Below are 144,179 nucleotides of genomic sequence, written 5' to 3' on the forward strand. Positions count from 1 at the left end.
GTTGCACTCTTGCCCATTTACTTTCCCTGCGCTCCACGTTGCTGTCTCTCTCTGTTAGTTTGCTTCCCTCCCTGACCCCTCCATGTTACTTCCCCCTTCCATGCCACGAGTTTCTCCTGCCCTCTGTGTTGCTTCACTCACTCTGTTGTTATTTCACCAAACCACTGTATTGCTCTCACCTTTGTGATCCATTTTGCTGTCTCTTGCTTGTGTTTCTACCTTTGCCCACTGCTCTTTCACTCATGTTTATTCTCTCCCCACCCACCATCTTGTTTCATCCCCTCGACCGAGAGTAAGCAATTCCTAGCCCAGCTGCTGCACACACATATAAACTTTCTAAAACAGATTATGTTCCTTTCACACTCTAAGGATATCATTTGAGAGAGGAAACTTAGCACGAAGTAAGTAGCGTGGTGGCGGAGTGTGGACTTAGATTTGCGAAGACCCTGAGTTCATTCCCAAGTTTAGTAATCATTTTCTCTGCCATTCCAGCTACTTGGCTCCCAGAATGGCTTCCCAGAGAAGCTGAGGACATTTGAATCTGCTTCACAACTTTTGAATTTACTTTGCCGGAAACATATACTACAGTTACACTTCCTAAAGGTACAGTGGCATGAAGGACCCTGGCACCTAGAAGCATGGCCTGGAGGAGGCCAGGCCCTCCGATTTCTTTCACTGAAGTGTACAGTTCCTCCCTCTCGGGTGTAACATTAGCTGTGCTCCTGTCCTCCCGAAGTCACTGCAGGGTCAGTGCCACAGAGGAGCAAAGAGGTTGCTCCTTCTTGCGGCTCTACACGTTTCAGATTTAACTCCAAATGCTAAACAGTTTTACAACATCAAAAAGTCTCGCTTATGATGCAGCTTTTATCAATCTGTAGGCAAGGCCTGCTTTAAATAGTGCTTTACCTACAATGAAAATGTAGGGGGGTTCTCTAAAAGGAGCAAGGGCCAGGTCAGTGCTTCACCAAACCTTTTAGAACCGCAACCCACATTTTAGTAAGACAGACTTTCGTGACCCACCTAGTTTCAATGGAGGAGGCAGGCAATTTTTTCATGTAAATAAAACATTAAATGGCAGCGCATTGTTATTTACAGAGAGCACTTTTTCCATTGAAATTGCCACTAACTTTGCAAAGACATACAGTTTTACTGGTAAAATTATAATGCACACAATTAATAATGTATGGAAATCGGGTTTCAGAGAAAATATATTGTTTTTTTACATCACCAAGTAAAGTGTCTTGATTTGATCTGCTTTTAAAAAAATCTTTGTTTCCATCACACTAAAGAATTACAAAATTACAAAAAAGTTCTTCAACTTTGCTTTTCTAACTTCAGAATGTATACATTGTATTTACAGGTATTTAAATGTTTTGTGTCACCAAAAATGACCCCCTACAGCCTCTCTTTTAACACTTCATGTATTCCAGCATGATTGTCACATGATTCACTTTTCCTTTATTTCTGTAACTGAAAAGTGGAAAGAGATTCTAAACATCAGTGCCCATAAAAAAAAATAAGCAGCAGAAAATATAGCTTTATTTATTGCTTGGTCTTTGGCAGCCCACCAAAAAGCGGCCAAACACTACCCTAGGTAATTAAAGGCATGACTTAAAACATGTGAACTACAATCCTGTGCTTTTGTGCTTTAAACAACAAGCTGTCTGACAAGTATTTAGGTGCCTCATTGTGAGCTTTCTCCTATTGCATCCAGAGATGTTTCAAAAGACAGTGGTCCCAAACATTAACAAAAAATATAACAGTCGAAATAAATATAGACCAAAATTGAAATCTATATTTTTACTGTCCAGCCGGACAGGATTTAATAGTATAAATATGTTTATATAGGTGACAGAAGAAATGGAAAACAATTGCCAAGCGGGACACAGCCTGTGTCCTACTATCACATATGACATACATATAAGGCAAACAAAAGAAGAACAGGGCAGTCTGTAAATGCTTAAATCTTTGACAGACGATGGTAAAAATACACTTTGCGTGATCTTTTCAATACAGTGTAAGAAATCATCAAGTGTAAAATGTCGACGACGTTTCGATCCCTGATAGTTTGGGATCATCATCAGGACTTGTAATTATATGCCTTAAATAAATATTAATTGCCCAACAATTAAACCAAACATACAAATACATACGCATCATATTCACAATTGAAATAAACAACAATGGGGTAGAAAAAACAGGGTTGGAAAAAAGAGGCAAATTGACATATATAAGACACAATAATAATTATATCTTAGAAGATGTCTGAATTAACTCCAAAACAAGATTAGAGCATGTTCGAACAACCCAAGTAATTCAGAGGGATATTCACATCAAAATTGCTAGGAAAATTATTCAGCGTGATTAAAAAAGAAGAGAAGAAACTATCACCGTATACCCAATAGTTATGAGAAACGAAGCACCTGTGAAGGAGATTAAGCTATGCTGGCCGTCATTGTGCAGTATGATTAAAACAAAGTGCAAGGGACATACCTTAGTGTCAAGAAAATTGACAAGGTCGTCAATTTAATAAAATCAACTTTATGTGGACCTATTGTGGGAAAGAAATAAAATCAATTCCCTGTCTGGGTATATCTAGCGCTTGATTCTGTTGCACAAAAAGCAGTGGTTTCAAAACACATATTTTATGGGGGACAATACTCAGTACATATTTCTTACACGTTTTAAAATATGACTATAAACAACATGAATTCAGGGAATGAGAAAAACAGTCTGTGTGATTTTCTTCCCTCAAAGTAATTAATTTGTAATCATAACGGTGGAATTAGATAATGATAACCCCCAAAGAAATCTACTTGAAAGATAAATGCAGTCAGAGTTCATGGTTGTATGTAAATTGCCGAAAATAGCTTGAAAAGCCTCTCACTTCTACAAAAAGAGGGTTGTTCATAGCACAGTACACTAAAGCTTATTGTCCCACCAGGCTCACCATTGGAACAACATAACTAAACATATTATTTTCTTTTTCCTACACACAAGCAAACAGGAAACTCATTACTTAACAAATTGTACTCAACATTTTTCTATTTGATAAAAAGATTAATTTCCACACAAACTTCATCAAAATAAACAAGATACTAAAAAAATGCATAATGGCTAACATGACTACCTGACAACACTTATATTGGGCACATTCCTTAAATCTTTCCCTTAGCGCTGATCTTATTGACGGTTGTATCCAGTGGCCACAATATTTGTTCTTTAATTAAGCAATCTTTGTGAGAAAAAAGGAAAAGACATGGTACATTGCTTTGACAAATAGGTAGTTGGGTCCACTGTGAAAACATGGCAAACACAACTTATATAGTGTGAATTGAGTACGATCCACCACCCCACCACCCCATACAAATATAAATAACATAACCGTTAGGCAGTAATCCGCACGCTGGCTCACAATCATTCGCAATAGGAGTCCCCTCCCTTTTGTTAACATACTATGGAGCAAGCATGATGCTCTCATCAGGGCGGGAGTGTGTCGCCAAATCCTGAGACCTCCAGGATAAGGCATCGATCTCGCTGTAGCTCAATGGTAGGGGATACACACAGGTCACCTCTGTATTTGTTCCACCTCCCCCACTTGTGGTCCCATTTTTGGGGGCACCCTCTGTGTTTGAAAACATCTTTTTCGGCAATCATTGCCCTGTCCATGTCTATCGCCCAGTCCCTCCAGCCTGGGACCTTTTCTACTCCCCATTTCTGCGCAATATTGCATTTCACGAGTGACCACCCGGTTGAAGCCCATGCCTGTTCTGCCTGCGTAAGATCTGTGGTGTCCCACACGTTAAGTAGACAGAGTTGGCGGGTAGCATCCAGAGATTTACCACACGCCCTCTCCAACTGCTTCGTAATGTTCCCCCAGTATGTTTGGAATTTGGGGCATTCCCACAATAGGTGGAAGAAGGTGCCTGACAAATTACAACACCAGAGGCACAGAGGGTCGGGTCGTCTTCCCATTTTAAACAGTGTGCAAGCGTCAAAATGAGTGACCACAATATTGTGACCAAAATATCTAAACCCAAAATATGAAAGTGGTAAGTGCGTATAGGTAAGTACAGATTTACTATTCTATAGCCTGGTCATGATATTGTGGCTAGAGGTGCACCAAATTTTGGTTAATTACTTGTAGCATAGTTATGCAAATTAAAATAAATGCAAAATTATGTGTATATATGCTAAATACGTCTCCCTGTTTTTTTTAGCAAAACATGAAACAAAGATGCATTTTGTATAAAAAAGTGCAAAAAAGCATTACGCGTGAAACATGCTCATGGCCATTTTGTTTAGGAAGTAGCTTCCGCCCCTCCCCCCTTGAATATGTGGCAGGCAAGTGCCCTCAAGAAGCTGCCACCTTCTCAGGAGGAAAAAGCAGAAGGTATAAAAATACCCCTTGCTGGATGAAGACTTCAAAGGACTCACAATAAAGAGGAATCAGGAACCAAACAGTGGTATTGGTGCAAAGAGTCAGGATCAGCAGGAGGAGGGAATGAGGAAACAACCAAAGGAACACAGCCTTGTTATGCCACACCTTTCCACCAGACTGAAGCCTTTCTGTAGAAAGAGAACAAGAAAAGGAAATTACACCAAACATCACATTACAGTAACCATTCTGGATTGGGAACATCAAGAAGAAGTAAAGGGAGAGATAGCTGCAAACTCTCAGCAGGTAAATGCAAAGTGAATGTGAAGGGTAGAAGAACAGCAATAAGGAGCCCAGAACCACAAGCGATGGTAGCCCCAGGTGAGTAAGTTTCACAGCTTACAGCTATGGGCCTCTTGTGGCGTTTAATGACAACTGGCTATCACAGAACCACACAATGTATAGTGGGCCTCAGATAACTAGAAGACTGGGATGATATCATCACAACAGTAGATCTCTCCTTCCATAAGCCCCAGGCTTGTCAGAAAAGACAGAACTAATTATGTGGAATTGATTGAAAAGACAGGAGGCCAATAATGTTACTAGCAGTACAGCCTTTACAGTGAGCAAAGAACTGTAAGTGACCTCTGAAAAGCAAGGACTTACAGATCTGACTAATTTCATATTCTGATTCCCTATCCACCCAAAAAAAGGAGAAGCAGAACAACAATGAAAAGGATCAGGCACATAAGGCTATAGCTGGGAGACATGAAAAGAGGGATGAATGTTCCAAAAAGTGGGAAGACGAAGCCTAAAGACAACAGGATTGATCTGTTGATTATCGCATGACTGGTAACTTCTGAGTGGGTCAGAATCTTGAAGACAGTCAAAAGTTATCTCCCACCTTAACGTTTGAGATAGTTCTTATTTTTTTTGTTTTATAACTCTTTTTATTGAAATAAACACATCAGCAAGAAATACAACATAGAGGATCGAACAAGGTGTACACCACAGCACAGATGGGTAGCAGGATTTTCACATAGTACCGAAGAGAGGAACACTACGGGGAGGAGGAGTCATCATGAACAATATTTTGAGGTGGTACGCATATCTCTCCTCTGTAGTTATTCCACAGGCCCCAGATATGTGACCACTTCCTAGGACATTCCCTTGCAAGATACACCATTTTTTCCCTAAACATGCACCGATCTAGGTTTTTTTTCCCATGCCGCTAAGGTAGGTGGTTGCACAGACCCCCATAATTGAGCAATGTTCCTTTTGGCCAGCATAAACCCCAGATATCCCACTGTGTCTGTGCGGTGTTAAAGTCTGTGGGCTCCCATATATTTAGGAGGTACCTCCTTGCCTCCGGACGGAGGGGGATACGTAGTACTTTGCTGATTATGTCATGTACTTGAAGCCAGTATATATTAACAAGGACACACTCCCAGATGATGTGCATGAATGTGCCAGTGAGACCACATTGTCTTTTGCATTCTCCTGTGTCAGCCCATCCCATGCTCACCAGTTGGGGCCCTGTTACATAAATTATGTGCAGGATTTTAAGCTGAACTAGTCTCAAGCTTGCTGGAATTGCTACTACTCTGGGGGAAGACACTGCCGTCTGCCAGTCTTCGTCATCTAGCTCTATCCCGTCTTGCACCCATCAATCCCACAATGCCATGAGAGGGTCTGCCATGTGGTTAATTCATTTTTTGTATATTAGCAAAATTGTTTTTTCGGGGTGGTGGCCATCTGAAACTCTGTCCTCCAGCGGCGAAGCCTCCAGTGGCGAAGCCTCCGGGGGATCAGACCCTCCAGGTAGGGAGGATTGGAGTGAGTGCCGAACCTGCAAATAGCGAAAATATTCGGTGCCTGCCAGATTATACTCTCTCTGAAGTTCCTTAAAGGTCTCAATCCCCTCTTTCCCCCACACATCCCTGATGGTGGAAATTCCAATAATATCCCACCTGTCGAATCCCTTCATTTTCCAGAGGTTGCCTAGTCTCTCTGAGTCCCAGAGAGGAGTGGCTAATGTTAGCTTCTGTCTCCATCCCAAAGAGCCAGTGGCGTCATACCAAATTTGAACAGAATGCTTCATGGGGCCTGTTAATGCAACACCAATACTAAACTTTAAAGAGGATCACAGGGAATATATTTACCGACCTGACATCTCACTTCCCTTCTATTGCCATATCAAAATATAAAACAGAGATGCCGCGGTCCACTGTGTGTGTGCTTCTGTACTAGTATGTAAGAACCAACAGGGATTATACAAAAGAACAATGAGTTACATCTGGCTGAGAAATTCCCATCAGCCCACCCTTCTGGCGGAATCTCATCATGTGGGAGTTGGTAAACAATCCAAATACCGCCCAAACCATCAAGTGACGGTGCGGATGCTGATGTCAGAAGTAACTCTAGTCAGAATGTTGCTAAAAAAAATGATAGTAATGGGGTGCAGTGCTCTAGTGAAGGTGATGTATAAAATTAACTACTTAGACAAAAAATATGTTTAATGAGGATTGTCCAAGTGTCAAAATTAAAACCACGCCTGGTAGTCTCAATCTATAACTACACCATGGCGCTGTGCAGGACGATCAACATGTTTCAGCCTAGAAGGAAACTCTCTCCGGCTTTCTTCAGGACCCTAATGATGGTAAGCTACTGCAAAAAGAGATGTGGTGATGATGTGTGAGAAATAATATTAAATAAATAATATACTTTACAATATTAGTTTCGACCAGGAACTTGGAGCCCCAATGTATACTGGAAGAAGTAAATGAACTTTCCCCTGTTGGAAAAAATACAAAGAAAACACACATATTTACATGTATATATCCACATAGTTACAAAGAAACTGTACAGTCAGCACCACTGCCTGAGTATTATATACTCCGCTTAGTCGTGAGCATAGTAGCCCTATTACAGAGAGGAAGTACCTCTCAGTATTACTCACCCAGCTTTTTGTGGGAGACAGCCTCACCTCACCCGGCAACAGCTCGGGAATATGAGGCCCGCTCTAGTTTATAAGAAAAATGAGGGACATACTTAGCAGATTGTCTCATATGCCCAAACAAATTCCTATACTTCTAAACCCTAACAATTTGTAATTAGACGCTATCCTGTCATCCCATGGCCTAACCTGGTCATGTACCAGACAAAAGAAACGAAGAACTCAAAAACTATTAAGCATGCCAGGGTAATTTGTGGCATTATTCTTAAAATAAACAAAATACTCTGCTATGCTTCCCATATCCAATCTTATTGAAAAGTACATGGGGCTAAGAAATTCCAGAAGTATCTGGAACAAAACAAAACATCTACAGGTAAGGAACAGATTATTCAAAAGCCTGCCTTTCTTAAGCCAAATGTCCATAGCTCTGGGATGGCCTTACCTGTCCGTCGGTACCCCTCTCAAAAGGCTATGATATTCTGTTAGCTGAAAAAGATTGGCCCCCAGAGTTTGTCAGGGAGTGCCCTCGTGGCGAAGAAATGATTATGCCTGCCTTCTCGAATCACATTCCGATTCACAAAAAATATACTTATGCAAGGAAATGGGCAGTAGCCCAGGCACCGGCATTATATAAAAATCATGTAGGATGGGATGAGGACTCACCTCCTCACAAAATCCAGTTAAAAAGTGGACCAACTGCCCAACGGCAGAATCCCATTAAGCAAGAAGCTAAAAAACAAAGTCAGGGAGATCTTAGATCAACTTGAATACCAGGGGGTGATTGAAACATGCACCACTCAAATGAACAATCCTTTGTTTCCTGTCTCCAAGCCAGACAATTCATATCGTCTAGTTTTGGATTACAGACATCTTAATGCATGCTGTAAAACATTTGCAGTACAAAACTTGCCTAGTGCAGCCCTAATGAATAACATAGTTAGGAAAAAATATAAAACGACATTAGACATATCCAATGGTTTCTTTTGTCAAAACATTGCACCAGAAAGCAGATACTTGACCGCTTTCTCAGCATTTGGGTCACAGAAAAAATTATGTCGACTCCCACAGGGGTTCAAGAACAGCCCAGGACTATTCTCAGCTAGGGTAACAGAGTTACTACAAATATATGATGATGAGGCATTATCTTATGTAGATGATATTTATCTCACAGACGACGACTTGGATACTCACTTGAAAAGAGTGAACACCATTATACTTGGGTTCGCAGCAGAGGGTTACAAATTCAACTTTAAAAAGTCTCGAATTGCCCATCTGACAGTATTATTCTTAGGGTACGAATTATCAAGTGAAGGAAAAAGCCTAGCGGACAACTTCTTAGAGAAGTCCGCTGTACTCCAAGCTCCAAAAACGCTGAAGAATTTACAATCTATTCTAGGTTTTCTGAATTTCGGAAGAACTTACATTCTAAATTACGCAGAGAGGGTTAAACCTCTCTACGAACTAATTAAACCTGATTTTAAACGAATCAATTGGACTCAAAAACACACATAAATTTTGAGATCACTGCAAACAGACATGTTAGCTAAAACAAAATTAGATACACGTGACAACACACGCGATCTTGTAATCCGAGTCATCCCAGGAAGAAGCGGATTCACGTACCTGACCTCTAATGAGGGAGAAAAGGTACCAATAGCATACAAATCACATTTGTACACAAAGGCTGAAATAAAATTCAGTTCAACTGAGAAAATTCTAACTGCGGTTCAGACTGCTGTAGCATAAGAAAGGCCCCTAGCACAAGGTAAACGAATAGTAATCGTAACACCTATACCGGCTTTAGAAGCGGTAACTAAAGCAAGCATTCCTAATGCTAAAGCTTTGCATCCGAGATGGATTCAGTGGGTTAATTCTCTTGCTGCAACAGACGTAGTTTACGAATTTGATCCTAATTTAAAGACACAAGAATTTTTACAATATGAATATGAATGTCCTCTGCCAATTGAAATCCTGCCTCTCGAAGAATACGGAAGTATTATATATACTGACGGATCAGCACAACCCGCAGTTGGGGGTAAGCAAGCTTATAGTGCTGCGTGCGCGATTGCCAAAGGTCGTTGGCACAAAGGAAAATTTAGACCTATGGTCACTAAAACACAATCTCTAGGAGATTGCTCAGCTCAACGAGCTGAATTAATTGCATTTAAGATGGCGCTAGAAAATACCGATCGCGAATTCCCCACACTAATAGTGTGCGATTCTTATTATTGCGTACAATCTTATAATGAATACTTGCAGAATTGGGTGGAAAATGGTTTCAAAGATGCAAAAGGTGGCACAATAAAGCATAAAATGCTTTGGGAACAGGAAGTTCTTTTACAGAAAGAACTACAAAAGACTCACGTGATACACACTCTGAGTCATCAACGTGATGGCGTTCACGTTGCAGGGAATTCATTGGCTGATGAACCCGCGAAGGCAGCTGTGCAAACGGCTTCCGTAGCTGCGATAACTCGGTCACAAACAAAAATAGACAGCGATATTCTACAAGCTGTCAGTGCGTCAGTAAAGAATGATAAGAAAACACTCCCAAAAGGCTTTCCAGAAAAGTACTTATACTCAACAGATACGAATAATGTTCCTTTTGCTCGAATCCCTGGAGTGGGGGATAGGGTAATTCCAAACATGGAACACAGGTTAGGACTAATCAAAGCGGCACACGAAGGGCTTGCTTCTGCACACGCTGGCGTTTCCGCAACAATATCACTATTAAAACAGAGATATTGGTGGCCTCGCTTGAGAATACAAACTAAAAAGTATGTATTAGAATGCGATATATGCCAAAGGATAAAAGTATCAACAGTAAAACGACCAGCGCAGATACCCCTTCTCATCTCGGATAAACCATTTGCATGTGTTTACCTGGACCACTGTGGTCCCCTACAAAGGGACGGCAACTATAGATATATCATGGTAGCAGTGGATTCCTGTACGAGGTTCATATGGATGTGGCCCCAGCGCTCGGCTGACGCTAGAACGGTTATAAAAGATCTGCGAATCTTTATCGGCACATACGCAATTACCACGTTCCATTCTGACCAGGGTCCTGCTTTCAGCTCTCGAGCTTATAAGGAGGCCATGGCCAGCATGGGAATTGGGTTGCGGTATTCTTGTCCGTCGCACCCCGAAGGGAATAGTGTGGTAGAAAGAAAAAACCGGGAAATAAAGCGATCTATAACAGCGAAGGTATTAGGTTCAGGCGCTGGGTGGGTCAAACATTTAATAAGTGTCCAGACCAGTCTTAACAATTTGCCGAGAAAATCTCTAAAAGGTTTCAGCCCATACGAACTATTGTTCGGAATTAGAATGACAATTCAGGACTTAGATAGTCAGGTATCAGTGGTACAAGAAAAGAAAACAGACTTTGGCATCAAAGATCGTTTGGCTGTTTTACAGGAACTGAATGAAACAAGAAAATCCTTAAGCAACATAAAGTTAAAGCAACAGCCAGATACCACTGACGAGGCAGCACAAGCAACAGCCCCAGCAAGGCCTGTCTGGATTCCAAAGATTGGGGATCTAGTCAGAGAAAAAATCGCGGTGAAGAAGGAATTTGGGCCTTCTTACAGAAAAGCAGTACCTGTCTTGGCAGTCACCGGAACAAGATCAGTAGTACTACCGCCCCTTGCTGGTTAAAAGGAGAACAGAGTTGTGTCTATCGACCTGTTAAGACCACAACCATGTGGCCTATAATCAACAGTAGGCCCAGTGGACTCCCAAGAAACAACAGAATACCCAAACTTGCAACAATCCAAGAGGTTCAAACTGAAAGACTAATCACATTCGATCAGCCTGCAGTGCACAGAGAAGGACTATGCAATAATGCCACGGAACTCGTGCCTCTTGAGACACAGATTGAAACAGTTAGTCAAGAAACACCAGTCTACAATAATGTGGCATCAGAAAGTGCTACCGAAAGACAGATTGAAAGAACAATCCCATCAATTGACAGAACTGCCTCTGGTTATTTCATCAACTTCGACAACTTCTCTGAAGATCAAAACGACCCAGAAGTGATGCCAGAAATAAAAAAGTCTTTTAAAGAAAAAGCAACGGAACTCTTTCATCAACTGAAGGAAATCTACCTTATTTCCCCTTGGTTAGAGTTCTGGTTCGGTCTAGGTGTATTTTTCCTCCTGCTTTGGCTCATCATGGTACTTTGTTTGGGAAAATTCATTGAGGGAAAATATAGTACAATGGACACAGCAAGTCAGAACATCAACCTAGTCCTCAAACCACACAGATCATCCCACGTGAAGAAAAGAGAACTGTCAACAGTAAATGTCACAGCAATTCCAATACCTGGTGGGGTAGTATGGGAGAAAACTGGCTATGAGATCTATGGTCCGGTCGAGATCCTGAAGTATCCTCATCAACTGAAGGTTTCCTTAAGTGACTTTGTAAAACCTAGTACATTCTCTGATGATTGGGACTTTAACAGTATTAATGACATGATGTCTGATTTAGTAATGTCAGCTAGATTCACAGAACATGATTATTTACAAGGTTCATCTAGTTATGAGCAGTTATTCTGCTACACACATTATGGCGATCATTATTTGCATAAATCTGCACAGCCTAGAAATGTCTTTAAGTATAATCAATGGGAACATTGTGCTACACCACCTAAAAGCAGTTCTAAAGCATTCTTTGAGAAATTCAAGTACTTCTCAGGGTTTAACACCAGTGATGCAGAAACGTTTTATTACAAATTGTTAGATAAAACAGGAATGAAAACAATGCTGACAAATTCTAAATTTATATATTCAGAAGCATTTTATGACAAAATGATGACATTTGGTTTTGATTATTGGAAAAATAACATTGAAACAAAAAGCATTTGGGGTACAAAAGATTGGCAGGTACAAGGCCTTGAAGCACTATTCAGAACCTGCATGATACCAGAACAAATGATGTTTTTAAATGACACAATTCACCAAACATCCTGTCTTGGCCTAGCTAAGATCAAAGATCTTAACACACCGTCTATTCCGAAGCCAATACCTGATAATGCAACAACAGATATTGAAATAGACATGTCACAAATTTTACATTTTAACAGAACACATCCTGATTGGAAAAAGTGGTTAATCTGGCCTACAGACACAAACAACTGTCAAGATAGATTCCTGAACAAAACACAGGGGTTAAAAATGACCAGACAAGACCCTAGATACTCCCAGAGACAACATCCAGGGATAGTAACACCATACAGTGTAGGGAAACTCTGCCTCGAATGGCTAGGAACATCCACACTGGCTGAAATTAAGCAACACTTGTCTTTACTAAAAGATGGTGCTGATTTGCGCGATTTCATTCTTGGACCACGCAAACAGCGTCAAAAACGTTTCATAGTGGCCAGCATCTATGCTGCGTACAACGAGGCTTGGAAAGTCACACAAATTGAAACAGCTGAAAAAATACCAGAAATTGATAGTATTAATTTGGAAAAATCACTTTCTGTAGTGGACAATGGGTTAATGACTCTGTCCTCCAGGATATATTCGTTGGACAATATTGTATCTTCTGCCTTTGACATAATAGACAGAGACTTGCTAATGTTACAGCATGGCCAATCTCAGTTACGTTCTATTGTACAATTAGGCTGGACGCTGCAAAATCTTCGTTCAGGCCATGTGCCTTGGCGTTTAATCAACACAACGTCATTATTTTCCATTTTTAACCTTACTGATAAACAAATCAGCTTGGCACAAAAAGGAGCAGACTATACAATCCTGAGCATCGAAAAACTTGAGAGATTACCATTGACAATGTCAGAGAGTCCTGTCATTGAATGGATAATACACGGAATTATCACTATTCCGATAACAACTTTCCGATTTAAAAAGTGCCTTGAATACATACCTACTGGCCAGTATGAACGATTGGGTAAAGGTTATGTAAAATCAGAATGGAAATTACCATACACACATTCATGCTATAGTGACAGCGACAAAAATGTATTTCTTAGTGGTGAAAATTGTAAACATTCACTAAGCGGTATACTTTTGTGTCAGGGTATTAATTTACACGGAGCTTGTGATGGAAATTCTAACAACCTTCCATGCCACCAGCTTGTCACACCTGAAACTCAGATAGAGCCCTTCTTTATGCAACTCGCGAATGGGAGTTACATTCTTAGAACGGATCACAGATGTTGTGGCCTTGTTCCAGGGAAAAGTTATCTAGTAAGCGTAACATCCATGGTCAAATGCTGAATGCAGGCATTGTTCCCTAGCGGGCCTGTAGACACAGAGACTCCCATCTGGCCTCGTCTGAATCTCTATTCTATACGAATTGATACTTTAAGCAAAATGAAGTCTGTGCTTTTGCAGACAACAGTGCCCATAACGTCATCAAAAGAGACGTATGATCTTCTAGTTGCAAGGACAGGTACGGAGGTTCATGACCTTTTATCAACAAATTGCCCCGTGCATTTCGTAGAAATGTTGAGCCAACTCCTTAACATGTCTAGTGCCACAGGCATCCCAGGCATATTTAAGATGATTTTTACGGGACTGCTAACACCGTTTCAAGCAATTCTGGGAATCGTTCCAAATTTTGTCCACTCTGTTTTTGGCGGCATACCCTTATTTTTGGGACTTGTAGCAGGGATTTTATTTTTGACCCTCCTGCTTCGTTATGGCAAGCCAAAGCTCAGACATAGCTCCTATGGGAATGGAAGAGACAATCCTAGCAATCCGCTACCGTGACAGAATAACTAGAGTCCTTGGATTGGCCAGGCTGAGAGATCTAAACATGACCTGGTTCCTTTCATTCAGACCTATATGGCAGAACTGTATCTTACCGGTACTTCGATGTATGCTATGCGGAGATGAGTGCGTGTTGGACATCTGTCTTTCACTTCCATCAGCAGTACAAATGGACGTCGATACTTTGCTCAGTCCAATAACGGCTCACGCATTGTGTTGTCCCCAGCGGCTACCAATCCTGATGACGGCATTCGTTGAGACTCCTGTGCTACGACTAGGTGGTAACAGTGGAGCGAGTGACAAAAGCAACATCACCCAGGTACGACCATATGTGAGCATTGCTGATCCCGACTATGATGACAGCAATCATTCTCACACTTGCCAAGTTACAGCACTATCGAATTTGGTCGAACTGTCACCTGATTTTGTAGACCAATTCTTTGAGAGCCTGTCTGATATGATGTTCTCACCCGAACAGAAAGAATAACTTTGGAGAAGCTTTCCGACACACAGCGTTCCCATGAACTCTGAATTCGGCCTTCAGTTTTGAACAACAAAAACTGCTAAAAGCGTTGGAACTCTAATTTCCCCGTTCAAGCAATAATTCTTTTGAATTGAACACTTTTTAATATTCACCCTTTTTTGGCACGAAAAATTCTTTGCTTAAGGTAAAAACTATTCATAGAGAACAGAAGCTTCAAACTTCTATTTCTACATACATCTAGAGACATAATAACTTTACACCAGCCTCTAGCACATTTATTGCAATGCATTTATATGTGATGATTTATCTCGCCCTTCTTCTGTTTCAGAGATATTTCATGTGTAATTCTTTTTGCATAATCGTTCATTGATTTCATATGCTCTAATTTTTGAATGATTTCTATGCTTCAAAAACGTACAGTACCTAAATTTTCACGTATTACAATATACGCCTATTTCAAATGCATATATGTATTTTGGGGTGGGCAATGTTACACATGCATCTTATTGCTCTAGTTTTAGTAATTTGATGGACATGAATTCGTGGAGTGGGTGTGGCGTTCTAATCTAGGATCCTGATCGATACTGTGACCTTATGCCCCTATTCGGCTATAAATCCATTTATTCCCTATATTGGCATAACCGTTCAAGTGCAATATTCAGAAACTCATCTCTGGCTTCACACGAACAGAGCCACATTCCAGAATAGCTTTCTCTGCCACTTCCTTTGCAACCAATTAGTGCAATGACAGAGCAGAAGTCACTATCTGAGATTCCTAGATTAACACTCTGAGTTCTTCAACAAGATAAAAACTAAGCAAACCTGGAAATCCCCGCTTGCTGTGTTTTGATTAGTAATAGAACTCTAATGAGCACTGATAGACGATGACTTCCTAGTGACATCTATATTGACGTCTTATGTCCAAAAACTTACGTCAAACAAGGCACCTTTCGGGTATAAATATTACCAACGTTGCCTTAAGCAAACGCTGCTGTTTACGCTGATGCCATCACTGATGCTAGCTGCCTCAATGCCATCGCTGCTATCTTCGCTGAAGCTGAAGAAGCTGTCATGCTGACGATACCATAGCTGCTATCGCTACTGCTATCGCTGCTAACTAGCGAACGATGGTGTGGTGAACTTAGGAGCTGAACAGCCGTCCCCTGCAAGTGCCCAGCAGATGCAAGCTGCCCGCGGACGCTGTCCCCCCTCCTCCTCCTCCTCGACGCGCTGAGAAGAGGCGCTGTCTTTCTCCTGCCGAGAAATCCAGCTCCAGCGTTTCTGGTCTACCCTTGCGGGTGACGGATATCGAGCCCTGAGGGAGATACCAGACCTCCATCATTCTATTCCAGAGGTATGGTGTTGACTAAACCCTTGAGAGAGAATTCTTGAAGCAAACCTTGGCAAAACCAACTTAACCTAAAGCTACTTACTTACTCCCCTCCCAAGTATTAGGCTTAGGCCAGGTACACTGGGGTAGGCGTAGTAAGAAGCACCAGTTGAGTATTTTAGCCTAATGTATATATGAATGTATATATGTTTTATTCCTTTTAAACCATTGTATGGCTAAGAAACCATATCAATGCTTTTACAGTATTATTTCGCAAAGAGGGCGGCTCTACCCAGAAGCGAGTTGGGGAGCTTCTTCCAGTTGGCAATATCACTCTTGAGATTCTGATGAGGGGAGAGAAGATTCTGAGTATATCTGACCGAGAGGTCGAGTGAAATAAAAATTCCCAAATATTTAAATCCATCAGTGTTAGTTTGTATTTGACAATTCCGGGGAGGCAAAGGGGGTCTCCCCTCAGGACAAACAGTAAGGATTTCCCCCAAATAATAGAGAGTCCCAAAAATTTCCCAAAGGCCATTATTATATCTAGTACCACTACAAGGGATTTATGAGGGGAAGCGATACAGAGCAATATATCGTCTGCGTATAAAGATATGCGGTCCTCCCATCCAGGGGACCACCGCAGCCCTCTTATCATTGGATCCCATCTTATCCATGCAGCAAGAGGTTCCAATGCCAGGGAAAAAAGAAGGGGATATAGCGGACAACCCTGACGAGTCCCCCGACTGAGCAAAAATGTGGCAGACACCCTATTGTTTACAACCACTTGCGCAAGCGGCACAGAATACAAAAGGCGCACCCACTGGATACATTTAGTGCCAAATCCAAACTTCGCAAGAACCGCCCATAAATAAGTCCATTCGATGGTATCAATGGCCATATTCGCGTCTAATAACACAATTACGGCTGGCTCCCGAAGGGTATGAACTCGATCTATCCACCCATGTACTTTATGTAAGTTTAAGGCTGTGTTTCTATGTGGCATAAAGCCGGATTGATCGGGATGAACTAGGTCGCTGATCACTTTCACCAAACGATTTGCCAAGAGATTAGCTAAGATCTTGGGCTCAGCGTTTAGAAGAGAGATGCGCCTGTATGAGGCGCAATCCATTATAGTCTTTCCCTCTTTGTGGATAGTGACAATAGTAGCTATCCTTTGCTCCAAAGGCAGCATTCCAACTTCTCTAGATTCTTCAAATATTGCTTTTAAGTAGGGCGCGAGTTTGTCTGGCCTGAGTTTATAGAGTTCGATGGGAAGCCTGTTTGGGCATAGTGCCTTCCCCGAGTTTATCGAACGGATTGCTTGGGCAATCTCTTCCGTTGCAAGGGGGCTATCCATATAGTCACAGTTCTCAGGGGAGAGACATGGGAGCTTGATGTCATGGAGTAGTTCATGGGAGTCAGCCTCCAGATGAGAGAGACCGACGTATAGACTGCCTGAAAGTGATCAGCGAATCTGTTCACTATCTCCTGCAGTTCTGTGAATGAAGCTCCCCCCTCTATTCTGAGCTCCGGCACAAGGCGGCTCGCCCAGTCCCTCCTACCCAGTCAAGCAATAAGTTTCCCGGCCTTATCTCCCAGGTCATAAAGCCTGCCCTGTTTTTCCCTACTAAGGGCTTTGGCCCTGTCTGACACCAGAGCCTTATATTCGTGTTGCTTTAGGCTTAACAAATTAAGTTTATCCAGTGTTACTCCCAATTCCAAATCACCTTCCACCCTGTAAATTTCAGCCCCGAGCTCAACGACTTCCTTCTGCTTATCTTCCTTGGAGCAAGTTATCAACGATATGGCCTGACACCTAATCACCGTCTTAAACGCCTCCCATAAGGACCAAGAGGAGGACACAGACCCCACATTGTTGGAAAAATATTCATCCAGGGTCTTAATCAAATCCTTGCGGATCTTAGGATTAGGGAGATACCAAGGATTGATTGGGGCAAACCTCCCCAGAGTGCCCCGGCCCACTAGCAGGTTAATCCACAGTGGCAAGTGATCTGAAATTCCTCTAGCTAAGTGTCTAATGTGTAATATGTAGGTGGCTTGTGCTGCTGGAACGAGGCAATAGTCTAATCAGGAGAGACTGTGGTGAGCCCCAGAGTAAAATGTGTGTTGAATTTGATCTGGATGGTAGAGCCTCCAGCTGTCAACCAGCCCCATTGCTTCTAAGAAATCAGGTAACCAACGGGTCGCCCGTCCCATCTCCCAGGGCGGGTGTCTGTCCAATGTGCCGGAGACGACTGCGTTAAAGTCGCCTCCCAGAATCAGAAGCGCCTCTGGAATGGTAAGCAGGACCGCACCTAAGTCAGCAAATATTGTACCCGGTAGGCCTGGGGGAACACAGATATACATAAATGTTATGTGATGACCCTCCCACATAGCAGTGACGCCAGTATATCTGCCTCGATCATCCACCCAAGTGGAATTCACTGCAAGTGGGAACGTGTTTCGGGTCAGAATACATACCCCTCTAGTGCCCGATGTAAAGCCAGAATGTGCAATCATCTTGTATCCCCCTCTGTGCATTGCTTTGCATAGGCTCTGGACCATAAGTGTCTCCTGAAGCAAGACCACATCCGGGGCCTGTCTCTTGATATACTGGAGAACCACATTCAATTTGATTTTATCCCCTAACCCGTTAACATTCCAACTCAAACCCTTCACATTTTTACCCCCATCATCCTTGGTATGCGTATGGTAATGTTGACAATCCTCCGCATTTACTCTTACAGACTCAATTATTGCGCCAATGTGACTAACAAACCACCAAACAAACAAACATAGTACTGCAACCAGACAACCCCCCACCCTACTGCCTTGCCCTCTGGGCTCAAAACTGCCCATCAAAAAACTTGCAGCGTGCCTGTTGACCTAGAAAATTCAAAGGAAGAAAAAACAGGGGGGAGAAAGCAGTAGGCTCTGCGTCCTTGCCCTAATCAGTATCATTATCCCATCCTTCTAGCACTAATAATGTATTGTCATAGATAAACTAACAGTCCCCTTAGAACTGGCGCAGACATCTCCCCTCCCCTGCCCACCCCGCACCAATGCTCCCTTTACTATCAAAAAGGCTGCCATCGTCCAGGGCTCCACTCCAGGATGGCTGACTGTTCGCACTTTCCCCAGTTCCACGATTTGCCTAGCTTTGAGTCCCTTGATATTCAATCCAGTCCACAACTGCTTCTGGACGGTCAAAAAACCATGCTCTCCCCTCTGCTTCAACACGGAGGCGTGCCGGGAACAACATTGAGTATTTCAAACCCCTCTCTCTCAGGCCTCGTTTAACTTCTGCACCCTTTGTGTGAAGTCAGGGAAAAAGGAAATGTCTGCATTTTCATATCGAAGAGGGGCATTGGCTCTGGAGTTTTGAAGGATCACATCTCTGTCTCGGTAATTGAGGACCCGAGCCAACATGGGCCGCGGGGAGCGCCCGGCTTGGGTCATCCGCCCGGGTCCCTGTGAGCTCTCTTTATCACAAAAAAATTACTAAGGCCCTTGGGTTGCAGGTGTTTAAGAACCAGGTCCTCAACAAAGAGGTCTGGAGTTTGCCCCTCCGATCTCTCCAGAACTCCTAGGATGCCGAGATTGTTGCAACGGAGTTGGCCATCATAATCGTCCGGCTTGAGGTCTGTGAAGGTACGGGAGTCCTGTAGTTCTCAGACCTCCCTTTGCAGCTGCGTGACGTCCCCCACAAGGCTAGAGGCCGTAATTTATACTTGCTTGACCTTTTCATTAAGCTTTCCCAAGTCGGCCCTGATGCGATTATTATCAATGGCCATGGAATCCATTTTATGTTCCAGGGAGGTTTTGAAGCCTGTGATAGCCTCCATGACTTCCCTAAGGGAAAGCTCCTGCTCCTCCTCCCCAGGGCTCCCTCGCGCAGTTTCCTCAGACAAACGGCCCGCTGCATATCTTTGGTAACCGTGTAGCGGTCTAATTTGTTATTTTGGACTGACTTCGGTACCCTGGTCCCGGACCCCTTGACGCTCTCCATTGTAGCAGTCGGGGTGAGGTGTAGGCGGGATTAGGGTACTAGGGGTGGTCTGATAAAGTACTGTTCGCAGCTTCAACTTGAGTCTAGGATGTGTGCCACAGAGGGTCTTGCACTCTTTCCCTATCACTACAGGGCAAGAGGTCCCTTGAAAGCGGGCCGCGGCGGTGCTACCACTTCAGGGCAGCTGCGGCTAGTGAGTACGGAGGATCTCAAACCAAGATGAGTCGACCAGTTACGCCGGGCCGAGTCGACCAGTTACGCCGGACACTGGAAGCTCTGACTGCAGATCAAGCAGTGTCCGATCCCACTAGACAGTGGACCGAGCACAGGGAGGCAACTAGACGTTAAGGGGTGGAGGGGGCTCAGGGCAGTCAACAACAAGGCAGTCAAAAAAGGGAGTATTCTCACCTGTGGAGGTGCACCGATACTATAAACAATCCAATTGCCAGCGTGCCACGCCTTTTGTCAAGTTAAAGCACCTTCTGACCTCGTCAACACTCCTTGGCGAATTTGCAGTTTCCGCTACCAACGTCGGTCCTGACGACCCCCCCTGCAACTCCGGTTGTGTTCGGATCACCAACTCTTAGAGAGCCACTGCTGTGAATTTGCAGGGTGTGCGAAGATGCCATCCGGGGAGTCGTTACTGTTATGAGTCCCAGCCGCAGGCTCAATTGTAGGCCTCAGCTCCCAAAGGGCTATTGTTGTTTACAGAGTTGAGGTAGGCAGAGGGAGGTTATTTGCCATCAATGATGCGCCTCCGCCCTTGACTTCCTTACGGCAGGCTCGCCCAGCTTTCCAGCCGCTGTGTTCCCCACGTCCTCACCAATTCCACTGTACGGGATCTCAGCTGCCCCTGCTACATGGGGTTTATTGTCCTTCACAAAGCACTCCAGCTGATCAGAGTATTGCGGTTCAAATCTGTTACCCCACCACAAGGTAACGGTGGGCTAAGCTACTGCAGGCACTGGCTTCAGGCGTCGCCACCGGTCCCAGTCCCGGAGTGTGCGGAGGGAGAGTCTCTGCCATCAGGGACGCGCTGGCGCCATTTTCCGTCTCGCAGCCAGCACGCCCTGACTCTCTGCAGCGATTTTGCCACTCACCCTCACCGGTTCACTATGCTGCGCACACGGTCCGCTCCGCCTCTGCAGGTCTTCAAGGCACCCCCTAGACACCCAAGTTAACTGGCAATCCCAGTGGAGACAGAAACTGCGGCGCCAACGCTGGGCGATGTTGGGCTTGCTGGAGCTATTTCTCAGGGGGTTTGGCTACTGTGGGTCCCGGCTTTGGGATTAATTGCAGGCCTCAACTTTACGACGGTGAAGTCTCCTCAGTTCTACACGATCTGTGCAGTCGACGGTATGTCAGATTATTGTTCAGGATAGACGAGGGCTGAGTTGGATTGTAGAGCTCACATGCTACACGGCCATCTTCAGTCCGTGCTTGGCCACGCCCCGAGATAGGTCTTCTTAATTTATTGTTTCTAGCCTTCATAGCAGTTTTAGAATCATGTTAAATCTGGGTAGTCACTTGTCTCTTAGAATCAAGCTTTCCTACAAGGTCAGTAGCAGCAGGCACAAGAGGAGTTGACAGAAAGGAAGCAGGAAAGGAACGAGGAAACCTTAGATACAGTAATGAAATCTTGGCAGCAGAGTGAATTGTATTATATAAGGGAATTCTGCCCAAGATAAAAAAATCCATATGGTTATTTTGATTGACATTACAAAAATACCTCAGATACTGTCCAAGACACAGGTTCACCCTCTCAGTCTCATGAAGGTGGAATATATCATCCAGACATCTCAGTTCCATCATGCCAACAGATGGAAGTTTCCAAAACAAATCAGCTTTCTTAGACAAGAGGTCTACAGTAAACATGATCACTTGATTTTATCCAGAAGAGAGTAAAACCACAACAAATCCAGTGGAAATAGTTTGGAATGGATGAGGAGGAACATGCAAAGGCTAGAGAAGCCCAAAAGGCTTATCGTGGACTACCTTAGATTGTGTAAAGATAGGACTTGATTTTTTACATAACTCAACATCCTGGCAAAGTATAGACCACCAATAGGACCACGAGAATAACTCTAAAATAGATTTTACTCCATTATGACCTGCTAGTGCAGTTTCATGATACATTCCCGGAATCACGGATTGAAGGTCTTTAGTAGGGATCAACAGGGCCTGTTAAAAAACAACAGGCTCTGGCAGTAGGCCAAGGGTACTTGGAGACTGCAGGGTATCAAGGGCTACTGGAGTGATTTCAGCAGGAACATCCTTCACACACTGCAATAAATATCATCCCCAACCACAAGGTCTCATCTAGACAAATGATCACCAAGAATGTTCTTTTTTTCCAGGGATATGAGTGATATAAAAATCATACTGTGAAAATAAAAAGGCCTAGTGAGTTTGTCTGCTGATTCTACATTGCATGCTTTGCAGGAATTGGAAATTTCAATGATTTTTCCAGACGTTAAAAGGCTCGGCTGCTTCCCTAACCATGCCACAGCATCCTGTAGGCATGTTTGAGGGCCAAGAGCTCAAATTCAAGAAATTGGTTGGGAACCCTATGATAAAGCATGCAAACAACTGGGTTGGTGGGTGAGGGTTCTTTTTGAAAAAACAAAAGGTTTTTTGTAAGGGAAATTCCTTGGATACATTTAATTACCAGTTTATTCAAGAAAATACCTCTAGCTTGTTCTCATTGGTTGATACTTGGATTCGGGGAGACAAACGAGCCATCAGACTCTCTCCCCCTCTCTCTTTTGTTGGACATCAAGTGCAGAAATTTCTTTTTAAACACAGATGTAAAAGTCAGGCCACAGGAGTAGGAGAAGTACCACAACTCAACCTGAACCCTGAGAAAAGCAAATCAGAAGCATTATCAACATCACCAGAACAGTGAAATTGAAGATTGAGCAGAAGCAGGTGGTGATGGGAAACCAGGTAAGTGCCTCACATACACCTGTTTGTTCATTATACACACTGCAGTCCAACATGTCCATAACATAAAGAAGAAATAAAGTGAAACATATTCACTTATCAGAAATAAGCGTCATAACAGTGTATCTTTTCTCCCATACAATTGTAGGAATATTGACTATCAATCAATCAATCAAATTTAGCTTTATTCGAGGTAAAAAACTCATAAAAGCATAAATACAGACATGACATTGTTACTGCTCCATAGTTACAGTAACCGCTTGACAGTTCTATTAAAAGCAGGGTTTATCATTAATATAAAAAAGCATTTTGGTCAATTAAATTTAAAATACACATAAAACACTGGTATGTTAAAAACATTGTTATACAAATTAAAAATTCAGACATCACCCAGGACAAAATATCATTCAGTGGAAAGAAAGTCATTTCTGATGGACCACATCCAGCCCAAGAACTTTGCAACAGCGAATGTGATGACTGGTAGGCTGCTGGTGGAAATTAATCTTAATGCCACCCTACAGTCCCTAGTGTCTAATAACTTGCACATTGCTTTAAGCCAAACTCGTCTTGGATTAGCGTAGGCCCTGCATACAAAAAGAATATGTGCAATAGTCTCTTTTTCGTTGTTGCAGGCCGGGCACATAATAGAATTGCCAGCCGCCAATCTCCCAGTTAGTGCTCTTATTGGGCGAGACCCCACTCTGAACTGGAAATAAAGCTTCCTGTCCCTAGGTTTTGTAATACAGTCCCAAAATGGCTCAAAACTAGGTGAAGCCTTAATTTCCAGAAAACGGCCCTCCATAGTAGAAGGGTCAGTGGCATTCCAATTTCGATGAGCGACCATTTCCCAGTATTTTTCCTTTAAGTTGTTTTTCGATGGAAGTGTGCTAGCTCTGGGTTTTCCCACAGCCCCTTCAACCCCATTTCCCCCAGAGCTTTACTCAACTCCTTCAACCACACTATCTTGTGAAATTTGTCCATTTTGATTACCTCCAAAAAACACTTGGCGTATTGAGCGAGTTCCGGGGTGACCCAGATTCACCACCAATATAAAAGAGGTTGTAATCTGACCACATCGGCTAATGCTTTTCTCCCCAAGTCATACCACAATGGTTTCATCGGAGTGCTTTTGGGGAGACCCACAAGGTTTCAAAAAAACTTGTTTTCAACGAGTGTTAGTGGTGTTGAATTATCGTAGCACCAAATCTCTGCACCGTACAGTGCCGAGCCTAGGGCTTTTGCCTCATACAGACGAAGAGCTGGCTGGATGGGTTTGGTGAGGGATTTTCTGTGCTCTACAGATATTACTCCCGCATTTTGGCAGAGTTTTAATGCTGCCAATTCAATATGTTTGCCCCATTAGATCCCCTTGTCCAGATGGATGCATCAATATTTCTTGTCAATAATTTAAATATGTAAAAACCTGCACTATTAATTTTAAGTTTGCTAGTCAACATAAGGTATTTTTCACAATAGGGAAATTGATATTTAGCAAGCAGGTGCATTAGAATAAGAATCTTAAGATAATGCCATCTTAAACTTTTTTCCATGAAAGTCCAACAAATATGAGATATTATTTGGATGTACCACCTTCATCAAAAATCACTCTTTTGGATAACTTGTAAAACCAAGCATGGACATAAATTGAATTTAAAATCATATTAAATAATATACAACTCCTGTACCTGTAGTTGACACAGCACAAGAGGGAATGGAAGAACCCTCCTCAAGCTGTGCACAACCACCTGTGAGAAGAGGAAAGTGCACAGCATGTGTACAAACTACTGCTACATGTTGCCAAACAGATACCACAATGACAGCCACCCCACCAACTGGAAGCAGTTTAACCTGCAGTGTTGCTGATGATGGAAAGAGGGATTATGTAGGTGTTGAATAGCGTGGAGCTGAGCAATAATCCTTGTAGAATTCAGTAGATGAGGTTGAAGAGGTTTGAATAGAAAGGGGACAGGTGGACACCTCAGGAAGGAGCATATCGAGTGAAGTGCGGATCCTTGGATGCTAGCTTTGTGTAGTTGTTGGATGACGATGGGATGGGAAATGGCGCTGAAAGCTACAGAGTGGTCCAGAAGGATGCCTACTCACCATAACTTCCCTCTTCTTCTTAATACAAATTTTGATTCAGTCCATGTGTAAATGAGGATGTGTTTTACTTGTCTCTGGACTTCACAATGTCTATTCAACGAAAACTTCACAGATTTTTGTTGGTGTCACCCTCTGTTTACACCACCTATTTCTTTCCCATTTGGTTCTAACCTTTTTTCCAAAATGATATTCAATTATTACTAAATACTAATCAATCATTAGCATTAAGCGTTGTCGAAAAAATATTTACTGAAATGGTCTTTCTTGAATTAAATTTAAATCATTTGTTATTAATCATATCCTCTTAGTTTGGACACATTTTGGGAATAGGATTTTCTCCTATACCTCATGATATTTCAGGCAACTGCTACCCTTCATCATGGGGACAGGCATAGAATAATTTATTGCAGGTATCTATAAACTTAATTTAGCATTATACACCCCAAAAAAATTGTTTCTCAGAAGGCCAGATGGCGTCGGTGTGAGCAGTCGCTGACAGTGCGCTCCGCTAAACCCTGACCCTGTGTGATGAGATCCAGGTCTTACTAGCCTAGTCCTGCCCAGCGTGGCCGGCCCGGCGTGTAAAAGAAAGCCCAAAGAAATGCTGTGGTGAAGCGAACATACCGACGACTACAATTAAGACTTTTACCTCAAGGACCTAAGGGCCACTTCTCCGAGTCTGATGTAAGAAGGGGGTCTCGAAGGGAGTCTCGCTGAATTCCATCTATCCTACCTGGATGTGACAGGCCGCCTCTATACTATCCACTACTGGTGCCGCTGCCGCTGCCAGCAATCTACAATACTCTACAATCTACCGACCTGCCATAAATCTGGATACGGCGATCGATTTGGAGAAAGCAGAAAGGAGAGGTGAGGTGCAGGGGGGCACGGGGAGCATTGAAAGGCGTTTATTTCCTCACGTTTGACACTACCTCCCGCAATTCTCATCTGCCCTCTACCCTCTCCTTACATCTTCCCTGAATCCTCCATGATTATTACACAATCATCGTAGCAATGTCAGCTCATCATGTCTCTGTGTCTCTGTGTCTCTGATGCTTCATCGCTTCATCGCAGCTCACGGGGAGAAGTAGTGGAACAGCGGTGCAGAGGCGCATCGGTACTCAGGACTTTAATGGTGAGCCTTAGGAAGCTTCAAGAGCCTCAAGGTACGCGCGAAAAGGTAAATTAGAGACTGGAAGCTACTGTATCTGGCGCGGTGTCTGTGGGCTACGCGCCATACGCTGCTTGAGTAAGTTGAGTGATATATTACTTACAAGGCAGTGTTCTGTCTGGCATAAAATTTCACGGCTGTTTGCTCCCTCACTGCTCCTCTTCTGCCGCTGGGTCTGCTAGAAAGCCTCGACCCTCGTCATCACACCGTCATCAATCACTTGCACATGAAATCTCGACGGATCTTTAAAAACTCCCCCTACCACTTCGTCTGCTCGGTAGCTCGGCTGGGCTCGGCTGGGCTCGGCTGGGCTCTACTAGCAATTCTAGCAATACTCAATCCGGGAATCCATTGGCTGGAAAAATACTGAGGGGGTTCTGGAAGACTGGCATACTCCATGGCATACTCCTAAAAAAAAAATAAAGGAGGGAAAAGTAAAAAGAAAAAAAACAGAATGGCCCAAAACTACCCTTTATGCGGAGTAGTCTGCAATGAGAACAGGGCCTTTGTGGAAAATAAGAGAGAGTCATATGCGGAACCTAAGTATTTTTACAAGAAGGCTGCTGGTGGGGGCCACAATTGAAATATAACTCTCATGCACTACGTGTACTACATGTACTAGAAACATACCGAACGCATCATCCGACCTCTCTGATACACGGCAGGAATTGGGGGTGACTAGAAGAGCTACCAAAAGCGGTACCCTCGGACCAAACCCACCTACTCCAAATACATATGTACAAGCGGACGAGCAGCATACTGCGCTGAACATAATAAAAGTGGCCTATCCAGGAAAGATAGCAGTAGCAACACCACTAACCCAGACAACTCCAACCGGACAGAACGAAAAGCGAGAGCAAGACCAGGAAATGGATGACATGGGAACAAGAGGAGAGGGACTGAGTGGCTTGAAGGAGTTAAATTAGCAATGCTTGGCCCAGTCCCTACCCTTATTCCGCCCAGACCCCCTAGACGCCCAACACATCCAAGAACCTGAACGTAATGAAAATGCACAAGACACACAAGAAATGCACAGTGCATAGAGAGTAAAGCCAACACAGCGACGACCAGAGACCATGGGAGCTAAAGCTAAGGAAGTAAAAGACAAAGCTCAAGAGCAAGACAGAGAAAAAGAGAAAGAGAAAGAGCAAGACAAGGAGAAGGAGAAGGAGAAGGAGAAGGAGAAGGAGAAGGAGAAGGAGAAAGGGAAAAAGGGTTCAGAAAAAGAGTAATTTAAAGATAAAGATAAAAACAAAGATAAAGATAAAAGCATGAGTAACTGTGAGAAAAAGGAAGACAATGAAACATCCAAGAAAGATAAGAACAAAGATAAAGATAAAGGTATGGAACAGGAGAAAAGGAAAGAAAAGGGCAAGGAGAAGGAGAAGGACTTGGAAGACACCGAAGAGATGGAACTAATGGTAAAAAAAGCAAAGCGATTACAAACCATTAAAAATCTGAAAGCAAATGCTAAATCCACGGGTCAGATAACAACATCCCAGCCTAGTATTTTCAATATCTTTAACCCAGTACCCAAAGAGGGGGTGAATAAAGGTATAAACCGTCAGGAAGTGGTGCAGGAAATGGCACAGGACCCAATGACACAGGGTGGGGCAGACTGTGGAATAAGTGGAACTTGACACGATGAACCAGGTGTTGAAATAGAGGCTGAGCCAGTAATGGGGGAAATGACTGCTCGAACCCCTGACCTCGGAACAAACCCCGGAAACGTCAAGCTGGGGAAATTCATGGCTAGCATAGCCAAAACCACAACGGAAATCAGCGACTACCCAATTGCTTCAGGTCAAAAACATGGTCCTGAAATTAGCGCTCCTTCAACCCAAAATTCCTCCCTTGAAAAAATTTTACAGTCAGAAACTGAAGCACACTCAGATGAATCTGATGCAGATATATACAAAACTGGCATGTCGACTTCCAGTGAGGCAAGCTACGCCAGCAAAATTCCAAACCAAGTTGTTTCAACCCCGGAAATATCAGACTCCTCGGATGTAAGGAAACTGAGCAATCCTGGACAAGGGATCACCCCAAGGAAAAAACTTGAGAAAAGAAGGATAAGGAATAAAAGACTAAACAAATCAACATATGAAGAAACCACTGATCAAGGAAGTAACTCAGAACAAATCAATACACAAAAAAACTCAACGCCAAAAAGATTTAACGAAACAGAACCTGATCAGGATAGTGGGGAGGAATCAAATGGGAGCGGCTTTCACCAAGATGGAACAGGAAATGCGGCAGAGCCATCTTTGAAAGATATACTAAGCTCCATAAGAAAATTCCACAAAGATGTTAAAAGGGACAGCCAAAAGAACCATACCACCATCCAAAAGTTACAAGGAGCTATTAATAAAGTGGGCAGCACCTGTCTAGAGTTATTAGAAAGGATGGTGTCAGTAGAAACACGCACTGACCATCTAGAGAAGGATGTCGCTTGTCTTCAAAGTCAGGAAAAAGCACAAGAAGGAATTATAAAAGACTTATTGATTAAGGTTGAGAATCAAGAGAACAGAGCAAGGAGAAATAACCTGCGTGTCCTGGGGATCCCAGAAGGCGCAGAGGGGAACGATCCAAGTGGTTATGTGACTAAACTCCTTAATTCAACCCTCCCTGAACTGCAATCCTGGGAAATAGATAAAGAAATCCAACGTGCCCACCGCTTTCCTCTAACCCAGCCCAAACGAACACAGAATCCACCTAAATATCCTAGGGCAATGCTGGTTCATTTTGGGAATTTTCTACTGCGGGAAACCTTCTATGACCTTGCCTGGCCTACAAGCAAGAGGGAATATATTTACTCCATATTCTTCGTTAGACCAGACTTTGCCCATGCTACCGTAGAAAGAAGGTGGAGAATGCAGCAGCTATTTACTCCATTCGAACAAATCGGTGCAAAAGTTTTTTTACAAAACCCTGCTCGATTGAAAATAGTTTTTAGGGGAACAACCCGCAGCTTTACAAGTGAAATTCAAGCAGAAAATTATTTGAAAGAAAACACAGAGACTGCAAAAAGAAATAACCGACAATTATCAAGAACAGATAAAACTATCATCATGATGGGACCATAAGTGTCATAACAAAGAACATTATGGGACTATAGGCTAAAAAATGGGAAAGGGGGAGAACACTACCGGTTATATATCAAATATGATGTAATATATGATTATGTTTATAACTATAGAAAAACACTTGTTCACATAGAAGATTCTCTCCTTATCCTACTCTTATACCCATGCAGGGCCAGGGAGGGGGAGTGTACTGAGGTGCACTAATCACACGGACGCCCACACCTGGATCTCACTGGACCTATGACGCCTCAATGGGTGGTAAGGGGGGAAGGGAGGGCAGGAGGGAGGGCTGTAGGGGAGAGAACAGGGCTCAGGAATTTTACAAGGGACACATGAAATACACAGAAAGTAGCAAGAAGGAAAGACTTAGAATAGTATGTTGTCTTGTGAGATTGTATATAACTCAGCAAGAGGATATTAGAGATCTGGATGGCTAAGATCAGCATACTTTCAATGAATGTCTGCGGCCTTAACGAATTAAAGAAAAGACAGAAAGTTGCGGAGGGACTTAAGGTATCTGGAGCAAACATCGTTTGTCTTCAGGAGACACATATCGAGGGGTCACAGCAATATCTACTTAAAACACTAGGATACTGACTCATATCCGCTACAACGCAAGGGACACGCACTAGGGGGGTGGCTATTCTAGCAAAAGGTGGGGAGTTGCAATTTCCACGGGCTATAGTGGATACATTAGGACGGTTTGCAATAGCAGAGTGTTGTTATAACAATGGAAAAAGCAAGTTAACAATATGTACTATATATGGTAATATCAGTGAGGACCCGGATATGTTGAATAATGTCTCTAATGAATTAGTACACTGGCCTCTTCCATTGATTTTATGCGGAGACTTAAATATTCATCTGCCTAGTGAATGGTCTATAGATCCAGGATTTAAATTTCAGGGAAGGAAGCGAAAAGTTTTCCAAGCCTTAAAAGACATGTGTATGCTACATGGTTTAATAGACGGTTGGTCAATGAAACACCCAGGGGACCCCGGTTATACCTATTATTCACACCAACATTCAAAGCATGTAAGATTAGATTATATGCTTATGTCCAACTCCTTGAGAACAGCATGCCAAATCGACAGACTACCCAGAATTCTCTCAGACCATAACCCGCTTGAGCTTAGCCTCACGGGTGTCCCTGAGAGATCCAATACAAACACATGGACATTTGAAAGGGCCTTATTAAACAATGATGCATATTGCCAACAAATGAGAACCTGGATTTCGGCTTTTTTAAAGGACAAAATGGGATCTACCTCAATTGACATGGTGTGGGATGCCATGAAGGCCTATGTCAGGGGCGAAACTATGAAATTTTCCTTTAAAAATAACAAAATAGAAAAACAAAAAATGGCTCTACTAGAACAAGACCTGCGAAGAGAAGAGGAGGAACTGATTAAAGCTGTATAGGAAGGAAGGCCAACAGATAGCGAAGTACGCAGGGTGGCAATCGCTAAAAACTACATTTCAGAAATATTGGTCGGAAGAGCAGTTGCTAGAGCCAGTATCCATAGGGAAAAAACATATGAGTTAAGCGAATAAGTGGGACACCAACTAGTGGTTATAACTCGAGAGGAAATTTCATTTGCATCAATAAAAGAAATCAGGGACCCAGAACTGTGCTTAAGATCCGAACCCGCGGAAATAAGAACAGCCTTCCAGGGGTTCTATTGGAAACTATACCACAAAGAAGATAATGGATGTGGTGACCCCAAAATATATCTTGATCCGTTCACTACCGATCACCTGGGAACAGAAGATCAAGAACTATTAGATGGTCCACTCTCCTGGGAGGAAATATTATTAGCTATGAAATCCCTAGCCAACGAGAAAGCAGCTGGTATGGATGGGATTTCCACCGAATTTTACACTAAATTTGCACCACAACTTAGGACCATCATGACAGCACTTTTTCAATATATTTTTCAGGGAGGGAACCCACCAAGGCCTTGGCCGCTGGCTAAAATAATTGTTTTTCCCAAAAAGAACAAGGATGTCCAGGAAATGGGCTCCTATCGTCCCATTACCTTGATTAATGGGGACTCGAAAATGTATTCCAAACTACTGGCAGCACGGCTGGCCCCCTTTATTCATAAGATAGTTTTGGAACGACAACACGGGTTCATTCCTGGACGATCTACAATCGATCATATATGAAGAGTCATTTCTCTTTTTGATTACACGGGAGTGACAGGAGACCCTAATGCGCTTATACTGCTGGATGCGGAGAAAGCGTTTGATAGGGTCTCCTGGAAATTCCTGTGGGAGGCCATGTTAAACTGTGGGATCGAAGAGAAATATATAACCGCAATCCAGCGGCTTTATGTAAACCCTAGCGCCTGTGTTTTGATTAATGGGGTTCTCTCTGAAAGTTTTGCCATCTCTAGGGGTACAAGACAGGGGTGCCCCTGCTCGCCCCTCCTGTTCACAATTTATATTGATGCATTTATACATAGACTTGAAAATAATGCTTTAATCTTACCAATCCAAGTACGTCTTGGTCTCAGGATATAAACTGAATTCCAATAAGACTCAGATTGTGCTTAACAATAAAATCCCAATGAGAGACCCTAGGATAATGGATAAGGTGACGTATTTGGGGGTTAGTATTAGCGCTAACACTGAAAATATTGTTGATGACAATATTGAGCCCCTGATACACCATACTAAGAAAGAACTACTTTGGCTAAATAACTTACATCTGACTATCGGGGGTAGAACCAATGTTGTAAAGATGTTATTTTTTCCTATTTTTTATATTTTTTCCGTGCTATATGTTTAGAATTTTCCCCATTAGTTTAAAAAAATATAATCACTATGTTTTCACGGTTTTTGTGGGGATATAATAGGCCACGTAGGGCATTCAGGTGGATTACTCTACCTAGAGAGCGTGGAGGGTGGTCCCTGCCCAATTTTAACCTGTACTATTGGGCTACAGTTTTGAAATACAACGTAAGACTACTAATCGATAACCCGGATAGCTGCAACATACCCACCCCACAAGAACTGATCCTGCGTGAAGGGAGCACTGGATGTCTGTGGCGGCATGCAAACGATGGCTATTTTAAAAAAGTTAAATTTAAGACCATTTCTAGTGTTGTCTAAGTATGGGGAAATGTTAAAAAACTGGTAGGTTTAGGTTGATACTCTTTCTACACCCCGTGTCACAAAATGCAGATCTTCCAGAGATATTTCAGGATGTATGTATGCAGAGATGGATTGAATCAGGGGTTAGACAGCTCGGGTGCTTCTTTTCAGTAAACGGAATTAAATCATTTGATGAATTGAAATCAGATTTTAATATGACTAATAGGGATTTTTTTAAATATCTCCAGGATAGAGACTTTCTATTAAAGAAAGTGGGTGCTCGTATCAAATTTCAAACTTGCAAAATTATAGATAAGCTGAGACTAGTAAAAACTCCAAGAATCGGCGAGATATATGCAGGGCTGAATCTATTATTACCAGATGATATGGGCAAACATGGGGCGGCATGGCAAACTAGGCTCGATGTCTCTCCTCGAACATCTCTCTATGCCTACGAACTGTCACTCACCTGTTTAATGTCTATGAAACTCCAGGCACAATTCTATAAGACGTTCTTCTCACTTTACTACACTCCTTACAAAATAGCAAAATGGGGAACGGGGAAAGGTTCAACCTGTCCACGATGCGCACTCCGCGCGGCGGACATAGTCCAAATGTTCGCCTCATGGAACATACTAACAAAAGTACTAAATTAAATCTCCGATTTCCTCTCGGACATCGCACATTGTAGGGTTAACATCACAACTGAAGAAGTCATGATGGGCACATCCAGTATTGCTCGACCGAAACAAATACAAGGGCTGATCTTTGTAGCTATGGCCGTCTTCAGGTTGTGCGTTTCATCAGCATGGATAGATCCGTAACCACCATCGTTTCTGCAATGGAGAGCTAGGCTGCTTGCGACCTGCAACCTGGAGGTTGCCATATATAGAAAAAAAAGGGAGGGGTACGCGAATCAGGGGTATGAAGATTTGGGCACAGCTGCTAGCTTGGATTGAGGAACAATGATTGGAGTAGGGGGAATAATGGACGCCAGCCATCCTTCAAATATGGTATTCTTCTTTCTGTATATCTTCTCTTTCTTAAAAATTGACTGTGTTCATCAACGCATTTGTGTAATAAAAAATGTTGGGTACCTGTTATCCTGGGGAAGGGGGGGAGGGGTTTTGGTATGTAATAAATTTGAAACTGAATAAAAACTGTTTAAAAAAAATACACCAAAAAATAGCTTCCAGTGTTGGTGCACAAGATGCATCACTACAGCTTCCACATGCAGCATATCCACAGTCTACACTGATGCCAAAGCCACTGCCACAACTACTGCCTCTTCGTCCCAACATGGCCACCCTAAAAGTGTAACACCTACCATTGTCACTATTTGCAATACATTGGCGATTGTTTGAGCTACACTTCCACAAGCAACTACACACATACCCCTGTAAGTAGGCGATGATGAGGAAGAAAAGACTTCACAGTAGCTTGACATATGAGTTGATGTTTCTTCCAAGGATTCTCTTGCAGAAAAGAATACTTGACCACCAACCAGAGTACCAAGTTCAAAAGACGGTAGCAATAGCAACACTTTCACACAAACTTGAGACTCCTGCCCTGCAGAATCTCTGGAATGAAGGCTGGTATTGTGCAGTTGCTGAAGAACTCCATGGAGTCTACAGAGGTATTTGTGGATGTTGGCACTCATCCACAAATTCTTCTATCAGCCAGAAAAAGTCAATATAAATCTGTGTCATTTCATCCAGATGTGCTGTATTATGCATTATGCACAAAGGCAGCATATGGTGCACTTGGCAGAATGGAGAGACAATGTTCAATATATTGCCTGACCCATGCTGTAAGACAAATTACTAGAGTGGTACTGGACGGTCACATGCCAACATTAGGTGCACTGGAATCTCATATCTGTGCCCTTCAACAAACATAATTTCATCAATATCCCAGCACTGAGATGAGGCCAAATGTAACCTCTTCCACCAATTCACCATCTCACTTTTCCAAACCAGTATCCCCAATTAGGCTTTGAAAGAGGCTAGTGCGTACAACTTGCATCTGTGACCTGGCATGTACCCCAGCAAAAAGTGCGGTAGCTCAGTCTGACTGGTAATCTTTGATGAATATTCAAGTGTTTAGGTGAGGACCTTTACTTTCTTATAGGTTTTACTTTTTTTAACTTGTTTTGTGAGATTGTGTGTGAAGATGCAACATTGATGCAGTGATGGAGTAGATTAAGGTTCTGATTTAGATATTGGCAGGCAAGTTACTTCGTCGCAACTGTACTGGATATCCCGGCCGTCTAAATATAAATCTCATAGGATATTATGGGATTTATATGTCGTTGGATGGGATATCCGTCACCGTTGTGATTCAGTGACCCATCCGCCAAAATCTAAATCAGACCCTTTGTCAGAGATTGTATGTGAAGTGGGCATTGTAGTAGTAAAGGGGTTAGGATTCATAGATGTATGGAAAGTGCATGGGGTAAGTTTGTTGGTGGTTTGAAGGTGGTGTAGGCACTGAGAGTCATTTCTGTGTATTACTCTTTGTTGCACTGTACTGATATTTCAAATGTGGATTAATTTGTGTTTTGTTTGTTACCATTTGTGGATAATAGAAATTTGCAGACATTAATACTACTTTATATGACCTTTGAATTGTTACCTGCTGCGCTTGTTTTGAAAAGAGCTTTTATTCTGATGGACGTTGATTATTTTATTTTTTTATGCACACTGATTTTTTACTCACTTTTATTGAGCTGTGGTAATTTATATTGTAAAATAATAGATTTTTGAGTTTTTGACACAAATGTCACCAGCTCTTGCCAGGAGAAGATGTTTACATGTAGTATTAGTTACCAAGCAAAACATAAGTGCAGTTTCTGCAACATGTAAAATTACCACATGATAATTTCGCCCGGTTTTCAGCATGCCAATTTTCAGCATGTTAAGTAACTGCATGATAACTCCACATGTGGAAAAATTGCATGCAGAAAATATGTAATCACAAAGTGCAAAATTGGTACATGAAACCATGAGAAAATGTCTCCCCGCAGATCTCATAATAAGGCCCAAAACGGAAGTAACTGGAAGTGAACAATGTAATGAGACACCAGAAAATATTTGAAAGTGCAAGAGCCGGCTGTCTGAATTACCCGAAGCTTACAGCAGGATCTCTTTGTGCACTGTCTCTCACTTTCGAAACAATGGCAATCATCTGTTTGCTTCTCGGCAGGATTTTGAGAAGAAAAGAGGGGTTTTATCTTGTCATGTCTGTACACAGGGAGAAACTCGTGAGACTAACACCTCCAGGCAATTCAAACTGAACTAAATCCAATGAAGGCAATATCAATGACAGAATTAGAAGAAAACCCAGAGAGAATATCAATAACAACATTAAAACAGCGGGTTTCAACTCGAATCAATAGGCAGTATAAACAGAAAAAATTAAGTCACAAAGTGATAGTAGATAAAAGCTCCGCACTCATTAAAATTCTGTTTGACTAGGAATCTTTTTCTTTATCAATGTACCTATATATCTCAGCAACCGTATCAAAGTTGAGAATTTAAAAGAATGATGAAATAATCTAATTAATTTCCGGTGTCATTTCACATATTTCTTTCAAGTTAAAGCTGCAATATTAATAAAGCTTTGCAGTTTAATAAAATATCGCCGTGTCCTATTAACTTATCTATCTGCTTGTTAGAAAGCATTTTTTTCAAATCAAATAGCTTCACTTCAAAAGATTTCCACTTTGATCTGGAATGGGAAAAAACTTGGATTGCTCCATTTGTTCTGAATAACCTGACCGAATTTTACAGAGACAGTTGTCTGTTATTGGTTTCCTGTCAAAAAAATACATGCTGTTAGTTGCCGGCAGGACAGCAAGGCGGAGGGAACCAAGTGTCAGCAGGAATAATTATCAGACTTTTTGTCCTAATTGGGAGAGTTATTTACTTTTTAAAGTGATTTGTTACAAAGACTGTCTTGTTCACTAGCTTAGGTACAATGCAGGCTGCTGGACATTCAAGGCGTTTATAAGGGAACTAATACTTCGAATGGTGTACACGAATGACAATGACACTTATGCGAGTAATAAAAATGCCCCCAACCCTTTTAAGCTTAAAAAAACACACAGCTGGGGTGCAATGGGCCTCTTTTAACCTGGGCCGCGGTGCCACTGCTGCACTGTTGATAGCCCTGTCCCTGATTACTTCCTGATTACTTCCACCGACCTTTTTGGACAGCTTTATTCCTGCGAGCCATGTACTGTACAGCTATGTTTTCAAATCTGAAAAACAATGATATATTAAGAGGGATGTGTGAACTGTGGGAAGAAAGCAGTTCAGGTCAGCCTTCTGAGCTCACTATCTTGACATCAGGTTCACTATCTTGACATTTCATCTGGCATTGCATTTGATTCCAGATATTTCACGTAGTGCTTGAGACCTCATTATAGTAGAGATCAGTGTTTCTTAAACTTTTGACTTCTCTGGACCCCCACTTAATCACTAATGGAAACCATGCCCCCCCCACCTAAGCAACTGCGAGATTTCAACCCCAAAAAATTACCAAAATACGTAAACAATTATGCAGCAAACACATACACAAATTATGAAGTCTTTTATCTAATTGGCAAACAAAAATATACAAAATTCAAATTCTATTTGAAGGATTGGAGCATTTCAAAATTTAGTTTTTATTTTTACAAGCCCCGGCAATATGCTAAACTGTAGAATATCAGTCTTTTTTGCCCCTAACATGTATCTAATTCAATTGAGACTACTAATCATCCATACTACATGTTGTTTGCTGTACGTGGTTTACTCCCACAAATTAAGCTAAAGATGCCAACTTTATTTTAAGCCTCAAATTTCAAATTCTTTCACATTTACAGTACATTTAAAACAATGATATAGTACTTTTCGATTTTGTATGTATGTACTTTATGAATCTGCTAATATTTCATGTTCTTATTAGCTGCGGGCTGCCTAAATGTGCGTTGTGGACAATGAGGAATCCGGTGACCCCCAGGATAAGCACTACTGCCATAGATCTTACTTCCATGGTGATGTTGCTTGTCGGATGTCAGAAGTTGACAGAGATTTTTCTTCAAGTTTTCAGTCCTACCTTGTGAAGCATGAAAATTGATTACTAAAATGCGAATCCGAAATTGATAGCACTATAGGCTGCCCAAGCATCTAATGCCAATTCATCAATGTGAAAATAACTCAACTTTACTTTATGTATAAGATTTATCATTAACCTAACAGCACAGCAATATGCAATGCTTTAAAATAGGTTTCTTCATAATTTTTTAATTTATATTTCTTATCTGTTTGCAGTGTTTTAGTGTAGAAAGATTAGCGAGTCTCCCAAGTTGTCCAATTATTTGTTTCTTTTGCACTCTAAGTACATCTACTAAAAATATATTGTAAAACGTTAAGCCAAAAGCAGCTACAGTTAGGAATTGTCAGTTGGGCCAGGCAAAAATGAGCAAATCTTCTTTACATCACGGATGACATCAGAACTGCTAGATCTTCCCAATGCAGGTTTTGCCTCTATACTGTCACTAATTTAAATAATGTAGTACTTAATACATTTCAATGGGTTGAAACTCAATATTCCCTGGACAGAAAATATTATCAGTTCATGCTTCTGGCCCCTTGTTCTGTGCCTTTCCAGCCTTAGTACAATTCTAAAGTGAATATGGTCCACCCCATTTGCTGACTAAACTAATGGGGGTTATCTTTGATAAAAATTAATGTAGGACCCTGGTTATGATTCCTTAGGAATCTGAGACAGAGACTATGCTTAATATGCTATCTTTGCGCTAATTTTTTTTAACCAATTCTGATCCTATTTTCAATTCCAAATTCTATTGGGAAATAGAGAAAAACACGCTTTATAACATCACTGAAACAAAGAAAGAACAAATAGCTATGTGGCTAGCCATTCAGAACTTAAACATTCTTATTTCCATCCAAAATGGAACACAATTATAATTCTGACACAATGTATTCGGTAAAATAATTCTCAGTTTATAGAACACAAAAAATGATTTGCATATTTCAGAAGTATTTTATACACACATTTCAGAGTAAATCTTCAATAATTTCATGCTTTCTTGTAATGTCTTTTTTATTTTATGCAAGAACTTTATATGTATTTGCATCATTCAGAAATCTGTTGGTACACATGTTTCGCTTTCGTTCATAGTAGGCTTATATCTTGTCTGTGACGTTTATCAAGATTTTAAGTTATGTGTCTAGCACATTGTAAGTGTAGGAATAACAACCTGTCTCTTCACTTTGTCATGGAGGAGTCTCTTTAGAAAATTAGCTGTGGTTCGTTCTTTCTTCTTAAGGACTGACAATGTTGTTAAGATTTACATTACGAGTGTGTAATTTGATTCAAAGCACAAAAATAGATTCATTCCAACTATTGAATAACAAAAGCATCAATGTAACTAAATGGTAGTATTATATTAACGTTTTCACTTCATTTCTATTTCTCTCTGACAAATGCAACATTCTGGGGCTGATTCCGATCTCGGTCGGTCAGCCCTCCGAGACGTGTCAGTAGCCCTTACCTTACGGCCGAACCGTACCAGGAACGAGACTGTCCGGGCGAGGAAGTACGATGCGGAAAAAGTGCCAAAATACAGACCGATCCGCACGATCCAGCTCCATCATCAATCTCTGACCGAGCCTGACCCGGAAACACTCGATTTGCGCCGCACCGCAACATAAACACAGCTGCTTCAGGCTGGTCAAGTACGATGCACAGTTCCTACGTTCCGGAGGGGTCGCTACGTACGGCACGTCACAGCACCTGGAAGAGCTGCATATCAACTCCGATTTGCGCCATTAACCCATTCCACGGATTCGAACCGGAGCACGTTGGAAGTGATCGAACGGAGCATGAACCCAATAGCGCAGGTCATACCAGTCCTGTACATCTATGACCAGATCAGGAACAGACGTGGATGTCGCAGACGGTAAATCCAACATTCACCCCACAAACAAATCCAGGGGGTCCCGACCCTGCCCACCATTACCACGCCTCCTTAGGGAATCCATGGCCACCCCCACTGCCACCCCACCCATAGGGGCATGTTACCTATCACTGATGCCACCCCACCCATATGTCTCATGTGCTCTATCACTGATGCCACCCCACCCATATGTGTTATGTGCTCTATCACTGATGCCACCCCACCCATATGTGTAATGTTACCTATCCCTAATGCCACTCCACCCATATGTGTTATGTTACCTATCACTGAAGCTGCCCCACCCATATGTGTTATGTTGCCTATCCCTGATGCCCCCCACCCATATGTCTTATGTTACCTGTCACTGGTACCACCCCACCCATATGTGTTATGTTACCTATCACTGATGCCACCCCACCCACATGTGTCATGTTGCCTATCCCTGATGCCACCCCACCTACAATTATCATGTTGCCTATCACTGATGCCACCCCTCCTATATGTGTCATGTTACCTATCACTGATGCCACCCCACCCATATGTGTTATGTGCTCCATCATGGATGCCACCCCACCCATATGTCTCATGTGCTCTATCACTGATGCCACCCCACCCATATGTGTCATGTGCTCTATCACTGATGCCACCCACCCAAATGTGTAATGTTACCTATCCCTGATGCCACCCCACCCATATCTGTTATGTTACCTATCACTGATGCCACCCCACCCATATGTGTTATGTGCTCCATCATGGATGCCACCCCACCCATATGTCTCATGTGCTCTATCACTGATGCCACCCCACCCATATGTGTCATGTGCTCTATCACTGATGCCACCCACCCAAATGTGTAATGTTACCTATCCCTGATGCCACCCCACCCATATGTGTTATGTTACCTATCACTGATGCCACCCCACCCATATGTGTTATGGTGCCTATCCCTGATGCCACCCCACCTTAATTATCATGTTGCGTCCGGGTGTGAGGGGCAATCTTCTCTGTGTGTGGGGACTTCCCCTTCCCCCTGTAGTCTGGATCTGCTGGATCTGAGGGATAGAGGCCTAGGTCACACAGGAAGAGCTTCTTAGGAGATGGGGTTGCACGTGAGGCAAGGGAAGGGCTCTTGGAGGGAGAGGGATCGGAGGACTGCAGAGTGCTTGTGGATGCCTGTGTGTGTGTCTGAGCCACATCCCCTGTGTGTGCAGTATCAGTTCCCTGACTTTGCTTTCGTGCACGTTTAGACTTATGTGTGGGCGATTGTGTGCTGTCTGTGTCTGTCTGTTTGGGTGACCGTGCAGTTGTGCCTGTGCTGGGGACAGATAGGGTGCTAGGAGGAGTTGTTTGGGCTGAGACTGAAGGGGTCAGGGACTGCTGTAGGAGGAATACTGCTGCAGTCAATGAGGAGGCCATGGACTGATTGGTCCTCTGTAGGGCAGACATGCCAGATGAGATGCCCTCCATGAACGACACCAGTTGTGTCAACAGACCGGTGTGTGCATGGAGGACACTCAGCATTGATGTCTGCCCTACATGGATCTGTTTAAGTAGGTCCACAGACTCCACACTCAGGGCAGCAGGGGACACAGAGGCAGGGGGTTCGGTGCCTGGCAGGTTGGAGACATGCTCCCGAACACAGGAGCTGCCACGGACCTCTGGGATGGGAGTCGAGGGGAGGGTGGTGGTGGTGGTGGTGGTGGTGATGGTGGTGGCGGCGACAGCCTCACCCTCTGTTGTTTCCTGGCTGGTGACACCCGCCCCCACAAGGGAGTCATCCTCCAAGCTGCTATGGTCCTCAGCTGAGGTGGATGGTGCTGAGGACTCCTCGGTATGGCTCCCCTCACCCTCCATGCCACTGGGTCCCTCCGACTCCTCAGTTGCTGGTCCAGGCTGGCTCTGTGGCTACTCCTGGTCTGCGGCGCTGTCTCCTTTGCCCATGGATGTATCTGCATATAAGTAGGAAAAGAAGGACTACGTTAGTTGCCTGCACTTACATGCACCCAACACTGTCAATACACAACATTACCGGTCATGCACTGGCATCCTTAGCTGATATTTACTTAAAAATTCACACACAGGGGTACATAGGTCAATACCCAGTCTGAACATCAACCATGGCACCCATATCCCTCCGGGACAGGTACCCATATGTCTGTTGAAAGCTGGCTGTCAATACCCCAAAGTGCACACATGCACCACATACACAGTTGTTGTACATGCAAATGACCATGTAGAAGTACATCACCAGTAACATACATCACATCCAAAGCCAATCACTCAGTACAGGTGTCTGGATGAATGTATGCCCACACTCACATTTCACAATCTTGTGATGCCTAGCAACACAACACACAATGATATCCTAGCATCATGATACTAAATGACACAATGGGGTGCATGGAGCACCTCAGACTCCAATGTAGGATCCCTCCTAACAAGTCAATGCCCTGGCACACACATGGATGGTAAGTAAGTCTTCACTGTCACATGTGATGGGGTATTGCATCACAAAAACAACAGTCTTCACTGCGTCATATTCATAGGTCATGACCATACCAAACTCTGCAGCAGACAAGTGCACCAGTCTGTCCCCTGCCACAGACTGTCCTAGGACTATGATGATCCTACCTCACTAAAATCTCACATATGAGTGAGTGCAAACAAAACTACCTGAATATGAGCACCGCACAGTCTACTGAGAATTACACACAGCTGTGTGAAAGTCACTCTTGCATACAGCATTGTGCTCATTCAACTCACCACTCTCCTATATGTTGCACAGGTATCATCCCCATTGTCGCAACTCAGAGGTCCTGCTCACACTAAAATCCTCAACACACCAGTTGCCACAAAATAGTAAGCCAAACTACAATGACATTGTTTCAGACTCCTGATGGCACATTTCAGGAAGCACAACCAGTGGGTCCATACACGTGAGTGTGAGTACAGAGACTCACTATGCCTTGGAGTGGGCATGACAGAGCAGGTACACCAAATACAGTGTGCAGGTGTCTTGGCCAGTGTGACATACTTCCTCTACATAGCCCTGAGGACACTACATGGACTCACTTGCTGCATGGGTATGTTTCAACTACCCCAAACACATGTTGTGACCCAGACCTGCAATTTGAACTCATATGAAAGGCACACATAGAACACATTTCAGAGACCATGCATAGTGCAAAGAAGAGACACACCCACGATGCACACATCAGAGTCACATGAACATATGCTGTGCAGGACCATCAGCATAGCTCATTTAAGGGACACAGAGCCCAAGTTGATAATAGTAACAGACTGTAGGGGCCACAATTGTGGATCAGGGAAGGAGTGTGACTTACACAATAGAGAGACACGAGTCCTGGACTCCAAGACTAGGATTCGTAATGTGGGAGTATGACCAGGCCACAACACTGCACATAGCATGTCAGATATGTTCACAGATCAGGCATGGACTTACCCCCTCCTTGCTGCTGTCTGGCCTTCAGTTGCCCATCCAGGTCCGGGAAGACCACAGGCAGGATCCGCAGCATGTGGGTGGTCAGGGTCCGGGGTCCGCCCCTACGGCGAGGAGGTGACAGCTTCAGCTGGACCCTCAGAATCCTCCGGGTCCAGCCACGTAGGCCCTGCCACCTCTTCGGGCAGTTGCGGATCCGGCGGTTGTAGACCCCCACTGATCTGACTGCCCTGGCGATGGTCAGCCAGATTTCCTGCTTCTGGTGGGCATCAACCTGTGAGGATGACAAAGTGAAGATGACATTATCACACATGCCACATAATTGTGCTGCATACAGTAGAACATACATGTAGTCATCACAAAGGCAAAAGAGGTACACAGGTAGTGCACCCATAGACATGTGCATTTTTGCTGCAGGTATGACATGGAAACATAGGCTAGAACTGTAAGGCCAGCACTACTGCACTATTGCAGCAGGGCACCTGTCCAACACAAGTACCCACATGACTAGGTAGTGAAAGTACTCAGTGCATACGCCTCATACTGCTGTGCACACTTCCATTACTTTTAGTCAGATACCTTGCATGAAATCATAAAGAGTGGGCTGCACACTTACCTGCTCCCCTGGTGCCCCATCCAGCAGGGCTGGTTCTCCTCCTCAGTGAATGCTGGGGCCCTCTCCAAAGTACGTGCCATTGTAGGATCCAGAGGAAGCACAGACAGCAGCAGCAGTGGATAGTGAAAGTGGTCCTCTAGCATGTAGTGCAGGCAAGCGAGGTCCCTGGGTGCCTGCCAGCCTTAAATCAGTGCTGCAGAGGCATATTCTGTGACATTGCCCCTCACTGATAGGCCAGAGATGGTTGCATTCTGTGAATCTGTCCAATCCATGGAAATGAAAGACTCCTACACGTCTTCAGCATCGTTCAAAACACTCACCTCCAGGACCCTAGGATTGCAACATTGTTGTATGTATCCAACTGTATTCCTAGCGCGCGTGTTGAGCGTTTTTAAAATTTGCGTTTGTCTCCATGACAGCCCATTGACAATGAGTGCGCGCGGCTCGGAAAACTGACTATCCGGAGTGTTTATTTTTAAAAATAGGCATCCGGCTGGATACGAATCGATGAGCTATGCATGCGCACAGCTCGGTCCATGACTGTACAACGCGTCTGCTTATGATTCACCTGCGTCGGGTAAGATTGCATACGCGTCCAACATGCATGAACCGAGCCATGCTCACGCATTGGCAATTGGCATCAATGTATTCCAATACAGGTGACTGCAATGCATACGCATCATACAGTCAATGGGCAAGGTGTGTGCACAACTCGGTCCATGCATGTACCGCGCGTCTGCATACATGTCAGCCGCATTGGATCACATTGGTGTGACTTGCAGATGGTTTTGACACTGATTTAAGTGCCATGGCCACCCCTTCAACACCACAGCATGTCCCACACCTCATTCCATGGCATGTAAGGCTGTATCACCTGTGTGTGTATGGGGTGGGGAAATATTACTATCCTTTATTGGCACTTAGGTCAAGCCACTCCCAGGCTGGGCATGAGTTCATGGGGACAGATTACTTTTGGTGTGCTGCACCTCACTAATGTGATGTAAAAGTTGTGGCTTATGGGCATGAGTCATGGACACAGTACCAGTTTACAGATGTGTATGGCCTGTCACATACAACATGAGTAGAGGGTTGCATGTCATGTATGTTACAAACAGAACCATGGCTACATTCATGATCTATCCACAAAGTCCATGTGCATGTTGTGTCTCTGATGTTTGTGTTTATATGGCCACAATGTGAGACAGGGTCCACCATGCGCCTTGTGCATGCTATTTCATGCTGTGTGTGTAAGGGGCATCCATATATGGCCTTCATGGACAACAGGGCCCACTAACTGGGGAAGTCATTATTGTTTGTTGGATTTCCATGATACAACATGGCATTCCAGTGCACATGTGGCAATACAGGGACCATGGCTTTTTGCCTGACATGGAGTTGTGAGGCCTGTGAAACATCTGTCATCACTTGTCACTGTGTTGTGTGTTTGTAATGTGACAGCAGTCCATGGGTACTGTGCCACAGCCCAATGATTAGCCATAGCACCACAGGGAAGTCATGCACACATGTATCAATGATATGTGAGATGAAGGGCATGAAGGTGAAATATGTGTCCATAACAAGAAAGCACACACCTTAGTTAATAGTGAATTGCTATGATGTATATTGTGAATTTTAGCAAGATGAGTGCTACATTTGTAGCTGAATGTATAATGTAACTTTACCCATCTCTGTACTGCAGTGCGCCAGCAGTCCATAGACCGTTCCCAGACCTTGAGACCATGATGGAAGGCTACAGCATCCGTCTGTAACGCTTCACCAGGAGCCTCATTGATGAGTTGGCAGAGCAGTTGGCACTGCATCTGCAATCTGGCCGCACATACCCAGCAGCACTGACGCAAAAGGTGAAGGTGATGTCAGCCCTGCACTTCTTTGCCATCGGTACCTTCCAACACACTGTGCTAGTGTTGTGGGTATGTCACAGACAATGTTCAGTCATGTGCTGCGGGATCTGTTGGAGGGAATGTTGCACCACCTTGACTCATACATCAGGTTTCCAACACCAGGTGAACTCGCAGGGAACAAGGATGCTTTCTATGGACTGGGGAGGATGCCTAATGCGATTGGCTCTATTGATGGCACACATGTGGCCCTGATACCACCACGGGCATATGAACAGACCTACCGCAACCGCAAACATTACCACTCAATGAATGCTCTGGTGGTATGTCTGGCGGACATGGTTATTTCACATGTGAGTGTACGGTTTCCTGGTTCGGCCCATAATGCTTACATCTTGAGGAGGAGTCGCATCCCGGTGATGATGTCACAGATGCCAAACCAGTGTGCCTGGCTTGTTGGTGAGTACTGTTTACCATTGTATGTGTTTTGCTATGTTGCCTCCAACCCCCTTACAAAACTCAACTAATGTGTGATTCTTTGTATGTAGGTGACTCTGGATACCCCAACAAGCCTTGGTTGCTGACACCCCTGAGGAACCCTGTGACACCATCCAAGATGCATTACAATCGGGCACATGGCCGAACCAGGCGAGTCATCGAGCATGCCTTTGGACTCTTGAAGAGCCCCTTCCGCTGCCTCGATAAGACCGGAGGGGTCCTCCCATATGAGCCTGCAAAGGTGTGTAAGTAATCATCATCTGCTGCATGCTCCACAACAAGGCAGTACGGAAGGAGATGCCTCTCATCCTGGACGATGACGACCAACAACCACCACCTGTGGAGGATCCTGGCCTGGGCCATGAGGCCAGTGATGATGAAGAGGCTGACGTCCGCACTTAGCTCATCAACGACTACTTCAGCTGAAGGTGAGTTGACAGTGTTGTCATGTCAATGTCCTGAGTGAGCCTGTGATGTGTTACTGCAGCTCAGTTGCTGTTTGTGTTTGTCCGTGTGGTACTTGACTGGATGTGTGCCGTGATGTGTCTGGTCCGATATTCTGTAGTCCACAATTGTGTGGAAATGCTAAGATGTTACTGTGTAGGTTTCTTGTGACATGTTTATTGCATTTCCTACCTGTTCCGGTGTGCTTCTGACTGTGTCTCATTTCTGTCCTTACCAGGGTTCTTTGCTAGTTGCTTGGGCAAGTCTGACACCAACAACCAGAATTCAACCTTACAGCGCCATTTGACAACAGTTGTTGACCATATGCCCACTGTCATGTGGATTCACCATGAAACTGTTATGTATTAAACTTGTTTCTGATTTGCAATGTACCTGTGCTTCACTTAGTAATGTGTGTTGTCTATCTTCACACATCGACTGACATTTGGTAACCTCACCTGGGGGCTTGTTGGCAGTGACTGTGTAAAGGTGTGGTGTCTGTGCATTCCACCGTATATCTGGGAACCATCTTTGTAGGCAATGTGTCACATGTCCATGATAAGTATGTGTTGTGGAGCCCTATTGGTGTGTCTCATCCTCAACCAGAGTCTGAGCCAGGGACTCATCTTTACTTGGTGCTGAATCCCCAGTGGCACCTGTGTTTGGAAGAGACAGACATTGTAAGTTATGTTACTACAGACATCAATGGTTGACCAATGTATATTGCAACAGGGAGGGGGGAAGAGGTACTGAAATATTAATCTTGCAATGGGTAGTACTAACAATGAAGGAGGGGATCACCTTTACTGCAAATCTGATGTGCCTCCACCTGGAGGTAGACTGGCTGCTTTCCCAAGAGTGTCCAGAGGAGATATTAGGTCTAGGATCACATGGGGCTGCAACATGTTGACCAACAGTGGCCAACCCTGGTGTGGTGTATGAGTAGCTGGATCCACACACAACACCTTTGTTTGTAACTTCATACATCACAATGTTCAACATTTTTCCTTTGCCTTTGGGTGTTGTATGTATTTATGACTCACAGCACTTGAGCACAAACACACACTCTCCGTTTTCTCCTCTGGGTACTAGTGGGGAACCTGCCAAGTTAACTCCAGCTGGAGGCACAGCATGTTTGCAACAAGGGGGAGCCAATTATGCTACTGCTACAGTACACTGATGCAGAAAAACATGATGTCACGCACTACGCATGTGTACATATGCGTGACTTTCAATGGAGGCAACACAATGTGTTATGAACCAGGTTGCACAGGAGGAGTAGACCATTCACCCCTCCATGAGCTTTGTAACAATGTTTTATATGACATCAGGATGCATGACTGAAAACTGCATTGTCTTCAGTTGTCACAGAGTTAGATGTTGTGGTAACACATGGTCCTGCCAACATGGAGCGGTTCAATGTGCATGTTGAGGTGTGCACATACCCAGCTCATGTATGGATTTCCATGTACATGGAATTTGTTACTCAAGGGCCATCAGATGGCTGACATGGGAGTGTGATCCCTGTTCACATTTGACTCTGCTTCCCTGTGAGGGGGTGTGCCTGTTCTGACAAGATGGCTGACAGTGCAGTCCTGGTGTTTGTTGGCGCACAGTTCCCAACAGGGCCTTGTACTCCCCACAACAGGACCCAGTGTCAGACATCTTGTCAGTCCATTTCCACTCTCTGTGAGGTGAGCATGGTACAGTGTGTTCTTGCTGGGCCATTTGGGTGGGTGGGTATTGTGAGTGCCTACAAGTCCCAGCATGCTCTGGGCTACACCCCCCTTCCCAGCATGCCCTCACTTCCCTCCTTCTGACTCTGCTTCCCTGTGAGGGGGTGTGCCTGTGCTGACAAGATGGCTGACAGTGGAGTTAAGTTTTTTGTTGGTAGCCAATTCCCAGCAGGGCCTTGTGCTCCCCACAATAGAGCCCAGTCCCAGAGTACTTGCCAGCCCATTTCCATGCCCCTGTGAGGTGAGCATTGTTCAAAGAGGCATTGATGGTGCAATTGTGAGGGGATGCATTATCTGTGACAACACCATCATCATGCTTTGGCATGCACTCACTTCAGCAGCACACCCACTTTTCCTTCCGGTCAGTCAGCTTCACTGTGAGATAGTGGTAGTGGTGGCAGGGATGTCTGACAGTGTTAACTCAGATTAGTTCCACTGCCTTGCTTTATTTGGTGGTAGGTTTGTACATGTCATGACACAGTACAATTCACTATGATGTGATCATTGTTGTGTTTGTCTGACTGACATGGACTTCTTGTGCTGATTGACTTTTGATTCCTATGCCTTAGCTCTCAGTGCATGGTTTCACAGTCCCCTTAACAGTGGTGTGTGTGTATTGCGACACAATATTGGGCATATTGGTTGTGTACTCACCAGGCTCTGGTATGTCAGGTAGGCCATGGACGCCCTCTGGTGGTAGGATGTCCTGCACCTTCTCCTCCCAGGACCTGAAGTCGACTGGTTTGGCAGGAGGTCACTGCCGGTGAGCTGGCTCAAGGCGTTTTCCTTCTGGAGGAGCTTCTTGACCCTCTTGCACACATCATACCACCTGTTCGGGATGTCGGTCTTTGTGTGATACACTGGTGCTTGTGCGTTCACCTTGTCCACGATTCTGTCCCACATCTTGGTTTTCCGTGACATGAGGGTCCTTTGTGCCAATGCGCCAAACAAATGTGGCTCCACTCTGAGGATCTCATCTACCAATATTTCTAGCTCAGTGTCTGTGAACTGTGGATTCTTCTTAGGGGGCATGGTGATGGGTGGTGGTGAGGAGTGATGTGGGTGTGTGGGTGCAAGTGAGGGTGGGTGGGTGGATGTCTGTTTTGTTAGGTGTATGTGTGAGAGCTTTTGGAGTAGTGCTGATGGTGTATGGTTTGAGTGATGGGTGCGTTGTGTGTGTGTCTGTGGTTGGTTTCTCAAGGTGTTCTGTGCTGGCTGCTCGGTTGTATTTGCAAAGGATCATGGTAGTGTACTTTTGCCTTTTCATGGGTGAAGTAGGAGGTGTTTTTTTTGGTGTATTTATTGACTTTTTCATGGCTTGACTGGTCCTTTTTAGTGTTTTTGGCATTGTTTTTGGTGGGCATGTAGGAGACGTTCTTCTGACCAAGTCGGACTCTCATGCTGGCTTGTGCGGGCTGCTCCTTGAATTTTAAGCTGATTGTGTTCTGTGTTGCATGCAAGTCTATAGCCGTGGTCTCTCGCTTCGGGTATATTTTCGATCCGGGTCGGTCGTGATGTTTGGGCTCCGTGCGATTTGGTCTGACTTTATGCCTTTGCCATAGTACTGTGTGGCTCGGACATCACGGGTACGTATCGGTCGGGTTTGTTGCGGGTTCGATTCGGTCTGTGCGGCTCGTGTCCATTTTCCGGCCGGATGTCTGAATTTTGTACGGCTCGGTCGGACGGCTTGGTTTCCGTACGGCTCGGTTGTAAATCACAGGCTTTGCATCATACTGCACAGGTCGTAGGGTGCCGGTCGTTGTCGGTTGGACTCCGTTCCGGGTACAAGTCGGTCGGATCGATTTCCGACCCGAATCGGAATTGGCCCCTCTGTGTTTAAAAGCCATCCTCACGGAAGTACTACAAAACACTTAATTTAGAAATACCTTTTTAATAGAAGCTTCGTACAAGAGGTAATCCACAATAAAAGCACCCTTCCAAAAGGCTTTTCTCAATATGCACTTGCACATTCTCAATTTACCATGCTCAGAATCAATCATGAAACAAAAAACAGACCACAGGGATTGTGGAAAATGGCTAAATATTTTGACATGCATGTCATTGAGTTGGCAAGACTGTGGACAAAGGTAACATGTCTAGGGAAATTATCCGATTGCTCTCCTCACATGGAGCATTCAGACAGAATATCGAGTTGGAAATGTCCACTTACACACATATTGAGTTGTAAATATCGTGACACAGAAATATCGACAGCAAGAATATCATGGTCAAGAATATAAAATTTAAGGTAAGAAATATCGTTTTCAAAAATATAGAAGTAATTAATAGCATATGCAAATATACAGTTGTTTAAAATATTGATTTTTTAATTAGTGTTATGTATTTTAGTTTATATTTTAAATGTATGATGTTAATGTTTTTTAATATAGGTGTTACATTTTTAGTACTTTAATTTTATTTTAATTAAATTTTGCATTTTTTAGTTCCGTAGCAGGTTGTGGGTTTATAGGGGAATAGGGTGGGAAGCAATTTATTTATAATAAATTATTGAATATTTTTTCTTTATTCAGATTTGTTTGATTGAGATGTTATAGTGTTAATTGTGGAATATATTATTTGTAATTAATTACTAATTGGTTGTTAATTAATATTAATTAATTAATTGGTTATTAATTATGGTAATTGTTAAAAAAATAGATGCAGGTTTTGGGGTTTATGGGGTAAACGGTGGGAAGCACTTTATTTTTAATTGATTAACAATATGTTTGTTAATTAATATTAATTACTTAATTGAATGTTAAATATGGAAATTGTGCAATTAGTTTTAGGTGTGGGTTGTGGGGTTTATAGGGGTAAGGGGTGGGAAGTAATTCATTTTCGATTAATTATTAATTTGTTGTTAATTCATATTAATTAATTGAAAATTAAATATGGAAATTGTGTAATTAAATTTAGGTGTGGGTTGTGGGGTTTATAGGGGAAAAGGGTGGGAAGTAATTCACGTCTAATTACTTAAGAATTATTTGATCATAAATATTAATTAATTAATTGATATTTAATTAGGGTAATTGTTTATGTTTGTGTGAGTGTGTTTTACTTTTATAGGGGGAAAGGGTGGGGATCAAATTAATTTTACTTACTTTATAAATAGTTGCTAAATCCTTTTAGTTTTTTAATTGAAAATAAATTTCATTTGTGTAATTACTTTTTTTACAGTTTAATTTTAGCTGTATAGGAGTAAAGGGTGGAGAATGAATTCATTTTTATGAGTTTTAATTTGATTTTGTATTAATAATAGTTCTTTAATTGGTAATTAATTATATTAATTATGGAAGTAATTTTTCTCTTTAGTTTAGATGTGGGTTGTGAATTGTGTGGTGTTAAAGGGTAGTAAATAAAAAAACGAAATTGATTAATAATTAATGTTTTTCTTTCTAAATAATAATTTCTAATAAATAATATGTATTTGTTTGAAAATTATTTTTTATTTTATATAATATATTATTTGTATGTCATATGTATTCACCATCATAATGTGTTTTTAAATATTGTATTATTAAATATATTTGTATTAGAATTTTTAACATATTTATATATTTTTTTATTTCTTTTGTTTTTTAATTTTTTTTGTTAATATTTTGTCTGTTTTTAATTTGGAACTGACTGGAGTGAGAATATTAATTGTTACCCCTCCGCAATCCAACACTTTCCCTACTGTTGCACTGATTGGAGTGGGAATAGTGCATTTTATCCCGCCACTATTTAACACTTTCCCTACTGTTGCACTCACTGGAATGGAAATAGTAATTTTTACCCCTCCGCTATCCAACACTTTCCCTACTGTTGCTTTCATTGGAGTGGGAATAGTAACTTTTACCCCTCCGCAATACAACACTTTCTCTACTGTTACACCTACTGGATTGGGAATAGTAATTTTTACCCTTCCACAATCCAACAATTTCCTAATTGTTGCACTAATTGGAGTGGGAGTGGTACATTTTATCCCACCACTATTCAACACTTTCCCTACTGCTGCACTCACTGGAGTGGGAATAGTTAATTCTCCCTACAGCCATATCAGTGATATCAGCCACTTGAGAAGCCAATAGAAGTGCAAACCAGGCTTGACAAGAACCATTATGAGAAAAGGGAAGAGGAATGAAGGGTGTTCCTCCCTTTTTCTGATGAGCTGGCATCATTCTACCTACCCAACAATTAGTAATGTTCTTAACATTGTGCGTGTGGTGCAACATCTGGATGAACGTGTTGTTCAGATAAGAATGGCTATCCTTCTGCTCATGATAAGGGAGCGTAAAATAGTGGTGTTCAATGTGTGCTGGAGTAGTGGCAGTCAGTATTTGTGGAGCAGGAGCCACTTCCTCTACAACCCAAGTTATCACTGCCATAGTGACCACAGTGACAATAAATCCAACAATACACATTATCTTCTTATCACAGATCCTCGCAGCAGTTGATGTTTTCTCCACTGACATATTCATCTCGTTGTTAAAGTAACAAAACCGTTTGGAGATCTAAAGTCCTGGGCAGCCGTTGGTTTCTTCACTGAGGGTTAAGATGGGTGTCACTACACAGAAGACCCCCCTCCCCCTCTTCAGCTCAGTTTCTTACAAACCCAGGACGGTTGCTCAACCAGTCTTTTTCAACAATGAAAGTTCTTTACGGGGCTGCAGTTGATATCGGGATACACCAGGAATTGTATGGTCCGGGAAGACTTCCTCAGGTTGTTCAGGTGATATGGCTTGGCCTTTCTCCATGTCGAGGATGTCTCGATGGTTGATCAGGGCATCAGGTTCCTCCAGGGTAGGCGGCACTCTTTTGCAATGGGTAGAATGCACCCAGTACCTCCTGTTCGTCACTCGTACCGCAGTTCTCCTTGCTAGGAGGATTTACTCTGGGCCGCGCCACCTAGGCTCCAAGATGCTCAACCTCTAAAAGGATCGGACCGGGACATGGTCGCCGGGCTGTACTCCATGGCCTTCACCCTCAGACCAGTCAGGAAGAGCTTTTCGAACCTGTTGATGAATAGAAATCAAACTGTCAGTCAACTGTGATAGGTAGTCACTCATCAAGACACATGGTACATCATGTATGGGGCTTGGCTTACGAATTTCCCAAATATTCATAGGCCGTCTAAATACTACCTCATATGGTGTAAGGCCAGATCATTAATGTGGCACTGATCTAATGGACACCAATGCCAAGGATAGTGCATCAGGCCATTTCAAGGATGTGGAAGCCTGAATTTTAGCTAGCTAAAGCTTGAGGGTAACATTGTATATCGCCACTAGCCCTGCTGATTATGGATGGAAAGCAGCATGAAACTTCTGCTTAATCCCTAATCCTTTCAGGACATACTCAACAACTTGCCCAATAAAATGAGGTCTGTTATCACTCCATAAAAGTTTGCAAACACCAAATCTGGGGAAGAATTCTTTTAGAAGTACCTTTACTGTAGTAAGAGCTGTATTATCTTTTGTAAGATACGCCTCTATCCACTTACTGAAGGCACATACCACTACTAGGACATATTTCAGATTAATACAGCATTCAAGCTGGATGTAATCCATTTGCAAAACTTCAAAGGGTGCAGTTGGTGTAGCAAACCCTCCTGTAGGAGTTTGTGCCCCTTTTCCAGGGTTGTACTGAAGACAAATCAAGCAGGACTGCACTATCTTTTTAGCTGTGCCGGCAATTTCTGAATGCTCCCAAACTTGCGTAAGCAATCTTGTTATCGAGGAAGCTCCAACATGTGCAGGCCCATGTGCCATAGGTATCATAAGTTGGAAATAGGCTGTGGGAGGTTTCCACTTGGCCATGTCTTTATTTCGCCAACAGGCCTCATCATCCAATGTTCCCTCCTTAGACCATCGCTCAAGTTCTTCTGCAGAAGCAGATCTCTGCATGTCTAGCACTTCCTGCCTAACATCATGCCAACGTTCAGCCTGTGACTTCACTGCGTACATAGATGTGGTGCTTTGCAGCATTGCAGTTTCACGGTCTGTGTGATCTGCAAAGGTATTGCCTTGTCCTATTTTATCGGTCATTTTCTTGTGCGTGCTACATTTAACAATCGCTATTTTCTTCGGGTATGTCAAGGCAGTCAGAAGATTATGTACCAATTCTCCATGCATTATTTGCATACCATGGGATATAAGAAAGCCTCTTTCCTTCCAGAGTAACCCAAAATCATGAGCCACTCCGAAAGCATAGCAGCTGTCAGTATAAATATTCACAGACAAGTCGGTACTAAGTTCACATGCGTGTGTCAAAGCTATTAGCTCAGCTGCCTGAGCTGACTTCTGTGGAATACGAGCTGTCTCAACTACCATCTGAAGTGTTGTAATTGCATATGCAGCTGTGCCATCTGGTAATTTCCAACAGGACCCATCAACCCACAGTTCCCCATAAACATTTGAGAGGGGCGTATCTTGCAAATCGACACAACCCTTTGTCTGTTCCTCAGTAAGGAATATACAATCATGAGGCTCTTGTGACTGGGACTGAGTCTGTGGATATGGCAACAAAGTAGCTGGATTCAGGGATGAACATCTTTTCAAAGTGATATGAGGGGCCAAAAGTGTCAATTTGTATCCTGTCAACCTAGCACTAGTTAAATGCTGCATTTTAGTTTGGTTCAAAAGAGCATCAACTACATGAGGTACTAACACCAACAGTCTATATGTCAAGACTATCCCTTCACTCGGACGTATAGACACAGCTGCCACTGCGACAGAACGGAAACACCAAGGCAATGCCTGAGCAACTGGATCGAGAACAGCTGAAAAATATGCACAAGGACGTTGCTTGTCACCGTGTGTCTGTACTAAAAGTAAAAGTACACACCCATCTCTCTCATGTACATAGAGTATAAAAATCCTAGTGTAATCTGGAGTGCCCAATACTGGTGCAGAACAAAGAGCTTGACACAACTGGTGGAAAGCATTCTGACATTCATTCGTCCATGGAAGGGGTATGGGAGTGTCTTTAGTCAGAAGAGCCAACAAAGGTTTAACAATGTGTGAGAAGCCTAAAATCCATTGCCTACAAAAAGAAGTAAGACCAATGAATGCACGGACATCTTTCTGAGTATGGGGCACTGGTGTCTAAAATAGCTTGAATGCAGTCTCATGTAAGTGCACGTCCCTCCTTAGACAGGAGGTGCCCTAAAAAGGTAGCCTTCTGTCTACAATACTGCAATTTCTTCTGTGAATCTTTGTGATGGTGTGATGCAAGAAATGAAAGCAATGACAGCGTTCCTTCTTCACACTACTGTCATCGGCATATTGTATGAGAGCCACCCAAGTCGGCACAGGGAAAGAATCAAGCTGTCTTTTCAATGATTGGCTGTAAATACTAGGACACTCTGTATATCCTTGGGGAACTCTACAGAATCTAAAGGATCGGTTATTCAAAGTGAAGCCGAACAAATATCGGCTATCAGGATGAATAGGGATGGAAAAGAAAGCATTCTTCAAATCAATCACAGTAAATGTAGTAGCAGTTGGAGGAACCAAGGTAAGGTGTGCCGTGATATCAGAGACTGCCGGGTATTGTGACACTACAATCTTGTTAACTTCTTGTAAATCAATGATAAACCTGTAGATTTTTGTATCAGTATCTTTCTTCAGAATAGGAAGGATAGGGCTATTGCAAATATTGTAAGGGACTTCTTCCACAACCCCCACTTCAATCAGATTATGAACAATGCGGACAAGTGCCTCTTCACCTGCTCGAGAAAGTTTGTATTGAGGCAATCGAGGCAAAGAAGCTCCCTCCTTTACATGAATATGCACTGGTAGAATAACAATTTGTCCCACATCAGTGTCTGAAGTAGCCCACAAAGTACTAGGGAGTGAATCCAATGCAATATCCTCTCTAATGAGACAAGACTTCTCAGTCACTGGATAGTTATCATTCAAAATGATACACGCACACCTTCTGGGGAACAACGTATTGTAGCCCTAAAATACTTGAGCATATCAAGACCCACAATATTGTCCGGTGTGTTAGGGGAAAGCAAAAATGGAACAGTAAATTTATCAACATGAAATGCAAGTGGTTGTGACAGTGGGCTAAGGGAAGGTGTCCCATCAAAACCTGTTGATGTAATGGTTAAGCCAGACAGGGGAGCCCTTGGAATCGATTGTTTAGACAAGGCGCTATGAGTAGCTCCTGTATCAACCAGAAACCGATCAGTAGAAATCAAAACATGTGCTTGAACATAGGGACTCTTCTGATCTACTGGGACTTCAACTGATTTCTTACCCAATCCTAGGCATTCCTATGCATAAGCAGAGTCTTTCAAATCAGGATTCAAATAATCAGATATTTGATATTGGTTACGCCTATCAAATGTATTAGAAGAGTTTGGAGTATGCCCAACAGTCTCAAATCTAGCACGATCATCCATGCCTCCCCTATGTACTGGATTCCCCGGGTGGATTCTCATTTGTCCCCGACCACGCTGATACTGCTGACTGAGCAGACGAGGACATTCAAAAGCCCAGTGTCCAGTCTCCCTTCAGTAAGTGCACTGATCAGAAGACAAAGTACCTCAGGAAAAAGAGGGTGTGCCTGGGCGATACATTGTACGCCCGCCTCTACCACCACTTCCATAAGAAGAGCCGTAAACCTGAGCAATCATAACCTTTGGTTTTAGCTCCTTATTTTATTTATCCTCATTGCCCTTAGCTTCTAATTCCTGACGTTCATAATACTGGGCCATAGTCAAAAAAGAGACTGGGGAAGACGTGGTCCATGAACTTTCGGTGGCTTTTAGGCAACTAGCTATTCCTGGCAACATGTTCGCGACAAATGTATCGACAAACAGATGCCTGCCCGTGTCATCTGTCAATGACTGGCCACTAAAGTCATGGAATGCCTCCTCAAAACGTGTAAAAAATCAGAAACTGATTCATCTGCCTTTTGCTTGCAGGATGCTAACACAGTTCAATCTATCTTTTTAGGAGGAATGAGAGTTTTCAATTTAACAAATATAACTTTTGGAAGGTCTAAAATTTCTTGTTGTGGTTTCTGTGCGGGTTCTCTTTCCACAACAATCCTTTCTAGTACTTTCCAAACATCCCCAAAAGTTGTATGATCATCAACTTTACGAATAGATCTCCACATATCAGGGTGTAAAATAAGCCCAAAAAACAAATCAATATCATATTAAGTCATGGTACAAGAACTAATGGCACCTTCAACTTCTTCATAAAAAGTGGCTGGATTTTTCCGCGGGTCAGGCAAAGCAGCTTTAACCCCTTCCATGCTCATGACGAGCTCAGCTTGTCATGCAGCACAGTGCTCCTGTGCTCATGACGAGCTGAGCTCGTCATGACCACACCCGTTTTCATTGCTGTCCAGTACAGCAGGGGAAACTCTCAAGCAGCGATGTGGTTAAGAGCCATGATATCTGCTCTACTCCACAGAGTATAGACCCAGTTATATATAAAATAACCCTTCGCATCAGTGGAATTTTTATCATCATCTGTTCCCGCACCCTTGGGAGGGACATACTAAGGCGCGGCTTCCAGCATGGGTTTCCTATGAACTACAACATTCTTATCTGTCCCTGAAGTGTCAGCCTGCGGCACGGTGGTCTGAATTGTTTGTGCAGCTGCAGCAACTGCCTTCTTCTCCTCTCACAAACGGAGTGCATCAGCTCGTAGATTAAAAAAACGGCTAATTAAGTCAGCCTCCTGGAGGGGAGAAAAAGACCGCCACACAATTGTTTATAATCGTTTGCTATATCAGCAGGCTCTACCTCTGTGTAATGCTTTCTAAACCGTTCAATTACTTCTGTGGCAAGCATTTCTACAAAATATAACTGCTCCCTATCCTGCCATGTTGTACCTCGGCTAAAAGATCTGAAGCAGAAACGTTATCAGAGGCGGCTTTACGAACAGCAGATCTAAGAGTAGCTGCACGATCAACGGTCAGCATAGAGTGAGTTTCTCGCAGAGCATCCAATCCTAACTTATGCTGATCCGAAGGAGAAATATCATTGTCAGAATCAGGGACAGGGGCAGGGGGAAAACTATATGGAGGCAGAGAACGATCTAGCAGAATTGAATCATCCTGTGGTTTATTAAGGAGAGGGTAGAAAGGGTGCCGGACAGGGTATTGGCCATTTACCTATAAACGACGCTCCTTATCCTCTCTCTCTCTTTTATCTCCTTCATTTCTTTATTTTTTAATTCCAGCGCTTTCGGATGGATATTCGCATGGATATTGTTGCGTTGTTCTTTGTCTATCAAGACTTGCTCTCTTCTCGCTCATTCACGCGCTTCTTTCTCCCATATTCGTACCAAGTCAAACATATCTTGTCTACATTTGCGCTTAAACATACATTGTTCCACATACTGAATTTTTCTAAGATCAAATGACCCATGTATAGGCGTTCGCAACTCAGGATCTCTGCTAGAATATTTATTCCATAACATGCTGTACATTATAGAAGAAATACAAATTGTAATATACATGTCCCTATTAGGTGTCCCTTTGGGGGGAGCCAGCTGATTCCGCTTGATATTCACATTGGTACCTCCAAAGAAGCAACACATTCTACGAAGTCTGCTTGAAACAGGCATGCCAAAAATATTGTAGCATAAACAGTACTATACAACAGTGGCACTTAACAAAATATGTGCTGTTATGATTTATTCAAAAGTTGGAGAAAAGTCCCCTCATAACCTGCCTATATAAATTTCAATTTATATATATCCAAACAATTTCCAAACATTGGCCAATTTCCAGATACAAAGTGTCGCATCAAACGACCTTACCAAATAAAAGTCTCCAGATTCGAAGTGCCAAGTTCTGAATCGACCAAATTGTCTCTTCATGGCGAACACCGGAAGGGATCTCAGTCGAGGACCGGCACTGCCTGGAGGGTCAGATCAGAAAGAGAGGAAAAACGCCATGGGTGCCAAGACGCGGGTCTCCTCGGGCAGTGATCGTCCGTAGCGAGATTCCAACCCTCCTTTTTGACCACTGCTTCGGGCATCCAAGTCGCCGATGAGCCCCACTGGTTGGGCGTCAATCTGTAGAGGTGGACCTCAGCAAGGCCTACCAGTGCTAGGAGTTCCCCTTCTCTGCACACAAGTCCTCAGACCAGTAAATAAAAGTTGGCACAGAAACTGAAATAGCAAAAAGATATTTTATTAACCTCATGAGGTGGAACTACATTCACACAACACCCTTCAGTAGTGTTTGAAGTATCACATGGAGTAGAAGAACCATGGGTCTTTTATACCCACACATGAGCTCAAAAGAAGGCGGTACAAGCACACATAGAAGAGTTACAAACATAAATGGTCATACAGAAATGCACAGTCAACAAAGAAGGAGAAGCCAACAGTTGCTGACTTAAGTAGAAATATCCTGACAGTAACAAACCTAAGCAGGTGCATGGGCAGCTACAAACTCTTCTGACTATGTGCAGAGTAGCAGAGGCTAAGTATAGCCAGTTCTTTGAGCAAAGAACAAGGGCAAACGACAGTGAAGAAGGAAAGAGCACACGGTGAGCACATGATCAACAAGATGGCTGCCGGAAACAAGATGGCTTCAGCTAAATGCTAACAGCGATCTCTGCCAAATTCCCACAACTTAGCCACTGGATGCAAGCTAGCGTGGCTGATGAGGGCTGTTAGCCCGAAATCAGTCCCAGGATGCTTGTTTCTGGTCCAGAGAAGACATGGCTTTTGCAGTTCAGGCTGGACTGTTCCCAGGAGGCACAGGGTCAAGACTGATTTGCATATAGCTGTGTCTGAACTGGGTTGGTGAAAGAACGATGATGGATTCAACACAGATCTGTGACTGAGGGTCAGTGTCTAAAAAGCTTCAGAGCTCCGTCCATCTTCTCCTTGTGTTTCCAAACTCTGACAAGCCACTTTGAAGTTTTTTGTCCTTTTGATCCTATAAAAAATGCAAGTATTATTTATTAACCCTACACCTATTAGTGACAAAGTGTCTGTTTACTCTGATACCTCTAATTACACAACAATGTGGTCAAACAAGTTTATCTCTTTTGTTATATGGTGGTGTGCCTGCCGGATGGATATGTCCCCTGAATGATGTAAAGTTCTGTCCCTGCCCTCTTTGCCTGACCTGCATACCTGTGTACGTCTTAATTAATTGGGTAAAATGTCCCAGAGCCAACCCTACCCATTTTATCAGTAATTCCTGTGTCTCCTACTGCAAACAGGCCCAAAATGTCATGTGCCAGGACAAATCCAAACAAGAGGAAAGTCTTCAACCACACTCTACTTGGGCTCTGGGTGCTGGGGTGGGTGTGTGTGGAATTGCATTATGGTAATCCTAGTGTATTCCACAGAAATACAGTTTGAGGCAAGCACTGTACCCCCAACTTCTCCATGTAATCATTGTGACTGTAGCGTTTCTGCCTTTGTGTTTCTGGGTTTTTCAGGCCTCTTTGTCAAAGCGCCTGGACACCCCCTGGGGTAGCCGTGCGCTCTAAAAGTACGGCTCTAACATAACATAACATAACATAACATAACATAACATAACAAACCCAGTGGCATACATCTGTAGGCGTCCTGTATTCTCCCTTTCAAGTATGTCCCAAGTGTTACAGGTGGCTCAACAGACCTGCCAAGCAGGATTTGACTCTGCAGTGTCACCAAGGATACACATAGCCCCAACCCATCATATTCAGTGGAGTTCAGAGGAGTCATCGCTTCCCATTCATGTTAGCCTATTGTTTGGTCCTGGGAGACATTCAAACCAATTTCTCATGCGTTCAAGTTTGAGCACGGGCTCAGAGCTGGCAGATATTTATGCTAAATAGTGTTCTGGCAGTTCAGGTAGGAAAATGTAACTTTCTAAAAGTTTACTTCTACCTAATATATATTAAAAGTCCACCATTAAAAATAGTAGTTTAATTATTTTTCTAGTTGTCCCATTCTCGAGATACAATATTAGTATTTTAGTCTGTGTTTTCTTTTCTTCTTTGGATACCTAGGTCTACCACAGTGAAAATATAATTTTGGGCCTTTTCGCAGTAGGGACAGGGTAATATTAATTTTGCACATGTCCCACTTTTAAATATTGTGTACTTTATTGGGGACTACAATCCTAGATAGGGGTGACTCTCTAATGTTTAAAAGGAAGGTTTCCTCTTGTCAAAAAAGGGCTATTCTGACAGGTCACTTAACAGGTTTTATGCAGCACTAGTCATTCTATATAGGATATAAAGCACAGAAAGCCATGTTTACATTACCACTGTAGTGAATGGTATAATAGCTGTTGCAGAGGACTAGTGGCATTTACGTTTCAGGCCCTGGGTACACTTTGTACACCATATACTAGGGACTTACAGGAAACTTAAATACACATCATAAATATGTCAATTTTACCATGGTTATAGGGTGTAAGAGATTGTGGTATTGGTTGAGAGGGGTAGAAGCCTCAGTCAAACAACAAACACAATCCTTCTTAGGTTGAACCACAAAAGCCATTACATTAACCAGTGCTAAATCCTCTGGTAGCTTGGCCCAAAAGCAATCAGGCCTAACTTAGAGGCAAAATGTAAAGTATTTATGCAGCACACAAACAGTAATAAAGTGAATACACAACACAAAGAAAATTCCAACCCAACTTAGATAAATTTAGTAGTTTTTAATAGCTAAAACAACAGAAAATGGCAAAAATAGAATAACTAAATTTTACAGTTTTTAGTGAAATTAGCAGCAAGAGGTGGAAAGAGACACTCACTGTTTAGGCTGACCAGAGTGGAGTGTAGGTTGGATACAGAGGCAAGGTTTGTCCTGCTGAGGAGTTACCTTCTCAAGTAAGGAGTGAACAGGTCTATTTATGGAGGAGGCCGCATGGAGGAGGCTTTTGGCATGAAGAGCAGGTCGGCTGTCGCAGACTGTCTTCTCTGTAGCCCGGAGAGCCAGTTGTCACTAGAACTTTGCATTTGCGATCGCCGTGAACTGTTGTTGTAGCTCCAAGTGCATTTCTCATGTTACAAAAAAGTCCTGTGCACACATTAGGTGATATAGTAAATGTCTGTAAGAAGAGAAAAAAATGTAAAAGCAGGAATTTAGGCGGTGCTGGGGCCAAGGACAGGCCCGTCCTTGCCCGTCATTGCCAGGAAGAGGCAGAGCAGGGCCACCCCTGTTTCACCCAACTCCTGAGAAACGATGCAGACCTACTTACATTATGACAATGTACTGTGCTAAGCCCTAATAATTTCTGCAGAGATTCTTTGTTGAAAGAAGATACCAGTAAGACTCTATGACTATACATTCTAAGCTGGGCCACTGGACTTATTAAATAATCTCTGCAAACTTGATATTTGATTTTGGGCATCAGGCTATAGTTGTCTCGCGGGTCACTGTAAGCAACAAGCTATACACAATTATCACAGGCTAAAACATGGGTAAAAGGAAAACGATGGAGGGAGCAGGGGTGGGAAATGGCCCTAACGGGGGGTAGGAAAGGGGAATAAAGCAAGGAAAGCCCACAAACATGCTGCTAACAACTGCGTGATGGATAGAATAGACACCCTCATTAATGAATGTGAAGGCATCCTAGAAGCAGAGCCAGCAGCTCCCTACACCAACTACCAATCTCCCCAAAAGCACCAGCCCTGCCCGCTCAACTATTATTCCCACAATGTTCCATAAGGCCTCCCGGAAGGGAGTATCAACACATAGTAAAGATACATCATTAGAGCTTAGAGCAGGACAGGTGAATGATTCTTCTTCCCAGCCTTCAAATCTTCCTATTAGTATTAATGTGAGTCAACCTCCATCACCTGTTTGATAGTTTTGCAGCTTTGGCAGATTTGGCAGATAGGCCTGATGTCTCTGGGGATGAGATGCCCAACCATCTCTTACACCTTCTATTGATATTATTGAAGAGCTAACCCCACCGTCACATGACATTCTTCAGCTTGTCAACTACCTTAAGCTGGAGATAGGAACCATGAGACATATAATCGAAGAACTTATCATCACAGTCAAACTCCTATCATCAAAGGACATTCCCCACAAGCAGGCTGCACACCCCCTGCACAAACAATGTCCACAGGCCCATCGGGCATGCTCACTTACTCATAAAGAAAGAGGAAATGGACCCTCTCCATCCCCCTCGATAACATTTAAGCATGCCCCCCCAACCTCCAAGTTAAAACAGGCAGACTATCTCAAACCACAATACCTAAAAACCACCAGAATCAAGTCCCCTCTCAGGTCCCTAATAACTGCAGTAGACCTCCTAGTTTACCACTAGTTACGCGCCCCTTTGCAAAAGATTACCTTCAGAGTAGCTACTTAGTAACCCTCTCTTTTCCACGGCGCAAAACGTTTTTATGGTTAATGTCCCCAAGCTAGACCTAACTGGGGGCTATGAAAATGAAGACTCTCTTATCAACAGATCCATACACTGGATCCGCCACCTTAGGGGGCTGCCGCTCAGTCATACAAGAAAACATTGTCAGGGCTCGAAGATGCATATCCTTCATGCAACCTCTACACTGCATTGAGCTTACTCTGTCTAAGGCCGATTTGGCCGAAAATCTTCTAGCACTAGAGTACCATAATTGCCCTCCAGGCTCGTCAGCTATACAGCTTAGGTGATTTACAATAACACCAGTAGCCAGGCCTCCTGATAAGCATCCATTGATGGCCCTAAGTGGAGGGACACCCTTGGAAGCCGTCAATTGACTGCAACGCGAAATCCAGCTACACCAGGAACTACACATTATCCCTTCAATGACTAAACACAGTCTCTAAAATAACTTAATCCCTTGTATTGGTCCCGAGCCATTGACAACTAGCTCGGGAACTGCTGGCCAAGGCTACCACCCCATTGATACACTGAGGGCTCAGGAGATTAATCCCCCCTCACTCTCAAATTCCCTTGTCTTGCCTCCAGCCCTAGTGTCACCCTGCGAACATATCCCTAGCAGAGACACAATCCTTCCTCCGGCTTTACCCCAACATCTAAAGATCGTTTCCTGGAACATTGCAGGGCTCAGCAGCAAATTGGCATTACCCCACTGGAATGAACTGATAGAGGGCTTTGACATTTGTGTTTTTCAGGAAATTTGGAGCTTGGTTCCTTTGTATAAGTCAGCCTACACTTGTTTTTATTCACCAGCTACCACCATGAGGAGAGGGTGCTCCTCGGGAGATTTGCTCATTTGGGTCAACATCGCTTTGGGCTGCAAAATCACCGTACAACAAAGTGCGAGTTCTGACATCTTGAGGCTCACTATTAAGGGACCCAGGGTGGGGGAAACTCTTGACTTCTTTAATGTTTACATAAGGGGGACCATAGGGGAAAAACCATCTCTATTGTCATGCTATTGGAACGAGGTTAATCTAGTTGCCTGTCTCACTCTAGAGTTGTGGTTGCAGGAGATTTAAATTGTACCTTTGAGCATATAAGCTCAGAGGACCTGTTGGGGTTGACGAAGATGACCAATATGGGCTGTCCCCCCAATAAGGATACCTCCTGTTAAAAGATGGTCTCAAATAGCAATCCAACTCAATGCACTTACCTTGGAGTTCGGCCTGAGGGCCACAAATAGCAGAACTTTATCAGATGGCCAGGGGGCTAATACATATAATAGAGCTAGTTGCCCTTCCTGCATCGACTACGTCTTATTAGACGTAAGGCTAAGGGGATAAATGATAAACATGGTAGTGGGCACCACCACTGATAGCGACCATAAGCCCCTTTGTGTGAACATGAAGATCCCATGGGTCCTCCCCTGTCTTTCTCCGAGCACCCATACATTATTCCTGACCAAAGAGGTGGTCCCCTCAAATTGTGGAAGGTTCCTTAAATGGCGCAAGTTCGTTGTACAAGACTCAACAATAGCTGGAATCAGGCAAGTACTGAACAAGAGCACTTTAGAGCTACAGGAGGCAATAACAGGCATAGATGGGCTGGTAAACGTCCCTACAATCCATTTGCACACAATTGAACAGATAGGCATATATTTCCAAGCACCTAATAAGCGCAATAAACCTGCTTTGCAACCAAAGAGTCGGCAGACATGGTATAATAAGGATGGCAGGCATCAGCCTTAGCAATTAGAATCAAGAACTGTCCTATGATTAAAATCAAAAGAAAAGTGTATAGAGCGGCTCTGCTTTAAGCAAAGCTGAAATGGGACGAGACTTGCTGCCAGGATCTGAAGGAGGCTAGCATAGCCAGGGACACAAAAAAAATTCTGGAACCTTGTTAGACGGGCGGACAAGAGGGAACGAGATTTAATTCCCAACCATATTTCAAGCCAATATTAGTACAATCACTTTGGGTAACTACTCTGGGCCTGGTGATGCTTGCCTGGAAGGGCCATGCGATCATTCTCATACTTTTTCTGATGGTAACGACAGCAAACCTTTTTCGCTGGTTGAAGAAGAAGTTGCCATAAGGAGGATAGTCCCTGCTAAAACCCCGGACCAGACAGCCTTCCAGGAGACTTGTTCCACGCAGACCCCCAAAACTGGGAACAGTACATTTAGCTTTTAATGAATGCCATCTCTAATGGTTGCCCAGTACCAGAATCTTGGAAGGGGGCGAAGGTGGTACCGATTTTTGAAAAGAGAGCTAGAGAGGACCCTGCCAACTACAGACCAATCACTGATTGATGCAACTCAGAAGGCAGTTGGCAGAGTCCTGCTACAGAGGATTCAATATTGGGCTGAAGACGAAGATATCCTCTCTCAATATCAGGCGGGATTCAGGGCCAACACTGGAATGGTTGACCAGGTATTTAGGCTGCTCCTCATATATTGGAAAGTTGTTGTGATCGACAGAGGGAGTCTTTATCTCACTTTTATTGACTTAAAGACTGCCTTTAACTTGGTTCCCATGAAAAGGATGTGGCAAATACTAGGAGATATGGGCATCCCTCCACTAATCCTCAACCTACTGATCCGGCTTCACGAGGGCAACTATGCATAGGTGAGATGGGGTCCCAAGGCCAGTTGACAGAAAAGATTCCAGTGAACAGGGGAGTCCACCAGGGCTGCATCATGGCACCAATCCTATTCTCCTTATACGTGAATGGGATGGTTAGCTTCCTTCAAGAAGTTCCAGCTGATGCCCTGGCGGGTGACAAGGTACCGACTCTCCTGTTTGTGGAAGACACACTGCCGGTCTTTAAGACACCAGCCGGGTTACAAAAATTACAGAACAGATTTCAATCTTTCTGTATCTCTCGGGGCTGGTCATTAACACTTCTAAGACCACGTTTATGACATGTAACCCCCACAAACCGTCCAGAAACAATCTCGCCTTAGATGGGACACACTTGGAGAGAGTCAGTACGTTTGACTATCTTGGTATTCGACTCTCGGAAAAAATGCAATGGAGGTACCACCTTAACAAAATGCTCTTGAATCATAAAGGTGCACTTGGGCACTAGGCTAAGAACATCGCTCAAGGCAAAGCAGGCCAGTTGCCCCAGCACGCACGGTTTATAACGCAAAGTCAGTTAGCTCTACTATTTATGGAGCCCAGCTATGGGGATTTGACAACATTGATGAGATCTGCAGATCAGACCACAAGTTCTTGAGGGATTTGGTGATGCTCCCCCGGAATGTCCCATTAACACCTTTGATGTATGACATGGGCAGGCGTTCATTCAGCGATATTGCTAAATTGCGTCCATTGGTCTTTTGGGCCCACCTTATGCGGACTCCTGAACTCACGAAATATGCAATAGCATTTACTGAGGTAATGAGCTTAGATGTCAACCATGGGGTCAATTGGATAACGAACATCAGGAAATTAATGACAGCTCTTGGGATCACCAAAACCCATCGTGTAAGGCAGAGCTTAAACGCTTTCATTGGGACTGGATTGATACCCGGGAGCTCAGTAATTTAAATGTGGGAAGCCTAACGGAATAATTTTACCAGCAAAAGCAAAGTAAAAGCCTTGAACCGTATCTGGATATAATCCAGATACCAAGAAATAGGGCACTCTATATCGAATTTAGACTTGATTTGCTTCTGGACCATGAATTAACTGCAAAATGGCGCTCCCCAAAACAGTCAGCAGAAGATTGTCCTCGCTGCAGGGCACTGAAGGAGAGTGTTGCACACCTTATGTTTGCATGCCCAGCATACGAAAGAGCAAGATCTAAATGGTTAATACCAATCTGCAGACAATTGGGCACTCCTGACCACTGTGTTGCTTTACGCATCTTGAAATCTCATGCAAGAACCCTTTTTGTTTGCGGAGTGGCTAAGTTTCTAAGCTGTGCCTGGATAGTTAGGCATAAAGCGTTGTGAAGGGCAACGTAATCCTATACCACTGGCCCCATGGAGAATATATCTGAGCACAAGTGATCAACAAAAAATTACACAAACATATTCTTATGCACTGTTACTTATATTAGTTATATTGGGTACCATTGTTTTAACCATATATTTTAATTCCTGTTTTTTTTCAAAATGACATATATTTATTATCGAATCCCGCATATCTGTGCTACATAGTCTTGGCAAAAATTGTCTTTAAGTGATATAACAATGTGTTATGTTGTAGACACCATGTACCAGTAATGTTTTTTATGCTAATTTTTATTTGCACAACTCCATTTTTTTTAAAAAGGATTGTCTGATGCTTTTATGTTATTTGTTAACGAAATAAAGCAATTTTACTTGACTTGAAAAGAATTGGGTGACCATGAAGAAAAGATAACTTCCTACACAGGCCCATTCTTTAATGTTCCACTGCTCACAATGAACCAGGAAAGCTGAACACAAAATGCAATGTGTTGTACATGTGTGTGTGAGCTAAACATGATAGTGTGCTGTAGACAAGTGATACAGGTCTGCAGGTGCCTATTTAAAGAGCAGCACATTTTAAGCAAATAAAACCAGCAATGTTGTTTTTCCTAAAGCTGAGGTCATTTTTTAAGTAGTGTTGTTAAAATCCGTGTGGCCTAGCCATAACTTCTGGTACACTGACCTATTTAACTACTGAACTTGTAGTGACTGAATACGTAACACTTTTTTATGTATCAAATACTGTGTGTCATGTATCTAAATTGTAGTGTGCTTGTGATTGGATTGTTTCTCTTTTATTGTGATTTTATAATGTTTTTATTTATCTTATATGGTTAAATTCATTTCAACAGAATATAAAATATACTTACTTTTTGCAGAGCAATGGAGAACTTAACCAGGGTGGAAGCTGTGGGTTACGATTCAAGATTAATTAGGAGAAATTGGTTCAGCAATTGTCACTCTCTGATTTTACTGCCGTGTCATTTCCTCCATCTATTATTCATTGCAGTTTACAAACTGAAATGACCCATTATCTCTATAATGAATACCATTTCCATTTTCAGGTTGGAAACCGTCAATAGATAGTACCACAACGCGATTTGCTGCTCAAAGTGATGTAATTCAGAACCATTTAATTATAACACAGTAAAGTGCTAAGTTTTTAAAACATAAACGCCTTAGGGACACTGCAACCAAGCATGAAACAATGTTCTCGACATACTGTGTGGCACTGAGCAGTTCATTTGATAAATCTTAATGAATTCTCCCTCAATAAACCTATGGTAATTATTTCTGTGCTACATTAACTGTCATGAAGAATAACTGTTGATAAGTTGTCCTACTTTAAATGATTCATTGTAATTTACTACTGTTACAAAACTATAGTAGTTCTTTGCCTCTAGCAATCTCCGGCTGTGAACATAAGAGTATGAAATATTCATTATTACAGAGTAAGACTTTTTTGAATTAGCAATGTGAAAGAAATGAACTTCACTGTCCCCATCTGCCGGGCACTTTCAGATTTTCAAATTTGCTAAGTACACAACAAGTTATGCGCTCTCCTTTAAAGTAATTTAAAAAACCACAGTTGATGGACAGAATGCAGAACAATGGCATACATTCACCCCGTACAGAGATCTGGGCCAAAAACCATCGTTTTTTGGCACTCCACACCCCCCCAGTTCAGACATGGCCATATGCAAATCAGTCTGACCTTGTGCCTCATGGGAACAGTCCAGCCCGAACCACCAAGCCATGCCTTCCCTGGACCGGAAACAAGCTTCCGAGGACCGGTTTCTTGCATTCCAGCCGTCTTCAGCCCGGCTTGCTTGAATCCAGTGGTGTGGAGAGCATGGGACTCACGTCTGAGCATCCCCATCCCACTCGGGGTGACAAATGCAAAAACCACAGTTGATGGACAGAATGCAGAACAATGTCATACATTCACCCCAGTACAGAGATCTGGGCCTAAATCCATCGTTTTTTTGCACTCCACACCACCCCAGTTCAGACATGACCATATGCAAATCAGTCTGACCCTGTGCCTCATGGGAACAGTCCAGCCCGAACCGCCAAGCCATGCCTTCCCTGGACCGGAAACAAGCTTCCGAGGACCGGTTTCTGGCATTCCAGCCGTCTTCAGCCCGGCTTGCTTGAATCCAGTGGTGTGGAGAGCATGGGACTCACGTCTGAGCATCCCCATCCCACTCGGGTGACAAATGCAAAAACCACAGTTGATGGACAGAATGCAGAACAATGTCATACATTCACCCCAGTACAGAGATCTGGGCTTAAATCCATTGTTTTTTTGCACTCCACACTGCACTTTCTCTCCTTTATAGTAGACATATTGGAAGCTTATGCTCAACACCTGGCAAAAAAATTGCCGATCCTGATTTACAAAAAATGATTCCCAAAGTGTTTTTGTGTGCATAACTGCTTCTTACTTCTTTCTTAGCAGTGAATTATAACTACATTTCCAGGCATGATTAACAAAGCATTTTCAGTGATTAGCTATGTTATATCTTATGCCAGGCTTAGGTTTAAGTTATTAAAGAAATCATAGGAGTCATGGAGAAAAGTTTTCAAATCAAAAACATATTTTTTTCTCTGAGTGTATATGTCTGTACACAAGAAAATTCTTAAGTAACACACACCTAACCAAATGAGAGATATGACCTCACAGACAATGCTTTTTGAATTATGTCTGTCAGTACAGATGTAATTCACATTTAAGGCAAGAGCAATATACAACAGCTCATAGAAAAATGTTTGTGAAAATCATCCAGAATGGATAACTTACACAATTAAAATGTTTTAAAAATACCTGTATGGGTTATTCGCGAAGCTTTCTAGCTTAATCAGGTGTTATCAAGGGAGGTAAGAAGAAACGGATATTTGGTGTAATTGAATGAAGCAGTTTTACATGACCTTGAGATTTTAAATTCTAGTATTCTAGATTTTATTTACATTTTTCAAGTTTTTCTTTCTTTTAATTTCAAAATATATTTCCTGACATTTATCTTCTTCTTACTGTTTCCCCTTAAAGATTCGGTACCTAGTGCTCTTTAAAACATTTTCAGCAGTCATTACTCTTCAGCCTTTCGGGTATGGCCTCCATAAGCCAAAAAGTGTGGGAACTACATTTTAATTTATCTGTGAGTACCGAATAAGCTACAGCATAATGATGATTCACCACATTATATGATTTTCTGACGCCTTAGAATACCTGTAAGTGTAAAGTATGTTACTAATCCCCTGTCTTTGGTACCCTTGTAACCCTAAACTCTTATAAAGAATAAAAAACAAGCATTTGCAATGCAATAGGTCTTGCATTTCGAGAATTTGAGCTATTGACATTGTAAATGACAATGTCTTTTATTTATGTGTTTTGAAAACCTGCAAACGGTGCCTGAACCCACACTTTGTGCTTATAGTCCTTGCCTATTAAAAGTAAGGCTGAGAGTAAAAGAGGTCCAGTTACTGTCAGCCTTGCTTCTCATAAACAACGACTATAAGTACAAAGTAGAAATACAATTAGTCGCTTTGAAATGTGACAAAAATAATTATTATATTAATTCCAGATTAGGTTGTACTCTATGTGGAGCTGATGAAGGGAAATTTATAGAAGGTCTAATATAAATGAGATGTGGTAGGTGCAGTTCAGCAAGCTACGCCTAGATGTCCCTAGTGAGCAAGGCACCAGCACTGTTTGTCTAGGTGCAGTAGCACAAGCTGTGCTTAGAGGTCCCTAGTGAGCATTACAAAATTTGAAGATATGGTGAAAAAAAATATTTTTTGCAGAGTTTTATACAGCAGGAACTTGACCTGAATCGTGTATCAGTTGCATTACATGAGGTCACATTCACTTTTTTGTTGGGCTGGGGAGATTAAGTGATTTGAACAGAATCAGAGGATGTTCAGCGTCATTGCCAAGACTCGAACCCAGTTTCCCAGTCTCGAAGTTGACCGCCCTAACCGTTAGGCCAACTTCTCTCCGCCTACCCCCAACTCCTCTCCCCCTACCCAATGCATGCATGCAAGACAGTACCACGAGTACATTCAAATAGCTATATCCATGTATACAATTAGTAGCTTTGAAATGTGACAAAATAATTACTATATTAATTCCATCCAGATTATGTTGTACTCCATATGGTGCTAATGAAGGTAAATTTATAGAAGGTCTAAAATGAATGTGAGATGTGCTAGCGAGTAAAGTAATCACTGCCAATCTAGTTTAGGACAAGTGAGTGTCCTGTCTGAAGGCCTTTAAGAAAGTAGTGCCTTGAGGCTGTAATTAAAACCTAGGGCGTATCAACACATAAAAAAGGGGGTGTCCTCATGGGCGGTTACAAGAAGAGACAAGGCGGTACTAAGAAGGCACTACAAAGCCTAATGACCAATGAAAAGCCACCATTTGCAAAGGACAGGAGCCATGTAAAAAGATGGGCGGAAAGTAAATGGAGCTTTATCCCCATATCATGAATACAGCATATCTCGAAGAGACAGAGCAAGCGCTGCCTAGGTGATATTTAAAAAGGAGTTAAGGACACTGTACTGAAAGCCATTGCTACCTTATGATCGATCATATTCACTTTCCTTTCCCCTCATGGAACCTTTCCTCTCAAATGCAGAAGAACCTCAAGACCCCACCAAGCCCTTTTATTCTTTAGATGCACTTGACACTCTACTTGGCCTCATCTAATGCTTTACCATCAACTGCTATAACTACACTGATCACATAAAACCAGGCAGAAGGTTTAATATCTCTCAGATTCTTGCACCACAGACCCATTCTTTAATGTGGTTGATCAGTTGATATTAGCTAACCATCTGTCAGCAGCTACGTTACCAGTGGTGCAGCCGGTTCAATGCACCGGGGCCCAGATGTGGGAGGGAGCTCAACTACAAAAAGCCCTTGAGCCCTGAGAGGACACCTAAATAACCATGCCGGAGTTCTGAAGGTAAATAAGCATTACAATATACCTTTAATGTTGTTTTATCTTACACATTTGCAGTGTGTTCAAAGACAAAGGTCAAATTTCAGTCTATTCTCCTGCAAAGTGTTGCTTATTCTTTTAACATGGAGACTGGTGTTTACTTTTCTCTCACATACTGAAAAAGGTGAGGATTGTGTAAAGTGTACTTTGTGAAAATCTTGCTGATGTGAAAGATAATGTAGTTTCATATTGTTTTCTTCTAACACAACACTATTTAAATACCTATTAATGAACTGTACAAATATTTCAGAATAAATTAACAGTTAGGACAGCACAAATTAAGCATGCTTTCAAATTTTAAAGTGTGATAAAATTAAAGATTTCTATATGTTCAAATCAAGACACATAGGGTCTCTTTTTCAATGATTTGGCATAGTGCTGTGATGCAAGCCATTTTGCTGTGCTGCCCAACCCTAAATCGAAAGATCAGGAATGAGATACGGTGCATTCCTGTTCTTACAGATGGCACACAACATGGTGGTTAGCGCCAATTTAGATACCCTTGTACTATGGTGCAAGGGTCTCTGTATTGGTAGCTGGATTGTTGTGTGCAGGAAGAGACACCTTCCTGCAGGACACAATTTCATTGAGGAGTTTACCTCTTTGTATGTGTTTTCCCCTGTTACGTCTGCCTTGGGGAGGTCTACAGTTTTGACGCATTCCCAGGTTTACAGATCCTTGTAAATCTGTGAATGCGTCAAAAGCTATGAGTTTTTCATGGGAGCACCCACTGCAGTGCCCATGGAACGCCTCCCTGAGATAGTGTAAGGCAATGCAGTGACCTTAGCTTCATTGCCTTCCAACATATCTATGAGGCCAAGAACAGCTACTCAAAGTGGCTTTGCGTGGCCTCGTGGTTATGGGCTACACTCAGCTCTACCGAAGCATCATAAAAAGTGAAGCACCGGCAGCACAAGGGGCTTGTAAATAAGCCCCCAAATTTTTTTATGCCCAAATGCCAAATATTCAATGAAACTCAATTTTCACACATTGTTTGTTTGCTATACAGTTTGTATGGGGGGGTATATTTCAAATAATTTTCATTGAGAATGTTAGGGTAATACAACACAAAACGAACAAGGAAACGGTGAACCGAAAAAAATGCAGGTAGACTTTGGTGCTCACATCTATCATTCTACCCATACAATGTCAGAGATAACATGCCATGTTTGAGCTGACAGATAAACTAATGATTAAATCAGTGACAGAATGGATAATATGTACATTGATACAGCTCCCAGTTTAAACTTGTTTTAAAACGTTCCCTCTTTGTATTGCAGTTTATGTATGGCATGCATAAGAGGATAAACAGGAGCAGAAAGAAATTAGATCCTGCAATAAAGAAAAATAATAAGAAAACCCAGAAATCGGAGTGTTTGACTTAGGAGAAGTCTGTGGTGGGCTTTCGAGGTGAGTAGAAATCTTCATTCGTGTAGTATCTGGTTTGACATATTTGAGGCCGCATTGCTATTAACGTCTATCAGGGTGGTTTAAAGATAATAGGAGGATGAATCATAGAGTCCCACATTTTTCTATGGGTTGGACGCCAAGGAGAGAGTTGTAGAGCTGTATCGTCGGCACCTCTCAAAAAATAAGCCATCCTTGCCACATTTTGAATGAGATTAATTTGAAGTTCCTCCAGTTACTTAGAATCATTTTGCATGCCAGGGTAAGCATTAAATCAAGTAAGTCCAATTCAATATCATTTTGTATCTGTGGGTCCAGGTAACCAGCTTATGAGAATTCTCTGGCTGGGCTTAGTAATATGTAGATTGTGTGTTATATATTAGAATACCATATTACAGAAAGCTTGCAAGATCGGGCAATGAAATAGCATAATTTCTAAGTCTCCCACATGAGAGTTACAGTTCCAGCATTGGGGTGATTGAATGAGGTTAAGTTTGTGGAGTTTGGCTGGTGTCCATTAGGCTCTGTTTATAATCATATATTTTGTTTGAGAGTGTTGGCGAGATTTTATTCCTAAAGGGTGTCATATGTATGCGTTCCCAGTCAAACTCAATAGATTTAGTGTTGGATTCTGCTTCCCATTTCCTCTCATTTACCGTATGGTGCTTACATGGTTTAGATAGGAGTCGTTTATATATACTTGACACCATAGGACCCACTTTCAGTAGTTGGGACAATTTAAGTGGTAAAGAGGCACAGACTGGATTTATAGGTTGTTTAGAAATCTGGACATTAAGTTTCAAACATGTATGCAGGTCTATGTTAGTTAAATCCCTTTCTAATTATAGCTTGGTGAAGGTCTTAGGCGAGATATCATTATACAAGTCTTTGATCAAGTTAATACCTCTCTGTGACCAATCTTGCCCAAAAATTAGATTGCCATCCATTCTTAGTTTGGGATTATTCCATATTGCAGCCATATTGGACTTGACTAGCTTAATATTCTAGACACGAAAGCGCCTGTTTTGTGTTCTGGATAATATATTTAGAATGACGTAGGATTGAAGTATACATAGTCATAATGACAAGAAGGGGATACCTTTAATTAGATCTGCGTCTACTTCCAGCTACAGGGGAAAGTAATTTGAGCTTTCTACAAACCAAGCTGTCCCTTATTTACAGAGGAAGGCAGTTTGGTAATTCTTAAAGTTTGGTATACAAACAACTCCTACTCTAGTTTTGGCCTGTTTGAGTTTTACCAGTAATATTCTGGATCTCTTCCCTTGCCATAAAAAAATGGTAAGAGCCTTGTCAATTTTATTTAGAGAGTCTTCTGATAATATCAAAGAAAGCATACTAATAAGGTAGATGATAAGTGGCATAATCATCATCTTAATCGTTTCCACCCTTCCCCACCACAATAGAAATTTTGGTGACCATCCATTCAATAGTTTAGTGAGTTTCTTAAATGTCACTCTTGTAGTGTAGTTATAAGATCATTAGTGAATAACAGACCCAGATATTCAATTGGTCCTGGTTGCCATGCCAGACCCATGTCCCCCAAAATGTCTTTACTACCCAGAGAGTTAAGCAGCTTGACTTCTGTCATCATCAGCATAGGCGGCCACTTTGAAAATTGTACTACTAAACTCTACGCCTGGTGTGTCTACATTTTCTCTTAAGTGTTGACGAAACAGCTCTATAGCTACTCGGAAAAGTGATGGGGATAGAGGGCATCCTTGTCTAGTCCCTTGTCGTAGTGAGAGGGAAGAGGAAATGGCAACCCCCACTCTGACTTTAGCTTTGGGCTCATGGTATAATGCCATGATCATTCGTGTCAATGTGTCTCCCAATTTAAACTTTTCCAGTGTCAGTCGTAAGTACACCCAGGCAACCTTGTCAAATGCTTTTTCTGCATCTAGGGCAGAGGTCTTCAAACTTTTCGATGTCGAGATCCCCTTGTCAAAATAGTTTAGGCGTAAGGACCCCCTTCTGACAAAAAATTTCTAGAACCTTGTACTCCTCATCATCGACAAATATCGACAACCATAAACACCCCTAATTCCCACAGCAAATAACTTTTACAGCAGGTAAATAATATTAAACAGTGTGTAGCAAATCAAGGGTCAGCGAGCGTGGGGGTGTAGTCAAAGGGGTTGCTAACAGCAAAGGGCCTCATTTTTGAGGAATTGGCGTATGGCAGCACCACACTCCTTCTTGCTGCACTGCCCTACTCCAATGTGAAAGGGCACGAATGCACCCTATTTATAAAATATGATGCATTCCTGCCATTTTGCCTTGTGTTGGCGCATAACTTGCTGCCTAGCACCAGCATAGGCAGGATTGTTTTTGTACAGGAAGAGGCACCTTTCTTCACAAAAACAAGCCTGAGAGGCGTTTTCCTCTTTCTATGTGAGCTGCAGAATGTAGCACAAATGGAAAGAGAGTGACCCTTCCTGCACATAAACAATCAAAAAAGAAAAATTATGTTTTGCAAATCGTGCCTTGACAGTGGTTTCTGCCAATGCAAGAGATATCCTCTGGGCCAGTGGACTTCTCTAAAATTGGCATACTGATACTACCTCAGAACTATGGAGCACTTAGTTACATCATCCTGACAGAGTAAATCCTGTTTACTAAACTCCAAATCTGGCCCTATGTAAAATGAAACATTTCTGTTTGAGATATTGAGTGCTTTTGATAAAGTTGTAGACTTTATGAAGTAGCCATGTCTATCTTGACATCTACAACTAAATATTAAGTTGACATAATTATGTTGCATTCCAAATGTTTTCTGAAGGATAATGTGTACTAAAATATGGATAGAAAATATTATTTTACCAAAAATAAAAATACACTAATCCACCCACAATTTTAATGAAATCCCTTAATTCTGGTTCTGATATGTTGCTCCTGCTCCACAAGTATTCAAAGAAAAAAGCAATCTGTTTGTCTGAACATCAAATGCCCAAATATTGTGTTTTAGTGGCTCGTGCCATAATTCTCTGCCCAATGAGCTGCCCATAGGTAAATGTTGGGATGGCCAAAATTCACTCCTGCACTACTACTCCACTTCAATTGACAGTTTTGCCATGCCCTAATTAAACAGGTCACCTGGAGTGGGGAAAACACATTCATCTTTATCCAGTCCTTCACTGCTAGTAATCAACAACAATAAGAGTTATAAAATGTTGCTTTGGTGATGTTTGAAACATATTGTGAAATCCTTCACCCCATGGCTCCAATAAATAAAATCACATATTAACTGGAAGTTTGGTACCAGACTAATTATTGCTGCTACCCAATCAGATTGAAGCACTGCTGAAATTAATTCATAATACTTATCAATGCATGCAGGCATGCATATATGCATGATTTAAATCATGGGAACATAACTACAGAGCAATGACCACTGTGCAAAGGTGGAGGCAAAGGGGGTGAATACAGAGGATGGAAATTAGGGAGGGGATACAGGCAAGGCAAGGGAGATTACCAACTGGAATCCTCCATCTGTAATATTGTATGTGAATGTGTCATCACTTGAAGAGGAGGATCTTCAGTTCCTTTCTTAAGAGCAGGAATCTTCATGAGCTCAGATGAGAAGATATTTTCAGCTATAAAACTGACCATTGAAGAAACAGGCTCGGACAATTATGTACCTCTTAGACAAATTTGCAGTAATCTATTTTATAGTTTTATAGAAGTTCTGTAATGATACACTCTTTAAACTATTTCCTTAAGAATCATAAACTCAGATGATCCGGTTAAATATCAACAGTAATATGATAACTAATAATTACAGAAAGACTAATTTGCGACCTGAAATTGCAGGAAATCACCTGGAGCATTCTCCAACACTGAGATTTGATAATCATCCAATGTATCCAATGTCTCTTATTTTTAGATTCATAAATCACATATTATTTTTGGAACTATTTCAGCACATTAAATGCTATATAAAACATAATATTTAAAAAATCATTTTGAGCAGTGTGAAAGCTTATAGGTGCAATCTTTAATCACTCTTTGTTGCTCGAGACCATCACAATAAAAAAAATAAGCCTGGGTGGAGTTTGCAGAGTTTTATGCTGCAGAACTCCATGAAGTGCCAGAAAAACTCTGCTGTGCTCCACAGACAGCCAGTGGCAAAGTCTGCTAAGTCGTCCTGCTTGCACTGATTTGTAGCTCCTGGAGTTTGTCCTGTGCTTTAAAATCAGTGTAAATGGCACTACGCGTCACACCAGAGGGTGCTGCTGCTTTGTGCCTTTTGATTAGACATTCTAATCAAGCGGCAGCTTCCTCAACGTGAATGGCAGATTTCGCAACCTGCGGCAACCGCCCACGATGAGAAATCTCACTGGGAGGGGGGTATAGCTCATGATTTTCTTTTGCGAGCGCTCGCCAACTTACTGATGGTGAGCCGCTCAAGAGAAAAAAAACTCCACTCCGCATCACTTTGCTGAGTTTTTCGGAACTCCGCCAGCGGAGCTGAATTCTTCACCTACCCCTAAAAAAGCAACCACTGCCTTTCGCCCAGTCAGTTGAGATTCTTCCCAGCACATGGGATAGAAACAGTATACACGTTTTCATTATATCTAAATGAATTCAAATCAAGGCACCATCTTCACCTTGATTTTAGTTCTCTTTGCAGCCTTTGATACTGTGAAGCACTTCATGAAAAGAAAAATGTATAAACATCCAACAGACAGCACTCTAAGTGTGATTTTGCACATTTCCCTACAACAACAATTTATCTTTTCCTTTCCAGTTTTCTTTCCGGCCAATGTGCTGCAGCATTCATCCAGGTTCTTTATGGAGACCCACCACCTTTAATGCCAATATTGCCCCCTCTCCACCTTAGTCAGAGCATCCAGTTTTCTTACTTATGTTGATCAGTCCATCATCACTGCTGTTCAGTATAAATGACACTGAGCCTAAAGCTATCTTCCAAACCTTACATTACATCTATAGACCTTATATAGTCACAAACTCAGACACAATGGGTCCAAGTGCCAGACAATCAACTTTCAACTTTGACCTTGGTTTAGTTGCCACCTATCTTGGGACCTGTCTTATTTCTGAACATCAAAGTCAGTAATCTTGGCCTCCTGATCAATGCCTCCTTATCATTTGTTTCAGCTGTTCACAGATGGACTTCTATATGCTTCTCACTCCTGAAATGAATGAATGAATGAATGAATGAATACTCATTTCTATAGCGCATGGTTACCCGGAGGCATCCCAGCGCTGCAGTGAACCAATTCATCACCCAAGAGATTAAATAAATAGGAAGGTTTTTAACATTTTTCTAAACCTAAGGTGGTTCTCTTCCCTCCGAATAGGGTCCGGCAGGTTGTTCCAAAGTTTAGCTGCTTGGACAGAAAAACGTCTGCCGCCCATACGGGTTCTCCTTATTCGTGGGACTGCCAGAAAGTTCTTACTACTAGATCTCAGGGTCCTATTGGTTTGGTAGGGGCAGAACAGCGGTTGAATTAGACCAGGACCTGTTTTGGTCAAGGCTTTATGAACAGTAGTCATAGCCTTAAATTCGATCCTTTGTTATATTGGTAACCAGTGGAGTTGTCGGAGTGCTGGTCTGGCGGACGTTCTACGTGGTATCTTTAGGAGCATCCGGGCAGCACAATTCTGTACCGTCTGAAGGACCCTGAGTGTCCCTAGTGGTGCTCCCAAGTATACTGCATTAGCGTAGTCCAGGCGTGTTAGAATCAGGGCCTGGACTAATATCCTCCTTGCTTCGAACTGAAGCAATTCAATGATTTTTCTAAAAGATCTCATCAAGGCAAAACAAGTCGCTGCAACCTTCTGCGCTTGTGCCAAAAAGTTGAGAGCTGGATCTAACCAAACCCCTAAACTTTTCATTTTCTTTTTGGGAGAAGGGGGGTGACCCAAGGTGGTAGGCCACCATCGTCTACCGTGGATGGAGCATCATGCCCCAACATCATGATCTCCATCTTTGTTTCGTTGTCTGGGTAACAATTATCTTGCCTTTGAATTTTCAGAATGCTATGTTTTTGAGTCATCATAACGATCTCCTCAATAGATAGCCTAAATTCCAGAATTAAACTGCCTGTCTAATTTTGGGCCGTCCTATATGAAGCTGGATTTGAATTCATCTTTCCTGCCTATTGGAAGCAAATTACCTTTCAGATCCCTCTATGTGTAGTCCATGGAACCAATTTTACTAAAGCCTCTTTGGCCTCATTTAGATTTAGGCAGATGGAGTCTTCTCCATTGGGATGGTGGAGGACAATACTTACAATACCTGAGGGACATCTGCCTGGCAAACTTAGACTTGCCCTCCGGCTCTGCAGACAACTCTCTGCATTGACATTGACTGCCATCATGGCTGTTCCTGCCAATTTGGGAAACGTTTGAAGGACACTAACATCAGTCATGGGGGCTGGATGTCTAACTTTTCAAAGGTTATTTTGTTTTTCAAATACAACCCCCCAAAATAGGAGTTTGGTTTTGAAATAAAAATGTAAAAACTAATGACCCCCACATCCTGGGACGTTTCTCTCATGGTTTTGGGGTCATTATTGCTTTTTTCCTGTCCCTCACCTCCTGTTTTTTCCAGATGGTAATTGACAAAAACACTTTAAACCATCTATTTACATAGGGTAGATGGTTTAAAATCCTTTCTCCGATGGCCTCTACTGTGTCAGGCCATTGGAAGAAATATTCCATCAATGGAGCCAATGGCCGTTCGCTGATGGAATACTTACAGTTAGTTTGATTCCAGATTAAGCGGGTGGACTAAAGTTTGGCAGACAGGTTACTACTTTGCTCTTGCAACAGAGTACCCTGTCTGGCAAACTTTAATTCAGGATTCCTATCTTCAAGGTCACTTCCTAGGCTACAAACTATCTTGTTTTTTAATTCCTTTACATTAGCTGTGCTGTGCTGAAGGTGTAGAGACTTCAGCTAATACAGACAGTCTTACGTTTCTTCCAAAGTAACCTCTCTGAAGAATCATTTTTCGATTTTTCTTGACAGGTTCCAACCATCTGATTCTTAAAAAACATCTTAAAACTTTTCTTTTAAGTGCCTACCTTCCTAGATTGACTGACCACAAGAACTGATTCTGCATCATATCAACTTGACGTAGCACTGTACTTTAATTAAATTAAAATCAAGAAATCATTTCATCTATCAGTCTCATTCAGAGAGTCATGTAAAATACGTAAAAATGTGTTTTTTTGTGACGGTAATCTTACACCATATGATCCTTGTCATGACAAACATGCCACAACTGTGACTTTTGGATATCCAGCTTAGATTGACACAACACTGTACGTTGAAAACACATCTCTATTTTAATTTTGCAACTCATTTTAAAAATTTGGTGGGAGTCATGTAGCTCTGGACAATTTCATTTTTATTGGGGTCCACCGGAAAGTTGCTATGATGCTTTTCATTTCCTTCCATATGTTATGCATGGAAATTTGTGCCATAGTGCAGGTACTAGAAATTGGTTTGTAGTATAGTATGTTGTGCTGCCCTTTAATAATGTTTGTTAAGTAAATGAAGGGTTAACTGCCACAAATGTAGTATTGGCTGGACATTATAATATAAAATGAATGTGTAACAAACATTCCACATATCAGGAGGTCAGAAAAAGATCAGAAACACACCACTGCAGTTCTTAGGTCAAAGCCGGCAAGAGCAAACCACAATATCTGAAATGTTTATTCTGTTGTCCCTCATAGAAGAAAAAAGAGACAATACTTGTGTAGATACACCTAAGTTCCTTGTACATCGGAAATATTATGTTCAATCATTTTATCATTATGTTACTGTAAGATTATTGTTTTATGTTACTGGAATCACAATAATCATCAGAAGGCTACAATGTAGCACAGTGCAGAAGACGTGTAGAAGCTCCCTTTTTAAAGTTACTGACATTAGTTGACTGGATTTCAGTTTGTCAACTTTAGCAATTGTGTCTCTTTTTGGTATTTCTGATTCAAAGACTACAGCACTTTGACACATTAGCCACAAAGTACTGAAAACTGAGCTGCAAAATAGAAGAAAGCGAGATTAAGCCGGGGAATCATGGAACAAATATCTGAGTAAGATCCTTTGGTGTAAATTTTTGTCAAAAGTGCTTGATTTTAAACAGAAATTTTTCAACAATGTGCAAACCCTTCGATCACCCATAAACATATTTTCATATGAAAGCTAATGACATTGAAGTCATTTATTAGGGTCTTGCCAAAATATATAAACAACATCAAGGTCTAAATTGCCGGTAGAAGTATATATATGCTAGAATAAAAGGAGCCTTTGACACCATTGACATTGGGTTAATAGGGGTCTAAGAACTAAGTATGGTATCGATAATAGAGGCTTTTTCAAGTATCTCCAGGTCAGGAGTTGTTTTAATAATTAAACAGAGGGGACAGTTGGAGTAAGTAGGAATGATATACTGGAAAAAATTAGACTTTTGGGGGATCACACCATTAGGTCTTTTTATGCCTGTTTGGTTAAAGGGAAAACTGATGATTCAGGAAAAGTGGGTAATAAATAGGCGGAAAAACTTAACGTGGAAGTAGGGTGGCTCAAGAAATCACTGGACCTAGGTCGTACTATATTGTGTTCATCCTCCAAGCAGTCACAACATTATAAAACTCTGTATTCATTATATCATACCCCCGCTAAGATAGCTAAATGGGGCGGGACCATGGGTACAAGCTGTCCCCGATGCAACGCTAGCGAAGCTGATATTATTCACATATTTGCTTACTGCCCTCAACTACATACGCTAGTTAGAGACATTGAGGGATTTCTAGACAGATCATTGGGTATTCAAATCAAACTTAGCCCAGCTCGGATAATCTTAGGTCTGGGTATGGAAGGAGCCGATACACAGCAGAAATTCCTGTTCGTGGCAATGTCTGTATACAGATTGACCTTAGCAAGGGCATGGCTTGACAAAAATCCACCAACACTACAAACCTGGCTGGCTAATCTGTTGAATGCATATATTATGGAGAACAATATTTATTCATGAAAAGGGAAAAAAGGAAAAACACTAGTTTAAGAATATGGCAACCCATAAGTAGGCGGAAAGAATGATTTGGGCCGCATGTAGACCCAAGAAAGGCTTAAAGTTTATTAGTGGTAAAGTAAGAAATATAAATAATGTTTGTGGAAAGGTGTAATGAAATGTTTGTATATCTATGAAGCATGAAGTATTAATGGTGAACAATGTATAATGTATAAAGTGTGTGCAACATTGAAAATAATAAATATATTAAAGAGGGTTAATAGGGGTCACTATGGGTGGATTTGGACTGCAGGAATCTCTAACGAGAAGCCTTCAACTTTTAACTCTAGTGCCAGGGGGGCAATCTGTCTATAAAATAAAGGTGGCAGCAACAAATCACTTTTGATCAGATACAGGGGTTCAGAAAGGGTTAACAGAATACATTGTTCAGTGATACCTGGAACTGGAACCATTGGCCATGAATGCTGATATAATGTGGGTGGAGATTAGAATAGTTTTTTTAAGTTTTGTCGAAGTAATACCCCAGGAGGTGAGCAGCAGTGGATTTGTTTCATCCCTTTTGAAATATTTCAAAGGTAAAAACATATCCTGCAAACAACTCTTAATATTAACAGGAACTGTCTCCACAGCAGTTCCTTTTAATGTCAGAGCAAAAAAATTAAATAAAGCAATCCGATCTCCACCTAAACTTCTGAAAGACCATACTTCATTGTGACGGCAATGGAATATGTTGTGACGGAGCCGGAGTCGTGCTGCTTGCCATTAAATCTGACAGTAAGATCATAAGATTAGTGAATACTCTGTTACTGATTCAATGGAGTACCCTCTCTGTCAAACTCTAAACCAGCCCTTAACTCACCTGTGTGGCTCAAAAATAGACACAACATAGTCCATTCTCTTTTCTTGTAAGTACTTGGAAACTTTAAGAGAAGACAGGATCAATTCACTTTGTAAATGAGTTAAGCCAAAGTCTATGCACTAAGTGATGTCTTTTCTAATGAATTATTATGAAAAGAATATTTAGTATAAGCTTTACAAACCGAAATCAATCTATTTTATGATTGAAAAAACAACTCTCATGACTGAACACCTGCTGTCTCTTCAACCAAATAGGTAGCCAATGGATCATTAATTCCTTACACAATCCCAGCTAAAAGAAATGCCAGTAACCACCCAAAATAAGGAATAAATGGTCTCATGTACTAAAAATGCGTTTTGTAAAAGTGGTTGCAATTTGCATTTCTATTTTGTGAACCAACCTATGTATTAATAGGTTGGTTCACAAAATATAAAATTGTAGTGGGTTGCAATTCGACCTACCGTAAATATTAGGATCTAGGAAGCAAATTGCAACCCACTACAATTGGCTACAAGCTGTGGAAAGGTGTCCTGCTGAGGTCAACAGACCACCATTTCTGTGATTGCTTTTCAATAAAAAAAATGTTTTAATGCAGCTGCTTTACTAAACGCAAAGCAGGATGTGTTTTAAAAGAAAAAGAAAATATTTCATAAACATGTTTTATTAGTTAAAAGTTGTCCCATGGACACGGCTTACTCCTAATTTTATTTTTATTTTTAACATTTAGAAAGGGGAAGCGGGTCCCTTGGGCACCCCTTCCCATTTGTGAATGGTTTACCGTTACCACATCCTTTGACTTGGTTGTAAAATATTAATGTTTTGCAACCGAAATCCAGAATCAGTATTTAGAATCGATGCCCTCAATATGACCTTTCCAAATACCAATAGGTAACGGTTTCCTAAACCCATTTAGAAATTTAGAAACCCCTTTCCGAATCATGAAACAGGCTTTGCACATTGTAAAAGTTATTTTAGTGGTACCAAACCCTCAGGTTTAGTGAATCAGAGGCTTTGCGAATGGTAAAACCATAAGTACAGTAGGCCCTATGTTTGAACACTCTTTACCTATGATTTGACAGATCCACCCAACAGTCATATCTCTGAACACTGCTGTCCCAAACCATTCTATCATATTCAACCCCATTTACTGCAAGAAAATGCTGTTTTAATTGCAATTGAAATCTAGAGCATGCACCTGCAACACACTATTCTATGACACCTCATAAAGTGCCATCAACGTCTTAGTGACACTACAAACCCTGTTCCGAATGAAAGATTCAAATATTCACAGATGTCAGTATAACCGTTTTTGAGCAGTCTAACTAGCTGGCCTGTAGGCCAGTATCAGTGAGGTGCGAAAAAGAAGATTATTATCATGTATTATAATACCATTTATCGTGGCTCTAGGAACAGTGCAAGTCACCTGGTAGATGTATTAGCATATAATGGGACGCAGCCTTTGATCTGGTTCCTCTATGTGGTTGGTAACTTGCAATGTCCTTATCATGAATAACAACTTATGGCAGTAATAATATTAGTAGTAATAGTTGTGACAGCAGAACTAGGATTAGCAATACTAATAGTAGTGACAGTGGTGGCAGTTATGATAGCAGCAGTAAATGTAAATGTACAGGAATTTATATAGCGCAAATCACCGAGCGGTTTCTAAGCGCCCGCTTAGGGAACCCGTCCTGGTATTCCCCTGTGAGATAACCCCGGCAGGGTATCCGCAAGGTGAAAGCCAGGCATCCCGCCGCAAGGGGCCGTTGTGGAGATTAAGCAAGCTATTGCCCAGAGTCGCAGAGTGTGAACCCGTGAATCGAGTAGGCACCAGAGCGAGAATTGTCGAGTCCATGGATATTTTAGGACTCAAGACCCCGCCTATCCGGGAATTGAACCCTGGTCCCGGGCTGACCTCTGCTTCCAGGTCTGCCTCCTCTAACCAGTGAGTCACACTTCTCCACCAGTAGTAGTAGTTGCAGTAGTGACAGCAATAGTAGGTGCAGTATCAGTGGTGGTGGTGGTAATAGAAGTGACAGTGGTTGTAGTATTGTTGTTGTTTGTGCTAGTATTATTAGCATTATTATTTTTATTAAATCAACACATCACTATTCTGAGTCTCTTACATCCCAATTAATATTGGAGGACGGTTTGATTGAGCTATTAAGGGGAGCAGTGCTCTTCAGAATGCTTTTAAATCCACTGGCCAATCATTCTAACTAGTTGGGTGTCAAGGATAGCAAGGCGGCCATTCTCTTCCCCTAATATGCAGATATTTTTCTTAGCTGAATCTTCGCTCCATATCCTTAGTTTTGCATTTTGCCTTCATTCCATCATTCGAATAATTTATTCCCATGCTTTATTTTGGATTTCAGGCTGCCATAGAATGCTACAGAAATAGACATCCATGGCAAACAGAGCGCATGCTTCTTCTCAAATCATTGCCATATATGCGAGGATGTGACAAGTACATGCGCGACAGTTGCGATGTGAACCCCTGCCACCCTGTGAGTCTAAGGTGATTATTAAAATATGTTTGCATGCTTGCTGAAAATGTCCAGTCAGTGTGCTTCCATCAAACCCTTCTGGAAGGGAAGCAGATGCAGAAAGCCACCTACGGAGAGTGCGCGATGACCTACCTATTTCCATCTGGGGAAAGAGCTGGATCTGTCAAATTTCACTCAGTTGCAGCCAGTGCCATTAATAAATGCAACTTGACAGACCTGATACACAATGAGACTCATACATTTTAAAGTAGTCTTACACCTTTCTGACAACATCTCATTGTGGCCCTTATACCTTGACAGCTAATGGATGCAGTACATATACAATAACATTCTGTGGTATCTAAGTGGTGAGATATTTGACAAGTCTAACTAATGATACTGGTTTTAATGATGCGTATAACTTACCATGCCTCCTCCCTGTTGCAGATACACTTGTATTGGGCATCTATACAATTGCACTGTTGTTGCTAGGAATGGAGAACTTAAAACCACAGCGCTACTTTATGTATGTCAACGAAATGTATTACTTAGTAAATGGATTCTGTCAAATTAAAAGCGCGTTAACGTAAAATGTGAAGAATATCAATATAATATAGATTGTTGATGGGCAGACCTACTTTGTTAACGACACTGAGCTGAATTGTATTAACTGCTCCGGTGGTGGTAAAACGCAGAGTGGTACCGTGTAGCACCACATTAATTATTGTAAATATGTCCTATTTCGCTACATTACCCTTTGCCTCATTCAGTGCTATTACAAAGTAGCAAAAATCATGGTTCATATTTCGCATATCCACACAAAATAAAAACAACAAGCTTTGCTGTTGCAAATAGGGGTTGCAAAAATCGCACAAAAGAATAAATCAGATCAGCAGAGAGGCGTTAGCACCATATTTCATATGGTAGACGTGCTGTTGCACTCCATTTAATTTAAATGTGAACATTGTTGTTTGTGAGCAACAAACATTTACATTTGCATTTTGTCTTAATGTTGGATCTGCACACCAAAACAGACATAGATTTGTTGTTGCAACAAAGCACCACTCACAGCCACATAAAATAAAATGGCACACTCTTAAAAACGTGGGGCCTCATTTATGAAAAGTGACGCATCGCTGCGTGAAAACAGCGATGCGTCACTTTTCATTGCGCCCTCCTTGCGACACCAATGATGCGTCATATTTACCGTATGACGCATCATGTCGCAAGGAGTTACAGATACGTCAGTATTTCTGACGTATCTGTAGGCGCAAAAGTGACGCTTTGCTGGAGTGTGTCACAAAAGTGACGTAACTCCAGCAATGTGTCCTTTCACATGGGGCAAGCCCCATGTGAAAGGGCCTGCGTCAGTCTTACGCCTGCTGTGAGGCAGGCGTAAGATTTTGACGCATTTCAGTCCTAGAAGTGGCGCAGTGTAATCTCATAGATTTCACTGCGTCACTTCCATGACCCTTTCTTGCGTCAATACGCCCCCCTTGCATACATTATACCTGACGCAGGTATAATGTGGCGCAGGGGTTTACAAAGTGAGGCATCTACCTAGATGCGTCACTTTGTAAATATGGCGCAATGAGGTGCATTTTTTACGCCACTGGTGCGTCACAAAAAATGACGCACCGGCGGCGTAAGAGTGACGCACAGCCTCATAAATGAGGCCCGTGGTCTTTTTGTTAATAGCACCTTGGTTCAAATTACTACCAACCTGGCAAATCAGTACCAAAGGGAAAATGTATGCAAGGAGGTCTTAGGTCTTTTGGAGAGTATCCTTTACAATGTGTTGAGGTACGTGTAATGTCCAAGACTGTGGAATGTTCATGTTTGGTGGGAAAAAAAACAAGTGTGGTAAGGCTGACCTAAACTATTCATCCTTCCAGTGCCTTCATAGGACAATACCTTCATAGGACGCCCATAGGTAAAACAATATTGGATCATAGTGGAACACCCTGAAATGTTGCTGATGATAAGTGCTGAACGATACACATTTGTAGTCTTTAATGCAAGAAATTCAAAGGAGATTAAGGCAGTTAAGGCGTCCAGTGGAATGTTCATATATTTTTCAAGAGCTACCAAGAACAATGAGAAAAGATAATGTTAATCTGTATAAATTATTACAGTGCCTTAATGTTCCTTTAATTTGCATCCTCCATGAGGAGGTTTTGCACTCGCCAGATAGAAAGGCAAGACATTCAGCTGGTTCCAAGAATGTATGTCAGCAATACGGATTTAGAGTTTTAGTATGCCGATGTTTGTAAATTTAGGAGAATACTTATGAAATTGTCCCACATTGCAGCAGCGAAAGTCTAACTTACTACGCTGCACTGCATGACAGGGAAGGGGCAGGAGTGTGCAGTATTATAGTCACTAGGGCACATTCCTACCTTTTTCCACGCTCTGGCGCCGTTTTACAGCCTAGCGCCAATGCAGGCTCCCTTGCACCCTGATGCAAGGGGGCCTCATTTGCATGCACAATTGTTTTTAGTGCAGGAGCGGGCACTTTTCTGCACAAAAACAATCCCCATAGTCATATTCCTCTTTTTATGTGTGCTGCAGACTGCAGCTCACATAGAAATAGGAAGTAAAGAGGCGAAATAAAGATATTTCTACTCGTTACGCCTCATCTGAAAAGGCATATCTTTTTGGTTCATTCCCAAGTTTCCCAATTCTGGAAAATCTGGGAATGCATGGCAGTTGTGCGGGAACAGTCACACAAAGCCCATGGAATGCCTTCCCAGGGCAGAGTAAGGCAATGCAGTGATTTGCATTGCGTTGCTTTACTACAGATTTATGGAACCACTCAAGGCCAAGTAAAATGGCCTTGTGTGGCTTCATAGTTCTACTTAAGGTTTGGACAAGCATTCACCACATTGTGTGGTGCAAACGTGATGCAAACTGGGTCATAAATGTGTCCCTGAGTACTAGTAAATTGGATTGGAGTAACATCTGTTATTTGCACACGTAGAAAGAACAGAAGTGGGGTATGATGTATACCATTGGGTAGTTTGCCATTACATAAACCATATGGATCAGAAGGAAAGGTAAGTTGAGGCAATCAATGGCACACTACCTGAAAACATGCAACAAATATTTTAATTAGCATTCTCAATTTAGTTCTGAAGTGTCAATTCTCAATTAAAATCTGAAATATTTAAAATGAAGGAAAAATACAATTAAGAGAATCAAAATGGCAATGAAGAAGGGGATCAGGGAAACAGAGTAGGCGAAGGAGAACATGGGAGTGCAAGATTGCTGCCTGAAACTAGCAGGAAGATAAAAGAGAAAATTTGCAAAAAAGCTAAGGGGTCGATTAGGATGACGGTCGGAAAACCATTCCAACAGCCGTGGTATCAGGAATTAACCGTCTGCTGGTACAGCGGCAGAACCGGCGGTTCGATTAGGATCACCCACCAAAATAATTTGACCGCAGCGGAACAATGCCATGAAAGGCGCCCGGTAGCGTGCAGAGCATGTGAAAATCCGTCCGTGGCGGTCGGAAAGACCCTAAACTGCCACATGGTCAGAAGGTTGCCTGCACATGAAATTAGGATACCATTGAGGTGACAGCAAAACAATCCGCTGTTTATGACCGCCGCGATCGTAACCAGTGTTGAATGGGAGAGCCGGCGGAAAGGTATTTGTATGTCGACTGCAACAGTAAGGGAGGTTGGCAAAAAAAACACATAATAAGGCTTCCAAGTGTACCTATTAACCTGGCTCAGCCTCAATAAACACCTAACACACCCCAATGACACATCCCCATGGTACCTAAAAAAAATACAAATCCCAGGTCAACCGACACAACACACCTGACAGCAATACTCCATTTTGATACGCCTACATAGCTGCATATAAAACCAGCCCCTTCCCTGACCAAAATCCTTTGCACAGCTCTACTACTGAAGGAACAAACACAACAGGAGAAAGGAGAGGCAAATCACCACACATCTCACTGGCACAACAACACACACACCACACACATCACCACCACCACTCTCACACCTGCACCTTCAACCCATTTGCACATCACACACAATGTCATAGAAGAAAATGCCCAAATTCACTGACAATGAGTTGTCAGTTATGGTAGATGAGGTAATCAGAGTAGAACCACATTTGTTTGGAAGCCTGGTCCAACAGACAGCATTAGCCACCAGAACGCGAATGGGGACAAGGATAGTCAGCAAGGTCAATGCAGTAGGGACCATCCTGCAAGACAAGAAGGAGATTGTGAAGCGGTGGCATGACCTCAAGAGCAAGGTGAAAGAGAAGAACAACAAGAACCCTGAGCTGGCTCAGAGGACTGGCGGTGGCCCTCCCATTCCCCTACGACATTCACCGCATGGGAGGAGAAGGTGCTTGACATACTGTATCCAGAGAGTCTCACAGGAATAGCCAGGGGAGTGGAGGCTGGTAAGTACCAACACGTGTCTACTATCACAATGCTGCGTACTGGCTTGCACAACTACAAAGCGGCACCTCCTAGGCCCAAATACACTCATGTGCACCACACTCTTCCTAACACATGTCTCACAGATCCAACATTCACTCTCTTTGATTCACCCCAAAGGTAGCTAGCAACATTACCATGGGGGCATGTGCACAGGCAGCCAGCACTACAGCTCCTACCAGGCCCCCTTGTCCTACAGATGAGCAGGATGGAGCACTCCCCCAAGCCAGAAGCATGTGCCAGCCATTGCATTGCTCACTTCAAACTAACAGGTAGGTAGCCATATTAACAGGGGGGTGTTTGTGGGTGGGAGCCAGCACTTCAACTTTCACCAGGACCCCTTGTCCCACAGCTGAGAAGGATAGAGCACTCCCCCAGTCAGAAGCATATGTTAGCCATTGCATTGCTCACTTCAAACTAACAGTTAGGTAGCCATCTTAACAGGGAGGGGTGTTTTTGGGTGGAAGCCAGCACTACAACTCCCACCAGGCCCTCCTGTCCCACAGCTCAGCAGGATGAAACACTCCACACTCCCACAACCACATGGCAGACACTCAGTACATTCCTCACCTTCACATAACAGGTAGTTAGCCATCTTAACAGGGAAGGGTGTTTGTGGGTGGGAGTCAGCACTACAACCCCCACCAGGCCCCCTTGTCCCACAGCTGAGCAGGATGGAGTACTCCCCCTAGCCAGAAGCATATGTCAGCAATTGCATTGCTCACTTCAAAATAACAGGTAGGTTGCCATCTTAACAGGGAGGGGTGTTTGTGGGTGGGAGCCAGCACTACAACTCCCACCCGGCCCCCTTGTCCCACAACTGAGCACGATGGAGCACTCCCCTGCCCTCATTTTGTTCCCAGGCCTTTAGGTAAAGATGGACAGTATGGATGTGGCATGGGTGTACCTTGGATCTAATCTCACCCTCGGCCAGAGCTGGGAAAAATTGTGACCCAACTTGGTGCTGTGCAGACCTAGAAGGTGGATTGTTAAAATAATTTACCTGGTGCCTATCTTATGAATTTAGAGAGTAAAGTGAGAAGTAGGATTGGACTTCATTAGTTTATGAATCCTTAAACCCCTTTGCCAGGTCATGGGCCCAAATATTTATAATCCTCAGGTGTTTGTTTCACTTGCGAGCTAGCTCACATGACTCATGTGTCCAAGCAGATGTCATTTATCCTAGGTTAAAAAATATCAGAATAATGTGTGTCTTTAAAAGAAAATATTTTTGTAAGGTTCTCATCCTGGGAAAACTAGTTTTTTTAAACTATAGATTGGTTCTTGTGTCTTGAAATTAATAAACTGAGTATTTCTGCTTGTTGCTGGCAACTGATGTCCACTGGGGGTTGGATGTACATGTCTTACTCCCTTATGACCACAGATGTTTTCGGAGATGGGTGAAATTTGCAAATCGGCACACCTGGCTCTTGAAGTACACAATGTTGGATGAAACAGAGTTGGTTAACTTCAACAGGATATAGCAGTACCTGACGGCAAGTGAGGTTCCTTCTGGTTCATGAACCGGAAGATTTTGTTTACAAACCAGGAGAAATTCAATGTGAGAAGGATTTCTGGGCCAGTTAGTCAAAATGTATACAGTTTACTAATGATATATTCCTCAAATAGTTAAAAACAGATTCATACAGAAAGGATTAATAAATTTCTAGCAACGATTAACATGACATTGTTGGGTAAAATCTTCCCTATAGTCTTTGCTCCATTCGAGAACAAAACTTCCTATGGGAGTTTGAATGCAATTTGCAGGGTCAGATTATGTTCCTATTGATCTATTAAAACTTAACACTTTTCTGGGCACCTCCTCTGGCTGATGTTTTTAATAAGGTTGCCCATTCTGAAATGCTCGTCTCATGGCACATGTCAATAAATGTACCTATATTTAAGAAAGACCATCGGTCAGAACCTAGTTGGTACAGGCCTATTTCACTGATTGACACTACAGTCAAAATATTAAGTTGGGTAATTTATAATAGAATCAAGGAGTGGGTCCAAGCAGAGTCTGTCCTATACCCATGTCAATGTGGGTTCAGTAACTAAATAGTGTACAATTGAGCAATGTTCGATTCTGAACTTGGTGCTTGGTAAATATGCTGTTGCCAAGCAAATCCCTCTTTACTTGGCTTTTATGGACCTGACAGCAGCATTTGACTGTGTTAGCTGCCCGAAGCCATGGCAAATGCTCCTATCGCCAGGGCTGGATGTAGCACACGTGTACTTTCTTGCATATTTGGACATAGATATGAGAGCCAAAATTAGCAACAAGGGTTGGGTATCTAATGACATAGATATTTACCGGTGTGTAAGACAAGGATGTGTGTCAGCCCCTCTTTTATTTATTTATATATCAATGAGCTTCATCCCTTTGTAACTCAAATCACTAATGCTATACCACAAATTAAGGGTAGATTGTTACGCATGCTTCTTTATGCTAGCATCGTAGTGGTTAAGGCTTGCACATCAAAAGCACTGGGTCTGCTATTGTCTGCTTTTGTGAAGTTTATGGCTGCTCGGGACCTGCACACTGATTTCTAAAAATCACACTTCATGGCATAGGGCCCAAGGTGCAGTCAGCTTTCAAATCTTTCTGTTGGTGCCAACCATTTGACATGTGAAAGCAGCTTCCCATACTTGGTAGTAACTTTTTCAGCCACGGGATTGTGGACTCTTGAGATTGCACAATGCAGAACACAACTTTCAAAGGCAATTTTTTTCCTTTTAAATCTTCCACAACCTCTGGATCTGCTCTATTGGCACCTTCATTGCAGATATATAAATCACAGTGCACCTCTATCACAACATATGGAGATGAAGTATGGGGCATTGTAAACTGCATAGCCTTACAGCCTTACAGCATGAAGAAATAAGGTTCTGCAGGAAGCTCCTCTCAGTTTGGATCTCAACCTCTCATTTTATTTGCCATGAAGAGATGGGTTTCCATCATGTAAGTGATCACATTAGAGCCCAGTCAACACTGATATGGCTGTCAATTTGAAGTAACATGGAGGTAGTTTCATCTAAATATATCTTATCGGACTGCCTCTCGAGTGATAATGGCCATCGAATTCCATGGATGGTGTATGTCAAATCTGAATTTAGCAAATATGGGGCATATTACCAAGGGCATTATTGCCGCATTAGCGGGACTTTTTCCCGCTAATGTGGCGATAATTTAATCGCCCTATTACCAAGCTGTCGCTAACACCAGTTAGCGACAGCTGGTAGGCGATAGCAGGCATTTAGGGGCCCACTTTGCATGTCAGCGAAAATTATCGCTAATGACATGCAAAGTGGGCGTGCCAAGATGTTAGCGACTGAAAACAGTCGCTAACATCTCTAACTCCTATTAACAACTTTTGGAAATATTCGCGCTAAGCGCGAATATCTCCAAAAGCTAACGCCTGCTAAAAGTAGTTCTTAGCCATGTTATCCAATGGAAGGTGGATAACATGGCTAAGAGCATTGTCACGATAATGCATGAATATCGCTGATTTTTCAGCGATATTCATGCATTTCGCAGGATTTTTACCTCTTTTGAGATAAACCTTGATAATATCAAGGTATCTTAACGGTAAAAATCCTTGGTGCTCGGCGATATTTTTTTCCCGCTAACCAAGCAATAGCGATAATTATCGCTTTTGCTTGGTAATATGCCCCTTGGTTTGCAGAATGCCTTTGTGGAGCCAGATACTTGTAATAATCTCAATGGAAGGGAGGTTTCACTTGCACTTTAAAATTGTGAAGCTTAAGCAGCATGGCAGGGAAGATGCAGATTGTGGTGTACCAGTCCTTGTTTGCATTGTACTGCGCTACTGATTACCTTTGGAAAGCACGGGGGCACTGGGAACATTCATTATTATTTCGCCTAAGAGCTGATATTGTTAAATATTTGTGGTGCTTCCCTGAATTAGACGGTTCTCCATGTTAATGTGATGAGAAATCATAACAATCAATGATACATTTTATGTTTTTTTGCAAGTTTTATGAAAGATACACAAGACTGTTCTTAATTCAATTTTTTAAAGAAATATCATGACATCCGGCACTGCAGGGCAGCTTTTACTTTTTTATTACAATTATCAGATGAAGAAGCCACCCTGTATGTTGCTTCCTTTTTAAAAGTTGCAGTGAGGGCCCCCCACTATGCTCTCATAATCATGCTGCTAACTTGCTTTTAACTGATGCGTACTATTTCATTAATTGCTTTTGTGTTATGTTTTCATTGTTGTTTATTTGTTGATTTTATGGGCAAAATTCTGCCCAAATAAAATAGATTCTGATGCTGATTCTAAGAGTTGCTGTTTTTGCCCTAATTCACCCCTGTACAGCCCACTTCAAAAATCTGCTCAAAATCGCAAAGGATATAGCTTTAATTCATGCAGGAATGTAATAGTAATAAGCATGTTCATATAATAACCACTCAACCTGTATTCTCAGAAATATTCAGTAAACTTAAAAAGGGTCAATCATGCCTTTGTTGATGACAATAAGTCGAATTATCTGCAGCGACTTCTTTCTGTAAAATTTAGGATTGCATTTGTTTTCCATTAGAGAAAGGAGAGCACAGAAGCTATGCTAAGACAACACATGACTTGGAGAATTTTCCCACTGTTTTTGCATATTTTACAGCTTCTAGAGTGGCAATATCTTCAGTCTGATCTAATTATTACACTATATTGTCACGCGATACACAGTGCCAAAGTAAACCAAGTTTAGATGGGGCATAGCAGGCCCAGACAAAGAATTCACATGTGATAAAAATTATGTCAGGATTGTGGTGTAAAGATGATTAACCATAATAGTTTCTAAGCCATTCAAAACATTGGACCACAAGCAATTAAATCTTAAACAGCCCATGTTTATGTCTCATTTCACAACTAAGTGTCATGGTGTTTTCATTGTAATGTAAGCTTGCATTGTCTGAGAGTTTACATAGATAGACTTATGAGAGAACGTGTGCTGCACATGTGGCATTATATGCTAAATCTACTTTCTTTGAACACATGCTTTAGATTAAACTTGAATTCTCACATGGAACAGACCAACCAGGAAAGGGTGAGCCTCTTTCCATGTATAGGTTCATGATTTTAACGAATGTGTCAGATTAGACTGATGTATGGCTATTTAAGTTTTATTAAGTGAGGGTGTTGGTCATTTACTGACTCCTGGACTCCCTCCCCAGTGCATCTGTTCGTCATTGGCCAACACTGGGGAGGGGTTTAACGGACCCTCTCGTGCTTTGCAACAGAGGGATTCCTCTAATTAATGCTGACATCATTACTGCTAAAGTGAAAGTGAAATGAGCCAATTGGCTCATTTTGCTTTCAATGCATCAGTGCTCAGGGGCATGTCTCAATCCCTCGAGCACTGAAGAAGGTGGAGAGGTATCAATCAAAAGGGGAGAAGCTCCCCTTTCGAATTGTAGCTCTGCCAAGTGGATGCCTGCTTGAGATAGCCACAAGAAAGAGATCCCCAAGCAGGGATCCATCCACTAGACAACAGGGTTACAGTGGAGTGGCCCCTTAGGCAAGGGCTTGTGCATACCCCCACACCCTTCAAAAATACATTATGTCCGCCTCCCCTGGTGGGTGGATGTGGATTATTACTCCCAATCTGTCCCCCCGGGGGGGCAGAAGTCCCGCAAAACATGAAGATATAGGAAAAAAGCATTGTAGTGGTGGCTTTCCACCATGAGAAAGGCCATGCCTCCTCCCCAAAAAAGGGGGCAACTGTCCTTTTGCCCCCCAGGGTTTATGAGGGGTGATGAACACCAATCTGAGCCCCTGGGGGGAAACCCCACTGTCCCTCAGGGAACTTTTGTTAAAAAATAACATTTGGGTGGGGGCTGCCCTCCATGGGCATGGCCAAGTCCCCACCCCAGAAAGGGATTCAATAGTCTTTCTGTCCTCTAGTGTCCCCCAATGGTGCAGAGAGCCTGCTAGATGCCAGAGAATTCAAAATTGTTCCAAAACAAACAAAAGAAGGGGGCAGCTTCCCCAGAAATTGAGCCAGATCCCAACTCAGAAGGAGCAATAGTGTGCTTCTCCCCCCCTGGCGGCTGATAGGAGGTTTCTCCACATTGGGGCGGTTGCCCCAAATCTGCCACCCCCCCCCCAAAGCGGGATTGAACCCTGACTATAAATCATGGATTTTGCATTTTGGGCTAAATAAAGGGGTGTGTATGTTGCACTCTGGCATTGGCCACACCCCTACCCCCACCCCGAAAGGGACAACATGAGTCTGTCTGCCCCCGTCCTAGGGGCAGACAGCAGGTGTGCTTCCATTATGCCCCTGCGGGGTCAGAAAGCCCACTGTATGGCAGATGGTATGTTATGTAATGTTCACATAAGCTTGTAGAGCGCATTATCACCCAGGGGTATCTAAGCGCTATCAGCGGACACAAAACACCAGCGAAAGACACAGAACCACCAGCTCAGAGAGGCCCCCAGGCCTCCAGGAAAAGCACAGTCTTCAGATACTTCCTAAAAGGGAGGAGATTAGTTTCCTTCCGGAGTTTAACTGGAAGGCGGTTCCAAGCCCGAGGGATAGTGCTGGAAAAAGCTCTACCACCCATAGATGCAAGGTTAAACCGAGGCCAGACCAAATTACATGCCACAGGAGACCGAAGGGCCCTACTTGGCATGTAGTTGATCAGTCGGTCCTTGATGTAGCTAGGGGCTGAGCCATAGACGGCCTTATGTGATATACAGAGGCTCTTGAATTTCATTCTCTGGGTAATTGGCAGCCAATGTAATTCCTGTAGTCGGGGCGTAGCCCGGGTTCGCCTAGGTTTGTTGAAGATTAGTCTGGCAGCGTCGTTCATTACAACCTGAAGCCTAGCCAGGAGGTTTTTGGGAAGGCCATAATGTAAAGAATTGCCGTAGTCAAGATGTGCCAGAATCAGGTCAGAGACCGCCAACCTAAGGGTGGAAATAGACAGCAGCAAAGATAGTTTCCGGAGCTGGCGCAGCAGGCTAACACATGTGCCCACCACAGCCGACACCTGCTGTGTCATGGATAACCGGGCATCAATTTTGATGCCCAAACTTTTTACTGCCACTGCAGGTTCTGGAAAAGGCCACAATTTTGCCGGTCAGAACAGATCACTCCATGGATTTGAAGCTGTAGTGACTGCTAGGACTTCGGTTTTGTCCGGGTTTATTTTTAATGAATTAGCCGACATCCAGTTGATAGTGAACTTGAGAATGTCTTGCATTCTCAAGTAAGCCGTAGGTGAATGGTCAATCTGGATCAGGATTTGCGTATCGTCAGCATAATTATAAACCCTGCAGTCCAACTGGTTCAGTGCTGCTATCAAAGGCTGCAGAGAGATGTTAAAAAGCAGAGGTGATAGAGCTGAACCCTGGGGCACTCCACAGATCAGCTTGGCTGGTTTGGACACTAGATCCGCTAGTTGAACTCGCTGTGAGCGATCTTTAAGAAAGGAGGTCAACCAGGCCAGGACCGATCCCTGTATCCCTTGATCCTTAATCCGCGATATATATATTTTCATACAATAATGGCTTTGGTCTGTCCCATCCTAACATCAGGCCCCACCTTCACCCCTAAAACTACAATAGCCTTTCTGGTCACCTGCAGACTAAGACATCCCAATCCAGTGGTGAGTGAGAGGACGTTTGATTTGATCCTAATATCATCCCACTTGTCATTGTAAATGGCTGCATTTTTGGGCTTGGGTAAGCAGCACCTGGGGAAGTCTAGCAGATCTGGACATTTATGGAAACAAGAAACCCCAGGGACTCCAGGGTGGTGTGCTTCGTGTGGATCTCACAACATTTGCTTACCCATTATTCCCTGCAATCCTCAAACTTTGCCTAAACTCACAAATGTTCCTTGCATTTCTGTGACATAAACTGCAGGGATCTAGAAATCCAGAAAATACCTACCACCCAACATTAACTCACTTGTCCTGATTAAAATGCTGTCCTACTTGTGTCACGGGGTTAGTACCCATGACAGGAATGGATTAAACATAGGTCAATTGTAGTCCTCGCTGGGGACTCTCATTGATCTTGGGTTGATTCATTCGGGCCCAGATGCACAGGTGGGGCAGCATTGTTATCAGGACACGTGGGGTATCACTTGTGTTGGAATTTTGTGGATTCCTGTAGATTGCAGAAGTTTCCATTACAGGAATGTGAGGAAAATGTGTGTGTCCAAAATCTAAAGCTACCCACTTTGCAAAAAAGGAGATAGTTTTCAGCGGCTTTTAGGTGACCATGTTGCATGTTGGGCCCTTTCTTGTCCCTGACACAATGCCTACTCACAATTGTGATATACCATTTTTATAAGGACACTTTGAAAAATTCTGGGGGGTAGGAAATTGGATGTCCCACAAATTCCAGAGGTTTTCCTCACTATTTTTTTTTTTTAAATGTTCAGCTTTGCTATCTTTCCCTAGGTGCCAACTGAGCTAGAGCCCAGAATTCACAGCTACCTACTTTACAAAAAAGGGCTACTTTATAGTGGAAAAAGGTGATGTGTCCATGTTGCCCTTTGGGCACTTTCCTTCTTGAGCACTAGGCCTACCTACGTACCATTTTTATTGGGACACATGCGAGAACACAGATTAGCAGAACATGTGTTATTAGCAATTGCATTTCTCTGCCTTTGTGCATTCCAAATGCAGGCCAGTGTGTAGAAAAACCATATTTAGAAAAATGCTGTATGAATCACATTCTAGTATGGGTACCCAAAAATTCAGAGACTTACAAATACCCACTGTTCCTAAACTTAGTATTTTGTGTATATTGTAGAAATACACAGGTATATATATTTTACCGTATGAATTGTTCTAATCTCGACACACAATGAAAAACCATTGTAAGGTGCAGCTCAAATCTTGGCTCTGGGGACCTCGGGTTCTTTGATAACCTACAAACCCTATAACTGCCCACAACCATAATATTTTAGCAGACTTAAGGGTATAAGTGCTAAACACAAGGACCTTTCCTTGTGTTTAGCACTTCATGGACTAACTAGTTTTGAGACTTTGTTGATATTCCAAACATGGGGCCAGGGGCACTATGGGGCCCTTGGGTCTGTTTCTATACCTTTTCTATCCTTGAGTTGTTTAGCTGCAGGACCCATAAGGTAAGTGGCTACTTCTAAATATTTGAAACATACACGCTCCTCCTGGACTCCCCTATATTATTATCAAACTTCTATACCCAGTTCCTGGTTATATTTACCATTAAGACTACGATTTGGGAGTAGATGATGTCACAATTAAGCATGGGCAAATTTTGCGAATTCGCGATTCGCGAATTTGCGTATTTGCGAACTCGCAATCCGCAAAATTCGTGAACTTTCGCATATTTGCGGATAATTTTTTTTTGTGTTTGCAACGGTTTCTGCCAGTTCGCAAGGGTTTTTTACCAGTTCGCAAACGCGAACATACTTGTCGGGTCACAACGGTCGCGACCATGTTGTTTCTACGTCTGGTTCATCACAGCACCCTCTGTTTCACCACTGCCACCCTCTGGTTCACCCATGCGACCCTCTGGTACATCACTGCCACCCTCTGGTTCATCATTGTAGATTATTGGGGGAAAAGCACACCTGCCCTGCCTCAACTGACATGAATTAATTTGGGGCTGATTAATGTGTCACTGAATTTGAGCAGTAGGAGGAGACTGTCCCTTGCCCCTTTTTGAAAGACTTCTGGGGGTGGGAATTGTGAGTTGGGTTTTTTGGACTTTTCACGGACTTTCTTTGGTGTTAGTGAGTGGGGGTGGGTTGGGTCTTGCGGGAGATTATTTATGTTAGGGATATAAACATACTTTAAACTTTATCTTAGTATACGTGTTTTCTTTACTGCTTTTGAGGCTGGTGGATGGGGGTTTAACAGTAAGTTTGTTTTCCTGAAACTTAAGTGGCATCTTGATTCAAGTTGTGTAAGTAATTGCCCAAATGTTTTAAAACTAAGTGCCTCTCACAGAGTAAGTGAATTCAATAATCCTAGGACTTTACTAGTACTACCGTCAGTCTCTCGTCTCTCCTAATACTCCATTATACTACCTCCCCCCAAACGCTTATCTTACCTGTAATTTGTGTTTGGAAATAGGGCTAGGCACAGGGCTGGCTGCACGGGAAATGGCGATTAAGGTTGGCAATCCTGGGTGGATGAAATGTCATCATTGAGGTGGTCAGAATTATGTATAGGAAAACCCGTGCACTGCTGTTAATATAATTCTCCTGTTGTTTGTTTGAGGTAATAGGTGCTCTAAGGTGTCGCCCAACACCCAGGGCGATATTGGAACAATCGTGGGTAAAGTGTGATCAAAGGACCTTTGATAACATCCCTTAGGCACTCAAATGGGTGTAATCCTCCAAAAGATTCACTGAAATTCGGTATTTTCAACTGAGTTTATTTCTCATTTTTCAAGTTATTGATAATTTTCAATTCAAAAGATGTATCCACTGCCATAATGCATATTAATATTCACATTTCCATATTAATATTCTTGCTCCAATGCATTTCGGGCTACCAGCCCTTCATCGGGGAGCCTACACAAGAAAAGACGAACAATTCTATCAGATATCAGCGACTGTTTATCAAATGGTAAGAAAAAGTAGTAATAGTGATAGTCCCTTAACTCAGAGTATTCACCGAGTGACGAACGAAAGATTCCGTGTGAGTTAAGACAAAGTGCGTTGAGACAAAGTGTGCAGTGCTTGACCATAGAGTTGTCAATGGATAGTGACTAAAAGTTTGGCAGAGCGTTAAAACAATAAAAATCACCGTGTCTAAATACGCTTAACAGTGAGCCCAGTTAACCGAGATGAAAAGCGTGCTGTTTTAGCCAGCACTGCGAGAAATATAAGGACTTACTTATGGCGAAGTTCACAGCGTTTCGAAAGAACGCCGACCGCAGACCGGCTTGGTAATCCGGAAATGCGGTGTTGATGTTAATAAGCGGTCGTGAATGGTTAGTTTAGGAGCACGTGATCGCGAGTAGAGAAAATGAAAAGAGGACTGTTAAGTAAACATGTATTAGTGTGTGGAACAATAAGGTACATGGTGGAGCTGTACTTGGGGGTGTATAACAAATATAAACATGATAACACAGGTTGAAAGACAAACGTCCATATTAAAAAACGTCCCTATTAAGAAAACCACATAATGGAGCTGGGATCAGAACAGTGCACCCTCGTGGTGCAGTTATACAGTTTGTGATGTTACAAATAACATGCAAATTCGATCCGTTCATTTAAGCCAAAAGGCTTGATCGAATTTAATTTGTAAATCCAGAAATTTTCTCTCTGTAATAGTGCCCGGTTATTGTCTCTTCCTTCCAATTTTTGAACAATTTCCAGTGCCATGAATTTCAATTGGGCTATGGTATGGTTGGAATCCAAAAAATGTGACGCTAAGGATGATTTTAGGTTTTTTGTTCGAATGTTCGATTTGTGTTCATTGACGCGGGTTTTCAACTTGCGTTCCGTTTTGCCCACGTACACCTTCCCACATGGGCATTTGAGTAGGTAAATTAAGTTAGTAGAGTCACATGTGGCCGTGACTTTTAAGTTAATGTTGTGGCCTTTCATGGGATGTGATAATTTGTTGCCTGTGATTACGTTATGACAGTTGTTACAATTGTTGCATGCTCTAGTGCCTTTGTGGATCATAGGTTGTTCTGTAGGATATTTGAGAATTTCACCCAGGTTTTTGCCCCTTGTGTGTGCAAATATAGGTGTAGCTTCAAACATGTTTTTAAAATCTGTCTCTAACTGTAGCATTGGCCAATGTCTTAAGATAATCCTTTTATACATTGAGCTGGCGTTCGAATATTTAGAAACAACGACCATCCGGTCATCTTCTTTTTTCTTGTTTGAGGGTTGTAGAAGTTTTTGTCTGGGCAGATCTTTTACTTCATTTTTGGTTTTTGCTAGTAGATGATCTGGGTATTCTCTCGCTTTGAAGCGGTTGATCATTTCATCCATTCTGTTTTCCAGAATTGTGGGATCCGAGATGATTCTTTTAACTCTCAACAGTTGAGATTTAGGCAGGTGATTTTTTAGAGATGGCTGATGGAAACTAGAATAATGTAACATGTTGTTACGGTCAGTTGGTTTTCTGAAGATATCTGTCATGATTTGGTGATCTTTTATGGTAATGCGAACATCCAGAAAGGTTATTGTATTTGGATCAATGGTCCAGGTGAACTGAATACGTTGATTGGCTGCGTTTAAGTTGGTTAATGCAAGTTCCAAGTTAGTGCGTGAACCTTTCCATAGGATGAATAGATCATCTATGTAGCGTACATACATCTTTAAATGATTCTTCCACAACGGGTTCTGCCAGATATTGTTATTCTCAAACTCTCCCATGAAAATATTCGCGTATACTGGGGCAGCCGAATTACCCATGCTGGTGCCCACTAGTTGCAAGAACCAATTGTCTTTGTAGGTGAAGTAGCTATGGTATAGCGTAAATAGTGTTAATTCCATCAAGAATAATTTCAACGGTTCCTCTACATCCAGTTTCATGATAGCTTGTTCCATGGCGTCTATACCTTCCTGGTGTGGGATAGAAGTGTATAGTGAGTTAACATCTGCTGTGCACAGCCATAGTTGCTCGTTGGGGTCTATTTGGATGTCTTGTAGTCTTCTCAAAAAGTCAGTAGTGTCACGAATATAGCTGGCCATTGACTGAACAACAGGTTGAAGATGTCGGTCTAGGTATTGACCTACTGGTTGGTGTATGCTACCACATGTTGACACGATGGGTCTGATGGGAGGGTTCGTCAAATCTTTATGAATTTTTGGTACAGCATATATTCGAGGACTTTTAGGATACGATTTCAATAAAAAGTTCTTGGTTTTCTGCTTGATAACACCAGATGTTTGTGCTTTGTTAACGATTTCTTGTAGTATCCTCATGAATTGTGTGGTTGGGGTTCCAGCCAGTTGTGAATAAGTAGTCTCATCAGATAGATGGTCATGAATTTTTTGATGGTACATTGTTGAATTCATAACGACTAGAGCGCCGCCCTTATCTGCTTTGATGCATGTTATGTCATCATTGTTTGCAATTTTTTTAAGCATATCACGGTCTTTTTGTGTGATGTTTTTGAAAGGGCTTCTCTTGAAATTGATGGTTTGTAGGTCTTTTTTGACCATTTGTTCAAATAGGTCAATGGTTTTGTGACTTTGAGGAGCTTGAAACGAGCTGATGGTTCTTAAGCCCATGCCTAACCATTCACGACCGCTTTTTAACATCAACACCGCATTTCCGGATTACCAAGCCGGTCTGCGGTCGGCGTTCTTTCGAAACGCTGTGAACTTCGCCATAAGTAAGTCCTTATATTTCTCGCAGTGCTGGCTAAAACAGCACGCTTTTCATCTCGGGTAACTGGGCTCACTGTTAAGCGTATTTAGACACGGTGATTTTTATTGTTTTAACGCTCTGCCAAACTTTTAGTCACTATCCATTGACAACTCTATGGTCAAGCACTGCACACTTTGTCTCAACGCACTTTGTCTTAACTCACACGGAATCTTTCGTTCGTCACTTGGTGAATACTCTGAGTTAAGGGACTATCACTATTACTACTTTTTCTTACCATTTGATAAACAGTCGCCGATATCTGATAGAATTGTTCGTCTTTTCTTGTGTAGGCTCCCCGATGAAGGGCTGGTAGCCCGAAATGCATTGGAGCAAGAATATTAATATGGAAATGTGAATATTAATATGCATTATGGCAGTGGATACATCTTTTGAATTGAAAATTATCAATAACTTGAAAAATGAGAAATAAACTCAGTTGAAAATACCGAATTTCAGTGAATCTTTTGGAGGATTACACCCATTTGAGTGCCTAAGGGATGTTATCAAAGGTCCTTTGATCACACTTTACCCACGATTGTTCCAATATCGCCCTGGGTGTTGGGCGACACCTTAGAGCACCTATTACCTCAAACAAACAACAGGAGAATTATATTAACAGCAGTGCACGGGTTTTCCTATACATAATTCTGTCTACATTTAATTTCACCCGACATACCTGTATGCACGCACAACAAAGTTTCATCAAATCAGACAATACAAAAAATCACCAAACATGGAATATGAAGATATAGCAAGATCTACGGAAGCCAGGGCAGATACCTTTGCCTTCGCCAATGAGGAAGCCACAAGAATATATGCCCTAATTCAAGACGATATAACACAAGCCTCTACCGCCAGGAGCAAGGAACAGAACATAAAACAGCTTCTATACTTATCGAAACGCAGGATAAACCAGAAATTACACGCAAACACCTTAGTGAAATATCATAAAAACCAGCGAATACCCAGAGGCCTACGAATTGCTTTGAAGCCTTCACTTTGCAAAAATTCTAAATCCTTTCAAGATCGTTGGTACGCTATACTCAACAAGTGTAGCCTCGATTTGATACTTTTAATTATTGAGGAACTATCCCAAATACTACTTGATCTAGAAAAGGAAATATCAGAGACAACTGAGGAACTCAGTCAAACCATGACAACCGAAGAACTGGATACCTTCTTGAACGACATCAAACAACAATTGGAAAAACACACCAACGAGATTAATGAACGCAAACTGAGGAAGTTTCGTCGCGATACTACGGATTACAAATTAGGGGAGGTATACACCTGGGCAGAGGTGTATGCCCAAAAAAGAAGGAACCGCCCGTATACCCAAAACACCGAAACATCATCATCGGATAGCGACATATCTAATCGTCACAAAAGACCAGGAGCACCACCCAAACAAACAACTATAAGTGAACAAACACCAAGCACATCAAACTCTTCTCTTACCACTGATTTTTTAGAACAGGTCGTAGAAACAGACGATCCAGGAGGAGAAAAACAAAAAATAGGACCACCTCAAACAAGAAGTACAACCCAACCAAAGAAGGATCTCAAAAAGAAAACGAACCTCAATTAGTGATCAATATATCTGATTACACCTTTTCTTCACGAGAGATTAAACTACTCCAGAAGGGAACTTCCTTTGTACCAACGACCAGAACTGATCTTTTAGAACTGGAAATCAGCACATTCAAACTGATTAGAAAGTTAAAACTACGTCATTTCTTCACCAACATAGCACCATCAATGGGAGATAAAGAACCTGACCCACTCATGGGCTTAAGAACCATCAGCTCGTTTCAAGCTCCTCAAAGTCACAAAACCATTGACCTATTTGAACAAATGGTCAAAAAAGACCTACAAACCATCAATTTCAAGAGAAGCCCTTTCAAAAACATCACACAAAAAGACCGTGATATGCTTAAAAAAATTGCAAACAATGATGACATAACATGCATCAAAGCAGATAAGGGCGGCGCTCTAGTCGTTATGAATTCAACAATGTACCATCAAAAAATTCATGACCATCTATCTGATGAGACTACTTATTCACAACTGGCTGGAAACCCAACCACACAATTCATGAGGATACTACAAGAAATCGTTAACAAAGCACAAACATCTGGTGTTATCAAGCAGAAAACCAAGAACTTTTTATTGAAATCGTATCCTAAAAGTCCTCGAATATATGCTGTACCAAAAATTCATAAAGATTTGACGAACCCTCCCATCAGACCCATCGTGTCAACATGTGGTAGCATACACCAACCAGTAGGTCAATACCTAGACCGACATCTTCAACCTGTTGTTCAGTCAATGGCCAGCTATATTCGTGACACTACTGACTTTTTGAGAAGACTACAAGACATCCAAATAGACCCCAACGAGCAACTATGGCTGTGCACAGCAGATGTTAACTCACTATACACTTCTATCCCACACCAGGAAGGTATAGACGCCATGGAACAAGCTATCATGAAACTGGATGTAGAGGAACCGTTGAAATTATTCTTGATGGAATTAACACTATTTACGCTATACCATAGCTACTTCACCTACAAAGACAATTGGTTCTTGCAACTAGTGGGCACCAGCATGGGTAATTCGGCTGCCCCAGTATACGCGAATATTTTCATGGGAGAGTTTGAGAATAACAATATCTGGCAGAACCCGTTGTGGAAGAATCATTTAAAGATGTATGTACGCTACATAGATGATCTATTCATCCTATGGAAATGTTCACGCACTAACTTGGAACTTGCATTAACCAACTTAAACGCAGCCAATCAACGTATTCAGTTCACCTGGACCATTGATCCAAATACAATAACCTTTCTGGATGTTCGCATTACCATAAAAGATCACCAAATCATGACAGATATCTTCAGAAAACCAACTGACCGTAACAACATGTTACATTATTCTAGTTTCCATCAGCCATCTCTAAAAAATCACCTGCCTAAATCTCAACTGTTGAGAGTTAAAAGAATCATCTCGGATCCCACAATTCTGGAAAACAGAATGGATGAAATGATCAACCGCTTCAAAGCGAGAGAATACCCAGATCATCTACTAGCAAAAACCAAAAATGAAGTAAAAGATCTGCCCAGACAAAAACTTCTACAACCCTCAAACAAGAAAAAAGAAGATGACCGGATGGTCGTTGTTTCTAAATATTCGAACGCCAGCTCAATGTATAAAAGGATTGTCTTAAGACATTGGCCAATGCTACAGTTAGAGACAGATTTTAAAAACATGTTTGAAGCTACACCTATAATTGCACACACAAGGGGCAAAAACCTGGGTGAAATTCTCAAATATCCTACAGAACAACCTATGATCCACAAAGGCACTAGAGCATGCAACAATTGTAACAACTGTCATAACGTAATCACAGGCAACAAATTATCACATCCCATGAAAGGCCACAACATTAACTTAAAAGTCACGGCCACATGTGACTCTACTAACTTAATTTACCTACTCAAATGCCCATGTGGGAAGGTGTACGTGGGCAAAACGGAACGCAAGTTGAAAACCCGCGTCAATGAACACAAATCGAACATTCGAACAAAAAACCTAAAATCATCCTTAGCGTCACATTTTTTGGATTCCAACCATACCATAGCCCAATTGAAATTCATGGCACTGGAAATTGTTCAAAAATTGGAAGGAAGAGACAATAACCGGGCACTATTACAGAGAGAAAATTTCTGGATTTACAAATTAAATTCGATCAAGCCTTTTGGCTTAAATGAACGGATCGAATTTGCATGTTATTTGTAACATCACAAACTGTATAACTGCACCACGAGGGTGCACTGTTCTGATCCCAGCTCCATTATGTGGTTTTCTTAATAGGGACGTTTTTTAATATGGACGTTTGTCTTTCAACCTGTGTTATCATGTTTATATTTGTTATACACCCCCAAGTACAGCTCCACCATGTACCTTATTGTTCCACACACTAATACATGTTTACTTAACAGTCCTCTTTTCATTTTCTCTACTCGCGATCACGTGCTCCTAAACTAACCATTCACGACCGCTTATTAACATCAACACCGCATTTCCGGATTACCAAGCCGGTCTGCGGTCGGCGTTCTTTCGAAACGCTGTGAACTTCGCCATAAGTAAGTCCTTATATTTCTCGCAGTGCTGGCTAAAACAGCACGCTTTTCATCTCGGTTAACTGGGCTCACTGTTAAGCGTATTTAGACACGGTGATTTTTATTGTTTTAACGCTCTGCCAAACTTTTAGTCACTATCCATTGACAACTCTATGGTCAAGCACTGCACACTTTGTCTCAACGCACTTTGTCTTAACTCACACGGAATCTTTCGTTCGTCACTCGGTGAATACTCTGAGTTAAGGGACTATCACTATTACTACTTTTTCTTACCATTTGATAAACAGTCGCCGATATCTGATAGAATTGTTCGTCTTTTCTTGTGTAGGCTCCCCGATGAAGGGCTGGTAGCCCGAAATGCATTGGAGCAAGAATATTAATATGGAAATGTGAATATTAATATGCATTATGGCAGTGGATACATCTTTTGAATTGAAAATTATCAATAACTTGAAAAATGAGAAATAAACTCAGTTGAAAATACTGAATTTCAGTGAATCTTTTGGAGGATTACACCCATTTGAGTGCCTAAGGGATGTTATCAAAGGTCCTTTGATCACACTTTACCCATCATTGAGGTGGTACCAGTGGGTTACACAGGGGCAGTTGCAGCATATGAAAAAAAAAGAAAATGAAACCTTGTTTGTCCTAACCGTTGCATTAGAACGGTACAATAGAGTATATAGCAGGTGACAGTACACTAGAACAGTGCCACAATGTAGCCTAACAAATGGTAAAGTATTGAAAGTATAACTACTACTTGCGTTGAATTACTTTGACATTGGCTACTAATACAAGAAATAGTACTGAAGGTGAAGGACACAGCAGCGTAATCATTTGCCACGTCTGGGAGGAGGATGTTCTTGATGATCAATCAAGTTGATGGCGCACATGAAAAATTGAAAAGCTGCTTTCATTTGCCAATAGTCATGGGTCTGTGTCAAGCTGAGTATGAATATATCCTCGGATTCCTTCAACAGCCTGTTGCTATGACCTTATCCTCCCCAGCAAGTGTGTGGAATTATTGCTGTCATTTAGTCACACATAAATCAAAACCCCACTGCCTGGGGGAAGAGGGTTAGGGTTTGGAAAATGGATGGGAATGGGGTTTTTTGGGAAAGTTTTGTTGAGAGAAGAAAAAAAAGCACAGCATGGACAAACAATAATTTAAGATGTACAAATCTTTGGGTACAAAGATATCCTTAAATCTTTTAAGTGACATAAAGGAAGTGCATGCACTACTGCATGCATGGTTACTGAAAAGTAAGTAGTACTTTCGACAACCGTGAATGAAAGAATGCGACAGTACAGGGCTGCAGTAATAATTATGCGTTTTCACTTGCCTATCTCTGCACTCAGAGAAACACTTCGTACATTAAATTAGGTTTGAAAAATAGCAGAAGTAAAACCTATACAATGGCTGTAGGGATAAATTTAGAAGCAGAGATCAAAGAAATGCAGAGTCACACTCATAGAAGTTCACGGCAATAACATTACTTAAAAGAGAATTAGAAAAGAACGGATACTGTATCTGTATGTTGTTGTAGTTGTCCTGTTGAATTTGGTAAGTTGCATGCATCCAACCATTCCTCTTATTAGCGGGACTCCTCCATTCCATCTGACGCTCCGTCCATCAATGTTGGTGACCAGAGGACACCCTGTCCACTGCCTCCCTGGCGGATGCTGAATTGCGGCTCGCTAATGTGAAGCCTGACTTCATCCTTTTTTCCCATTGTACAGGCTGAAACCCGGCCTGTAATTATTGATGGAAAAACAGGAAGTGATATTAAAACACCACTGACAAATAAATATAAGGTATGTACGCTCTGTAGTGCAAAAAGTCACACTTTGAGTTTCCTAATAGACAGTACAATATTTTTGAAAGTGCGTACTCTGTCTGAGTCTCCTTTTGAAGGATAAATAAGTATGGGCAAATTAATTTAGCGGATCTTTCCCCTCAAGGTAGGTGTACTGTAAGCTGTGTTTTAGAACAGAATTAGACCTTCCCAGCAGGGCTCCCAGACCTTTACTAAACCCAGTCGCAAAAATGTAGAAGACTCCTAATCAGATCTCAAAAAACGAGGCCTAGTAGAAAATGGTGACAAAACGTACTTTGAAAGTAAAGTAGGCCCAAATCCCCCCTTACCCACAATGGATTGTATTCCAACCACTTGCAAGCAAGCAAAAGTATCCATACCCACCATTGCTCCAAGACTCGCAAACACCCCCACAAACACCAGGAACCCCCACAAACAGCCCCCCGAAAACGGTAGAGTGAGCGAAATCTCAGAAAATGCAAAAACTTTTTCCCCAGGGATTGTCTCCAAAACACTTTCTTTCAGGTATTAGACCTTCCCAGCAATGGCCCCAGAACTGTCAACCCGGGCAAAAACAAGTTTAACACCCCCAACAAGCCAAAAGGCGAAACCCGGGAAAAGCCACACTTAGAAAACTTTGGGCCTACCTGGAATTCAGTCCAAATGCGCTCTGCAGCTAGGCCCCAACTCCCCTTTTCCACCATGGATTTCCTGAAAATCAAATGCAATCAACATTAGACTGTGCCAGCAGTGCTCCCAGACCCCAAAACCCACCCACAAAAACCTGGAAGCCCCCCAAACAGCACCCCAAAGACAGGCAAGTGAGCAAAAACGCAAAAACCTTTTCACCATGGATTTGGTCCAAAACACTTGATTCTGATATTAGACCTTCCGAGATATGCCCCCAGACCCCTGCAGCCACCCGCAAAAAAGCAGAACACCCCGAAACAGGCAAAAAGCAAAAATGGGCCTACCTTCAATGCAGTCCAAATACGCTGTGCAGCTAGGCCCTAACTCCCCTTTGCTCGCACTGCTGAATATTGAATCATCGTAGCGCTTTAGCATCAGACCGTGATTTCTTATTTACTGTGCCATTATTATTTGCTGTGCCACTCGCTTTGCCTGCTCTAATAATTGTTGCCTTACTGTGCTGCCCATAGCGCTTAATTAAGGTCGTGCCCCAATCTCGTCCTGTTTCGCTTTTGGCTTGCTGCCATTTTGTTGTTTGTTGTTGTGCCTCCCAGCCCGGCTCTCCACCCCGCTCCCGCCTCCCAGCTGCTCCTCCCTACCACAGAGAGTGTAGGCTCTACCTCTCCAGCTATAGCGCTGTGACCGTCCTGAGCCTCTCAGAAGCGGTCGCTCCCCTCGCTGCTCCCTGCTCATCCACACATGGTATCGTAGCGCTCTGATTGCCACGCATTGCTCGCACTGCTATAATTTTGTTTTGTCATAGTAGCGCTTATTGGCAGACTTGCTCGCACTGCTGAATATTGAATCATCGTAGCGCTTTAGTATCAGACCGGGATTTGTTATTTACGGTGCCATTATTATTTACTGTGCCACTCGCTTTGCCTGCTCTAATAATTGTTGCCTGACTGTGCTGCCCATAGCACTTAATTAAGGTCGTGCCCCAATCTCGTCCTGTTTCGCTTTTGGCTTGCGGCCATTTTGTTGTTTGTTGTTGTGCCTCCCAGCCCGGCTCTCCACCCCGTTCCCGCCTCCCAGCTGCTCCTCCCTACCACAGAGAGTGTAGGCTCTACCTCTCCAGCTATAGCGCTGTGACCGTCCTGAGCCTCTCCGAAGCGGTCGCTCCCCTCGCTGCTCCCTGCTCATCCACACATGGAATCGTAGCGCTCTGATTGCCACGCATTGCTCGCACTGCTATAATTTTGTTTTGTCATAGTAGCGCTTATTGGCAGACTTGCTCGCACTGCTGAATATTGAAACATCGTAGCGCTTTAGTATCAGACCGGGATTTGTTATTTACGGTGCCATTATTATTTACTGTGCCACTCGCTTTGCCTGCTCTAATAATTGTTGCCTGACTGTGCTGCCCATAGCACTTAATTAAGGTCGTGCCCCAATCTCGTCCTGTTTCGCTTTTGGCTTGCGGCCATTTTGTTGTTTGTTGTTGTGCCTCCCAGCCCGTCTCTCCACCCCGCTCCCGCCTCCCAGCTGCTCCTCCCTCGCCCCACCCCACTCCACTATCCACTTATGACAGATGCATACATGCGCAGCGTTCACGCGCAGCGGGAGTGCCCCATGCGCGCCGAAGGTGCACCAAAGGTAAGCCCGTCTACGCCCGTCCGCTCCTGGACCGCGCCCAGCGCCAGACCCCCTGGCCCCTGCCAACCCCTCTCCACCAGCATTACGTACGACTCCGCCACCCTCTCAGCACTCAACCCCGGCCGTCTCCCCGACTGCTACCAAGCCTCTCCAGGACTCACCCATGGACCTTTCACCTGCCACTCCTGCAGGTTCGACTGCATCAGGACCCACACCAAATCCACTCACTCAAAACAGAGCTCTGACAATAACCACTACTCAACACCTGCTTGGTCCACAGACACGCCATTGAACTTTGGAACCTACTCGACACCACATCGCCGGATGTCGCCTTTCATTACAGAAACCTGGATGAACGCCTCTTCAGCGCCCGACATCGCCATAGCCATCCCAGAAGACTAAAAGATCATCCGAAAGGACCGCATCAACCAAACAGGAGGAGGCATCGCCATCATCCATAAGAACACCATCCGCATCACGACCAGTTCTGATGACAACCTCACAACGGCCGAACACCTTCACTTCCAGATTCACAACGACCCTAAGACCACACTCAGAGGCACCCTCTTCTATAGACCACCCGGACCCCGCACACAATTCAGCGAAGACATCACTGACTTCATCAGCCCTCACGCCTTCCCCTCCGAGGACTACATCCTATTGGGAGACCTCAACTTCCACCTGGAAAAGAACAATAACAGCAACACACCCACCCTGTTGGAAAACCTGGCCAATCTCGGACTCAAACAACTTGTTGACACCCCTACCCACTCTGCCGGGCACACGCTCGACCCAATCTTCACCTCCAGCAAGCACATCTCCTTCAATAACACCACAGCTCTCCATTGGACGGACCACAGCTGCGTTCACTTCAACTACAAAAATACTATGACCCACAACCACCCACAACCAATTCTCCAGAGAAACTGGAATAAAATTACCACCGACCAGCTATTCACATCACTTCACCAAAACCCTCCTGCAAAATCAACGGACTCAAACCAAGCAGCCACCAACCTCACACAATGGATAACCTACAGTGCCAACGAATTAGCACCCCTGAAAAACCACCAAGTCAAGCATGGCAGCAAAAAAGCCCCCTGGTTTAACGATGACCTTAAGAAATCCAAGAAAATCTGTCGCACCCTCGAGAAAGCCTGGCGAAAAAACCCAACCAATGAAAAATGACCACCTTCAAGAACGCCACCCGCAAACACCACCAACTGATCCGATCCACCAAGAAATCAGCATTCAAGGATCGGCTCGACAACGCCCACAACAGCAAGGAACTTTTTAACATCGTCAGAGAGTTTACCAACCCCACCGCCGGCACCAACGACATCCCTCCATCCCAAGACTTCTGCGACTCTCTGGCCTCGTTCTTCCACAACAAAATCGCTAACATACACAACAGCTTTGGAGACCAGCCCACCCCACCTACCTCTGAACTAAAAACCCTCTCCAACAACCTCTACGCCTGGAACCCAATCACCACTGAAGACACCATCCGCCTGATGAACACCATTCACTCGGGATCGCCAACTGACCCTTGTCCCCACCACATTTTCAACAAAGCAGACTCCATTATCGCACCCCATCTCCGAGACGTCATCAACTGCTCCCTAAACTCTGCCACCTTCCCGGAAAGCGGGAAACACGCCGAACTCAGCGCCCTCTTGAAGAAACCTACAGCAGACCCCACTGAACTTAAGAACTACCGCCCCATTTCGCTCCTCCCATTCCCGGCCAAAGTCATTGAGAAAGCCGTCAACAGTCAACTCGCCGCCTTCCTCGAATCCAACAAATCCCTCGACCCTTCACAGTCCGGCTTCCGAGCCAAACATAGCACCGAGACCGCCCTCATCGCAGCAACAGACGACATTCAAACGCTACTGAACAACGGAGAAACAGCCGCCCTCATCCTACTTGACCTCTCCGCTGCCTTCGACACAGTCTGTCATAACACCCTTATACAACGCCTCAGCAACGTCGGAATACAAGGAAAAGCATTGGACTGGATAATCTCGTTCCTCGCCGGAAGGACCCAGAGAGTCCGCCTCCCCCTTATAGATCAGAAGCCACCGATGTCATCTGCGGGGTACCCCAAGGTTCTTCACTCAGCCCCACCCTCTTCAACGTATACATGAGTCCCCTCGCATCCATTGCGCGCCAACACAACCTCAACATTATCTCCTACGCAGACGACACCCAGCTGATCCTATCCCTCACCAAAGACCCAAACACCGCCAAAACCAACCTACACAAAGGGATGAAAGAAGTAGCTGAGTGGATGAAGAACAGCCGTTTAAAACTAAACTCGGACAAAACGGAAGTCCTCATCCTAGGATCATCCTGCTCCGCCTGGGACGACTCTTGGTGGCCACCGGCCTTGGGAACCGCACCGAAACCAACGGACCACACACGTAACCTGGGCTTCATCCTGGACTCCTCCCTCTCGATGACCAGACAAGTCAACGCCGTCTCATCATCTTGCTTCAACATCCTACGTATGCTCAACAAAATCTTCTGCTGGATCCCCACCGAAACAAGAAAGACGGTCACCCACGCACTGGTCACTAGCCGACTAGACTACGGAAACACCCTTTACGCCGGAACCACAGCCAAACTACAGAAAAAACTCCAACGCATCCAAAACGCCTCAGCCAGACTCATCCTAGACATCCCCCGCCAAGCACACATTTCCGGTCACCTGAAAAACCTCCACTGGCTCCCCGTCGACAAGAGAATCACGTTCCGTCTCCTCACCCACGCACACAAAGCCCTCTACGACCTAGGACCCAAATATCTCAACACGCGCCTGTCCTTCTACACCCCCACCCGCCAACTTTGTTCGTCCAATCAGGCCCTCGCCACAATTCCACGCATCCAGAGATCCACCATGGGAGGAAGATCCTTCTCCTACTTAGCAGCCAAGACCTGGAATTCCCTCCCCACCCACCTCCGCCTCACACAGAACCACCTCTCCTTTAGAAAACAACTTAAAACTTGGATATTTGATAAGTAAGCTCCCCCCTCCCTCAAGCGCCTTGAGACCCTCTGGGTGAGTAGTGCGCTATACAAATTTAAACTTGACTTGACTTTTCCACCATGGATTTCCTGAAAAACAAATGCAATCAACATTAGACTGTGCCAGCAGTGCTCCCAGACCCCAAAACCCACCCACAAAAACCTGGAAGCCCCCCAAACAGCACCCCAAAGACAGGCAAGTGATCAAAAGAGCAAAAACTTTTTCTGCCCTGACGTTCTCCAAACCACTTTTATCGGGTATTAGACCTTCACAGCAATGCCCCAGACCCATCAACTCACCCGCCAAGAAGTAGATCACCCCCACAAGTGCAGAGTCTTTCTTCATTGGGCGTAATCCAGCCATCTGCTTAGAGGGAAATAGGAGTCTGGAGGAGGAGGATAGAGGAGCATGTTCTTGTGAACTTGTGAACCTGAGGAATGCAGACTGCGGCGCCTTCAAATCAATAAGCAAATAAGTGAAGACAATTCTGCTGATGGGCTTGTTTTTGTGATTAGGTGATTAAAGTTTTATTTATATAGATTTTGCAAAACAAAGAAAGACAGACACAGGAATAAAAGTGAATAAGGACGAAAAAGAAAGTTAGTGATTCATTGACTCATTTTCAGGGCTCGGTGTCAGGGAAGAAGAGCTCGTCCTCAAACTCTGTGAATTCAGACGGGAGTAGGTCAGTTAACAGAGAAGAACTTCCCTCATCTAAGTTGGTGTCCTCCTCGTCTTCTTCCTGCGTGCATTCTCGTATTTTGTAATCTGGTGGTATGAGGTGCTGATTCATCTTGATCATTGTTAACCTCTCCACATTTTTGGGCGAGAGGCGGGTCCTTTTGGAAGTTACAATGCCACAAGCAGCACTGAAAACATGTTCAGAAGACACGCTTGCGAGTGGGCAAGACAAGTAATTTATAGCCAGGTTGGTGATCTCTGGCCACACATCTATTTTCCCATGTCAATACGCCAATGGGTCATCATGAACATAGACCTCTGTTGAGTCATTCAAACAGTCCTGCACCATCGACTCAAGGTTCTCCAGGGTTCCTCCACTTTGCTTACTTTTTTCTGGGACCTTTTGAGAAGCAAACCCAAGCTGAGTTAGCCAATCCTCTTCTTCACACAATGTTACTGTTGTGTCTGGTGCAGATGATACGGTTGCTGGTGTCGTTAATGGCTGAGAGGGAAAATCACTCACTTCTGCCACAGCCACAGATGCAGAAGTGGATTTATTTGACGGATGGCCTGCCGATGCTGATGTACTGCCTTTTTCTTCAATTTCCTGCCGTTCTCTTTCAAACCGACTGGCTGACACAGCTATCCAATGTTTGTACTTTGTAACATCTGCGTCATCAAAAGGAAAGAATACTCTGCCTGCCACTGCCTTTTTGTACCGTGGATCCAGAATAGTAGCAGAAATGTAATGCTGTTCTATGTGGATCTTTTGAAGACGTTCATCGCAAAGTGGGGGCTGTAATAACTTCTCCGCTAACTCAAATGCTTCTTGCTTTCCATCTTTTTGAAACATAGAAGACACCGCCTTCAGTTGGTGCTCTAGCATGCGCAACAATGGGATAGCTTTTCCCAAATTACAGTCCTCCCTGCTGACTGCACGCGTGAAGACCTCAAAAGGACGAAGCATGTCTGTCAGGCTTTTAACTAGCTGCCATTGCTCCACCTGTATCCTCAGATCAATCATAGGTGTACCCAGTGTAAAGAAATACTGATCGACTACAGCATACTACTCATACAGACGCTCAAGCATGTAGAAGGTTGAGTTCCAACGTGTTACCACCTCCTGGATGAGTGCTTTCACTGGCACTTTACGTTCATATTGCAGGCACCTCAGCTGCTTCCGGGCCTTAAAAAAATGGTTGAAATGTGTGCACATTCTTCGGCAGGTGGTCAGTAACTCGCACACTGGACTTTCTTCACTCAATAATTTTTTAACAACCAGGTTTATACAGTGCGCCAAACACGGCACTCTGAAATAGTTACCCTCATCCATGGCCTTAACCACATTGGCGCCATTATCCGTGAAACATAACCAATCATGCGTTCCTTGGGGACAGCCATTGAAAGACCTTTGTGTTAAACTCATGCAAAATGTTTTCTCCTGTATGATTTTTCTCCATGGCAAACATGGCTAGTGTTGCATGTTTCCGAGCAGCTTTATAAACTTTGTCTGTGTAAACACCTGCATTTACCTTTGCTTTAACCCCTGAAAAAGAGACCCAGTGTGCAGTGATGCACATGTAATCAACGGCTTGGCATCTGGTCCACATGTCTGTTGTCAGATGTATAGTGTGAACAGCACTCTTCTGCAAAGCTGCCCTAATCACCTCCAGCACATCTTCATGTAGTGCTGGAACCGCAACTCTGGCAAAATAGAACCGGCAAGGAACCTTCCATTAACCGCATGCGCGCTAGCGAGTTTTCCCGCTGCGCGCTGAAAATCCGAAAATCGCGCGTTACGTGACAAAGCCAGCTCGTCATGCGCGCAGCGCAGGTAACGCCCATGACGAGCTGGCTTTGTCTCCAGCATCGAAGGGGTTAAGGGCAGAGCGTTGCCACTAATTCAAGAAAACTCACCCCTTCCACAAAAGAAAAAGGGAGAAGGTCCAGCGCTAGCATTTTTAGCCAGCTTAGTGTTATACAGACGCGCCGTTGGGTGGTTGCGTTCAAATGACGCATCTGAAAACAACATGCTTCTAAAGGTGGGCTGGACCATTTTACTGGATGATGATGACTTCTTCGACCCAGTTACGCTCGGTGATGATGAACTTTTTCGCATTGGTGTCTCACTCTCTCCCACACTCTTAGTTAGGCTCATATATCTTGCAGGGGGTGTGCTGCTGACAGGGGTACTGGGTGTAAGTGAAGAAATGTTTGACGCTTCTTCCTCCTCGTCATCATCAGATGAAAAATCAACGGATAAAATTTGTTGACTTGCAATTCGGGCTGCCTTGATCTCCTTTAGGTGCGCATGCCATTTGACAGTGTGCTGTCTCTCAAGATGACCTCTCTGGCCTCCGGTACCATAGTTGGTACCAAGGTTACCACGACTAACTCGAACCTTACAAATGGTACAAATGGCTATGTTTTCCCTTGTTGGGCTAACACTAAAGAAGTCCCAAACTGCGGACTTCAAATGTCTGTGGGGGGCGGAGGAGGCGATACTGGGAATGCTAATGCCAGATGAAGTGGAGGATGTGTGCTGCCGAAATTTACTATATTGTGCACTTACAGCACCACTAATTGAGGAAATGGAGGTTGAGGTGGATGGAGGTCCCTTCTGGCGAGAAAATATGGAAGCGGTAGGTGGTGGTGTACTAGTTAACTGCATTGGTGGTGGTCCCATTGCCACGTCGCCAACATCACGTTCAGCAGCATTTCGGGATAGGGTAAAAATGTCTGTTTGCAGCATCCCCGCTGAGCCTGGAGTGACGTTTATGATGATTGCGTCGTCGTCCTGAGTAGGGGTGGGCGTAGTTCGCGAAGTAGTGCTACGCGAAGCTACTCGAAGTGCACTTCGCACTACACGAACTTCACGTAGCACTACGCGAGCTGCGTAGTAACATGTTCGCACTGTGCAAGATGCGTTTTCAATGATTGCACAGTGCGGACAAGCATCTGGCACTGTGCAATCATTGAAAACTGCATCTTGCACAGTGCGAGCTGTAGTTTTCTGCTGCTCGAGTAGATTATTACTCGAGCGGCAGCTTTCTCAACGCAAACTGGTAGTTTCTCATTGAGAGCGGTCGCGAGCATGCGCAACCACTCACAATGAGAAACCTGACCTCCCCGCGTTGAGAATCTCGCCGGGATGTCATTTTGCTTGCTCGCGGTCGCGAACATGACGTTGAGGACCGCGAACAAGCAAAAAATGACCGCTGCACTACGCTACGCTGCACTACGTGTGTTCGCACTGTGCTACGTGCAGCTCGCGTAGTGCGAAGTTGCGCAAACTTCACAAACTCCGCGAGCGTAGCGTAGTGCTTCGCCCAGGGTTAGTCCTGAGAGTCTTCATCAGCAGGAGTATACGCCACTTCTTGTTCAGCGTCATCATCACACTCCATAACTATGAGATTTTTGGGGACCTTCCTTTTACGCTTAGCTACCTTTGTCAGATCATGGTGTGCCTCACTCTCAGACAGCAGTGGTGGTTCCCAATTTTGATCCATATCATCAGAAGGAAAGGGGCTTGAAAAAGATGTAGACATCATCCTTGATCTTTTCCTTGCTGGGGATCTGGAAGACAATGAATCATCAGGAGGAGAGGCTCCCTCAGATGATACCTCGGCTTGAATTTCGATTTCCTGATGTGCCCCTACTTCGGGAGGAACAACTATTGTGGGCACTTGTGCCGCTCCATGCACGTCTGCTTGCGCCTCTCCTTGCGCCGCCTCTCCTTCCACATATACTTGGGCTTGTACTTGCAGCGGCTGTGGTTGTTGAACACTCATCAGATGAGTTACAACAACCTGTGTTGATTGAGGGATGCTGCTACTTTCTTGCGATGAGCCAACATCACTGGTCGATGGCTTACTCTGCAGTACTCCAGGGCTTGGACTTAAGTTGGCGTGGTGGTGGTGGCACTGAGCCCAATGGAGCGGAGGTGCTGCTCCCAGCTTGGTCCCCAGTAGACCCCGCTGCTGCTGCAGGCGTACTTTTTTTTCCCAAAAAATGCGGCGGTCGGCACACCAGTCTCCTTGGTAAGTGGCGCCACTTGCTTCTTCTGCTCCTTACTGGCATTTTTCTTGCTAGAGGAGCTACAGGCAACTTTTTTTGGGGCTATCTTCTTTCGATGTCAGAACAGCAGGCCGCAGTTGCACAAGTTGCAGAGTTGTCTGCGGCCACACGTGGCGTTGTGCTGCACACACCGCAGCAGGACTTGTTCCTGGCACTGATGAGGAACGATGAGGATGATGATTCGTCTTTCCGCACCTAAAAGCAAATTAAGCCAGAGGAACATCAGTTAAATAAATGTTGCATATGTAGCACTTCAATTAATAGTTTGCAAGTATGCATTTTTATTATACCCACCCCCCAAAATGGAAAGAACAATACAATGCACCACTGACAGAGTACCCCTGGGCATAATGAATGAAAGCATGGCAGACTGGGTGCAGGCCTATGGCACAACAAAGCACACTGCCTGGCTTCAAACTGGCCCCTAGACCCCTACCCACATGGCCAGGCCCTGCCTGGACCAGGCCTCAAAATGGCCCCCACCCACATGGACAGGCCCCAACACCACCCCAAAAAATCGAAAAACACATAAAAATCACCACAATCCAATGCCATCCATGCCCTTAATGATGTTTACATTAAAGACACACCACTGAAAGACTAGGCCCATGCACCACTGAGTACCCCTGGGCAAAAGGACCAACAACAGCCAAAAAATCGAAAAACACACAAAAATCACCACAATCCAATGCCATCCATGCCCTCCATGATGTTTACATTCAAGAGACCCCACAGAAAGACTCAGTCCATGCACCACTGAGTACCCCTGGGCAAAAGGCCCCAACAACAGTCAAAAAATCGAAAAACACACAAAAATCACCACAATCCAATGTCATCCATGCCCTCAATCATGGTGAAATTCAAGACACCCCACAGAAAGACTAGGTCCATGCATCACTGAGTACCCCTGGGCATAATGGATGAAAGCATGGCAGACTTGGTGCAGGCCTATGGCACAACAAAGCACACTGCCTGGCTTCAAAATGGCCCCTAGACCCCCACCCACATGGCCAAACCCTGCCTGGACCAGGCCTCAAAATGGCCCCCACCCACATGGACAGGCCCCAACAATAGCCCAAAAAATGAAAAACACACAAAAATCACCACAATCCAATGCCATCCATGCCCTCCATGATGTTTACAGTAAGGAGACCCCACAGAAAGACTCAGTCCATGCACCACTGAGTGCCCCTGGGCAAAAGGCTCTAACAACAGCCAAAAAAATCGAAAAACACACAAAAATCACCACAATCCAATGCCATCCATGCCCTCCATGATGTTTACATTACAGAGACCCCACAGAAAGACTCAGTCCATGCACCACTGAGTACCCCTGTGCAAAAGGCAATAACAACAGCCAAAAAAATCGAAAAACACACAAGAATCACCACAATCCAATGCCATCCATGCCTCCATGATGTTTACATTACAGAGACCCCACAGAAAGACTCAGTCCATGCACCACTGAGTACCCCTGGGCAAAAGGCCCCAACAACAGCCAAAAATTCGAAAAACATCCAAAAATCACCACAATCCAATGCCATCCATGCCCTCAATCATGTTGAAATTCAAGACACCCCACAGAAAGGCTCGGTCCATGCACCACTGACTACCCCTGGGCATAATGGATGAAAGCATGGCAGACTGGGTGCAGGCCTATGGCACAACAAAGCACACTGCCTGGCTTCAAAATGGCCCCTAGACCCCCATCAAAATGGCCAGGCCCTGCCTGGACCAGGCCTCAAAATGGCCCCCACCCACATGGACAGGCCCCAACAACAGCCAAAAAAACGAAAAACACACAAAAATCACCACAATCCAATGCCAGCCATGCCCTCCATGATGTTTACATTAAAGAGACGACACAGAAAGACTCAGTCCATGCACCACTGAGTACCCCTGGGCAAAAGGCCCCAACAACAGCCAAAAAATCAAAAAACACACAAAAATCACCACAATCCAATGCCATCCATGCCCTCCATGATGTTTCCATTAAAGAGACCCCACAGAAAGACTCAGTCCATGCACCACTGAGTACCCCTGGGCAAAAGGCCCCAACAAAAACAGCCAAAAAATCGAAAAACACACAAAAATCACCACAATCCAATGCCATCCATGCCCCCAAACAAACAACATCAACTTACTTGTGAAATTTCTAATCCAAAGAAAGTCAAAAAGGCCTCAAATCCAAATATCTAGCAGCATCCACAAAAAGTAATCCTTCCAGGTCAAGATCCAAATCAAAGTGACCAGGACATGAACAAAGCACTGGGAGGAGCCTGCTGGACAGGAACAGGAAGTTGGAGACTGTGGGACATTTCCTTCCTCCCACCCCCCCAAAATGGACTCCTTGCAAAAAAAAAGTGCAGGCAAATGTCAACCTGAGGAGTTATTCTGATAAAAATCATCATTTTCAGAAAGTTTATGCTGCCTGCTGGTGGACTTCTTGTGCAGAATTGCAAATTTTGCAATTTCGCGAGTGCGAGTTTGTTGCTGCCCACTGCATCTACGAGTTCGCAATTGTTTACTCCCGCGATACGTGATCACGAGCCTTTATGACATACTCGCAATGACAAACTCTCGCTGTGCAAGGTGGCGAGCCGCGATAACGTAATCACGGTCGACAAACTCCTGTGGGATCACGCAGCAAGATCCAAAATGGCGCAAACACGCAAACATGGAGAAAAACAACTCTTCAAACGCTGAATGACGGTGAGTGAACGCTGCGCGCCGCAATATTGTATTTGTCAAGCGCGACCAACCAAAAAAATCCGCAGCGCGCGAATTTGCGAATTGTCGGCAAATTCGCGAGAATTCGCGGATTGCAAATTTGCCGAAAATCCGCAAATTCCACAAGCGGAACGGATTTTACACTCATACTTAGTCACAATGTAGTCCCCGACATCTCGCGAGCACAGCCTTAATGGTAGTAACCAATACACTCGAACTTCACAGGCACACTGGGCGTAGAAACGGAAGGGCACTAGATGTATAACTTTAATTTGGAATAAATTAGTCACCCGATACTATGGGCTTAGTAGGCAGCCTCTGACAAATACCATTGGGCGACCGGCAGCCCCAAGAAATACAATCTCGGCCGCGATGTCGTCACATTGTAGTTCCATACATCTCGCGAGATCCAACCATGACCTCGGATCTTACCGCGAGACTACGTTATGCGAACGCTGGTTTCCCCTGATATTGGAAGCTATCTTTGCCCTTATCAGAGAACATGTAGTAAGTTTCTTTCTAAATGTCTAACAACTCGGTTCCAAACCCCTGGGAATGTAGAGGAATCGTGCTTACAAACAGTATTCATCATGAATCACCGATCTAGGAGCGTTCTGATAGGCTGACGCTTCGGTAGACTCGGTTCACAAATAAGGCTTGCCTTCCTCCTCACGTTGCCTCCTCCAGACTTAGGTCCAGTCTGAGGCAACGACGGAGAGGTAAGGAGGTTAATGGCTTTGCTCTTGAACTGAGAAAAGATAGTGACTCTTAATAATGAGAGTGCACAGAGGGCTGCCTTGTTCAAATGCAGATTCCAAAAGCAGCATTCCAGATTATTTTTTTTAAAAAGCCAATGAGCAATTGCTAACTCAGACGGCTTGTGGGTGAGCCTGATAGTGAGCTGCAGCAGCAGGGTGGTGGAAGTTAGGAAAAGAGAGAGGTGAATGATTGATGTAGAAAGGAGTAGAACTAGATGTCCTCCTCTTATATCAAGCACCCTATTCCTTACTTTTACAGCGCGTGGCCTCCTTTATCCTGAGCTTGGTCCAGGTGAGGTGAGGTTCTATCCCCTGTCATTATGGGTGAGTAAGGAATTTTGAATGTTAGGTTCAATTTGTATTTTTGAATAATGTTATATCCAATGCACTGACACCATTTTTATTTTTGTTTGTTGTAGGTGAGCAATACACCATTTGACATGGAGGAATAGTAATACATATCCTTTATAGTTTGATTCATTCACGATTTAGCATATGGTTTATTTATATGTAGCACGCACATGCAGTGGCACAAATTATTTAGAACAGAGGCCCTGAAGAAAGCCTTGGGAGCTTGTCCCCTGTTTGGCAGAAACATGTTGGTCCTTATGCAACTATTTGGTGAAACTGCTTTTTTGCGCTGTTCTTGGTTTTAATCAGAAAGAGACCAATAGCTATTAAAGATTTTTCGCTGGTTGTCCTCTATTCTACTTTTAATCACTATTAGCACACTCATATTATTTTTTGCACTGCACATGTTCCCATTTAGCGGTCATATGCATGGTCTACGAGTAATTGCGGGTCGAAACCCTGTCTTTCATGGTGGGCATGGAAACTGTCTCAATGATCTAGAGACGTACCATCCCAACCTTTGGATGACCATATGATAATATTGATCATTAACAAGACTTTGATGGTAATCCATCTCTGGACAATGGGTCTCACCTACTATTGCTGGTGGTTATGTGTGTTGGGTTATGAGCACTTCTCGCAAGACTTTAATGTAGTTTACCTTGCTCCAACTAATTAGGTGTAAGTCTTATTGTTTCAGAGTATATTTTACTCTTAGTAGACCACCAGGTTTATTTGTTTTTTATGTAAACAAAGGACCAGATTTACTTTTCTTTCAAGCAATGCAACACAGTGCAGCAAGAAAACCTGCTGGGCTGTGTTGCGTGAAAGGGAGTGATGATAACTCTGCCATTTCTACTATGATATAGTGCACTATGGCTCTCTTCCAGTACTGATGCACTTTGTGCTGCCTAGCACCAACACAAGCACCAAGGGGCAAGGATGCTTGTGTTTCCGGCAGGATTGTTTTTGTGCAGGAATGGATACCTTCCTGCACAAAACCATTCCTTAGAAGCATATTCCTATGTTAATGTGTGTATACATGAAAAGGGGAACTAAGTAGGAGAAATATTTGTTGGATAGGCACACCATTTTGGCACAAACTCAGGTTTGCAAGTCTTTAAAATCTGGGTTTTTGTCCCAAAATATATGGGTGGATGCATGGTAATGCCCATCCTCCACCTATGTAACGCCATCCCGTCGCAGAATAATGCAAGGCAGGGATATGTGCTGCATTGAGTTACTGTGTGTATGTACTAAACCATGCAGCAGCAGCAACGCAAGTCTGCTTTGCCTGCCTTTTTAGGTGCCAGAAAGGTTTTTGTGTCAGGGCTGCGCCACAAAAGTGACACAACCCTGACACCAAATCTTATTAAATCTGGGACTTAATTTACAGTAGTAGGCTGTTTATGTAATTCTAACATCCATAGCGTTACACTGTGAGAGCATGAAAATCGGCTGATCGTTGCCACAGAGCACTTAGCTAGAAGCAAAGGCAAATCAGTGAATTTAGGTGTTGCCTTCTCAGTCTTAGGCCATGGCATTAGACTGAAAAGGCAAACCTGGGGATGAAACATGATATATCTTGTTGTGAGGACCTAAACCTTATCCACCAGGGTGGAATGGTGCAAGCCCAGACCATAATGAGGAATGCTGCTTCCGTCACTCTTCTTCTAGGTCAAGAATTGGTTCTCCTGGATAAATGGTATGTAGCTACCTAAGAGTTAAGTTTGTTCTATGTATGCAGTTGAACTACGTGAACTTTGCATTTTTCTAGATTTTTGTTGCAAAACTCAGTGCTGTTAACCATTCCTGATCAGTAAATTCCCACTGAGAACAATATCCCATGTCACCCTTAATGCCATTAAATCACCTTTGAAAGATCCACTGATAGCCTGATTTAAGTGTATCTCTTGTTTTTTGGAATTAACTAATGTCAGTAATACTTGTAGTGCACTGGCAGTCTCATTTGTAATGTCCTCCAGCCCGCATGTTGGTCTAGCTGCTCTCATCAAAGATGTATGGGTTAGACATGACCCACAGGTACACCAAATGTGGCTCTGAGTTATGTGAAGTGTGTCTTCCTACCTGAATTGTATAAATAACTGACTTTAGTTACATTGCCCTCTGACAAGGCGCCCACATGTGCCTGGATGGTATTCTCATGGAATTGGCGCTGCCACTAGAAGGGATCTCTGGAGAAAAGCGTATTACAAACTGATCTTCTTCAGGTACCTGCTCCAGCAGTGCTTAGCCATTGTAAGCAAGACAGGACATTAGGGTCTGGTTTTACAGCCATCAAATAGAAACTTTCCTACCATGGCAACTTCAAATGACTTCCTTACGTAGCTACCATCAATTTGACGCTGGGATTGCTAGTACTGTGCAGCACCCTGAAGCTGTGCTGCAAAATAATAAGCATTAAAGTTGGGAGCCTTCAGGCATCCTTCCTTCATGGGTAAATGCAATTTATTAATTGAAACTCTACATCTATCCAGTCCCCAGAAAAGACCCAGCAGCATACATTAAAATGACATAACAATGTTTAAGGGACTCAGGAATAAAAGTGAAATAGTAAAGAAACTGAGGCAGTATTACCATTAGGCTTTCCAATTTTCAGTTTCTATTTGTTTTGAGTTCTCAGGGGCTTTTCCCAGTGTTTTCAGAACTTATGAAAAGCAGTTTCTATGGAAAAAGCATGTTTTTTTTTTGCCAATATCCTTGGTGCCGGTTGACGAATCTTCGCGGAATTTTCAAAACAAATGGCCCGCTCCAGTCAGCTCCTGTCTTGAAAGTTTCTCCATATTAATTCCATAGGAAATTTTGGTACAGGCCACAGCCGAACCTGTGTTTTTTAAATGCTAAGTTCTAACTATAACATCCCTGAAACCTATGATTTTTTCAGTGAATTCCAAATGCTTTTCAAATGCTAATTTCTAACTATAACGTCCCTGAAACCTGTGTTTTTTTCAGTGAATTTCTAAGGTTTTTTAAATGCTAATTTCTAACTATAACATCCCTGAAACCTATGTTTTTTCAATGTATATATAAATATATATATATAATATATATTATATATATATATATATAATATATATTATATATATATATATTCACTGAAAAAACCATAGGTTATAGACCATATATAGTTAGGGATTAGCATTTACAAAACCTTAATTTACTCGCACAAAACCATTAAAATTTGCATATATAGTTAGTTGCACTAACTATATATCGCGCACCCGCAACCCACTGCTGATGATGTCACATATTACATCATTCACGACATGGTCAGTGACATCACTGATGACATCACTGATGACATCAGTGAATTTTCAAGGTTTTGTAAATGCTAATTCTTAACTATATATGGTCTATAACCTATGGTTTTTCAGTGAATTTCAATGGTTTTTTAATAGCAAATATCAAAAGCTGTAAAATGTCAAGTACGTTGTAGGTGAAAACATTTTCGTATTTATGCACGCTGATGTGCTTTCAACGCTGCCCCTTCCCCCCCCCTCCTCTTTTCTTTTAGGAGTATTCTCTCTTTGCAGATAGTGAAGGGTAGGTAACACAGGCCTTTGCCCCCGTTGTAATCCGTCGTGCCTGCTTCCCTCTCCATTTGATTGATTGTTATCCTAGCATTGATTGTTTTGGAATTGGTTCTCTTTGGTTCATTCTCTATTTACAAGCAAGCACAGAGTCGCAATACTCTGTTTAGTCTTTGCAGATAGTGAAAAATCGTTAAAAAAACAAAAGGAATCAATCAAAATCAGTAGGCCACTAATGGGATCTCTTTTTGACCTCGCTAAAATAGAAACATTATGAACAACTCCTCATGAGAAATACGAAACTAGTGAGAGGAACTGAGCTCGACACCATGATGGCTGCAAGACAGCTCGGCTCCGCCGCCCACCCCACCCAAAAAACCGACAAACACTATGCAAATATTATAAATATATACAACACACCAGCAAAGTAACAGGCTAAAACGTTTTATTAAATAACTATTTACATGGCAGCCTGGTTGTGTTCCGAACGCTGGTTGGTGGAGACATTTTGACTATATTCTGGACCTGCATTGTCGCGTAATGCGTCATATGACGCGCCGCGTTAGCGCACCCGGAAGTGCTCCGGTGCGCGAGGCGCAGCTTCCCGGAAACGATCCAGAGCGCAGCGCGCAGCGCGTAACGTAAGCATAACAAGTCATGTGACTTGTTAATAAAACTTTTAATTGGTTCATTTTACTTTTGTTATTCTAATGATGAAAGGCTTGGTCATATGACCTAAAAATAACGCTTTTCATTGGTTTAGAACATTTTTTTTTCCCAAATGATGAAAGCCCCACCTTTTTTTTTCTCGCTCTGACTTGTAAAGCAAAGGACCCAGATGCATTTACAGTTTATCACTAACAATGTTCCAGGCTAATGTATTTTCCCGGGAAATTTACAACTGTCCTGCAAGTAAAATATTCCTATTTCGAGAAAAAGGGCGTTTCTTCGTCCCATGAGGGAGCCGTTGAGCAAAAGAGGCTCGCCCTGCTGTCTTAGTCGCTGATAGGCATGAATATCGGATTCTTATCGATCACTTTATGTTGCAGGAGTGGAAAACACAACAGCCCTTGACCATTTATCTTTACTGCGTTCCTGCGTATTATACCTTTTAACCATCATGTAATCGGGCTGCTTTATTTCACTTGCCTTTTACTGATTCGAAAACAGTGGCTATTATTCAAAACTTTACCAAAAAAGGTACTACTACCATGTTTTGTTTTAAAAACCTTTATTGTGAAAATGTCAGTATACAAATAGGGGCCTATAACCACGTGGGCCGGCCACGGAGCAAACTGGAATCGTATATGATGGGACATTTACACTGTAGAAGAACGTAACGGGCGGGCCATTAGGTTGCAAGAAGTAAGGTGTCTAACAGTTGCGGAATCGATGGACGTACATTTTATAATTAAAGTACGACAGGGCCAGTTACAATAAAATTATCTAGATATACATTTGCGGGCAAGTACCATGGGTGACGTTAATTCGAACTTTCAATAGTACAGTAATCAATAACACATCAGAACTTAATATCAATAGGGATGTCCAAATGTTCAATCAGTACTCGTCCCCGCCCACCATGTGCTTCAAAACTGCATATGTATCTCGTGATATCAAGGTTGGGCAACCAGTACACAACAAGGAGTTACGAGTCCTATTTATACCGGCGCCATTTTGGGCGAGGCCAGGCAGGTCCAGGATATAGTCAAAATGTCTCCACCAACCAGCGGTCGGACCAGAACCCCTTTCGGCAGTCCAAAAAGGTTCCGTTAAATGACAACAGAAGAGATAGGCAACAAGAACAATCAGTCAAAAGAGGTGACGCTTTCGTGAATGGGGCCCATGCCCTAGCAGGCAAGCGTCCGAGTTCCAAGGTGTCCCAGGGCCATTTTAGTGGACCAGGCCCAAATCTAAAGAGCCGGCCGCCATTTTGAAAGTCTTGTTGCAGCCGCCTTTCGCGGCACCGCAAAAGTAAACGCAACTCAGCTGGATGGGGGGTGAGGCACTGTGCCGCAAGAGCGGGCGCAATGCAGCTGGAAGGCGAGTGAAACGCTAAGGGGCGCCCCACTACAGATGAGCTGCCTCCACCTGGGGAGGCGGGAGAGGGCCGTTTGCGCCGCCTCCCCCCCCCTCCCCGGGCACCCCACGCCGTCTTTCGGCGCAGCATTGTAGGATAGCCACACCAGTGCGGCAACTTGCTGGACACCACCTCTGTGCCATCCGGATCTCGGCGCGTTCGAGTCGCTGTACCGCAAGAGTGGGCGAAATTCAGCTGGATGGCGGGTGAGTCGCTGTACAGCAAGCGCGGGCGGAACTCAGCTGGATGACGGGTGAGTCACTGTACCGCAAGAGTGGCCGAAACTCAGCTGGATGGCGGGTGAGTCGCTGTACAGCAAGAGCGGGCGGAACTCAGCTGGATGGCGGGTGAGTCACTGTACCGCAAGAGTGGCCGAAACTCAGCTGGATGGCGGGTGAGTCACTGTACCGCAAGAGTGGGAGGAAAACAGCTGGATGGCGGGTGAGTCACTGTACCGCAAGTGCGGCCGCAACTCTGCTGAACGGCAAGTGAAACCGCAAAGGGCGCCGCACTGCACATGAGGTGCCTCCACCTGGGGAGGCGGGAGAGGGCCGTTTGCGGCGCCTCCCCCCCCCCCCCCTGGGCACCCCACGCCGTATTTCGGCGCAGCATTGTAGGATAGCCACACCAGTGCGGCAACTTGCTGAAGAAGAACGCCAAAAGAACTTCGGAGCCCAGAGGGGCAGAGGAAGAGGGAGGGGAACATATATCCCCCAGAAACAATACCAACCACGTCACTACAATACGAGAAGCAAGACAAACTGGGATTAAATAGGAAAGCACCCATTATCAATGTATCATCCCGATCAATTTCGGATGATGATAAAAGTGTTTTAGAGAAGGGCTTAGGGTTTGCCATAGCAAATCCTATAGATAAATATAGCCTAGAACGCGACTTACAAAGTTTTTTTAGAAAGGTTCGTTTGAATGCATTCTTTGAGGGTAAACCTAGGAATACAAATGAGAATAAATCAGGCTTAAAACCTAGGTCAAAATGGTCTCCCCAAATTAATATGGTAAAAAAAGATGTAGAGGTATTCGAACACTGTGTGGAGAAAAGTATTTCTGAACTCCTAGATAAAAAACAGTGGGTAGAACACAATTTTTCAATGAAAGAAAGAAATGCACTTAAATCACTGGAAGAGGATGTTTCAATTACCATAAAACCAGCAGATAAGGGGGGGAGCATTGTTATAATGGACACCCAGGATTACAATGCTCGCATGTACTCCATGCTTAACAACAAAGAACATTATTGCCCATCCACAAAAGATGAACTCAAGTTACTGGCAGACAAGATCACTAGCTTATTACAATGGGCAAAGGAAGATGGTGTCATCTGCCTAGAGGAATACCACTTCCTACATAATGAACACCCCACCATACCTGCGCTGTATGGTCTCCCAAAAGTGCACAAGAATATATCAGATCCTCCAATGAGACCCATTGTGTCAAGCATCAACTCCATAACGGAACCACTAAGTAAATATATTGATATTTTCTTGCAACCTCTCGTTAAAAGCCAAAGGGCATACATAAAAGACACCACATCTATGATCGGTAAGATTGAAGGTCTTCCATTTAACGCAGACACCCAGTTTATGGTCTCATTAGACATAGAGGCCCTATATACTAATATTCCACAGGACGACACTATAGATATGTTGGCAGATATGCTGCAAATTGGTGACCAGGACTTGAGTTCACACTCAACCTTTATAGTTGAGTGCGCAACATTGATACTCAAAAATAATATCTTCCTGTATGAAAAAACCCTGTTCAAGCAAACTACAGGGACAAGCATGGGGGCTACCTGTGCGCCGAGCCTAGCGTGCCTCTACGTGTCAAGATTTGAAGACAAGCATATCTTCAACTCTTTGGCACCATTCTTTGAAAACGTGTCACAATGGACACGTTACATTAATGACATCTTTTTTATTTGGACAGGCTTAGAGGCAACTCTTCTTGAATTTATCGACTGGCTTAACCTAGGAGATATTAACTTAAGATTCACGCACAGCATTAGCAACCAGGAATGTGCCTTTCTGGATATAACAATCAAACACAGTGAGGGCAAACTCTTGGTGGAGCTGTATACGAAACCTACGGACAGGAACACAATGTTACACTTCAATAGTCACCACCCGGCCTGTCAAAAAAAACAAACATTCCATATGGACAGTTTTTAAGACTGAGAAGAAACTGTACCAACAATACAGACTATGACAAACATGCTCAAATCCTCACTGAAAAATTCCTAGAAAGAGGGTACCCTAAAAAATTAATCCGCCATTCCTACAAAAGGGCTAAATATTACAACAGGGATGAATTCTTTAATAAAGAGGAGAAAATCCAAACAGACAGACCACTTATTTTTGTAACAAACCACAGCAGTTTAAACAACAAAATTAAGAACATAATAAATAGGAACTGGAATCTGGTGTCCAACCAAAATGGCAATATCCTTCCGAAACCCATGTTCTCCTACAGGAGGAATAAAACAATCAGAAATAGCCTTGTCAAAACATATAGGGAAATCAATTATGAACAACAAACGACCATAGATAGGAACCCATTATCTAAAGGCACTTTCCCATGTAGTGGATGTGGCAACTGTAAGGATATCATTAAAGGCACAGAAATAAAAATAAACAGCACAATCCACAGAGTTGCAGACTTTTATAATTGTAGGTCAAAAACCCTCATCTACCTTATTCAGTGTCCCTGTAATTTGACCTATGTAGGGGAAACGTCCAGGGAAATAAGAATTAGACTAAATGAACACAGGTCAGCAATAAGAACCAAAAAAGCACCGCACCTTTGGTAGACCATTGGTTACAGGCCAAACACACCAACCAAGATCTTAAGTGGTGTGTTCTTGAATCCATAAAAATGAACACAAGAGGTGGAGATGTGAGCACCAAGCGGAAAAAACGTGAACAATTTTATATGTCGAAATTTAATACCGTACGACAGGGACTTAATAGCAAAGAAGACTGGGAGAGGGTCTTATAGACACCCCCAAAAAAGTCCATTATAGTCCAGTATATGGTAGCTTGTAGGGATAAACCAGAACATGATGTCTGACTTATATGGCTCCTGTGATGAACCCTACATAATATGCATCTGAAACAGAAGCACCAATTGCTTTACTATTCATCATTATGTAACAACAATTTGAGTTTCTGTTATGATTCTTAGATAATGCGCGAATATATCATAAGCAAATATATTTTTTTATTATATTATTATTTTATTATTTTTTACAGACCCTTAGTCCCTAAGGTAATAAGAACTTCATAGGATATAGATTGAATTCCAGCTGGCCTTCATAAAATGTCCGACGCATTTGTCGGTAGATATACGACTATTTCACTATACTCACGTATTGATAACCATCATAGTGTCCCATAGTAACATAATCAGTCTGTTAAACATCCGCACTATGCAACATCAATGGTGTTACAAAAACTGAAACTTGTAACAAAAAACTGAAAATCTCAGCAGACCATAACTTGCAGTGGGACCATAATAGAAATTTGGAGGTTTTTACACTCCAAGATGGCCGACGCAAATTTCCCCGAAATAACGCGATTAAGCAATCCTGATATTCGACTCCCAAATAAAACCTACTGAGTGCAGTAAAACACTTAGCCTGTTTAATTCTGTATATATGAATACTAGGGCTGCAATAATAAAAAATTTAGACTTGTTTTCGAAAAAGCTAGAAATATGGAGGTTTCTACACTCCAAGATGGCCGACGCATTTTTTTCCGAAAAAACGCGATTACGGAAACCCTACACCACACTCCCAAATACAACATATTGAGTGTGTTCAATGGCTAAAATAAAGGATTACCAAGTTTGTAATAAAAAACTGAGATCCGCATTCGAAAAAGCTCTCGGACCATAATAGACGATGGGAGTCTAAACACTCCAAAATGGCCGACACATTTCTTCATAAAACGGGTGTATACAACCAGATACACAACATTTTTTAGCATATAACGAGTGCATATAGGAATTTATTAAAAATCATTCACAAAACGAAGTGAATTAGAAAATAGGCAAAATCCGGGATATCATTTGATATCGCGTTTTTTCTTATATACTATATACATTGCGCGCCGATTTTTTTTGTAAATATAACACAGCAAATGGACAATTAGAACAATAAAGAAACCTCTATAATGGTTCTCAAAATCGGAACAAGAAGGGAGTTTTTTGAATCGAGGTCAGATTGGTCACTGTTTAGACCTTGACTATGGACTTTTAGAAATGGCCGACGTGCCATACTGAGATCTACCATAAAGTACATAGCATATACGCTTAACGAGGTAGAAAATTGCGCCCAATTTCACAATAAAAGGGAGCTTGTAGCAGGTAACAATCATTCTATGGGGAAGCTGTATGAGGACCCGGTGACAGGGAGGCCGATACACAGGAAGAAGGTAAGAACCATGGGAAAACCGCTATCCGTTAATTAACACTAGGATATCCTTGAACCATGCACCCTAGAGGAGAGCTTAACATTATGATAATACCTTAGCGCCCCATTATATATTTACATGGGTAGTAAAGGGGACTCTAGAAACAACTTAGTAGCAAGCATATAGAACCCAAACATAAAGTTGCGCATATATATAATCAAGAGTACTTACTCCTTACCCATAACTCAGTAAGAAGAAATGCTCCTATCTGAAAATAAAGGAATGGTCTAAGACCACTGAATAACGAAATAGGATGAATGTAAGCACAGCCTATATGTCATAATCGATCAAAGAGAGGTAGCCACATCACTGCCCTATTAAGTTACTAAAACTTAAGACATAACTAAGGGTTAAGAATAACAGCTAGATAGTTCATAAAATATCTCTACCTTCTTTTTTTATTTATCAACAGCTCTATTCTGAGAGTAAAGAAGGAATAGTAAGCGAATTGGTAGAAGGGAATGTAACAAACCTGAGGACCATTACCCACAAGAGATAAAGTTGGACCATCCCCAACATTATACAACTAAAGGTAATCGTGGGTAGAAATCAATTTTCTGACCTTAACCTCAAAGACTCTGGTTCTAATATTGTGTCTTAATAAAAGGAACATTGTATTTCTGCCCTTTACAGTTACATGCCAAACAGCCGAATTGATATACAGTGGTCACCCCTGATACAGCACAGATACATTTTTTTGAATACCTATATCCAGGTAATGAACCTCTATATCTCTCATGGAGTTAGAAGTTTAACAAGTATAATAGAATTGGGGTTTATCTGAATTATGAAATTTACCCTTTAGGTGGAACAAAATTGTTTTTAAACTACATCGAAGGAAGATAAGTCCATGAGAGTCAGACTAATGACTGAAAAAAACTGTACCCTCATGAGACCTCATATGCCCTAAATCCCTCAATCTCTGAGGTAGGTCTATTATTGTTAAGTGACAATAGAGAAACTGTACGGGACCATAAGAATAACTATAAGATAGTATAAAGTTAATCTTGTTGTGACAAAAGGGGATGTGTTATGCAAGCTAACAGTGAGACCACAGAAGGATAAATACAAGAGTTAGTTGATATCTGTGTTCACTAAGGTCAACTGTGGGTTTTTGCTTCTAACATTCAATGCTGATGTAACAAATAGCAAACCTAGACAAGATGTAACCTTATTTAATGTCCACATGGATAAAAGGACAAGAGAACAGTGATTGTTTCCCTGTACATACAAATGGTAATATAGAGATCATGAATGTTTTTGAATCTGTGTGCACAGTTCGTATCTGTAATAATGTCATAACAATGCTAACGTCAGTATACAATAGGCCCCTGTTGATTATGTTTTTTTAATCTTACCTTTTTAGAGATTTTTTTAACTAAAAAACCCCCGTCCTGAAGAAGGTGTTACCATCGACACAAGACACCGAAACGCCGCGTCGACTCTTTGGTTTTTTAACATATGTTTGATTGTATAATTGTTTATGAATGTAAACTTGAAACTGTATTGGTTTTAATAAATTGTTTTTTACACTGGTAAAAATTATAGTTCTTGAATTTATGTGGTGATTTGTAGACAGGGTTTCTATACTGACTGTTAGCTTGTATTTGTGATTTTTGTGTATGTTATTCTAATGCCGGGGTCTCCAACCGGTCGATCGCGAGCTACCGGTAGCTCGCGGAGACCCCGGGAGTAGCTCGTTTAGCTCTAGCCCTTCGCCCGGATTGGGCATCATGTGTAGATGGGGCGGGAGAACAGGATGACGTTATGACGTGATGACGCTCCTCTCCTGGAGCTTTCGGCTTCTCTCGTCTACTGAAAACGCGCTGGCATCGCACTGTCTGCAATTGTGCGACATGTGCCAGCGCAGAACAGTAGGAGACCGTCAGAAGCAGCCAGGAGAGGAGACGTGCCTTTGACTGCAGGTAAGCTTCTCCCCCCACTGATTGTGCCGTTTGAACATCGTGCAGTGGGAGGGGTGCTGTTCTAGAAAACGGAATCAAAAATGGGCAGTGAAAGTAAGCCGCTGCTCTGTTACGTTGTGCAGAAGTTTGTTTTACAACTTTATCTCTCCCTATGAATGCCCCTTGAAGCATAAATTACCAGTTACTTGTCCAAGTGGAGGCGTAATGCTGGAGCGAGGTGGTGTCGGCCAGTGCCGGACGGTAATGTTAGCAGAGAGGGGGGCAGGATTCACAAACATGCGCACACACAGATTCACAACATTCACTCACCAAAAATGTTCGAAAACATTAAATGTACCTGCTCTGCAGCTCCCAGGTGCTATTTGTAGAGTGAAAACGTTGCTAGAAGCAACGGTGCACTGAACAATAGTGGGGTCCTCAGCTCTGACTCGGGGTTATTAACAAGCAGGATGTTCGTGGGTGGTGAACTCCAGCATGTCCTGGGAATTGTTAACGTTCTCTCGAGGCCAGGCCCTTCTGTTCCTTTGCACTGCTTTTATTTCTCTTACCGTTTTTTCTGTTCAGACAGAGCATTTCGAAATATAACTCTTGGATGGTTCCCCGCTCTGGATACATACACATTTATATTGACTGCCTCGAGTTGCTTGTTGTGTATTCCTGTTTTTGAAATGCAAATGCTGTGTTTTTTCTACTTTTGCCCTTAACTTGAACACGTTTCCGTGTCCTCAATAAGACAGTGCATGAACAATTCACATGTTAACTAAAATACGCACGCGCAGCTCAAAGTCAGGCACTCGTCTCATACCCTAAGCAAATTCAAGTCAACTCTTTTAAATGTATAAACCACCATCATTTTGCGAGGGTGAAACATCATTTTTAATGGCCGTTCGTGTATTTGCGAACAGCAAAAACCTTTTAGAATTGGCCCAGGTGTGTACAAAAAGCACTGGTGAAACGGAACATTTAGAGTTAGACTCAGTGTATCCAGAAAACGTGAGCAATTCCCAGGTGTCTGCCTCAGCAAAGATCACCAATGGAGTGCTCTGAACTAGACATACAATGGAATCAAGCACTTTACAAAACACCTAAAAAAACGTGAGTGCTTGTGTTATTTCTGTGAATGCCATTTTCTTGTCCCGAATTGCCAGCGGGAAACGTGTTCATATCTGGACCCAGACTGGTCAGTGAAACCAGCAGCTTTATGCTCGCGCAGGTAAATATGCAGATTTCCTCCAGTGTGGACAGGAATATTTTGGGAAAAGCACATACATGAAAATGAATCAAAGAGCAGGAGAGCGCAGCGGTGGAGTGAGAAAGCAAAATGGAGAATACAAAGGATAGAGATAGAGCAAGAGGTGGCAAGGGCAAAGACTAGAAGAGCAGAGATTGTGCGAAAAAGAGACCGACATACAGAGAGGGGGAATGAGACAAACCGCAAGAAAGACAGCTACAGATAGGAAGAGAGAAAGATTGACTAAGAGAGAGGGAGAGAGTTAGAGGGAAAAGAAAGTGTGGTGTAATCATGGGACATACGGGCGATGGAGAATTTTGTGGAACGGACCAAAATACATGTCTCTGCATCAACATTTTTACTCTTGCTACAGCCTCAACAACCAATGATGGGTGAAGAGCCAGGTCCCTCCAAAAGGCAGAAGACTTACAACTTTCATCAAGAGTGGGAGAACAAATTTTTATTTACACAAATCAAAGACAGCTGTGTGTGTCACAAATCCAAAGTCATTCCTTTTTGTGTTCTAGGCAACTCTTAAATCAGGCCTGTCTTGGGTATTTTGTTCAAACCACAGTATGGGCTCTGATGAAATTAGGCTTAAAGTCAATGAAACTGGGCGTGGGGGGTCTCTCGGAAAAATGCGCGAGTTGATTCGGGTTCAGTAGCTCACAACGATTTTAACTGGCCAGAAGTAGCTCGGACTACACAAAAGGTTGGAGACCCCTGTTCTAATGACTATCTTGTCCTTGACACCGTAGCTACCCCTTGAGCCTTCTGGTTGGGTTAGTCTACGCTGTAGGGTATTTACCCCCACCAACTAGGGACTCTTTGTGTTCTTTGCATATTTGTTTACCCAGTCCCTCACTGGTCTTTGGGTACCTCCCTCATTGTGTTGTTTTAATACAGCTTTTTAGCTGGGGAGCTTTTCGTTCTAATATAGAAAGATGGAAGGTATCAAAACGTATGGATTCTCAGAGGACCAATTTAATAAATTGATACATGGTGCCTCTAAAAAAACTCCAACTGAAATCATTGATAACAGTAAAGATGGAGAGAATTATGGAACCTCAAAAAAGAAAATGATAAGGACAGAACTACATGCTGATTTTCTGATCGAATACTGCAAAAAAGGTATTATCCCTAAGGGGTTGCAGATAACAAACGAACCTGGAGTCTTTGTTAAGGTCAAAAAATTCATTGAGAATTGGACGCTAATAGCGAATAGATGTAGCAGAGACTGGATTCTACTCATAATTGAGACAGCACAAGATGTCCTTGTCATAGAGAGAGCAGAAATAGAAGAACTAGAAGCCAAACTGAAGGACTGTGATGCGCTAGAAGACGCTAAGCGTAAACTGGAAGACATCCAAGCAGACATAGCAGGGTATCTTGAATTTATGACTAACACAAAATCCAATAAATTCAGAAAGGATGTGGCACAATACGATATAGAAAAGGTCTATCCGTACCTGCAGAAGGATTTTTACGAGAAACCCCAGGAAGATTATAATAACAAGAGACAGTGGACTCAGCCAAATAGAAACTTCCAAAATAGAAAGGTGCGTTTCTTTGACACCTCGTATACAAGTTCTGAATCAGAAAATGAGGCACAACAGGAAAATAGTAATAAAGATGCAGACCCAGCTAGTAATAACACAAGACAGAGTCTTCCTTTTTTAGAAGAACGCCAAAAGAACTTCGGAGCCCAGAGGGGCAGAGGAAGAAGGAGGGGAACATATATCCCCCAGAAACAATACCAACCACGTCACTACAATACGAGAAGCAAGAAAAACTGGGATTAAATAGGAAAGCACCCATTATCAATTTATCATCCCGATCAATTTCGGATGATGATAAAAGTGTTTTAGAGAAGGGCTTAGGGTTTGCCATAGCAAATCCTATAGATAAATATAGCCTAGAACGCGACTTACAAAGTTTTTTTCAGAAAGGTTCCTTTGAATGCATTCTTTGAGGGTAAACCTAGGAATACAAATGAGAATAAATCAGGCTTAAAACCTAGGTCAAAATGGACTACCCAAATTAATATGGTAAAAAAAGATGTAGAGGTATTCGAACACTGTGTGGAGAAAAGTATTTCTGAACTCCTAGATACAAAACAGTGGGTAGAACACAATTTTTCAATGAGAGAAAGAAATGCACTTAAATCACTGGAAGAGGATGTTTCAATTACCATAAAACCAGCAGATAAGGGGGGAGCATTGTTATAATGGACACCCAGGATTACAATGCTCGCATGTACTCCATGCTTAACAACAAAGAACATTATTGCCCATCCACAAAAGATGAACTCAAGTTACTGGCAGACAAGATCACTAGCTTATTACAATGGGCAAAGGAAGATGGTGTCATCTGCCTAGAGGAATACCACTTCCTACATAATGAACACCCCACCATACCTGCGCTGTATGGTCTCCCAAAAGTGCACAAGAATATATCAGATCCTCCAATGAGACCCATTGTGTCAAGCATCAACTCCATAACGGAACCACTAAGTAAATATATTGATATTTTCTTGCAACCTCTCGTTAAAAGCCAAAGGGCATACATAAAAGACACCACATCTATGATCGGTAAGATTGAAGGTCTTCCATTTAACGCAGACACCCAGTTTATGGTCTCATTAGACATAGAGGCCCTATATACTAATATTCCACAGGACGACACTATAGATATGTTGGCAGATATGCTGCAAATTGGTGACCAGGACTTGAGTTCACACTCAACCTTTATAGTTGAGTGCGCAACATTGATACTCAAAAATAATATCTTCCTGTATGAAAAAACCCTGTTCAAGCAAACTAAAGGGACAAGCATGGGGGCTACCTGTGCACCGAGCCTAGCGTGCCTCTACGTGTCAAGATTTGAAGACAAGCATATCTTCAACTCTTTGGCACCATTCTTTGAAAACGTGTCACAATGGACACGTTACATTGATGACATCTTTTTTATTTGGACAGGCTGAGAGGCAACTCTTCTTGAATTTATCGACTGGCTTAACCTAGGAGATATTAACTTAAGATTCACGCACAGCATTAGCAACCAGGAATGTGCCTTTCTGGATATAACAATCAAACACAGTGAGGGCAAACTCTTGGTGGAGCTGTATACGAAACCTACGGACAGGAACACAATGTTACACTTCAATAGTCACCACCCGGCCTGTCAAAAAAATAACATTCCATATGGACAGTTTTTAAGACTGAGAAGAAACTGTACCAACAATACAGACTATGACAAACATGCTCAAATCCTCACTGAAAAATTCCTAGAAAGAGGGTACCCTAAAAAATTAATCCGCCATTCCTACAAAGGGGCTAAATATTACAACAGGGATGAATTCTTTAATAAAGAGGAGAAAATCCAAACAGACAGACCACTTATTTTTGTAACAAACCACAGCAGTTTAAACAACAAAATTAAGAACATAATAAATAGGAACTGGAATCTGGTGTCCAACCAAAATGGCAATATCCTTCCGAAACCCATGTTCTCCTACAGGAGGAATAAAACAATCAGAAATAGCCTTGTCAAAACATATAGGGAAATCAATTATGAACAACAAACGACCATAGATAGGAACCCATTACCCAAAGGCACTTTCCCATGTAGTGGATGTGGCAACTGTAAGGATATCATTAAAGGCACAGAAATAAAAATAAACAGCACAATCCACAGAGTTGCAGACTTTTATAATTGTAGGTCAAAAAACCTCGTCTACCTTATTCAGTGTCCCTGTAATTTGACCTATGTAGGGGAAACGTCCAGGGAAATAAGAATTAGACTAAATGAACACAGGTCAGCAATAAGAACCAAAAAAAAGCACCGCACCTTTGGTAGACCATTGGTTACAGGCCAAACACACCAACCAAGATCTTAAGTGGTGTGTTCTTGAATCCATAAAAATGAACACAAGAGGTGGAGATGTGAGCACCAAGCGGAAAAAACGTGAACAATTTTATATGTCGAAATTTAATACCGTACGACAGGGACTTAATACCAAAGAAGACTGGGAGAGGGTCTTATAGACACCACCAAAAAAGTCCATTATAGTCCAGTATATGGTAGCTTGTAGGGATAAACCAGAACATGATGTCTGACTTATATGGCTCCTGTGATGAACCCTACATAATATGCATCTGAAACAGAAGCACCAATTGCTTTACTATTCATCATTATGTAACAACAATTTGAGTTTCTGTTATGATTCTTAGATAATGCGCGAATATATCATAAGCAACAAATATATTTTTTTATTATATTATTATTTTATTATTTTTTACAGACCCTTAGTCCCTAAGGTAATAAGAACTTCATAGGATATAGATTGAATTCCAGCTGGCCTTCATAAAATGTCCGACGCATTTGTCGGTAGATATACGACTATTTCACTATACTCACGTATTGATAACCATCATAGTGTCCCATAGTAACATAATCAGTCTGTTAAACATCCGCACTATGCAACATCAATGGTGTTACAAAAACTGAAACTTGTAACAAAAAACTGAAAATCTCAGCAGACCATAACTTGCAGTGGGACCATAATAGAAATTTGGAGGTTTTTACACTCCAAGATGGCCGACGCAAATTTCCCCGAAATAACGCGATTAAGCAATCCTGATATTCGACTCCCAAATAAAACCTACTGAGTGCAGTAAAACACTTAGTCTGTTTAATGCTGTATATATGAATACTAGGGCTGTAATAATAAAAAATTTAGACTTGTTTTCGAAAAAGCTAGAAATATGGAGGTTTCTACACTCCAAGATGGCCGACGCATTTTTTTCCGAAAAAACGCGATTACAGAAACCCTACACCACACTCCCAAATACAACATATTGAGTGTGTTCAATTGCTAAAATAAAGGATTACCAAGTTTGTAATAAAAAACTGAGATCCGCATTCGAAAAAGCTCTCGGACCATAATAGACGATGGGAGTCTAAACACTCCAAAATGGCCGACACATTTCTTCATAAAACGGGTGTATACAACCAGATACACAACGCTTTTTAGCATATAACGAGTGCATATAGGAATTTATAAAAAATCATTCACAAAACGAAGTGAATTAGAAAATAGGCAAAATCCGGGATATCATTTGATATCGCGTTTTTTCTTATATACTATATACATTGCGCGCCGATTTTTTTTGTAAATATAACACAGCAAATGGACAATTAGAACAATAAAGAAACCTCTATAATGGTTCCCAAAATCGGAACAAGAAGGGAGTTTTTTGAATCGAGGTCAGATTGGTCACTGTTTAGACCTTGACTATGGACTTTTAGAAATGGCCGACGTGCCATACTGAGATCTACCATAAAGTACATAGCATATACGCTTAACAAGGTTGCCCCCAATTTCACAATAAAAGGGAGCTTGTAGCAGGTAACAATCATTCTATGGGGAAGCTGTATGAGGACCCGGTGACAGGGAGGCCGATACACAGGAAGAAGGTAAGAACCATGGGAAAACCGCTATCCGTTAATTAACACTAGGATATCCTTGAACCATGCACCCTAGAGGAGAGCTTAATATTATGATAATACCTTAGCGCCCCATTATATATTTACATGGGTAGTAAAGGGGACTCTAGAAACAACTTAGTAGCAAGCATATAGAACCCAAACATAAAGTTGCGCATATATATAATCAAGAGTACTTACTCCTTACCCATAACTCAGTAAGAAGAAATGCTCCTATCTGAAAATAAAGGAATGGTCTAAGACCACTGAATAATGAAATAGGATGAATGTAAACACAGCCTATATGTCATAATCGATCAAAGAGAGGTAGCCACATCACTGCCCTATTAAGTTACTAAAACTTAAGACATAACTAAGGGTTAAGAATAACAGCTAGATAGTTCATAAAATATCTCTACCTTCTTTTTTTATTTATCATCAGCTCTATTCTGAGAGTAAAGAAGGAATAGTAAGCGAATTTGTAGAAGGGAATGTAACAAACCTGAGGACCATTACCCACAAGAGATAAAGTTGGACCATCCCCAACATTATACAACTAAAGGTAATCGTGGGTAGAAATCAATTTTCTGACCTTAACCTCAAAGACTCTGGTTCTAATATTGTGTCTTAATAAAAGGAACATTGTATTTCTGCCCTTTACAGTTACATGCCAAACAGCCGAATTGATATACGGTGGTCACCCCTGATACAGCACAGATACATTTTTTTGAATACCTATATCCAGGTAATGAACCTCTATATCTCTCATGGAGTTAGAAGTTTAACAAGTATAATAGAATTGGGGTTTATCTGAATTATAAAATGTACCCTCTAGGTGGAACAAAATTGTTTTTAAACTACATCGAAGGAAGATAAGTCCATGAGAGTCAAACTAATGACTGAAAAAAACTGTACCCTCATGAGACCTCATATGCCCTAAATCCCTCAATCTCTGAGGTAGGTCTATTATTGTTAAGTGACAATAGAGAAACTGTACGGGACCATAAGAATAACTATAAGATAGTATAAAGTTAATCTTGTTGTGACAAAAGGGGATGTGTTATGCAAGCTAACAGTGAGACCACAGAAGGATAAATACAAGAGTTAGTTGATATCTGTGTTCACTAAAGACAACTGTGGGTTTTTGCTTCTAACATTCAATGCTGATGTAACAAATAGCAAACCTAGACAAGATGTAACCTTATTTAATGTCCACATGGATAAAAGGACAAGAGAACAGTGATTGTTTCCCTGTACATACAAATGGTAATATAGAGATCATGAATGTTTTTGAATCTTTGTGCACAGTTCGTATCTGTAATAATGTCATAACAATGCTAACGTCAGTATACAATAGGCCCCTGTTGATTATGTTTTTTTAATCTTACCTTTTTAGAGATTTTTTTAACTAAAAAACCCCCGTCCTGAAGAAGGTGTTACCATCGACACAAGACACCGAAACGCTGCGTCGACTCTTTGGTTTTTTAACATATGTTTGATTGTATAATTGTTTTATGAATGTAAACTTGAAACTGTATTGGTTTTAATAAATTGTTTTTTACACTGGTAAAAATTATAGTTCTTGAATTTATGTGGTGATTTGTAGACAGGGTTTCTATACTGACTGTTAGCTTGTATTTGTGATTTTTGTGTATGTTATTCTAATGACTATCTTGTCCTTGACACCGTAGCTACCCCTTGAGCCTTCTGGTTGGGTTAGTCTACGCTGTAGGGTATTTACCCCCACCAGCTAGGGACTCTTTGTGTTCTTTGCATATTTG

This window comes from Lissotriton vulgaris, chromosome 4_1 (assembly GCF_964263255.1).
Source record: "Lissotriton vulgaris chromosome 4_1, aLisVul1.2, whole genome shotgun sequence".
Lineage (NCBI taxonomy): Eukaryota > Metazoa > Chordata > Amphibia > Caudata > Salamandridae > Lissotriton > Lissotriton vulgaris.